This window comes from Aplidium turbinatum, chromosome 2 (genome assembly GCF_918807975.1).
Source record: "Aplidium turbinatum chromosome 2, kaAplTurb1.1, whole genome shotgun sequence".
NCBI classification, from domain to species: domain Eukaryota; kingdom Metazoa; phylum Chordata; class Ascidiacea; order Aplousobranchia; family Polyclinidae; genus Aplidium; species Aplidium turbinatum.
Window position 1 is genome coordinate 55,765,502 of NC_137473.1, and position 144,179 is coordinate 55,909,680.

Genomic DNA, 144,179 nt, shown 5'->3' on the forward strand with positions numbered 1-144,179 from the left:
GTTGCTGCCAATCTTTGAGATAATATCTTCTTGGTGATCGAAGAATGGCAAAGAATTGTTGGAAAGATGATGTAGGCCAACCGGTATCTCTGGAGCAACGCGAAGAAGGGAAACAAGAAGCATCACTTTCTTTTTATTTACTTAATGATATTATTGTTGTTTTCAATAAAATCGATATGATGGAATTAAATTAACTTAGAAATAAATAAAAGAAATGCGTAGGCTACGTGCGGAGCGTGACATTCTAACATAGAAATAACATTTGCGATATGCAGCGGTATGCGTGATAGCGTATGTTTTGTAACGGTACGGTTCATCATTGCAAACGCATATTGCAATGCTTTCCTATCACGACGTGAGGTATACAGGGGTACCATATAGCCTATCACTTGAAAAGAGTGGAAGTGGACTGACTTCAGCCTACCCTAGCATAGGCTACATAGCGATTAAGCCCATGAACGATGACAGGTAGAGCACAGCACCGCAGAGGGAGAGCTCCTCTTAGCCTATTCGGACCTCGTTACCTTAATTGAATGAGTTCAATAACTGAAGAAAGCAGCCTTTTTAATGTATTTTTAATGCTTTTGTTTTAACAAAAGCATTTTATCAATCAACAAAAGCATTCAACAAAATCAACAAAAGCATTAAAAAAAACATTTTAATGAAATGCAATCAATAAAAATTAAGTAGTCTACAAAACACAACATATTAAGATCAACAGTTGATCATCAAGTCCACAGAAAACTGGTTCATATAATGTCCCTCTAACATTTTTCACATTGGAACTCCGTTCCTTCAATATCATACGAATAGTAATCTTGAGTTTCATAATCGATACCAGAACACTGAAGATGGTACTGTTTGTGACAAACATCACAAACGATCCAACGGTCGTCTCCATCTTCTTCCCATGCTTTATTGCAGCTGTTGCACACCCATTCTTCCTCATGTGTATCAGTAGATACTTCATGGTTGAGTGAAGTAGGAGTATCACGGGTTGGCAACGATACAATCCTTCTTCCAGGCACAATCTTTTTTCCTCGTTTGCGAGTTTTTTCAGTCGGTTGTTGGTTCAAGCCACAGTGAGTCTGCAGTAGACTAAGTACAGACTCATTCAAAGCAGATGAAGTACCTTCACCACCAGGATCTCTGGTTGCTGAGGTTGAAGGTAACCTTTTCAGCACCTGGTTACGATCCAGTGGACATATTCCACATGCACGAAATCCAGCAACAAGATTTGATGATGAAATAGTTTGATACAGACGTTTGAGCAATCCTGGAAACTGTGCTTTCGGAATGGTTCCCTTGGAACGTGTTTCGCTTCTCCATTGGTCGAGAATTCGACGCCAAGATCTTTTAATTGGAGCAAATGCCGCCACGTCCAATGGTTGGCATAAATGTGTCGAATTTGCTGGCATGGTCACAAAGATGATATTATTTTTTAGAGATTCATTTATCACCAGCGTAGAGAAATGCGACGGCAAGTTGTCCCCTATCAATAGTATCGGACTTGATGCACGATCTCCATTGCAAACGTTTGGAACAAACACTTTCATAAACCATTCCTCGAAAGTTCGAGAATCGAACCAACCACTTTTTGTTGCTTCATATACTGTTCCAGAAGGGCCGCCCACGGTCCAGTTTGTATACAGGTTTAGAGCTTTATATACGACCATGGGCGGCAGGTAAGAACCTTTGCCATTGCCACAAAACATCACGCTGATGCATTGCTTGGAATGCTCCACCTTTCTTTCCACTCTTCTCAACCCTCTACGTACAATCACTTTTTTTGAACCTGGATTGTCGCTTATGTTTGTTTCGTCGTAATTATAGCAATTTTCCGGTGGAATTCCTTCTATAGTGTTCTCCAGGCTATCGAAATAGTTGTTGATGGTGTCCGTTGAGATTTCTGCTCTGTTACTTTTCACATTATCGGCAATGCGTTTGGTTAAACCATGTGTTTTTATGAAGTTGTTCAGCCAATCACTTCCTGGCAGATTATCTTTGAAGACTTTATCTGTAACACCACGACGATCTAAATACCCTTTAATAAGCAAGGGAATATCGGACCCGGTCAGTGGAACTTTCCATATTGTTAGACAATTTATAGACTCCAAAATCTGCGCTGTACATTCGGGAGAGAGTCTAAGTGGGCGTCCAATCTTTCCCGAATGAAGTCCTTTTACTTTGTGGCGCAAAGTTCCAAATGGTATCTTATACTGTTTTGCTGCTTTTCGAATCGACATCTTGTTAGTTTTGACGTCATTCAGAGCAGCTTGCAATGCGTCTTCTGTATATCCGGTGCAGTAGTTCCTGCTACCGGCTTTCCTCTTGTAGCATCGAACCATTTTCAAAGCAAAAGTACCGTAATCGATTATAGTCTATATACACTCCTGAAAATAAAAATAAACTTAAAAATGAAGCTTATACCTGAGCGTTACACAGATTTATCTCACTAAATTTTGATTCTCTTTAGTATGAAAACTGAAAAGTTTGAATGCTCATCAGGACAATTATCGTTTCTAGCACTAGTTGCATCCTTCATCTGATGAAAGTGAAACGCACCATGGCAGAAAGTTGCTTCATCAACATTGCAATGTACTCAACCGGAACAATGGAAATCTATTACCAAAAGCTTATAAATCGTTATTATCTTGACAGGCAGGCTGCATGCCTATTTGAACACAGTTGGAAACGTTATTGTAATTTAATTTTCGTCTCGAATTTATATTTATTGGAAGTTTTTACGTAATTTAACGTCGAAAATAACCGCTCACACATCTTGGCCAATCTTTAAAATAATGTGTGTTTCATTTTTTCTTGCGTTTCACCGCACTGCGGTATATAACTTTGTAAATTTTATTTTGTGTGTTAATCGCTGAGGATGCGCATTGTCAAGGTGGACGAAACGTCAGTAAAGCAATAAATCAACCTGCTTATTGTCTCTTTAGTATACCATTATGTTTTAGTCTCTGTTTTTGATGTCTATTTAATTTTCCATTATGTTGTCATATATGAACAAACTTACCCCAATAGAACAAAGTTACCCCGCAGAACAAAGTTGCCCCGGTATCGGCCACAGTATCGGCCAAATTTTGCCGATACCGATGTCGATACCGATACTCAAAAAATGGCCGATATCACCGATACCGATGCCGATACCGATATATCGGTACATCTCTACTTTTGTAATAAGGAAATTTGGATTGTTGTTTTCAATTGTGTTTATTACGTCATTATACGACTGTCATTAACGCACCGATTTATTTACAAGCAATCTGCTCCAGTATACTTCAGGGTCGGTTAATTAAGCCATCAACCATTGCAGAGTTATTCTGTTGTAGAAAATCGTCTTCTACAAACACGACTACACAATACTGTTAGTGTGATTTTGTGCAAAATCTACATGTAAAAAATATGTCCTGTTGAGATATTAAATGTCCGCTGAAAGGGCTAGTCTGGTAGGACATGCTTGACCGCCGGAAAAAAATACAAATTTCGAGGCCTGTAACGGTATGTGAATTCGAAAAAGGGCCCTCTAGTTCAGTGGTTCTCAACCGGGGGTCCGCGGACCCCTAGGGGTCCGTGAATCGATTTCAGGGGGTCCGTGAAAGTTTCCGAGTTTTCAGCATGATTGATAAATTACAAAATTAAAAAAAAATTTGTGCTTCGTTTATGTATTAGCCTATGGTGATTCTCAAACTGTAAGTCGCAACGCATTGGTGCGTCGTTTGAAATTCCAAAGGACATTGCACAAAGGTTTGGTTTCTTAACAAAAAATATCATATAAATCACTTAAACGTTTTAATAAGGCTATGTTGGCTTTGTTCAACTTAATTCTTTTGTAGCGGCAGATTGTTGTTCAATGATCAACTTGGAAATGCAAACTTCAGTCAGTCTGTCAATCACCACACAGTTTTGCAATGACTGTTATTAAAACGAATTAATGTTAATTAGAAATGAAACAAGGGAAAAATTCTTTTTAATGGTCGCAAGTATTCTATTAACTTTTGATAAAATTTATAGAAAAACGTCAAATGAGCATATAATTATACATAGGTTACCGATGTTGATCCTGTGTGCCAACATATAGCTCATAACATAATTTCGTCAATCTCATCAATCGTCAAGTGCGTTGCAAATTCAGAAAATTTTTCTAAGTGTGTTACTTCGAAACTTATGTAACATAATGGTTCTATGAGGAGACGCGATATACCAAAAACTTTTAGGGGTCCGCGACCGCTTCGAAGGTACCAAAAGGGGTCCGCCAAGACAAAAAGGTTGAGAACCACTGCTCTAGTTTGTTTTTTTTTCATTTCACTATTTGTGCTTTTCGATTTCTTTCAATGTCTTTTAAATTATACAAAAAAAACAGCCAAATTTTTCAAACATATCAGTAAACATATAAAAAATACACTATCCATATTTCCATTGATTTATTTGAAATGGGCCCAACCAGGGCTGCGATTTTTTCTTTCTTGTCGAACGACCAAAAATTCTGCGTTTGTTTGTCGAATAGTAATATGACGTCACAAGAGTCAGATTATAAGCGTTTGGCCGCGAGTTACCGCACAAGTTGTGTGGTATCAGAGTCACTTAAGTTTTTAATCGCACGCTGGTTGAGTGATTGCAAAGGAGTATCAAACGCCAAGTTGTGTACCTACCGGACATGTATACAGTAAGGCGATGTGAAAATCAAAAAATTTTAAAAAATCAAAAATCGAATTATTACACAGGGTGACTATTGCTATGTAGAGTATTTCTGTAAAATTTCACGCAAAAATATTCAGTAACCTTAAACATGTAGTCGATTTTGTCTTTGACATTTGTTGCCAGCACAGAGTTGCCAGGTACAAATTTTTTGAAGAAAAAACTTTGTTTATCTTTTTTAAATTGTAAAAATTTCCAACTTTAACAGCCACAACAACAACTACATATGATGCGACTGCTAGTTGCCCTTTTAGGTAAAGTCTGGCGGTGTACGGTAAGATATTAAACAATTACCTGGCAACCCTATTTTTGCTTGGTCAGCAAAAACTGATGATATTAAAGCCTTTTTCACTTCTATGGCAAGAGTAGGAATGCACTGTGCGTAAGATGACACTTTGGTTTTGTTGTATTAATATGTATTACATAATCACACAACGCACTGCATTAATATTCGGTTGTTTTCGCCGATTTACATTTGTTTTTTGACAGATATAGTAACTGCAACTCTCCAATGGTAGTCTGCGAATGGGTGGTGGAAACTGCAATGCAGTCTCCAATGGTAGCTTACACATCAACCAACCAACTTTATATGTGCTTGTAAAACGTGCACAAACGAATGAAGAATAAAGACAATGAACAAGAAACAGTGGTGAATATCAAAACATTATACTGCAGCCAATGAAAGAAAGTCATGTTTCGCGTCTGCTTTCGGCAAGACCCTACGCGAAGCAATTCTCGCCCGAATGAAACCATCCCGTCGTTGAAGGCCAGCAATACTTCCACAGTCGTTAGTGACTTCCCAAATGAGACGCTGCACAGCCTGAGTATGGGCAGGAAAATGAGGGTATTCAAACTTTGTGTTTATCAAACCCTTTAGTTCATCCATGGTCAAGTGTGAAGTAAGGATAGACTCAGTAAGCGTGGCATGGTCCCAATCAAAGAGAACAGTGAGTTGGCATCCAAATTTAATTTTGGTTGGGTAAAAGTGCGGACAGAAACAACACAAGAGTTACTGCGGTCCCACGAATTACCCATAAGTACCCATAAGCACCATAAGTACCCATAAGCCCCATAAGTCGCGTCGAATTACCCATAAGTACCCATAAGTCGCGTCGAATTACCCATAAGCCCCATAAGTCGCGTCGAATTACCCATAAGCCCTATAAGTCGCGTCGAATTACCCATACGCCCCATAAGTCGCGTCGAATTACCCATAAGCCCCATAAGTCGCGTCGAATTACCCATAAGCCCCATAAGTCGCGTCGAATTACCCATAAGCCCCATAAGTCGCGTCGAATTACCCATAGGCACCATAGGTAGTATTGAATTACATAGAAGTAACGTCGAATTACCCATAAGCCTGTATAGTGTAGAGTGTAGTCTATAGCCGTCTAGAAGCCTAGTAGTCGGCTGCATAGCCGAGTGGTGAGGAGCACGGGCTGGGCGTTCCAAAATATAGTTCGACACCGCTCAAGAGCAGGACACTTGAAGGCATGCCTAAAGGTGGACACGAAGATTGGCTTCGTTGCCTTCCCGTCCGCTTATGTGTAATCTGCAGTTTGCTGCAGCAGATGGAGTGTTTTGTCCGATAAAACACCTTAACATTGGACAATTTTCCCTATGAACCAGGTGACTGCAGCATAGCAATCGTTCTCGCACTCAGCCAGAGACTTAATTCTTGCTTTAAACTTGATAATTAAAGAAAAAAAAGGAATAATGGCAAGGGTGGGAATCAAACCCGTGTCATCAGATTCAATAGCCCTTCGGCTATACCACTCCGCCACGGAAGCACTCGTGAAATCTTTGCTTAATTTGGTTTATATCGGTAATGTTTCGAGAACGCTCACAATATTATCAATTTAGTTTGTTTTTATTTCTGACCATCACAACGAAAAAACAATATACGACAAACTTAGCACAGATCTATAAAAGGTAGAAACGACAAAACGCGGACGTTATAACGTGCATGATACCAAAGCAGGACAATCAGTTTAACATGACACGGTCGCAAGTCGCAACAGCAACCTGCAGATTACATATACGCTGACATGAGGCGTAAGTAATTCCACATTGCTTATGGATAATTCGACGCGACTTATGGGGCATTTGGGTAATTCGACGCGACTTAGGGGGCTTATGGGTAATTCGACTCGCGTCGAATTACCCATAAGCAACGTGGAATTACTTACGCCTTCATGTCAACGTATATGTAATCTGCAAGTCGCTGTTGCGATCGTGTCACTTAAACTGATTGTCCTGCTTTGGTATCATGCACGTTATAACGTCCGCGTTTTGTCGCTTCTACCTTTTATAGACCTCTGCCAAGTTTGTCGTATATTGTTTTTTCGTTGTGATGGTCAGAAATAAAAACAAACTAAACTGATAATATTGTGAGCGTTCTCGAAACATTACATATATAAACAAATTAAGCGAAGATTTCACGAGCGATTGCGTGGCGGAATGGTATAGCCAAAGGGCAATTGAATTTGGTGACACGGGTTTGATTCCCACCCTTGTCATTATTCTTTTTTTTCTTTAATTATCAAGTTTAAAGCAAGAATTAAGTCTCTGGCTGAGTGCGAGAACGATTGCTATGCTGCAGTCACCTGGTTCATAGGGAAAATTGTCCAATGTTAAGGTGTTTTATCGGACAAAACACTCCATCTGCTGCAGCAAACTGCAGATTACACATCAGCGGACGGGAAGGCAACGAAGCCAATCTTCGTGTCCACCTTTAGGCATGCCTTCAAGTGTCCTGCTCTTGAACGGTGTCGAACTATATTTTGGAACGCCCAGCCCGTGCTCCTCACCACTCGGCTATGCAGCCGACTACTAGGCTTCTAGACGGCTATAGACTACACTCTACACTATACAGGCTTATGGGTAATTCGACGTTACTTCTATGTAATTCAATGCTACTTATGGTGCCTATGGGTAATTCGACGCGACTTATGGGGCTTATGGGTAATTCGACGCGCCGTGCTCCTCACCACTCGGCTATGCAGCCGACTACTAGGCTTCTAGACGGCTATAGACTACACTCTACACTATACAGGCTTATGGGTAATTCGACGTTACTTCTATGTAATTCAATGCTACTTATGGTGCCTATGGGTAATTCGACGCGACTTATGGGGCTTATGGGTAATTCGACGCGACTTACGGGGCTTATGGGTAATTCGACGCGACTTATGGGGCTTATGGGTAATTCGACGCGACTTATGGGGCTTATGGGTAATTCGACGCGACTTATGGGGCTTATGGGTAATTCGACGCGACTTATGGGGCTTATGGGTAATTCGACGCGACTTATGGGTAATTCGACGCGACTTATGGTGCTTATGGGTACTTATGGGGCTTATGGGTAATTCGTGGGACCCGAGTTACTGCCTTTGCGAATTTTTCTAACATGTTCACAGAAAAAGATCGCAGAGCAGGATCATCACTGAATACTGGGGCATTGTCACATTCAGATGTACCAAGTGCAGCTGGTTCGAAAGGAGAGTCAATTTCTTCATCAATTGCTGCAGAAAACTGCTGTTTTTTCCAGTTCTTTTCCTCTATCACTTGTGACTTCTTTTGCTGCAGCGAAATCATCTCCTCGCTGTTGTTTGAGGCTCTTGAAAAACAAGTTTTTTGTGTGATTGATAAATGTAAAGAACACAAAATAATCCATGTAAATCAGTTCAGTTTGTTTTTATTTCTGACTGTCACAACGAAAAACAATATATGCCAAACATAACAATTAATACTCTTTCGGACAAATGGCAGTAAAAATCAGTGATAGTCAAGAAAAATCTTCTAGCCATAGCACGACTAGCTTTAGTGAAAGCACAAGCCTGCCTTTACAGACATAGAAATCAGAACATCTGAATCACTTTCCCACGAGGAAATGCTTTAGGAAATCGAAAAATCCTTAAACCACCTACTATCTAGAGTTGGTTGAACTACATCTGCAATGGTGAAGTGGGGTTGTAGAATTGGCAGTAACCCATTCTCCTTCTCATATGGCTCCATTCAACAAATATAACAACAGACCAACCCCAGTACACAACATGGGACATGTCTATGCATGACCCTGTTATCAAAGAATATACTTATAAAAGCCTTACATTTCATAGAAAATTACTAGACAAAAAAGTTTGAAAAGATACCGTATGTGAGAACTTACCTTTTTGTTAACTCTCTTTTGAAGCGTTTTCGTTGTCCTTTTGTCAAGAGGCCCAATTTGGTATAACGGTGCTTCTACTTCCTACGATAACGTTGGGAGAGGAAAAACCTCAGTTGTTTTAGGAATGCAATCTTCATTTGAAAAGAGAATAGTTAGCTTTTTTTCAGCTTCCTGAAAAATTAATTCCTTATGAGTGCTCTGTCTCTGTAAACGTGCAATTAATTATTTCAACACATTAAGGTTTTGAAAAGTGTCTTCTAGTTGGTTATTGTAGCCTACGTGTACTGTTCATTCATGCAAGCTATATGTTAGTATTTTTAACAACTACCCTTCATCCATACGAAGATATACGAGTTGGTCTATGTTTTATGTCACTACCAAGCTAAATTAAAACCAGTCAGAGAAAAACTTGCAATAATAAAGTACTTGAGTAATGAGTATCACCTTTAACAAAGTACAGAATGCAAGAACATATCGTAGTGTTGTAAATCAGCAGTGGGAAGCTCCTTGGAGGGTCCAATGACAGAAGAGCTTTCCATGCTTCTTACTCTCTTTTTAGAACTTTTAGGCATGATTTAACAGTTAACAATGCTACCCACAACAAGGTCAGCTTTATGAACTAAAGATAATATGTGAAGAGATTAATGTATTTTTTGAAGAAAAAAAACATAGACAGAACTAAGAATTTAAGTGCTGAAAACTTAGTTGTCTGAGCCTTCCGTAATACTATGAACTTTATTAGTGTCATTCTCAAAGCTACATATAAGAAATACAGAACCACAAACAGCAACTTCACCTGAATAAGCAGTTCTTATTCCAGAAGACCTGATAATTACAGACACTGCCTCTTAGGCCTACTTTACACAATTTGGAAAACCTAGCCTAAACTAACTTTGAACCGAAGCCTGAATGATTATTTAACAACCAAGCATAAAATCATAGCAAACATTTCGGCTGAACACAACTTCTTACCTGAATTTTGCAGCCTTATCTTCAATAATAATCAGCAATTCAGCATCTCAAGGTATAAATCTTTCAGCAGCAGACAGCAATCGCTCGCGCGCGCGTGTGTGCGGCACACAACGCGTTTTCTCTAACTAGCCATTCAGAGCGCGCTATCTGGATCACGTGGATTGATGCGTTGTGATAGTATTTTTTGTGGAATCACCTTGCAAGAATTAGAAAATACTAACCTTAAAACGCTTACATGTTTACGGATACTGGATTTTATTGCATAAAACTTCATAAAAATACTCTACACAACAGTAGTCACCCTGTGTGATAATTCGATTTTGTCCATTCAAATTTCACATCGCCTTAGTATACAGCCCTCGAAATTAGCTTGTATGCAAAATCATTGCCGTCGCCAAATCAACAAACCTTGGATTACGTCGGCAATTGCCGTATGCTTTAATGTTTAATCAAACGAAATTTTATGCGTTTCTTCATCGCGTGTCACACGACGGTAGCCCAGAGCATCACGCAAGCTATTTTATGCGCTGACAATGCTCTTGTGAACTGTAAAAAGTTTGCAACCTTATAAATACTGGCTTATTGTTACGCAAAAGTTATTTTTTTCATCGAATGCTTATTGTTTACCGGTGTCGTTGCGAATATAAATCATGGTGAAAGAAGATATATATATACAGTTAAAAAGTAGAATTTACCTGCTATAGATTATCAAACAGAAGGAAAAGTTAGTGTGGTATTTTGCAAAATTTGTAAAGAATTTTATGACGGAAACAAATTGGAATTAGTAAAGCTACGGGGTCAAGTTAAAAAAGTAGTACGAAATTCGATAAATGGTTCTTTGGCACTAAAATAATGCTTCCGATCATATGGCATCCCGCGTTCATGAACGGGCAGTTTTGCGTCTTCAAGTATTCTAGTGACGACGCGACAACCTCATCCTGCGATACAGCATCTGATGATTTCAATTCTGACAGCTAGTTCTTTATCAAACAGACTCGTGTTTGCTCGCAGTATCCTAATTGTGCCGAAATTATGCTAGTGTAAACGTAAATCGAGGCAATCATCTCGCAGTGAGCTATTAATTTGTTACCGGTACCTGGTTGAACAATTAACGGTATTTTATGATAATTTAACGTCGCTAGATATCGAATTAATGTAAAACAAACGTAAATTTCTTCTTGGGCATTGATACGCAGGCATCAAAATTCGTTGTTTTTGCATTGACTTCATGTCTGTAGACGTTGAATCAATGTAAAATGATGATTTTTGCTGTCTGGGCTAGCCTACGCAATATAACCCTCCAGGAAATTTAAATCGATTTGTGCTGTTAACTTACTTTAAAGTTAACCTAAAATTAACTTACTTTTCCCCCCTGAGTTATTTAAGGTGAATTAACGTGACAGCGTGCGTATCGCTACTTTTGGTATTATTACATCACAACAAATCAAACAGTGCGGTCGGGATAGACTACTCTAGTATATATATTTTTCGCTTCTCGTTTTTTCGATTCAACGTCTGCAGACGTTGAATCAATGTAAAAACGACGGGTTTTGCTAGCTAGGTTGTGTGCTTTTGTAAATGCAATTGCAAAATCGCCCATTACGTAACCACAGAAACCCTTTTAGTGGAAGGAAGTCGAGTTGCAACCGTGTTGATCTGTCTACTATTCTTTATTCACATTGCAAAAAAATTCTCCATTCTTGGAACAACAAGTGCACTGCATAAGTCAGACATAAATACAAACTTGCATAGACGTTGACAATTAAAGTAGCCTGCTTCGAAGAAAGTTAGAAACCCGTATCGAATAGCACGAAACGTGTGTGGCGAAATATTTGATGCCAGGTGTTAGAACTGCGATCAAAGCATTTTCCCGCAGTGTTCAAAATGTTCCTTTCCATAAAAATAGCGGCTTTTTTCATCTGTATTTCTGAACGTCTGGTCGGAAACTAGGCTGTTTTTTACATGTGAAAAACTTTCATAGCAAGTATCCAACAGTCATTTTACCAGAGCAATATTGTTAATTAGCTCAAACGGCGAAATACAAACTGGCATAGACGTTGACAACTCAACGTAGCCTAGGTTATTTCATCTATAAAAGAAACCCGTTGTGTCGAATAGCACGAAACGTGTGTTGCGAAATGTTTGATGCCAGGCGTTGAAACTTCGATCAAAGCATTCTCCTGCAGTGTTCAAAATGGCGGCGCTGACGCCTTGGAAGTTTCTCGTGTGAAGCGTCGCTTTTAGACCTTGCTTTGAAGTACCTGGCGAAGGAAAGTTTACGTAAGTCAGCACTCTTATGATTGCACCACGTGATGCCCCCCCCCCGATTGTTCCTCGACCTGACGATGTTTAGTCCTCTCTCCGTTTTTTTTTTCATTTTCTTTTCGTTTTTTTTTTTCTGTAAGGCACAGCGTTTGTCGAATAGTGATGGCGCGTGTCGAGTGACCTCGTCACCGAAAAAGGCAAAAATCGCAGCCCTGGGCCCAACTACATCAAATTATACTTCAACTTCTCCATATTTAGATATGATGCTTCTTACTTCAGTGTCTTTAAGCATATAATTATTATCAAAGTTTCTTCGTGTGAAATAAATCAATCGCACATGGATAATTTTTAATGCAATCAATTTGGAAGAAACTGTGTCCAATTTGGTAAAATTTTAGATACTTTTTGTGACAAGAAAGAGAGAGAGGTGGTTTTTTATCTGTCTTTTTAAGACAAGAAAAATTGAGTATTTACACAATAGAGCCATGAGTAGAGAACATAATCATAAATTATGGGGAAATGACGGTTGCCAGATGTTTCGTGCCTGAGTTCTTTCGTCCCGGCGTTTCGTCGCTGCAATACATCGGCTACTATTGTGGAAAGCGCGAAATTAAGAGTGGCAAAACACCGTGACCAAGGATGCCAGCGCTAGGTTTTTCCACCTAGATCTGTTTTTTTTTACCACATCTCAGTCAGTCAGTCGGTTCATTTATTTGTCACAAACACAAACATGAAAAGAATACAAAGTATACAATAATCGGTTGTGTGTCATATGACGAGGAGACTGCGAAAAGACCAAACGGTCATCTAGTCAGCAGCCACCTCAAGCTAGGTGATGTAGGCCTAAATAACATATACGTATACAGTAAATACACAAACACACATACAAAAAATCAAGCATTTGGTGATACAGATACACATGTTTTCATTATGCAAAAAAGGAGAAAAAAAAAAGCAAACAAACTAAGCAGGTTTACCGTGCTACTGAATGAATTAATTGTGAGTGGAGTTTAAGAGATATCAATCGACAATTTTTATCAGTAAAAAAGATAAAAAGCAACATATATATATATACCAAAGAGATGAGCAAATAGAATAGAATAATGTAATTATATAGACAAAGCAGTTATTATTCAACAGTGTCGTTTAAATCAAGAAGGTAGTGTTTAAAGTTTCTTTTGAAAGAAGTTGGAGAAAGACCTTTGAGATCACCTGGGACCTCATGCCACACTTTAGGACCCCTTATTAACATCTGCCTTTTACCTAATTCAGTATGCACCCTTGAAACAAAATAGTTACTGCTGGATGATTGGCGCGTATTGTGTGAGTGGCATTCAGATAGTCTGTGGAAGATATTACATTTCGTTTCTGGTAATAGATTTAAATGGACTCTGTGCATGTATTTTGCTATCTCCAGTTTATAAATTTCTTGTATATTTAACAGCTGTAGTTTTTGGAAGAGTTGCAATGTGTGAGCTGTATAGTTGCTGAATGTCATGGTTTTAACAACTCTTTTATGCAGCTTAAATAAATGATCTAGCACATTGTCACAAGCGCCACCACATCTGGGTTTTAAGTTGTTTTTTTTCAAGTTTGGGTAAATCTAGGTTTTTCGGTTTGTAACTTTTCTTTGATTCAAAAAGTTGCTGATACAGCTCAACATAAAATTCCAAACCTAGCACAAACATGATGGCTTTCTTGAGAACAAGTCATCAGCAGCATATTAGAGCAGTGGGCAACTGGTTTTGTATTTTCAGTCTCAATGTAAGACTGACAAGGTTGATGGTGCATGCAAAACAGATTTATGATGCACTTGTTAATGGTGGAACAAAGCATATATATGCTCATTTTTTTGCAATATGTTCAAAGGTAGCCTAAACAGTGTCAACCTGGAATTCCATTATGAGCATTTTCGTCTGCACAAGTTGTATTTTATGGTTTCTACAGAATATAGAAATATTTTGAGTCTCTTCATCAGAGAAGATTTCATCATGCACAAAAAATTAGGAAAAGTAGATCCAAGCAAGGCTGAAAATCATAGGAACATGTCAGCTGTGCACCTTGGTGGACGAACAATGTCCCTGTTGGATCAGGAACCCCATTTGTTTTTGTATATAGTTATATGCCATAATAACTACCAACATAAGCCTATATTTGTATAGCCTAATTAGTAATTATATACAGGCCTACGACTACGTGTTACTATTTGCAGCTTTCTGAGGCTTCTGTGTAATGATATAAAGTGGTGTTAAAAGCACATGCAGGTACTTTTAACCGCTTTATTACATCTTTTTGGGACCTGGGTTTTCTTTGCCTCATCTGGGTTTTTTTAACACACTATCTACTAAGTTTATGGGAAATTTGTCGCTGGCATCCCTAACCGTGACTGAAACAAAGTTTTATTTGTATTCGGCAAGGACCGAAATATCTTGGGCAATAACTCGCAATGGTTTTGCTTCTGCTTTCTGTTAAAGCTGTTGCGGGAGCAATTTCAAATGTAATCCACCACAGAAGAAAACAATTTAGGGTAATGTGAAGAGCTTTCATTCAATGGAGGACATTTTTGGGCATGAATTAGACTAATTCTGGACCGGACCAAATTGGCCTTTATTCAACAGTATAAGGTGATTGCAGCACTTGGAGGTGAATCCGGCCACCCTCAGTAACTTGGACATCACCGGATTAAAACTGGACTACTAACTACAGTATAAAAGAGAGGTTTCTTGCATTAGGATGAGCTGCTATGTTGGTCAGGTTTTTAATTCAGAAAGTATATATATATAGGATAGAATAACAATCTTAGTTGGTGATCTTTGTAATAAGAAATGCAGTGCAAAAGATGGCTGGAACCTGGAAGCAGCGCACTGCATAAGCTACTTTAAATTTGTAATAAGTTTTCCAAAAAGGTGCTTAAGTAGTATTGAACAAGGTCTTGTAGATCTTCACACACAGATCTGATAAAGAAATGTGAATAGTAAGCTCATCAAACCAGCTTTTTTCACTGTTAAAGAGCTAACAAAAAAAGTGAGTTTATGCTTCAGTGATGAAAGAACCACAGCCTCAGACATAGGCGCGGGTTTTGAAAATTGCCGGGGGGGCAAACTTTCTAGCCGACCGATTGTTTACATTCAAAAAGCTGATGTTTGTTTGTCAGCATTGATGTTTGTTTGCGTCTATCTACCATTGTATATCGCTAAGCTTTATAATGTACAGTAGGCTCAGGCTTCGAAATTCACGGCGGACATCGCCGTCACAGCATGTGATGTCCGCGGGAAGTACCATCTAGATCGGTCATATTTGTCCGCCGAGAAATAACCCAGGTACTAGCGATACAAATCGTCATTGCATAGCACGAACAATAATTGTTGCGATGATATATTTTCCAGCGCATTCTAGCACGCATCTAGAAAATGTGAATACTGTATCCCTTAGCTTCCATTCAAGGAGAAAACTTTCGATTTTTACGTTGCTTCAGCGATTGATGACATTGAATCAGCGTAACAAAGGTGAATTCTTCGCTAAGAATCGATAGGAGTACACAGGTACTTCTACACTAATCACGCGCAATTTAGTTCAAGTTTTACTTCACAATGTCTGGCTTTGATCTCCGAGTAATATTGATACGGCAAGGTTGGTTACTGAATTAAATTATACGAGTACGCTATTACAGCAAGATGCAACAAAATTTGTTAAGTTTTGGTATTACAGTAAAAAAGAAAAGGTCCAGGAAAATTCACTTTCGCTCACATGACACGCAAAAATAAACTTAAAGAAAAAGGCCTGTAAAACTTTGCACCGCAGAAAATAGTAGCGTTGGTGTAGAAATTTTCCGACTCGTGCCCAGAGCATTGTGACGCAATAAGCCACACGACCTCGTTCGGCGGAAGTTGATAAGTTATGTGACGTATTGACCAGCTACGCGGCGCTTTGAGTCTTCGAGCGCAAGTCGTTGGTCTGATAAAAGCCTTTCAAAGTGACTTTACTGATTTTTTAAAAAGCCTGTCTAAAACCGTAATTAAACTAATTATAGTTCTGAAATGGCGACAAATTATTATCAAGATTAACTGATTAAGCATGACGATCGACGGCTAAAACTGGTGTGTCCGCCGTGAGACTTGATTTATCCGTCGAGATGGCTGCTCAGACTGGACACGTTTATCCGCCGTCAACAAAAACGAATTTCGAGGCCTATAGGCTACTTCGAATTATATGCTGGTCACTTTGAACTTTAGCTCTTAATACGCGTAGCCGTAGATACTAAACTGAGCAAACCGCACCTCGTTATTGACACTCCCAAAAAAAAAACAAAGAAGAAATCTAGAAAAACGTTTTTCAATCATTGTTATTATGCTTCAACAGCACAATGCAGGCGTTTATCAGCTACCGTACTTTTGTTTCTTTTGTTATCTTAGGAGCAGCGCTCTTGTTGCAACAAGTAGATCTTTTAATTGAGATCGATCCGCAATGAAGGTCAAACTAACGCAAATCTAAACTATGAACATTTGATTTAGGATTTTTTTTAAATAATTTGCGGGGGGCAGCCACCCCGAGCTAAATTCACGGGGGGGCGCCGCCCCCCCGGAGTCGGCGCCTATGGCCTCAGAGGCTATGGATGATGATGCCATATATATATGGATTATAAAGTTTCTATATCCACATAACACTAACCTGTATTCCTACTGTTACAGGTCAAATCAGTGATAAAGGTACCGCACAGTGCTGACAGCCAGCAAGAAAGTTTTTCCACCTACTGCTTGGATAAAATTAATTGATTGTCACCAAGCAAGAATCAACTGATATAAGGAGTTGGCCACAATTCCATGGTTAGGTCCTTGTGATACTAGTCATCGTTGTTGTTTAAACCGCTGGGGCCAAGGGTTTATCTTTTTACCACCCCAGATTCACAATGTTTCCGGACCACTGGAAGGCTACTAGAGGGCAGCCAGTCTTTGGTTTCATCATCCATGAAGTGCAGACCTTCTACTCCATTAAGTGGCTTGAAGATGGTGCAGTCATTGATGTTGTGGTCTGTTCCTTGGCACCACATTTACAGGAGGAGAAAGAGGCCATTGCCCATTGGTGCATGGTTGAGCGGAAAATCCCAACGCCCGTACGGAGACGGTTGAAGTGCACTCATGCCTGTCTTTGTAGTGTCGGGGCGTATGTCGGCATCGAAGATGAACGAATGGAGTCTGGTGGTACTTGACTTCCATTCAGAATTCCATTTATGGTCCGTCCAAGCAGCCGCAGAGATGTCTTGTTCATCAGCTTCGTTGATCAGAAGTTAAGCAGCTGGCACGAATGGGTGTCTTGATTTCAGTCGATGGGGATGCTCGTTTGGGAGAGTAGAGGTCTTGTGGTGAAGAGGATAATTAGGCTCCAGTTTTCGTCGACCGAGATAAAGAGTGGCTTTGCGCGACAAAGCTCAGCTGGTTTGATGCCAACGAGAATGGGGAGATTGTCCAATGGTTTAAGACGCAAGCATCTGGTCAGGGTGCTGTTTAGTGTTTATGGCAGAGAGCACCAAACAGGTGCACAGTACTCTGCTGAAGTGTAGACAAGGGCTAAGGCTGCTATACACAAAGTACCCCCCAGCTGGACCCTGCCAGGCGCTTGAGTAGCGCAGTGCGGAATGTCAGTTTCTTGCGCAGTGACATCAAATGGTGGCGGTACGTGAGCGATCTGTTTAGTGTCACCCCAAGATATTTTGGTTCAGAGCAGAATGACAGAGGTTTTCCATTCTGAACATGTAGCTCACGACCAGCTTCTCGATTGTTGCTACTGGCAAGGCCCGACTATTAACAGCTAGGGTGGCAGTTGACATAAATGACCTTACAGGTCTTTCGTTGCCATCCTGTTGTGCTGATAGACACTCAATTTGTATGTACTTTTCGTTTGTTTATCGCCAGCAAAGCAATAAACTGAACTGAACTAACAACTACAATTCAAACTCCAAATGTAGATTCAAACTAGGGAATAATTCAAACGACCTGTTTTCCCTAATGTTGCAGGTAAGCTTGATGCTGACGCTAAAAAGTCGTTTGAATCTACATTTGTGGAGTAAACAACAATCATCAACAAATGGAATAAACAACAAATCATGCTGCTAAAAGCGAAACAATTCCTATGTTTTGAATATACAATATTTAGGTCTTTAGGTGTTACATAACAGTAACATTGTCTTTGTCCAGCATCTTGTTTTGTGTGAACACTTTATCTTTTTATGCATGTGGCACCATTCAAGAGTTTGTTGTTTTTTTAGTGCTAATTTCTTCAGCTAATTGTGGCTTATGTGAATATATAATGTTAACACTGACACGTCTTTTTTCAATTTTGTTGTCTGGGTTTGTTCAAAATATGTGTTTTACATGAAAACAACAGTTTTCATGATTACCAATAGGGGTTAATGAGATAAAGTCTTAGCGAAAACGTGTCAACGAAAAAAAGACAGTTGCCAAATAGCGTTTGCCATAAAAGATGAAGTTAAAACCTAAGTGGCAGTTTAGAATAAACCTGGGTTTCGGCGTAGCATGTCTTAGTTGTCATTGAAGTTGACCATTTAAATGCTTGCATATGTTCGCAGGTCGTCCGTCGAAAAAGACTGTTGCCGAATAGGGAACTAGCCGAATAGTAGCAGACCCCACCATTCAAGAGTTTGTTGTTTTTTTAGTGCTAATTTTTTCAGCTAATTGTGGCTTATATGAATATAAAATGTTAACACTGACACGGCTCAACACCGAAGAGCGGCACATGACTATGGATGAATTCTTGCATGAAATTCAAACACAGGTATCGCGCACAATCGCACATGCCATCAAGTGTTAATTGTAGTTTATTGCATAAATTGTCAAAGGATAATTTATTGATATGTTATAGAATAGTTGTAAAGTTATTTCAAATTTCTGTTAGTCACAGTGACCTGTAGTGTATATATATAGCTGGCAAGCTTAAGCTGCCAAAAAGGTTCTCAATTGGAAGATAAATACACAAAATCAAACACCAACATGGTAGATATCATCTTGCAAACGAAAACCAAACATTTTTGGCAAGCCATGTTTGGATATTTGAAATTAAGAGATTGAGTGTTTTGATTGCAAATTTGAAAGATTTTTGTTTATGATTCAAGAAAGTAATATCTTTATCGAATGTGTTAGATTACCTTTCCAACAGTCAATAATATTCAATAGCAAAGTTTTTTATAACTTAATGTGATCATTAGTATCAAACCAGAAAAGAGTAACATGATTTCATTGTGCATGCAAGCAACTGCACTCTACAGCAGTTCTACAGCAAGAGCATTGTAGAAAAGTGGTATTCTAAGCAAAAAACCTAAAGTATATACTTATGTTATGGTGCTGTCTTCACTAAAGTAATTGTGTTGTTGCAACAGACGTTAAACAAGCACCGCTCTTATTTGGGGAAGTACCTGCAACCTGAAAAGTTGTTCCCATGGTTACAATCAAAAAACATTTTGTCTGTGGATGATTGTGAATATATTCGAAGCAAGGAAACCACCACTATGAAAGTCAGTGCACTCATTGACATTCTGATAAGTAAGTGTTCCATCGCTCGTTTCTATCCTTTCTTCAGGATGTGTTGTATTTGCCATTGTTCACGGCATAATAATTCGATAGTTTTGCTTTGATGTCACACGCCAGACATTTAAAATTTTCATTCAAACCGATGTTTAAATGAGAGTCTTTTGTGTCTTTTGAGAGAAAGAAGCTTTTAATCCACCTCACCATTTGATATGGTATTTTCAAATCGATATTGCTCCTGCCAGTTGCATGACATGGTGGTGAAGGCGTCTGACCCATTGAGAACACATGACTGTGTTACTGGCATGTCAAATAGGTATACACTTGAGTGGAAGCCTGCATGTTTTGGTTGCTCTCTGTTGTATTCTTGTTACCTACCAAGTGCAGGCAATTGAGGATGTACAGTATGTTGCTGAAAGTGGATGTATATATAAATAAAATACCATATTATATATATATATAGAAATTGTATAATAGAAATTATATATAGATCAGAACTGACGATGCACTGAATAAGTGCGAAATATATTTTCTGTAACATCTACTGACAACTGATCCCTGTTACCTTAGCAATTGAGGTTTTAGCTTTCTAGATATGGAACAGGGATCGTTTCAGAATAAGACTAGGTCAGAAAGCGAGGCAGACTCCGACGCAGCTCAGCATCAGCCAAGAGCAGTTAGCTATATAGAAATTGCAAAGAATCACAATTGTGCGTCAGTCCATGCTTTATGATATATAACATGTGATTTTTTTGCTAACCTTTTCTGTATGACCACTTAATGGCAGAGACAGAGATTTCAATAGATAGAGCTCATTAAACGGTGACAATTGAACATGTATATAAAATAGCTCCATCAATTTAATGGTGGAAGCTTCCAAACGGAGCCCCACACCACCATAGAGATACAAGCTACGTCACCGTTAATTGCATTTTAAATTAATTTAATTCTCACACAAGCAACCAAAACATAATACCATCAGCCTACATAATTGATGGTTGGCAAGTTGGCAACATACTCCAGGCATTATGTATGCTGGCCACGTAATCTTCACCACCTGTGGTCCTGTGTAGTAGCTACTAAGAACACATCCTCGAAGCAACCGCCAAAACCACCTGGGAAGGAGTAAAATAATCTTACACATGATCGGATGGACCACCTACCTAAATATAATATTGATCGCATCAGCAACCAACGTCAAAATAGTTCACGTAAATTCGAAAAAAAAAACGCTGCATTGCACGAAACTATATGATCATCAAAGGATAGCTATGACTACACTGCGAAACCACGGCTGACATTAAAGCGGCTTTTATTAAAACACCTTGTCTGTGATACAGGGTTGGATTGTTCTGTGTTCGTCGTCGTCGTCTGAGCTTCTGGGGCCGAGGGTCTATCCTTTTACCACCCCAGATTCACGATGTTCCCGGACTACACTGGAAGGCTGCTAGAGAGCAGCCAGTCTTTAGTTTCATCATCCATGACGCGCAGACCTTCCACTCCGTTAGGTGGCTTGAAGATGGTACAGTCATTGATGATGTGGTCTGCGGTCTGTTCCTCGGCACCACATTCACAGGAGGAGGACGAAGCCATTCCCCATTGGTGCATGGTTGAGCGGAAAAGCCCGACGCCCGTACGGAGACGGTTGAGGCGCACCCATGCCTGTCTCTGTAGTGTCAGGCCGATGGGGCGTGTGTCGGCGTCGGGGATGAATGAATGGAGTCTGGTGGTGCTTGACCTCCATTCAGAATTCCATTTATGGTCCGCCCAAGTAGCCGCAGAGATGTCTTGTTCAATGTTCATCAGCTTCGTTGATCAGAAGCCGAGCGGCTGGCACGAATGGGTGTCTTGATTTCAGTCGGCGGGGGTGCCCGTTTGGGAAGGCAGAGATCTTGTGGTGGAGAAGATGATTAGGCTCCAGTCAGATTAGGCTCCATTCTGTGTTGAGGTCAAACAACGCCAACTTTTTCCCAGACAGCAAACCAAACGTTTTTTTACATTGATTCAACGTCTGCAAACGTTGAGTCAATGTAAAAATGATTGATTTGCACTCTGGGTCACTCCCGCAAACGGCGTTTTCTCCAACTTAGCATTGCAATGGGGTTTGGTGCTGTCCCTTATACGAAGTGGCTATAAAGTACCGTATTTGAACAACCCTTAATGGTGATTGGTGACCGTCTGTCATAAGAACGTACCACACTAAATTGATAAGTTTAGATTTGTTATAAAGCTTTCACCGCACATGTTGGCTTCAGTGCATTCTATTCCTTGAATGTTGTTCGCTAGATGCAACAACAGAATGTTTTCACGTGCACTTTGAGTTGTCACAAACTGTCTTTAAGTTTCATCGGGGATGTTGGGTTATGGAAATCAAATAAGGACTTGAAAAAGCCTAATAGTATTATAAAAGGAAAAAGAATGTATTTATCAGCATTTTTTAAGTCAGCAGGTGTTATGCATCAAAACGGCTCAAAAGAATGCTTCGCAGTGATCATTATGAATTCTTGTTTACAGAGACGGGCCCGGATGGCCTGGATCACCTCATCAAAGCGATCAAGAAAGAAAGCAAGCCTCAGAAATTTATCGCCGTGAAACTGGAGCGCCAATACAACCGGCTAAAGAATGAGGCAGAAAATCAACGTAAGTTGAGTGTAAACCGACGTAGATATACGACGTAGATAATGGTTAAACTTTTCTGCAAAAACTGAGTGGTATCTATGATGACCCATTGTTTTTGCTATCGTTGTTTTTGTAAATTCTGCCATGCCGGTTGCGTTTGTATCTTATCACATGACAGTGGCAAAGCCTTGTCATACCCTGACGTGGCCTCTGCTGCCCCTGAGCGGGATTTTCCGTTTCCTACTTGGTTCGAATATCTGGCAAATGTTTGTTCAAAGCATGACAAGCATCAGTCGCTGGCTTTAGAAATTTCCATAGAATCATATCCTGTAAAGTTTGATTATATCGCCACATCAAGGGACGAAAAAGCGACAACATGGACAATTCAATTCGTTCAAGACAAAAGGCCTGATAATGAGTTCAATGAGCATTTTGATAAACACAGTCGATCAACATGGAGCGTTTGCCTGCTAGTATGGGAACAACGTAAACAACAAGTTCCCGAATCTGACTGCTTTTGCTTAATTTAAATAACGTCATGTTGAGTGTTAGAAGTTGTGTTTGCATGTAGTAGTAGTAGTACGGCAGCTAATGGCACTGGTTCCACAATTATTGCTGCCTTGGAGAAAGTGGGAAGTCTTTTCCAAAATAAAAATGAAGAAACAACTTCTAACGCTTCAATACAGGCCTGTACACGAAAGCGTGAATAAAATTACGCCCAGAAATGAAAAAAAAATCGCAATTATCACAAGCAACAAGCGTAATGCTCTAGGCTAGGAGATGAAAAATGTTGGTAGAGACAAACTGCAATGTACTACTAAGATAGAATTTTCGTGTGGGGGGTCAACGAAAAATTGCTGCTGTCATAGGTGAGTTCTAGAAAGTAGAAACTGTATCTTTTTAAGAAACTTATGTTAGAAATTTTGTGTATTGTTAACCGTGGACCGGTTTTAACCGAATGCGCGCTATCTGTCTGTCCAGGGAAGCTCCAGCTGATCCAGAAACAAAACGAACGCACCCGTACACCTCCCCCTCCTTATCCCGGGTGAGTACTGAGAGAACTTGTCATCTGCGTATGAAGCTTTTGGGTCGACGGTTTATTCTGATACCACCCCATCTGTGGTAAGGAATGGGCCACATGTGTCGAACTCCCGGCCCGCGAGGCAATATTTCTTGACCACAGGATGGTGTTAAATTTCTTTTAAACCTCCTCCGATGATGCACCATAAACAACTTTGGGGTGTGATCTATAATAAACTAAGTTAAACTTTAATCATGTTCCTGCACGGCATATATGGGTTGAAAATCGCTGGCTGAACTACCTATTATCCAGATTGAATATGTATAGGCTACATCATTGTCTGTGTAATGTGTATTAGGTATGCTTCCATTTTGAAAACTTCAGTCGTCGTGTTGTTGCAGTGTGTAAATAAGGTATAATAGTTTCTGATTTAATATAGGAAAGTTTTTTAAATATTGTACCAGTCTTGTCCGCGACTGGTCCCGATTTTTAAATTTTGGTCCGACCCGGACAGCAAAGCCCGTCATTTTTACATTAATTCAACGTCTGCAGACGTTGAATTAATGTAAAATTGACAGATTTTGCTGCCTGGGGAGCTACACTTGAGTTTGATGCCCGTGATGAACCAACATTTGAACTGATCACTTCAACATAGGATGCGTGGTTTGTTTTATCAGGCAAGTGTGTGACAGCAGTGAACATCCACATTGACTTGCTTCATGTTCAACATTTAATTTCAGAAATGAACTTCCTCATTCCAGTCGTTCGGTGAGTTTGTTTGCTTGTGGAGTCATTAATTTTTTTTTAATTCTGCCACAGGCAACCCATGGGGCAACCCTGTTGTGCCTTTTCTGTCTGTGGGAAAAAAGCGAACTCTCTCCCGAAACTATATTTTTTTAAATTTGGTCTCTGTCGCTTTCAATCTCACATGGTTTTCAGTGAACTAATTATGATAATTTCGCTCTGCAACTCTTACAACCACTCGGAAATTGATTGCACAATGACATTGAAACTAATTTCCATGTTAGGTCCAAAAAATTTTGCAAATAAATTTTCAGAGTTGCCAGGCTCAACCAAAATATTCACCCATTGAACCGTCGGGAAAACAATTCGATATTCATCCGCCACCAAGAGAGCCTGTTGTCAGCGAGTGGCCGCCGCACACCTGTTTGGATCACTCCGAGGTAATCAACGCTTTTGCTGACGTCAAAGTAGTCATAGCAACTGCGATATGACGTCTGGCGTTGGATGATCAAAGGACGCCTGATGAAAGTTTCACGATGTTGTGAAATCGTTTGATTCTGCATCGAATTAAGCGATCGGCAGTGTTGGATTCTCGGTGTGCCCACTTGAATAGTTCACTTCCGGGTTAACATTTCATTCAACGACACCTAGTTAATTAGATATGCCACGACAAATTGACATTGCAAACAGTTTCCAGTCCTTCGTTGAGGTCCACGGCTTCTACAAGTAGTTGAAACTGCCCAAATTGAATTCCAAATCTGTTCTTTGACCAAAGAGAAATATTCCACAATGGATGGCTTCTGCAACTTTGGTGAAACGGTCGCTGATGCCAACCCAACTATTTAACATATTATGCAAAGCAGAAGTTCTGTTGAACAGTTTCGCTCTTCGTCACTGCCAATAAATGCCTTGTTTTCAATTTCGGTCTGTCTCTCACATCCTTGTTGTGTCTAGGACTCTGATTTATCTTTGGCGACGCAAGTATTTGAACACGACAACTTTCACTCTGAGGATATGCGATCATCGAGTGGTGAGTTGGTTGGCATAACAACGTCTCTTCATCTTCGATTTATCATTAAGTCTGTTTTACTTTCAAGCCATGTGTAGTTGTCAGCAATACTCTGCGTTACGGTGTGTTGTTGCAGAGTGTGCCATTGCTGTGCCTTGCTCGAAGACACCGGCGTAGTCGGACGGTGGCACACCATACGGCGTAGTGACGTGCAATAAGCTAATAAAAATGTTTATTCATTATCTGAATGGAGCAACAGCAAGATTTGATTTTCACCACTTCTATTTCAGGACCAAGCGTCATTGCACCACAAAGCTTCCCTGGATACATATCGGACCAGGTCAGTACCTTTTGTACTGTAGGTGCCCAGGCTTGTTGTTTGTGTGTGATGACGTGGAGTGTGTCCTCCTAATCTTCGTTAGTCTTGGATTTCTTTCATTCGACACGAATTGTACAACATGCTGAGTGACATTGTTGAGCTTGCTAGTACTTTACCTGGTTTGAGTCTTATTGGCTTGGCAGCAATGAAGCAACTGAATATTTGAGATTAACAACTATTTTAAGTCATAAAAGAGAGGTTTTTAAAAAGAAGGTTACTGGCTTGCAAAGCACAACAAACCACATGTCAGACAATCTTGTAAGGATTGGTATGATAACTCCATATGCCTTTGCATGAGATGCTTTGATTATTCAATGATACCATTTCAACTCAGGTCTTTAATTTGCTGTTTGCAGACCGCCTGCTATATAGTCCGATGTGTTTTTTCCATATATCGTTGAGGTAAAACCAAACTGGGTTATGTCCACTTTTAGTTTTATTGCAGTGTCTCGGTTTTTGAGCATAGTTCTTTCCAGCACTCCAGGTTTGCAAAACAAGGTTGTAAGTATTGGGGCACTTACATGGTTGTGAGTATTGTGGCACTGGTAGGTTTGATCCATTTAAGATATCAAAAACATTCAAACAATTTTTTTGCGGTTATCTCAGTTTGATGATTTTGGACATAACTCCATTTGGTTTTACCCCAACGATATATGTGTTCATAGTAAACAAGACAAAAAAAGTAATGCTTTAAAAAATCAATAAGTTATTCATTAATAATTTTGTATGCGGCATTACAAACAAATTATAAAATGATGCGCTGGTTCACTTTTGCTTTCAATCGTTTGCAATACTAGAACCGCCATCTGTCTCTAAACGGAAGCCAAAAATATCACTCTTGTGTGTTTGTGACGTCATAGTATTTTTGAGCCAGCTTCCTTGCGTAAATACAACCGTGGAAACCATCTCGCTGTGACCCCGTGTGGCTGGCAACAGCATGTGATGCTTTCCTGTACTCGTGGCATGCTTCAAAAATAACCACTTGCTCATTGAGCTGTAAATATGCTGAAAGCAACGAATTTTATACCAGCCGGGAAACCGCTATCACTTTGAATTTGTTCTCATTCGATGTCCTGCGAACAGGGTTCTAAGAAATTGCAGATTATTTGAAACATCGCGAAGTGAATCAGTTGTCAATAATAATGAAGATGATCGTTGTGTGGCGATGACGTCATGGCATGACGTTACACAATTTATCTCAATACCAAAACGTATGACATATCCAACGATTCAAATTCTGGGAAAAATTCCAAAATGCGAGTTTCTGGGGTCTGAACAAAATCCCATTTTTCTTGTATTGAAAAGTTGCAACTTTCATAAATATTCCACTGTAGATACTTAACTCCAGGCTTCGAAATTCATGGCGGACATGTCCGCCGTCACAGCATGTGATGTCCGCGGGAAGTACCATCTAGAATTCTAGATCGGTCATAATTTGTCCGCCGAGAAATAACATAGGAACTAGCGATACAAATCGCCATTGCATAGTACGCACAATTGTTGCTAGAATATAATTTCCCGCGCATCTAGAAAATGTGAATACTAATGAATAATGAATAGTGAATAATAATTTCGATTTTTACGTTGCTTCAACGATTGATGGCATTGAATCAGCATAACAAAGGCGAATTCTTCGCTAAGAATGGATGGGAGAACTGGTACTTCTACACTAATCACACGCAACTTAGTTCAAGTTTTACGTCACAATGTGTGGCTTTGATCTCCGAGTAATAATGATACGGCAAGGTTGGTTACAAAGTTAGATTATACGAGTCGGCTATTACAGCAAGATGCAGCAAAATTTGTTAAGTTTTGGTATTACAGTAAGAAAGAAAAGGCCCAGGGAAAATTCACTTTCGCTCACATGGCACGCAAAAATAAACCTAAAGAAACAAAAAACCTAGTGAAACTTAGCACATCAGAAAATAGTGGCGTTAGTGCAGACGTTTTCCGACTCGTGCCCAGAGCATTGTGACGCAAGAAGCTACACGATCTCATTCGGCGGAAGTTAATCAGTTATGCGGCGTATTAAGCAGCTACACAGTACACAGCTGACTCTTCACGTGCACGTCGTTGGTCTGATGAAAGCCTTTCAGAGTGACTTCGCTGAAAATTTAAAAAGCCTTCTAAACCGTAGCTATAGTTCTCAAATGGCGAAGAATCATCAAGATGAAGTAATTAAACATGACAATCGACGCTAAAACTGGTGTGTCCGCCGTGAGACTTCATTTGTTCGCCGAGATAGCTGCTCAGACCGGACACGTTTGTCCGCTGTCAACAAAAACGAATTTCGAGGCCTGAACTCATATTCAGTAAACAAACGTTCAAAAACTGTATGGTCTTCATCTTCAGTGCTATAACTGTGATTTTATAATGAGCATTTATAGAACTGAAGATGAAGACAGTATAGTTTTCGACACGTTTGTTTGCTCATTTTGGGATCTATATTTTTTGATTAGAGCAACCAGGAGTTCCAACCATTTTATTCCACTTTGTTCCTTGAAAGTTGTTGCTCAATGCAACTTTATTGAAGAATTATTAGTTTGACACAACTCAGACGACAGCGGCACAAGTCAACCCGCATCATTCGTGCAGCGGACTGGCGCAACACTGACGTAGCCCGCTACAGAAGTCAAAGCGATGAGATTTATCAAAAGCAATAGCTCTTTAACTGAGTTACGATGAGGAATTTAAAGGACATAAAAATACTCATCTGCTGTACTGTATTCTATTAGGAGGAGAAGTTGTCAATGTACGTGAACACGAGCAGCCACACGTCGGAGAATCACCTGTCCATAGATGTGAGTATCAGTTATTGTGATTCATAATTGCGATCGGCGAGTACGAAGTTTTTCTAATCAACCAGCGAAAGACGTTTGTTTAATGTCCCGTGATGATTAAAATACACAAGCAGCAGGAGAAAAGGTGTGAGTGTCCTCTGGTCGGCAACCTGTTTTTGCGATCCGGTCCAAGTTTGCAATTTTCCTAAACTACGCAGCAAAGTGTGAAAGATGAATAAAGCAAAAATGAATGGTGGACGTTTTTTGCGCCATATCTCAATGCAACTATGCCCGGCATGTTTATGGAAAGATGATTTATTTTTTTCTGTACTGTTCTGTAAGTAATGATTCATAAGTCATCGGTTGCAGGCACTTGGTTTAACTGATCACAATCATCGTTATCAGGTTCGCAAAGTTCGCGCTTTTTCTGATCCTGTGTCGTCCCGTGGATATACGTCATCAAACGACACGTGCTTCAAAGATAACTTGATGACGTCAGTGGTCTACGATCAAGATGTTGAATTTTCCAAGTGCCAGGCTCACTTGCAGCAGCTGGCTGAGAGGCGACGTCGACCTCCCATGGCCAGATCTCGCTCCCCCGACGAGCACGACGCGTCTACATCATTGCAATCGCTGACCACCGAGGTCAAGGGCCTTTATCTGCCCCCGGATGCACACTCGGTGTCGCCATTTTCAAGCGACGCCGCCCCTGCTCGCCTCAATCTTCCAGGTCACTCTTCGGCCCCTTCGTTCACCCCCATTTCACCCACCAGTGACGACAGCAGCATAGCCATCTATCGCCCCCCAAACAATGAGAGCTTTGAGATATCGGGAGGTTCGTTGTATTTTCCCCCTACATCTTATTAGTTGCTCGGCGCCACGTTGGAGCTCCCCCTTCGACATCAAGTCAACGAAAATAGACGCGGCGTCGGAAATAGTTGTTGCTCTGATAACCAGGCACCCGCTGTCCAGTCAAACCTATAAGAGGAATAGAAAGAAATCACTAAAAAGTTTATTCTTCCCCGAGCCCGTGAAAGGAAAGCTGTATGACATTTTTGTTTCTCTGATAGGGTAAATTTTTACTCCTTGTATGTTTACTACTGCACTTGGCAATGGCGGCGTGTTGCTTGTTTATAAACTTGGCTCAAAATTACATAAAGCTGGCAACGATTGTCACAAAGTAAAGCTGCACCTTTTAAACAATCATATGTCGTGATATCTCATTAAGAGCCCACTCTGTGTCGTTGTGGTTTGTGCAGAATTTTGTATTTTTTTAATTATAAAAACGCATTAACATTTTTTATTACTTTTTTTTATCCTTTCAAACTTGACGTTTGTAAATATCGTTATTTTTAATGCGTGAAGATCCTAAAGCCCCATCCCTTGCTCAAATGAAAAGCCCCATCCCCTGCTCAAACGAATGGCCTCTATTACGCAGATGTTTTTCTTGTACTGTACTTTCATCTGGCCCTACCACCAGGCGGCGATACCTAAGCAATGTTGAAGGTTACAAACTTAAATTCTTGTCGTTTGTACTCGGTTGGGCGATGGCTTGTAAATTGTTACTTTGTGCCCCCTGACTCGTGGTCCCCCGCCTCAGATACGCCGATCGTGCGTTGTGCTGCTAATTAAGTGTTTTTCTTCGGTAAAGTTCATGTCCGTTATAAAGTGTTTAATTTCCTAATCGCACTGGTCAGGGCCAATTTGAACTTTTGTTGCTCATTCCTCCCTTGCCGGGCACCACCGGGTCAATCGGTTTATGTGCATTATCATGAAGTGACTAGTTCTGATTGAAAATGTTTCATTTTAGACAATCATTTTATTTTCTTGTTTTGTGAAGCTACTGTGGCCGTTGAAGTGCAATCAATTGTATTAATTTTTATTCCTTTGTTGTATTCTTCACCGCTTTGTGCACTTTGAAATGTAATAATTCTTCACTGCGCGTAATTCATGACGCAACAATCAATACTCCGAGTAACCATTGTTCATGGTGTGTTGTGGCTGGTCCTCCTGCAATCATCCCACCGCGCTCAATATCCTGTTATTGTGACGTCACAATCCAGGATGTGCGTCGCTCGGATGCGCGGACGCCTCTTTGGAATCAAATTTAGCCACAACAAACAACCCAACACTAACATTAAGTCAACGCTGTTTGACGTAAAGCTGCGAAACGATCACCGAAACCTTCCGTCTGGAAATTTCATTTGCTTTCTGTTGACCAGTTTTATTGTTAATGAGATATCAGAAGTTGTGTATTCCCGAATCGATTTTATGCAAATCAGGTAAACACTCACCCGATCGACGTTCACTGAAGCGCCAGCCGTATGTTTGTGACGTATGTTCAATGTTCATTGTTCATGTTAACTCAGGTCAGGAGTGGCCACTGGCCAGGGCTTCAGATTGAGGGCGATTATGACTTGGGAGTTTCTCGAAGACTCCTCACCAGGACCGGGGCTCTTCAAACTAGGTATCTTGATGCAAATAGAGGGGGTTGTATTTTTCTGTGGGGGGGAGGGGCGAAACAAGTTTAAAGTTGGGTTTCAAGGTTGCATAACTTTTTTTTCTCTGAAATGGTCGCACACAATAAAAAAAATAGTTTGAAAAGCCCTGGTCTTACGTACGTCACAAAAATCGATATGCATGAGACAATCACATTTTAGATGTATCTGTAAATATTTTCAAAACTGTGTCCAGTGTCTGTGGTGAAAGCATCCTTGTAAATATTGAACTATCCTGACTTGTGCTATAAATAAGCTCTGGCCCACTTTTTATCAATACACCCTAACGTCTCTTGTGAGGATTGGACGCCAACGAAAGTCTACTTCGTCTGATGGCATTTCTCGATGCCAGTCCGTGCCATCTTCTGAACAATTCAAAGCCTCTTCAAAAGTCTTCATTGCTTCCCGAATGTATATTTTAGAATTGTGTAACTCTTGTGACGTAATAAACTTTTTTCGTACAACATAAAAATTGGTGAGGAACTCTTTCAACTGGACCTGTAGAAACACGCGGCGGAAGTTGTGAGTCATTGGAGCCACCCCATGCGTTCCACAGCTACATCACCACACCGGCGATAATGAGGTACCTGGTCATTTGGTCGACAGAACGATTCATTCTAAGGTTAGGGTTAGTTAACTAACCCTAACCTAACTCTAACCCTAAGTTAGGGTTAGTTAACTAATCCTAACCCAAATGTCCTGTCGGTCAAATGTCTTGACGACCAAACGACCGGCTACGGATAATGAAACGCCTCAAATCAAGCCCTTTTGTTGCGCAAGCCCAAGCTTACTGGAACATAACACCAGTGCTTCATCTTGGATCACTAACACCTGGAAAGAAGAGTGGACATACAACACCTTTAGACTCTACTCCTTTGTCCCATGAAAATTAAGAAAGGAACTCGGCTTACAGCAGCCTACAACAAACGCCTCCGTACAGGCGTTGGGCGCTTCGGATCCTCAATGCACAGGTGGGCCTATCCGCATGCTACTGTGGTGAAGAACAAACCGTAGACCACTGCCTACCTTTTATAGCCTACTCCACCAAGGGAAGTTCGTCTGTCCACGCTGGATGACTCTATCATCAATTGGCTGCTTGAGCAATGCTCGGACATTTGACCCCGACGACATGTAAACTAAAACAACTTTTCATACGAAAGAAGAAGTGAATGTAAGTCTGACTCTGACACGTCAGTTTATTGTTGATGCAGGCGAATTGGAGATATAGCCTATACACGAACTTGAACTTCGCCTACGTAAAAGATAGGTATTTTGCAGCGAGAAAGGACTAAAAATGTCTCTTTGAAAGCTCAATCCTGACAGTTTCGTATAGCTTACTGTGGTAGAGCTACAACATTGCTATAATAAAAAGCTAATAGAAAGCTGCCGCAACTTTTCAACACGACCTAAACACTGCCAGTTTTCACACAAGCTCCAATGTTCAAATTAGTTGGTTCAAATTTATATATAAATCATTCTATTTGAATAAGCATCCACCGAGAAAACCAGACGTGCACACTGAAAGAATTAATTCAAATATTCGGCTGCTAGTTGTCTTTGTTGCAACAGTTCGCATTGTTACAAGCTGCACATCCGGTCAAGTATTATTAAGTAGGTTAATCAGTAAAAACGTTTAGCCTGGCAATCTACTTTCAACTGACTAATAGAGACAGGTAGGTAGGTTGGCTATTTGTCACAAATGTTTCAAATGCATGATAAACTGTATTAATAAATACCTGGCACAAATCTTCTCGAAATTTCGACAATACAGCATTAGTAATTGAATCTTTGAAAGCCAACAATAACGTTTATTGAACATGCGCCTTGGATATGGAAGGAAAGCATAGAAAAAAATTGATTCGAGAAATGTGTCTCATTTTATCCAAGAGACAAATTTCCTTACTGACAATTCCATTCGCAAAACATCACGTGATGAAAATTTTACATTTTGTAGCTTGGGTTGGTTGAGAAATAAGTCAAAAGAAGTAATTTTATGATAACGACAAACTCGAGTTTTGTGAGAAATAAACCAATTTTATTCTCTGCTCAAATCGGCTTCATCCTGGTTGAGATCTGGTTCCACAAACTCAAATGAAGGGAATTCCATTGGATTACCAACGTCATAAAGTTTTGCTATTCTGGAAACCGCTTCATCTTTTGCTTGGTTGTATTCTGGACCAGCGTCAACAGTACCACCACCTTGCTTTTTGCTCAGTTGTTGATATTTGTGAATCTGTAAGTTAAATAATTGATTCATCTTTAAAATATACTTGCAACTAGAAAACAATCCATCCCAGACATGTTTGTTTTTTCTAGGTATCGTATCTATAGATTACAAGCAGCCACATGTGGCTCCCAATCATCTGCAACTTTCAGTTTTATTTCCTACCATCAAGGGACAAATACCAGTAATACTTGCATTACAGGGGTCTAGAAAAGGTTTATGTTGAAACAAACAACGTAAAAAAATTCTAAGATGATTGAACTACCACAAATAGCATCAAGTAAGCTTATTTGCACGCCACCTGTAAAGGCTTCCTTTTGGCTAGTCTTATCACTCCTTATCATCTACCATAGTCTTATCATCTATCACAACACTCCGACAAAAAATGGTTGATTTTGTTTGGTGTACAAAATACACCAGTGCACATAATAGCAAATAATTGTGTAAATACATGTGGAACAATTCGATAACAAATGAATACACACATAATACCTCTACTTCACAAAGTGCAAGTCATGGTAACAATAGTTATTGTAGAGGGTACCAGATGGATTACTACGTTGTTGGATGGTTTTTGAATCTTTACCCTCGGACTGACAAAGCCTTCTTAGTTTATTCCTGATAGATACTTGTAGAAGGTCTTGACGCAGGGTCAGTTACCGAAATTGACAGTGTGAAGTTTCCGATTGTTGAAGTGTTGTTGCCGGGGAATTATTACATCCATTAGGTGTCGCTGAATGGAAAACAGTCCTTAGAATGCGTTGCTCAAGCGCACACCCCGAGAATTGAACCAGCACTGTGTCACAATCAAGGTGCAATGCCTCGCGATGGTTTGCTTTGTATCTTCAACGAGCGTGTTGTTTTGGTTGTAGAATTCTGGTGCGGTGTGTTATTATCGGTTATGACCTGAAGTAACCTCTGATTACGAAATCTGTATTATGTAAAACGTGTTTTCTGGAATCATTTTCCCTACGTGACTTTCTAGAGACTTCTGTTGTTTACATTTAAATGCTGCTTGATAGAACAATGGTTCTTTATGATGTAACCTTACGTAACCTTCTCGAAGTTACTGGACTGAACAACCAACTATAAATAGTGGTGTAGTTTGTGTGATGTTGATTATGATATTATCATTATGATTATTATTGTGTTGGTTATGAGAGTTGTGCTATGAGTTGTGGATTGGTAGTTGATGCAGAAATTAGAGTTATTTGAGAAGCCGTTCGTTAAAGTTCTTCAAGAAGTCAGATTATCATTTCGCTAGTAGAATTATTCGACATTTAATTGACTGCTTTTCGGTTATAACCCATTAAAGTACGTCATTGAATCTTTCCAAGTCTTTTTCCTGGTAAGAGATAGAAAGAAATCGTGACACACTGCTTGGCCTTGAAGCTTCTTCTTCGTTCACAAAGTGACGAGCTAACCAACTGAGCTACCAGGGCAGACATTAACATGAGTTGTGAAATTAGCATGAATAAACTAGCTGCCTGGGTGGGCTGGGTTTATTATAGAAAACCTGGGTTTTGTTTAAAAGGACATGGCTAGATCTACAAAACTAGTGTTGCCAGATGAAGAATTCTGCTTCATTTTGGAAAAACTTTAAAGCTGTTTAAAAAGAAAACTTATTATATAGCAACATCTGTGATCCAATAAAGCTTTTTTTCAAAACTGTTATTTTCAACAACTACATAATCAAATAAATATTGCAAAGTTTGGGTGTTCAAGTTCACCCAGATTGTTATCTTTTCCAGCATTAATTTTGTTGCAACTATTGCTAGAATAGAACAATAAACTAATCAAATGTTTGTTACAGCAACTTACTGCCTAGGAGCATGTAAATAATAGTCAACTTATTCTTAAATCAATAAGCAAATTTTGCAAAACAAAAATTTTGGCTATTTTTACACAATAAACTCATTTTTGCCCATAAAACCCAGTCTTTTTGTACCAAAAAGCTCGCTTTTGCTTATAAAAACATGGGAGTGCTGGGTTTTGTTAAAAAAAACAGATTTTTTACAACCCTGATTTTAACTAATTCAAAGTTTTCGATTCTAACATGAATAATACATACATAAATCTTTTGATATTATTAATACTAAGCCAAAATTGCAAGAAACATAAAAGAGCAAATCGGTTACTTGATCTATGAAAACTTGCTGAACAGGATCAAGTTTCATTACAACTGAAGTCAATCCAAGATTTCGTCGACAGACTTGATTAACTGCTGTCGTTTGCAAAAGTTTTAAAGCAACACGAGACAACATTCTGTCTATTGATCTAAAGTATCTGCATAAAATATTGAAATGAGTGCATTGACAAGAGACACAATTGTAAAATTTAAAATAAAATTTGTGTCAGAGTAGACTGATATATTGGCAAAGGTGGGCAGTAGCACGCTACTTTTATGGTAGCAGCACTACATTTTTATTAGAGTAGCGGCTGCAGTGGCGACGCTACTGCAGTCGTACTTTTGCTACTTTCCAATTTAAAGTAAAAAGTAATGAATTGTTTTTAGAGACTTTTGATGGAAATGCTGCAGCATAAGAATAAAATTTCATGGAAACTGGTTTTCCATAACAACATTGAACGTATCTTTCTATTTAGCAAAAGTGGTTCATTAACCTTTTTCTCATGGTCTATAAATTTACTAATGCTATGGAATTGTAACAGGTAATATTTTTATACAGTTTTTACATCATTTATTTACAGACGTCGGTGACAGTTGTACACTGATATTAGATTTATTTTTTCCTTTCTGTATTAGGTTGGAGGTGTGGTGAATTATAAAAGGTGTACATGGAATTCCTTTCGAGCAAAAATGGCCCAATCAGACAGCAAAAATGAGGGAACATACAACAGAAATTGACCGATTCTGATTTTAAAATTTGGGCCTGGATTAGTTAGCAAGTCAATAACATGTCTGAAACAAAATAGAATATACCAGCTACAATAAGTAATATACCAGGAATATAAAATAGAAAAAAATGACAAAACCTTAAAATGGGCAACACTAAAAGGCGGAATGCGGAAATAAGCCAGGCATGAAATGGCGTATTGTTCGCAGAAGTAGCGATTTAATGCCGATGTAGAAAACGCGGAAGTACGATCTTGGTGTCCATATTGTTTAACATAGCGATAACTTCATCATGAAAGAATGAAATGTTGCAACATGGAAAAAGGCGGAAATGCGATTTTTAACAACAACTCATCACCGAACCTACTTTTATGTTGAAATATCATTGAAAGATATTGTTTAGAAGCAATTGTGAGGTCATTAAATACTTTGACTGTTTTAATTTCACAGTTATTGGAGTAAATTTCGAAATTTAATGGAATTTATTGAAATAGGAAAAAGGCGGAAATGCGATTTTTAGCCACAACTCAATACCGAACATTTTCTAATGTTGAAATATCATTGAAAGATATTATTTAGAAGCAATTGTGAGATCATTAAATACTATGACTGTTTTAATTCTAAAGTTATTTCGGCTTATTCCGCGTTTCCGCCTTTTAGTGTTACCCCCTTAAAATGGTTTAAAGCGTGCCTCAAATGTTGTTTATGTTGTATATGTCTGGAGCTAGCATGGTCACAAAATCAAAAAAGCACAAAACATCTTGCTGTGTGATTGAGCCTGTGGATTCCTTTAAACTTAAACTGGCTTCATATGTAGCAGCTATTCACTCTGAACTGTCCTGCTCATCACAGATAATATTGTGTAGGAATTGGAACTAAATTCTGAATGAAGTGAGATACACCACTGAAAAAAACGAACTACTAACCACCGCAAAAAATTGAACATTGTTTATAAAAATTGCAATAATTTTGCAGCAATGAGTTGACCAAACACACAAATTATGTCTAGGAAAGGTTGTTTCAGAGTAGACTATTTGATATACCATATTATCATACCGATTCTTTACTAGATGATGCATAATGCTGTTGGGGTTGGCCTAATGTTGTACTTTGAATCACTTACAATTTGTAACAACTGAAAAAATACACACTGAAAACATGGCAGTTACAAGCAAAACTTTAAAACTTATACGGTACTGTTTGTAAAGTTAAAGTCGCAGTCGACCTTGCCAAAGAGGGCCTCGGCTTGATAACCTTGCTTTTTTTCGAGGACTCCTAGTGCACTGTGTGGTTTGAGTGTATGTTTTGCTCGTCTGTTGTTTTGTCTGTATTGCTGTTTTTGGGCAACAAAAATAAATAGACTTTCTTTCTGACCTTCAAACCATCTTACTGTACTTTACTAACCTGAGAAACAAAATGCTTCAGGCAGTGTTTCCATTACAATAAAAAATAGTTGAATTCTTTTGTGTATTCAATATGACGCATTCTTCATTTTATTTTTGACTTATTCTAATTGACAAATACAGTAGCCTGCTTCTTACTTGCGAGCTCATTTGGAATGTTCGAGCTATTTTCAATATAAAATAATGCTCGTACGTCATGAGTAAACGTATGAAAATTATCGCTAAAAGGTAACTCATGCTGATAAAATCGGTTTCGTGAAATTCAATATGGTTGGATTTATCGAATTGCCAAAACAAAATAATGTTTCTCAGACAGCAGAACAATCCAATCTCATAATTTATCAAAAATCGATTTCGCTGTAAGTGTAATGACAGCTTTAGCTTGTAACCTACAGGTAAAAACGAAAAAAATGTTTTCAGAATCCTAAAGAAAAAGTAAATAAAAACGTAAAACGAACAAACAAAGCAAATTCTGATGTGTGAAATTGTCGTGCACGCATAACATTCAGATGATAAAAATTGAAGATCTCCTAACAATAAAAATCGACGAGGCACTGAAACTATTTTGCGAGCCACATTTCATTTGAAATAGCCTAGGCCTACTGTCCAATTTGTGGGCCACATTTAGCTAAGAAATTACGGCTTGAATAATTATAGACCTAGGACCGTCAAAACTTTGAAACCTTATCCCTTGTAGAGTTTTTAAATCATTATCTCAGACCCGATCACCAAGATTGGGAGTGTAAAGTTTTCAGCTTGTTGTTGAAATGTTGTGTCTAGTGAAATGCCGTATTATTTCATCCAATTGCTGAGTGCCGTTAAGTTGCGAGCTGCGGTTGGCGCACACCCCGAGTGTTAAACCAGCGTTAATTGAATTTTCCATTTTTCCTTCAGAAAATCGGATAGCCTACTTATCCAACTAAGCTATCCGTGTGTGCACAAATATCTCTGTGCTGCTGCCAATGCCAGCAAGTCCACATGTTATCCACGGGCAACAATAAAAAAATTCACTGTTTATACAGCGAAAAATTTACAAAAATTTAAACTAAACGGCCATTTTATTGAAAATTTGGGCGCATAGCTAACGCCGTTTAGCTCAGTTGTTATAAGCACCGGACTTTGCAGTCAACACGAAGAAACCTTAAGATCAATCGGCGCTGGTTCGGCTCTCGGCGGAGGCTGTGTGCATTCGGTTCTAGGTGACCGAGGCTGCGTCAGGGGTGTTCAAAGCCTCTACAACAGTGGTTTTCAACCTTTTTGGTGGAACGGAACCCAATGAAGCATTCCAAAAGCTCGAGGAACCCCTGTTCAATAATTTAATTGCCTTATGCAAAAACATCGTTTGATTAATAACATTAAATTAAAATACTCATGTTCAGATTTATTTATTTACAATAAACATACAAACTGTAAAAAATTATATTTATTTTCTCATAAAAACTTCAATGAGAAACTTGAGCCTGCTGGTGTTTCTTGCACAAGTGTTTAATATATGATTGGGCCGTGTGTTTGACAGACACACACTAAGTTCATCTTCCACAGACAGCAATTATTGTGCTCGCCTCTTGTGCTTGATGATTATATTTAAACAATATGCATATAATAATAAAATAGACTCTCGGACTTAAATGTAAACTTGCGGAACTCCTAAACTTACTGGCGGAACCTTTGGGTTCCGCGGAACCCTGGTTGAAAACCACTGCTTTACAAGTATGCCAAGAATATTATCAAATGCTTGTCAGTCAGAAGATCGTCCTCGTCGTCGATCTCATAGACTACGTCGTCGTCTCATACGACGACGAGTCAGAAGATAGAGATTTAAACTAACCAAATCTCGGCTTAAAAGACCAAGGAACCAAGGCTGGGGCATCAAAAAGACTACATGCTATTCTGGAGTCTCAAGCAGCTTTACCATTGGCCCACAAACAGTGAAGTCATCAATCCAATTAAGAATTGTCCGCCCCGTTAGCTCAGTGTTTACGCGCCCGGCTCAAGATCACGCGGCGCAAGTTCGACTCTCCGGGTGTACGCTTGAGCAACGCATTTCAGGACTGCTATCCATTCAGCGACACGTAATGAATAGAATAATTCCCCGCCAACAACACTTCAATAATCGGAAAAACTTCACTCTGCCAATGTCGGTAACCGGCCCTGTGTCAAGAGTCTCTACAAGTATGCGAAACTACCAGGAATAACCAATCAAGGCTTTGTCAGTCCGAGGATAAAGATTTAATACCAACCAACCAATTATGTAGGCTAAGTTACAAAAAATGCTGTGAGTTGTAGGCTATCCTTATATCGCTCCGATGGCTAGTAACGAAAAATTGTTACTTGAAAAGGGCTAACATGTGTATGGCCAAAATCGTTCGTAGTTTATAGTTTATGTTCACTTTTAATGTATTACCTATGTTAAATGCCGTGTGGTTGCTTGGTTTTATCTGTCTATGTTCATGATTTAGTCCAGAATTGGGCAAATGGATGAGTGAAACTTTTTAATTTTACGCTTTTTATCTTGTGTGTCAATGGAGCTCAAATCTTCTTCAAGAACTTCTAAAAGCCATACAAAATCGATGGATTGCTTTTGAAACATGTCCCAGTAGTTCTTGCTGGTTCAACTGGTAACTAATCCACCACAAGATGACAGCAAGGAGAAGATCCATTGAAGCAACATTGAGGTGGTATTCACCACCTGCACTTTGAAAATTATCTTTCATAGAAAGATATGTTTCTGAATCTGCGTGGCTTCGAGGTTGTTTGTTTCATGACTTTCAATGAATTGTAAACTATTTTAAAATAAGTAGTTTCCATTATAGCAACTTAGTTTTGTTTTGATTTAAGCAACTGGGTTGTAAAAGAAAGAATTTTAAAAACTAATCTTTCTTTCATCAAAATGGAACATAATAAATTATACCTAACTTTTATTGAAATAGCCTACTGTTGTGCGTGTTAGCCCAGCCAAATGTTTTGAAGGTTTAGAGACTGTGTAGAGAAAAAAAACTATCAATTTGTTTTGTATCTTTCATTGAATATGAAATAACCTACCAGCTCAAAAGAACAGAACTCATGTGATACACAATTTTTGCGGTGACACGACGTTGAGTTATATCCATCAACGGTAAAATGAAATAAAAAAGAGTAAAGACAGCTAACACTTTCACGCGATAAATAATTCAGAAGTTCGAATTGATGAGCAAATAATTGGTCGCTGTCGTTGACAATCACTTTAGTTTGTCTAAACATATATTTTTATATGATCGCTGACAAAATTATTTACCTTAGCCTTAGATCGATTTTATTGCGTTAGGAATTAATCTTGCAATGTTTTTGCGACATGTGCTGACAAAATTGTTTAAAGAAAGTGGTTATGAAGAAACAAAAAGTTGCTTGAGAACAATTTGCTTATGGTATTAATTCCATGATCTTGGTTTATCAAAGGATATTAAAGCGCTACATCTGGTCAACCTTTTTATACAATTCTGAAACTTGGACAGTGTCACAAACAATGGAGAAACAGATCGATTCCTTCGAGCTCAGGACACACAGGCGAATGTTATAAATTTCATGGAAACAGATAGAGTAGCCTATTATCCAAATTCCATTCAAGCAAAATTCTCTTACAAATAGCCAAAAGAAGAAAATTTTATATTTTGGACACACAATAAGGCAAAACTCGTTACAAAGATCATTAATAGAAGAGAAGATCAACGGTAAAAGAAATAAAGGCAGACCAAGAATGATTTGTAGCCTACATCACACATCACTAAAGTCTAAATGAACAAAATTAAGTTATGAAAGTGCAGTACGAACAGCTCATGGTCGACAATGGCGCATTGTATCCAACCCTCAACACGCGGAAAGGAACATTATAATGATGAGGGTTTGGATCAAAACTTTCCAAAAAGTAATTTGTTAAATGAAGATTAGTTCTACTCCTCTTGGAAGAATCTCTTACGTTGTAGATAAACATTCCGGTATTTCATTTAACAACTTGCAATAACAGTATCTGGGAGTTGCTTTGTGGAACGTGATCAGTTGGAACGCAACGAACAACATGGCAAGTCATGCCATGGAAAGCTCCGCGTTGCATCACACCAAAACGTGCCGCACATACACAACAAACGTGTCGCACACACACCAAAAAACAAATAGACCACAAGGTTCATGCGCACTGGGGGGGGGGGGGGGGGAAAGGCGAGCCCAACCAGACAGACGTCTGCAGACGTTGAATCAATGTAAAAATGACGGATTTCGCTGTCTGGGCAAAGATTGGCTGTTTACCAGTGGCATCTCGGTATAGTGCGGTAACCTGCCAACATGGGGCGATAAAATGATATCTCTTTGCAGTAAAACCCGATGATATTAACATGCACTTTCGAAATCTCTTATTTATTTAATTTGCATCAGAAAAATAACTGAGATGTAAGCAACACAGCCAATGCTTTTAAATTTCTGCTGAGGTATTGCGACCGTGTTTTAAACTGATTGTCTTGCTTTGGTATCATGCAAGTTTCAACGTCCGCGTTTTGTTGCTTCTACCTTTTTCTAGACCTCTGCTATGTTTGGCATATATTGTTTTTCGCTGTGATGGTCAGAAATAAAAGCAAACCGAACTGAATGTTAGGTTACGATGACCGCCAAGAAAAGAAGTAAGGTAGAAATTCTATTCATTTGTACAGTATATTGACGGACAATGTCAGCTTAGTTGCTGTGATTTAGATAGGTATAATCAGGGTTGGAAGTCGTTAGTCAAAAAGCAATGACTATTTCGCTATTCGATAGTGCCCAAAAAAGCAATGACTTTCCGCTATCGATACTTAAAAAAAGCACTGAATAGCAACTATTAAAAATTGACTGGCCAAAAAACAAGCCCAAAAACAAGCAATCTGCAAACTAAAAAAAATACGAAAACTCGAAAAAACAGAACTGTGTTGCCGCAAAATTTTCCTTAATCCTTTAAAGTTCGAAAACCGGAAGGGGACTAGGTCGAATAGTTATCCAAAAACTAAATCTCGTAAATTCGTTTGGACGACGAAGCAAGTGAACAACAAAAAATGATTCAGCAGTTCTCCTAAATATCGATTAGTGAAAAACGAATAATGATTTCGTTGCTTGCATAAAAAAGCAGTGAATAACGCGCATTCGATATTTATTTTTAAAAGGAATGGGTATAAGCATTCGATATTCAGAAAGCAACGAATAACGCTATCGAATAGTGACAACTAGTCGTTACTTCCAACCCTGGTTATAATATAAACATTTTACAATGTTGAAAGATCATTGTCCAACATTTCCATTCAAGCCAACCGCTAATGAGCCAAATATTACAAACGGAAATGAAATAATTTTAAGGGTAAGCAACTCTGCTGATGAATCTTGATTTGGACAAAAGTTTAATTAATCTAATTTCTTCTCGACAAGTTTTAACTACCGCATTGCGGCATAATCTTTATCTGAAACGACACGAACATTTCACGACATGGAATGCTGCTTATTGAAAACTCCATTAAACTGAATTAGCGGTTTGCAGAAATGAAGTGGTTTGGATTTCAAAGAAAGAAATCAAAGATGGTTTGAGTGGACTCTGTGCAGCTGATAAAATGAATATTGAAACCAAATGTTTCAAAACAACGTGAAACATTCCTCAACGGAATTGTTTGTTTGTCACAACAATGGACAAAATCGCGAGTGAATTGTTTAATTGATTTCTGATAGCTTTGTTGGTCGTGCATCGGTGATTGATGAGTTGAAGATGACGTCATAACAGCTACTCGGTGGTTGGTGGGAAACTTACTGAACATTAAAATCAGAAGTTTTCGAAAAAGTGAACCCCCAGCAGCAACTCAAATCACAAACCTTGCCTAAGACAAGCACCAACACCCTACGCTTTATAAAACACCAGAGTATCAGCCGTTCTACCACCTATGTATAAATAAATATGATGGTAACTTCAATATAACACAGAGGAAGCCCACAAGTGCAACAAATATCTGCCAAGTTGCCGGTGGCCATTCTGGTTCCAATGTCTATGCAGAAAACTTCAAATGTCCTTTCAAAGTGGAAATAAAAAAGTTATGATTAATTAACGTAGTCAATATTTTTGAAAACCCAACCAGTCTTTTTACATTGATTCAACATCTGTAGACGTTAAATCAATGTGAACTAGGACTGAATTATCGGGTTTCAGCTTCGAAGTGAGAAAGCTTCCTTAGAGGATTTATGTCAGCAATTCTTCAAGTTATGACAAGTAAAATACTTTACTGTTACTGGAATAAACACTTCACTGTTTATTAAAAACATTAATGAAAACTTAGCAACCCCAGACCAGACCTCCAGAGGCAGCGCGGGAAGGTTGCAGCAGCGATATTCTTACGCACATGCAACGTCACAATCTGCCTCAACATTTTATAGATTCGAATGAGCTAAAAGCAGCGTTGCTACGTCACAAAGATGACACTAACCACGCCTCGCGCTCAATATGACCGTGTGACGTCACAAGCGCTATACAATATTAATTCTTATCTATTGTTTCAATAAACGGAAACGTAGTTAAAGGAACTATTTGAAAAGGGGAAGTTTATTTCAAGGGAAGTGATTTAAAATATCTTGGAAAACAAAGGTTTGAAAGCGCGGACGAAAGCTTTTCGATTTTCTTATCTCCGAGAAAATTTATTGAAACAAAACTGGGTTTCATTTCATATTAAAAACGTTTTTTAACAAAATTTTTCTTTGTTACAGATGACCACATTATTTCTGCAAAGCTTCCCATTAGCCAACGTGTAGTAAGCGAAATTAAGCGTCATTCCCAGTAGCGACAAGCAACGCATGTTGGCAAAAACACGATTGACCATAGCTAGCTCATCCATCGCGGCGACTGAAGCGATTATGCCATCTGCCGAGTACCAAGCGAAACATTTTCAATAAGATTTCCATTTATTGAGTGCTTGCTCAAGTGGAACCAACAAATCGAGTCCACCACACAGTGTGACGTCATACTAGGTTATGTAGTGAAAATACACAATGTTTCACCACAAAAACAATGAACAGAATAAGACTCGTGTCTTTAAAGTTAATTGTTTTTGTATTGAAATCACGTTACCAATCCTGTGCAGTCAATACAATGCTATACGAACATAAACATGGCTCATCTTGTCCAATCAAACGACAACAACTTTCTTCTGAAACAACGTTGCGCAACGTTGGATTTGCACAAATTATTCACTTTGTCATCTTGGGTACCAACGCAGCAAAACTCTTTCGTCCCCAAGGCGTTCATAAGAAGTGACGTGATCAATGCGTCATGAGACAGTGGCGCGTCGTTCGTGCACTGTAGACTGTAGAGTGACGTCTGGGCGGTAACCTTGGGCACTTCTCCCTAAATCCACCCCTGGTGATGGCCGCTTTTGTGCGGGTGGAGTTTGGGAGTACAAGATGGAAAAGATGGGTCAATTATAAAAAAGTTGGATTTTGCATGATGTCTGGTTGTGAGCCCGTACCAGATACAAACATGTAACCAACCTTCACCTTTCAGGCAAGCTTTGGACCATTCATAGTTTAGCCACACTCCTGTTTGTTGGCGTGCTGGTTCCAGTTTACAAAATTGGTCACATTTACATTGGTTCAACATCTGAAGATTTTGTTAAAAATAAAATGTTGTAACTTCAAAACGAAGCAATTCTGCCAGCTTTGTATGTTGCAGCTGGCACTGCCCTTTTATTCCCAGGCACGTTAATCATGAAACAATGATGTAAATTTGAATTGAATGAGTTTATCAGTGGCACGCGGAAAGTTCGGAAACCAGAAACATGATTAAAGATGAATTTGAAAAGTTGAAATCAATCCACAGAGAGTGCGCCATGGTCGCTGCTTTCTCGCCATCAGAGATGACAAAGCTTGTAGGTTTAAATAACGTTTCTGAACATTTAGTCAACGTAAAAAAGCTTTGCTGCTTGATGAGTTGCTTAGTCACAACTCACCAGCACAAGTCAAATATCAACAACAAATATTTACGCAGGAGAATAAAATATATGAAATCGAAGTCACTTTCCATCTTCATCATTCGAAGGATTTTGAACGCAAATAAACATAAGTCAAAATATATGAAACGTCACATTATGCAGCGATTCCACAAACAGTTTTTCAAGGATTGTCATTCATATTTTGTCGCCATAACGCTGGGGCTACTTTACCAGAGTAGTTGCAAGGGAAAGAGCTAAAGCACTTACACATAATAATAATAATCATGTTTTTATTTTGTGACCATCACGATAACAAACATTATCACTGTGAATCTGTGATCACTGTATCGATACAACAGAAAGCAGCGAAGTGGCATTATATAGTCTTCGAGTCAGCTGCTCCCACAATAATGACCCACGACTCTTTCGCAATACGCTCACAGGTGGGGTCATGGCATGATACGGTAATAATTAATTAATAATAATAATCATTATTTAATACTGTGCCAAGATTAGGGTGGGATAACATGGCAATGGTAAGCGGAAAATTGAATGAGTCTGTTCACAATACTGAAATAATAATCAACCTTCAACATCAAAGTGAGTAAACATATGGCAAATAACCGATGATCCATTCTATTGAGTCAAGTTGTTACAAAACAGAGGGGGGCAATTTAGGTGACGCTGACTGGGAAGTGTCTACACAAGGGACAGCGGTTGCTGTGATGTCATACAGAGTTGCGCCGACACTCAGGTGGACAGAGTCTCCATGTGTGACGTCAGCACCGTTCGAGATCTTCGGTTTGACGCTCAAGTAGCAATTGAGACTCAAGAGCTGCCAAGCCATCCGAAAGTGGGGGATCAACGTAAAAAGAACGTTGCAAGACGCTAAGGACAAGAATATAGTAACCACAGCCATGTTAAGTGCATCTGCTGAGTACGCTAAGCTTATTTGCCAAACCGAACAGTCACTTGTTATATGAAACACAACGTTAATATGACGACAATTGTAGGCAAGTAAACGTTGAAGAAAAAAATCTTCCACAAACCACGTGACAGTAAAATCCTTCAGCAATGGGATTAATATCTTTCACTGCAAGCCGCAAACCACATTTGCGTTGATACGAGGTTAACATACGTTTGATCAATGTCATACCAGAAAACAAAAAGGACTTAATCAACTCAGCTTTAAATGTGAAGCACCAAGAGTTGATTGAAATGTCGTAGCCAGGCATGCTACAACTGTCAAGCACCTAACACAACCTTGCCAAGCAGTTGGCTGAGAAAATAGTTTACATAAAGAAACATTATCAAATGATAAATTAACATTGTAATATGATGTAACGTGATAAAAACATTTTAGTAAAAACCACACAAAATTGCATGAAACGGCTTAAAATATATAAAGTTATGAAAGTACTTGATGAGCAAGCTGATAAAATGAATCCATTTTGAACAAATTGGATGCAACAAAACCAAGCTGGCCATGCATTTGTGCAAGCTCAGTCGCAGGGACTTCCACAAAGAGTGACAACACAACTGGAAAGATTCACGATTGTGAACCCAGACAGCAAAATCCGTCATTTTTACATCACACTAGTGCAGTTCATCACACATCTGCAGACGTTGAATCAATGGGAAAATAGCGGATTTAGCGGTCTGGGACTGTGTTGCTACCAGCTCTGTACCGATTCGTGTGTGAAAGATTGTCAACAAAAACAAGTTATCTTTCATGGAAACGTGAAGAGCCAGCAACTTGACTTGTGTGCAGGAAAGTACGTGCCAGTTATCACGTGGTTTCTGCTACAACTCTCTCCCATCTCTTTTTGATCACGTGACAATGGGTGCCGAACCTGTGCCCCAGAGGCGCATACGACGACGTGCCGAACCTGTGCCATCATGTCATGGAATGCGTCAGTGCAATGCAAGCTATTCCCAGTGGGGTTTACAGTCCAAATGTTAGGAACTGGATGTTCCAAAGCGAGGAAAGTGCAGAGAAAATCACAGGTTCAGTTCAAACAAAAATCAGTAAAAGAAAATTACAAAAATATAGATATGTCGAACCTAGAACATAGGAAATCATTCTTGGCTAACAAATTACTGCTAAATTCGCCCCTTAATGAGTTCGAAGGGGGGTGAGTCGGGTGGGTCATTTGATTTCGAGTATTGACGGGTCCCGTTCTAAAATATTTAAAGTTATTCTGTCTAAGTAATCCCGCAATTGGTCGTTTATGGCTTCCTGGTTCTTCAAGGCGTCCATGACTTCGTCACGTGAGGCGCAAGAAAGTTCTTGAGCTATAGACTGGTCATCGTTACACATCAGCAACCTCGCTTCTGTCAACTTTTGAGCCAGTTGATCCGTCAACTCCTCGTTGTCCTTTTTGAGTTCGTCGTTTTCCGCTTTTAGGTTATCCACGTGAGCCTTCATCCGCGCAGTCGTGGGATCGAACCGAGTGCCCATTAGATCTGTTTTAAGTTTGTTGTTTTCTTCTTCGCCTAAGTTGAGTTGAGCTCTCAGTTCGTCCATCTCCTCCCGCAGTTGAACGCACTCCCCCTCATGCTTATCTTGCTGGACCGTGAAGCGTTTGTTCAATCTGGTGACGACATCATTGATGGTAATAAGCATCATCAAATAGAAGAAACGGATTTTTCGTTTACTTTCAAACTTGGTTTAGGCGTTTTACCGCCATTTTATTGATTCAATACAAATCTAGGGCCAAGCTAGACATTGTTTACAATCTTGCTGATAAATTACAACGAAAAAGTTTCGGGGTAAAAAAGAAACAGCGTTTGATGTGCTTGGACAAGTTCACTTTTCTTGTGTGCTACAAAATCAAGCCATGAGTGACTTGCTTCAAACATGACCATACTAGTAGAGATATTACCATACCTATTCTACTAGGTGGCCATGCTTCAAATCATTTGCAAATTACAACAATGGTAACGCCAGTGGTGTCGATAGTGCAGTTAATCACTGGCTTCATGCGGGAGAACACAACTGCATCCATCTCACATGTTTGACAGAACCTCACAGGTCAGAAGCTACATCATGAAGCAAACCACAAATCAAATATATTGGTTTTACCTGGCATGCGTCATTATTCAGCTTACCGACAGTAAACTTGGCAATAAAACGCCATTGTTTAAATTATGAAGTAATAACTGAGGTGCCAGCCACCGCAGGCAAACAACAGCATCAGCAAGTGCCCGTCACTTTTGTTAAAACACAAAATAAATATTATAAAAAAAACACAAATAAAATACAGTTTCGGCCCAGGTCGATTATTTGTCCAACCAGCCAGAGTCGTGGATTAACACAAAACCATTTTGCCCTGTTATCAATAATTCTATTCACCAAAACATTAAACCTTTTTTTTATCTTCCTGACTGGAGAAAAGGGCTAATTATGATTTACAAGAAATTGAGGATCGGAGGAAAAGACGAACTAACATGAGAGAACTCACCTTCTATATTCCTCGTTTGTTTCCATAATCTGGTTTGTAAGAAGCTCAGACTGAGTTTGAAGATTCGCCAAAGCTTCTCGCGTTTCGCGGGCGTCGGTTTTCGTGTAAGAGAGTTCAGACTTAAGTTTTTCCTTGTCAGCAAGCAAGACATCTATCCGGCTCTGCAAGACCTGAGAATGCACCCAGCATTTAACTCGTAATAGTTTCTTCAGCAAAAACAAGAACGACACTAATTTGGAATAGAATACAAATAAACGCAACGCTAAAACTATGCGTGACTGCAGATTTTGAAAAGAAATCAACAAAACGACCATATACCTGGAGGCTACCAGTCGGAAATATTGGGCTAAAGCAACATTGGCGTTAGGGAATACTTCTGCCTGTGAACCATCTCTTAAGTGATGTTTTACATTATTTACATAAATCACTAACATTACGACATCACCAGCCCGTAATTTTAATTTGATTCATTGTAGAAATGTTTACCCTCCGACTGAAACCAACTCATTGAAAGCTTGGTTTCGCGCACTTGTAGAGAAGACTTTGCAGGAATGGAAACTGGTCGGTAACAACTGATAAGAAATCTTGAATACACGAACAGGTTGTTGCAACAAACACTCCTCGTCTTGAGAGCGCTTTGTACAATCCTGGCTGAAACCACCTTGCTTTGGAACTGATACAATTCAGCAACCAGTGAAGAATACTTGACAGGCAAACACCACATAGCGTTTTGACATTACAAGAAGCTCAGCATAAAAAATGTTTACTATTTATGTTGATCTTGCACTTATGATCAACATCATCAGGTTAAGTTGCGTTTTAGCTTCGCACGTCTCACAAACTTACTTGGAGCTCTAAATCATGTTCACGTTGAACATCTTGAAGTTTGTGCTGGGAAGCTCGTTTGACCTCCTCACATCGCTCAGTAACATCCTGCAACTTCTCTTCCAGTTCATGGATTTGATTCGTCAGTTGATGGTTCTCCTGCTTCACTGCATCATATTGTGTTTGTAATGTTTTCTCCTCCTCCAGCCGTGAGACATGTCCCTGGGACCATAATACAGCCGTGTTCTTAATGAAGGACAAGCTCAAGCCAAACAAGAATAAGCTCCAACTCTACAGGAAGTGAAGGCTGAGGTTATGAAGCATAAACTTCATCACATGAGATCCATTACAATGTCAATTTATTAAGAAACTGACTTTGCAAGAACAAGTGATTATGATTTATTCTCAGGAAGTGAAGGTAGATATCGCAGGGAGAGGTTTATTGTTTGTTGTGTAGCTAAAATTGTTATCTGGTTAATATTATGTTACATTTGCAGTGTAATAAGTTAACTCTGATGGTTAGGGTAGTTGCAATTTGGTGATGAAAATGTGACATTAAAAATACATTTTGCACATGGCAAGATCTAGCTGATCTGGAAAATAGTCACATCCTGAAGTAGTAGCAACATACAATTATATATCAATAAAAATGTAAACTGAAAATTGAACAGCAAGGTATCAAAGTGGTTGCTGTTGTGGAACCTTTTTGCCTCTTCTATATTCAAGCAAATGTCTTAACAAAGCACAGTTGCACGCTTTACGTAATTGAAATGCTCTAATGTGAGCAGTCATGCTAGCCTGTCATGACTATCATTTCACAAAAACTATGATCTTAATGAAAATAGAACAAAATTAGGCTGCTGGAGGTCCCTGTTTGAGTAAGATCTACAAAAACTTTATAGCTTTTAGCGCACCTGTAGCTTTTCCACTTTTTCAGATAAATCTTCATAGTCGGAAGAAACCGACAGAGTTTCTTCATAACTTTCATCACAGTGGCCTTGTTCCTCAAGAGGTGGCTTTGGAGTCCAACTTCGAGCACGCCGATGTGACCGCCGCATGCTTCCATGTCGATGAAAATAGTCAACAGACTCGAGAGTTTTTATAGGGCTTAACATATGTGGTGACTCTCCCATAGCTTCCAAGTTATCCATTTCACTTATTTCGTCATCTGGAATGTCGTACTCATTAAATGTATTGTCGGGATCAGAGCTATTGTTGTCATCAAAGCAATTGTTTTGGTATAAAGTTTGATCAATATGCGCTTTACTTTGTAGCTTTACAATTGCAGAACAAAACTGATGGAAAGAAATCTGACCTATTCGATGCGGATCCAATGCATCTTGAATACTAATTAAGGCTTGATCACTAAACTGTTCAGAAAGTTTGTTGGCTAAATTTTCTGTCACAATAAACCCATGTTTATCAGGACCACACAAATCAAATACACTTTTTAGTTCAGTTACATCAGAATCCATAACATAAAGGAAAATATCTGTAAAAGAAACAAATCAAAATTACTTGCTATGTGGTACAGTATGTGCACAGTTAAACAAAAATGGAAAAAACTTCTCTGTTAAAAATGGCTTCATCTTATCTTCTCTTTTGTTTTTGTCGTGTCCAGGCTTATGCCCAATAGTTGAAGATTTAGATGAAGTAGACTAGAAGGTGAGAAAGCCAATTTCTTGTGTCCTTCTTCAGGCATGCCTTTGAGTGTTTTGCCACAGACACAGCCATATAGTCTTGAGCGGAGGCAAATCAAGGCCCTTTTAAACATTGCACCAAGGCTCTCACCACTCAGCTATACGCACCGGACTATCTTCTCTGTATGATGATTGTTCAATAAAAATACTGATAATTTATGACTAGACTGAAATTACTCTCTCAACACAGAAACCTGCCACTTATTCTTTGAGCACAAGATGTAGCATACACTTTGTCATATATAAAAAACAGTGCAATGAAACCAATTAACAAAGTAAATTAACGTTTCAATGAAATAAAGATTTCAATTTGCACCACGGGTAGTTTCCATCATCATCCACTTTTGAAACATGTCCCTGTTTTTGCCACAAAGTATTTTGGTTCTAATTACATATGTTTGTGGATGAGACATGCTTGATTGCTTGTTTCTGTGTTTCTACTCTGGGGCTTGTAGGTTTTATGCCGCCCACGATTTTAGAGAAATACAGGAGAGGTGTTGTCGACCATTGGGTGGAAGGCTTAAACCCTACAAGTGCCCCCACTCCTAATACTATTGTTACATGGTAATAAAATTCAAATCTTTATTAAAATCTAAAATAATGGTAATAAAACTTACATAAAACTGTTCATACATCAGCCTGATAATCAAAAGAGTTGATTACCGTATTTATTATATATTGTATAATGAAGATGATCGGCTACCCCCACTAGTGGGGAACAAACCGACGATGGATTATGATGATGATGATGTATAACACTGCAGTTTTGAATGACATAAATGTCATAAACGTTTCATAGTCTCAGTCACAGCAAAAGTTTTCAATGCATGAAAGATTGCAGCAGAGCAGACTTTCCTCTCATGTGGTTGACTATTTTATTTGACTTGGCCTACTTGACAAATAGCATTACTTGCATTTGCAAGCATGACAAACTCATTAATGTCACAAAAGTTGCACATCTACCACTAAACAAACAGTATCCCCAAATGTAGTTAATGTATAATATAATTAATTCTAAGCAGCTGAAGATATCTTTCCTTATAGGCTACATAAACTAGCGTTTCTATAATATAATGATTTTACATTTCAAAAAATATGGAATTAAAGCAGGTTAAATCTAACCTGAATTTAAATAAAAGATTTAAACTTTTCCTCATCAAAGTTGCTATAATTTGACTTGCCTGCATGAACGTGTTTACAACTGAAAACAATTTTAGCTTTTGTTCAGCAGTAGCTGTGACAAGTTGTTCATTACTCTCAGAATAATCGTTAAAACGTCCCAGCCTCAGGCAGGCAGTGCCAAGCGCATATGTCTGCTGACAGAAAGTTAAAAATCTTTACTTTTGTTACAAACGCAAAAAACATTTTGTCACAAGCAGATAGAATATTACAATTTCAGAAAACAAAGTGTAGAGTACCCAAAACTTCACTCAACTTTCAGAAACAAAAGAAATGTCAAAACAACTCATTACTAAATTGGTTATTTCTTAATTGATTCTAAATCTGTCAAACTTTGCGAAAACAAAATCTTTCATTGTTGTTTTGATCACGACTTGCCGCGACTTCAACCTTTTCTACTTTGAAAAATCAACGCAATATTTAGCCAAACAATATTTTTGAGACGAACACAACTGTGCGACAAGCTAAAGCTACACCATCAAATCATATTATATTTCACTTTCACACACTATGCTTTACGAACAAAGTTACAATGACAATGGCAGCGATTTTCTCCCAATCCAAGAAACTTTGAATAGAACACGTCACTAAGGAAGGCAAGCTTTCTCATTAGCGTTTCTAGCGGGTAAGATTTACAATACAAATAATACACTTGGTGGCGCGGCTTTCTTTCATCAATGATCTCCATAAAAAAAAGACTCAGCACTAGCAGTTGTGAACTGAACTGAGCAAGCGACAACTGAGCAAGTTAAAACTGAGCTAGCAACATTTGAGCAAGTGGTTGAAGTTGTTAAATAATGAAACTGTCACTGAGCAAGCCAAAACTTGGCAAAGCACAAGTCAGCAAATTCAGTTTATCAAGCGATGACCAAGCAAGTCCAACGTGAGCAAACTGATTTGCTGACTTGGCACTGGCAGTAGGCTACTTAGCTGAAATGTGCTGAGCCTTGAATACCGAAAGTGAAAACCTTGGGTGTTCATCACATCAGGACAATTATGGTTTCTAGCACTAGTTGCAACGTTCATCTGGTGAAAGTCAAAGTAAAAACAACACTAAACAGGTTGGTTTATTGCTTCACTGATGTTTTGCGCACCATGACAATGCGCATCCTCAGAGCGAATAACATACAAAATAAAATTTACGAAGTTATGTACTGCAGTGCGGTTGAAAGCAAGAAAAAATGAAACACACAATATTTTAAAGATTGGCCAATGATGTGTGAGCGGTTACTTTCCACGTTCCACGTTAGATTACGTAAAAACTTCCAACATTAATTCGAAGCAGTGGAAGAAGCAGTGAATTTTTTCTTGTGTTCAACCGCACTTCAAAGACGCCAAAATAAGGGAAGCAGCTGACATGAAGAATATATGTCACTTCGCTTTAAAATTGAATAGAAACACTGGCTAGATGTTTACAATCTACATAAGAGGTTGTCATACAAAAAAGGTTGGGAACCACTGCTTTAGGCCGAGAATGCACAAAATCTCGAGGACTTCATGATCAAAGTGAAAAAGATGAGTCTACAGGCTGTTGAAAACACAACATCAATACGCCGAATTATAACAACTAAAAAAGCAAATAACGTAAATATCAAGAGCAACAATAAAGAAATTAAAACAGTGAAGGAATTCATATTTCTAGAATAAAAAAAAAGCTGAGACTAACAACTCACGAAAGGTAAAAGAGAATAACATCAGAATTGTGAAAATCTTTATCCTCAGACTGAGAAAACTTCATGAAGAACAGATTTTTGGCAGTTTTGCATACTTGCAGACGCTTTAAATCAAGGCGGCTTGCACGCGACCTTCAAAGACTTTTGGAAATAACTAACAATTACGGTAGGGTACCTATTTTTTTAGGCTACAGATTTAGAAAGATAAAACACACTCTAAAATTGCTCAAAAAATCTGACAATCCCCATCAAACTTTACACGTTTTTTTATAACTAGGCTACTGTCATGCCATTTAATGTATATATAACGGGTCTGCTACTATTCGGTGAGTCCGATTCGGTGAGTTCCTAACCTCTAACCCCTAACCCTAACTCTTAACCCCTAACCCTAAAACGGCAATGATAATTAGGCCACGGTACCCGATAATTAAAAAAAAAAATTGAAACAATCCCCGTTAAGGGATCGGACTCACCGAATCGGACTCACCGAAACGGGCCATTCCGATATATAACTCATATTGTTATATCACAATCACATTGCCTATTTACGTATTGTGTTGTTTTCACAATAGTAACCTTGGTATTTGCTGAAGTCAGTTCTTCAAGGGTTGAGTTTTTTCTGTGCTTTTGAAAGTTGATTGCAAGATTTTTACTCTCCAGGTCCTTAGTTTCGTTTGTGTTTTGTTCTTTTTTGACATAAAGATTGGCTCCCTTGCCTTCCCGTCCACTTAAGCTAAATCTTCAACAATATATATATATAATACCTGGCGTAAGCCTGGATAGGACAAAAAACTGCCATGTTTTTACATTTTAACTGTTCTATTTTGTTTATTGACTTATTGTGTATTGCGGCTCTGGGCTAATTTTTAAGTGTTCATTTGGCCCCGCAGAGCAATTTGAGACCCTTGTTTTAAATCATTGACTCAGACACCCAGTCCTTGAGATTGACAAGATTGAATTTTTCGCTTGTAAGAGTTGTCACCTGTGAATTATTCTATCTTGCTGGTGCCGTTGAATAGGAAGTAGTCCTTAAAAGTACATTGCTCAATTGCACACTCTAAGCTTGAACCAGACCCACCTTTTTGGTCCATTGTCCTCGTTATGATGCCACTGTTTCTGTCGGAGTAACATTTGTGACATCAAACAAATCCTTTTTATGGTTTTCATTTTAATATTTTGGTTTATTTTAGCAAGAAATAAACATTTCTGTCATAATGTCAATTAAGTTGTACTCTTATTGGAGAAGTTCATGCAGTTGGCGTGTTCGAATTTGTCTAGCTCTGAAGGGGATTGATTACGAATACATTCCAATTCACTTAGTTAAAGATGGCGGCGAGCAGAAAAAACAAGAATACACTGATGTCAATCCCATGGCCCAAGTGCCCACTCTTGTTAATGGTAATTTACTTTTAACTCAATCAATGGCTATAATGGAGTATCTGGAAGAATCTTTTCCTGGTTATTCTTTACTTCCTAAAGATACAGAAAAACGAGCAAAAGTTCGTGAGCTCTGTGAGATTATCAACTCTGGGATCCAACCTTTGCAAAACTTAAGCGTTCTTCGCAAGATTGGTGAAACAAGTCAAGAATGGGGAAGAGATGTTATTACAACCGGATTTGTCGGCTTAGAAGCACATTTGGCTAAATGTGCCGGCAAATACTGTGTAGGTGATGACATCACAATGGCAGACGCATGTCTTGTTCCTCAGGTCATGAATGCCAATCGGTTCAAAGTTGTCATGGACCAGTTTCCTTGTATTGAGCGTGTGAACAAATCTCTACTGGAACATGACGCCTTCATTGTATCAAGTCCACCTAAGCAACCAGATGCACAGTAAAGCAATGGAACTGTTTTTATGTGAATTAGAGTACTGGTACCGTAGTGTAATGAATTAAAAACACAGAGTTAAATGACAAGAATAATGATGTTTAAATATGTGATCACCACTCACCAGTGTTGTACCTGACCAAGCTATTTTACAACCATCATAATAACTAAAGTATGTATGGTATATATATTGCATTGTCTTTTAAATTCAATTATAGCACAGTTTTCTAGAAGCTGCCATTTAATTAATTAAGTATTGTATATTCTTGTCTGTGTAGGACTGTAGGCCTACCAGTGTGTCAGACAAATCGTGTCTTAATATTAGACAATTTAACATGCTTTGGTAGAGAGTTCGCTTTGTTGTACCACACACATGCAAAACAAAGTAACCTCAATGTGTTTAACATATTTATTTCACAAAGAAATAGTTAAAACAACCTCAAGTCTCAGATATTTAAGTTTATTTTAATTATATATGTTGTGTTTGTTCGTGTAATAAATATGTTAAACCTATTGTAGCTACTTGTCAATTTTCCTGCTAAATTATTTTCATGGAATCATCCTGGTTTGTTGTTGGCTTGATTGCAATAATTTGGGATCGGCTACCAAGGGCATCACAAAGTAGAATGCGTTAATATGTCAGTTCCCTTTCGTCACATTTTTGGCAGTCGGGTCAAATCATTATAATTCAACAAGGGGTGTAACCCAATGTCTCAAAAACTCATGAATTTTTGATATAAGGTGCACTTGAATGAGCTAAATCTGATAGAAGAAATTTCAGTGAAATCCATCGAGAAATGGCGGAGCTACACTGATTTGATTGTACCACTAGAGGCGCTGTGCGCGATATGGTAAAAATACAAATACTGATAAAATTCGCAGTTCTAATGCTAGGAATGTGGCGAAAACTGGTAATGTATATACAATTTTTGGGGGTGTAGAATTCAAAAATGAGGTCAAATTAAGCAAAAAAGACTTGCAAATGGGTCAAAACTGGGATTTTATTTTCAAAAGTGACCCATTTCAAGCGCGTGGCCTCCGAAAAGGGGATGATGTTTCGAAAAAATAAAAAATGACCTTCAGGAATCAAGGAATCATGTCCAATATTCAAAATAGGTGCCCCAATGAGTTGTAAAAAACTTGTAAAAACTGTATGAAAAATTGTAAAAACTTTTCATGTTTGAATTTGATCACTAAATTACGGTATTTTGTGCTATTTCAGAGTTATTTTTCATTGCAATTTTAAAATTTGTCTATAAAACGCATCAGATAGAGAATATCACATAAAAAACACCATTGACAGAAGGAAAAAGTGAAATTTTATTTGAACAAGCAAATTTGGGAGCTGGTGTCTCCGCTCTGGTCATAAATACTATGACATTCATATATGTCAAAGATTGGAAGCCAAGGCAAATAGGGTGAAGTGTATGAACAGTAAAGCAGTTTCACCCTGTAGTTTATGTCCATTCTGATGTATGACTTCATGGTATTTTTGACCAAGGTGGAGACTTGTATACCAGCTCTCAAATTTGTTATGACTGTGGTGCCCTTGAGTGCCAATGTGCCATAACCATCATATTGCATCAGTGGTTGTTGATATGACGCCCTGGGTGAGGTGGATTATCCTAATTGCTTTATTCTGTACATAACTTAATTTGGAAAACAAAATTGCGTGGTGTGGGAAAATAGTGTGATGATATTGCAGCGTTGCCTATCGAACAAATGCGAGCTTTGGCGCCTTCTATGATATTGTTGCGTATTATACTGAGAATGAAATCGTTTCGTTGCCTACTTCCTCAGTTCAACTACCTTCATGTCATGAACTTTGTTGTGAAAAATTTCTAATTGGTGTCAAAAGTTTATGAGTACACATTTGTGATTTTCTATTTCACTGTTGATTACCTGCCAGTTGGCAATTGTGATGTCATAATGACCTCAGTTCGCGCGCTCTACTGATGTGATGAGATTGTGTCTTCACCATGTGCAAAATATCTTGATCAGTACAATCCGAAGATAAATAGGACTGCTCGTGTTGTGTGCGATACATTACACATCAGGCTCAATCTGGTGCTAACCTAATAATTCTTAACGTGATGCACGAGGCCGATATCATGCTTAGGCAATACTTTCGTCCGATAGCTCGGATAAGCGTCTGACTTCGTAATCGAATAAACGGAAAGATCAAGCGACGCTGGTTGGACGCACGGGGCGTACCTTTGATCAACGCATTTAAAAGACAACACTCCATTCAGCCGCATCAAGTAGATGGAATAATTTACAGACAAAGCTTCTGCAGTCCACAAGTATGCGAGTTTGTCAGGATCAAGCTCGCGGGAGGTTTTCTCAGTAAACATTCAATTTAACTTGCAAATGAAACTTGGTTTTACTGTGACACTCGTGCAGCTCTCATCGCTAATCGGCCATTAACGAATCAGTGAAGTTTCCATGGAGGATAGCTCCAACTGTTCCCACAGAGCGTTGTTAGAACTCTGTACCCTAAACTAATTGTGTGATGCTGAGTGCTGACACACCACCAGCTTCGTTGGCGTCTGTCGTTGACAAGTCTTTGTTGCACTCGGCTACCGAGGAACAGATAGAGCAAACTGGTGGATCCTTTCAACCAGATTCTATTATGAGATCGCATAAATAAAAGTATCACACGAAAGCCACCCTGATGCCCGCCCGTCCTATTGGTATTGCTTAAATATAACGTATTAATCTAACCAGTTGGAGGGCTCCAACAGTGACTACCCACCAAACACCATTGCACATATTATACAAAAGCTGGAAGAAAGTTTTCATCCTTCTTACATAAATTTAAAGTTGCGATTACGTAAAATTGATGAGTTTTATAGCAGCAGAGCAACTTCCCGGGCAGCAAAAAATGACGGATTTGCTGTCTGGGTTTACAAAGCATGCAGTGTGACCGAGGTCCTTCACTGCGGGGGATTACTCTTCTGTATCGGTTTCAGCACACGACTTTTCATTTTACAATTCGGCGTATGGCGTCGCTGTTTCAACGCAAACAACACAATTTGGCAGATGCAACAACACAAGAATTACAATCACGGCAATCCAGAATCTTCGCAAAAGTAACGAATATTTCCATCGCTACTTCGTCGATGTTGAGAATAAATTCATCGTTGAATCGCAGATAGTCGCTTCTTAGGGAATTGATGAATCACACAAATGAGATCGAAGTCACACTTCAGCATCTAGAGACAAGTCTCAGCAGTTGACCACGTTGTCTGGAAAACGCTTTCCATGGCGAAGAAGCATTTATTTCCAACTTGATGTGTTTTGGTCCAAGCATCAGCGTGTAGGTGATTTTGAACCGTTACTTCATTTAGTGACATTAGAAAGCAAAGTCAACTTTTTAGATACAATGCCATTATGTTCGTGCCAAATAAACAAGTTGATCTCATCTAAATAATTGTCTATAAGCTTCAACACACACAGCGATAATGAACACACAACTTTACAAGATACGCGCAAATCTTTGCAATGTAAATATCCGCTATGAAATATCATTAGACGCATTCGAACAACAGCGAACTTCTATAAGCATACGCAACACGACATCGTTTACAGTTAAAATAATTCCTGCTGGCGACCAAGACACAAGGTCGCCGCAAGATCGTGGACGTCGCGTTGGAATCGGTTTGTGGAAGACTCATTGTGACGTCATATTAAGCGCGACACGTCCACGGGATTCAATCGCTGTGGAACAGTTGGGCATGGTGTGAAGGTTCCTTGATGATCGCTACAATGAATACACCCGATAACGTCAAGCATGACATCACGATGACGCAATAAACGCTTCAAATTACAAGCAAAACATGACGTAGTCACAAGATATTTACAGGAATATTGCAACAGTTTAATGACGTCTTGGCCCAAGACGAAAACAAAAGAAGAAACCTTCGCCACACGAAGCAGTAATTGGTGAAGCCGCGTTTACACCAATGCGACAAAACGTAGGTTGTTTGAGACACTGTGATTCACTCGAAGCAAGTATCAATAGGGACAATGGCCACCAGTTGAAACTATCATCTGATAACTCTACTGCCCCATTTGTTGAAGACAAGACTAGGATTTAATACGTCATGGAAATACAATCTGGTGGTGATCCCGATGAAATAAAGCCGTCGATGGATCGTTTGAAGTTGGTTGTCCGAAAGAAGGGTTGCCAAGTCGTCTGCATTATCACTGCGTTAAGGAGCTGAACATTTGTCTAAAGCTGTTATCATCGATCAAAACAAGCGAGCAGAAACGATCACAGACCCCAGTACAGGGGACAATCTAATCGTACGCTGTAAAAATAACCCAAAAATTTCGGACTTGGATCACATTGAAACACGAGAAAGGTTATGGGATAAGGAAACAATTGCGATTGGCATTTTACACGCACTTGGCATCACTAGAAGGTAATTAACAAATAACGCACGGGATTTAGGATGGATAGTGAATTACAACAAGAATTAAAACCAGCACTCCACAACAATTCCAATGAGAATGAAGTTTTGAAGCGTTTCACATCCGTACTTTCCACCGACAATAACAGAAGCAGCTTCCACTTGACGACTATGGGACGTTTCTGTTGCGTAAATGTCACAACCACCCACGGTCCCACATGCTATGACCGGGTTGTGGGATTAATGATGGTTATCGAGGTATTCGGCAACGGATAATGCCGGTTAACCGACGATGACTGTGAATGTTCACCGTTTTCAGTTTTCACACGAATGCAGTCTTTGCTGGTGATGGAGCAACGCCACCTGGCGATGAAAATTCAGCACTTTATGGGCTTCCCCTATTGCTTCAATGCGTTGGTTGGATATCTTCCGCGGCCCCGAGACCTTATAGCGCCTCCTTGTGGAACAGGGGGCTGAGAAAACAGATTTGGTCCTCCAGAAAACTGGGCGGGGTTGTAAAAGGTGGCGGGAGGGGCAGACATGGGAACGGGCTCAGCTGGGGGTGGGGCCGCCTGCAAAGTAATGGCTGTCATCATTTGGAGTTGATAAGAAATGTATGACGAATAAAATCAACAACAAACTCCAACGCGGTGAGTTGATCGTAGCAATCGATAAGAAATAAACAATAAAACAAAAATTGGGTTGCAGGAGAACTGCTCTCCATTAAACGACACCTAAGTGGATGAAATACTTCACAGTGGTTTAAAGCCTCCACAAGTCTACACTCTACAAGTATGCTTTAAAGATTGAACAACATGCCAGGAGCTCTCTGGAAGCCATGATTCCTACAATCAATTGTGTGGGACGAATGCGAGCACTCGCTGTAAATGCATTGCTACAATTGGCTGCAGAGAAACACCAGCCAAACAAGCCACGTTGGACGCCACCACAGTTAGGTCCTCACAAGGGACCAGGTTGCTGATGAAGCGGCCGTCATCACTTGAAGTGCACACGTTGCGGATCCGATGCAAACTCTGCGATGTCGCAATCAATAAAACAACATAAAAATCTGAATTAACAACGTCATCAAACAAACTACACGAGAAACCACCCAACCAGTTCCCATTAGGGACTAGGTCATTCAGCCATTGCTTCAAAATTCTGTCCCGGCAAAAGCATCAGTGGAAGGCTGAAGAGTCAAAGCGATTCACAAATTTTGAGAGAAATTCTCCCTTGGAAACCTCCACTTACCGTTGGTTGGTTGTCCTGAAGATGAGTGGACGCCGGTTGGGATTCATGAGGAGTGGACACAGGTTGAAGACCATGCTGATAAGCAGGTTGGGAACCATGAGTGGACGCAGGTTGGGATCCATGAGGAGTGGACGCAGGTTGGGGCTCATGCTGATGAGCAGGAAGGGATCCATGTTGATGAAGAGGAGGATCAGGATGAACAACTTGCTGCTGGGACAGTTGAGAGGGATGCTGGTATTGCTGAGGAGGAGCGAATTGCTGCTGCATCTGATGAAGAGACAATGTATAAGCACCTGAATAGAAACTGATTGAAACACACGCCCACGTCATAAACGACGCCGGTGGTTGCCATGTGCAACATCGGGAAGCAGCCATGACGAAGACAAGTAAACGGCAACGCAAAGAAGCACCCTCACCTGGCTGGGTTGATAGCTAGCCTGGGGGTGTGCGAAGGAGGCTGGCTGGTCCACCTGGGTCTGAGCTGGTTGACCTCCCAATCCTGACTGGGCTGGGTTGTGTTGTGTTGGCGCAGGGGGCTGCACGGTGTCCTGGCCCACGGTGGGTTCATTTCGGGGGGTGGACAGGTTTGGGTCTGAAAGAAACAAAGAAACTATCTGATGGAGACGAATGAACATTATGACGACGACAATCATCTCGGGCGGCGGGAACTGATGAAGTTCCAACATTCCAATGACGATGATTAGGATAGTAATCGCGTGTGGTCGTTTACCGGGAGGCTAAAAATACATTGTTTTTCACAAACTATATATTATAAACTATATATAACGATCGCAATGTTGCCAGCAGTTGTCGTGCGGTGTCCCAAAGTGTTCTCAGTTGGTTACTTGAATTGTTTTGATAAAAAAGTTAATCACCAAACTTAACGCTGCACATTCACAAGAGTGATTTTAAAAAATAATTCTCTCAAGGCCACCCTGAAGTTCAGGGAACAGCAGACTTGGTGATTCTTGCAGAGAGTGCATGAAAATGTACGAATCATAAAAGTAAACTTGAAAATAAATAACTGGACTTTTTGTTCCTTTGAGTTCATGATATTATGACAAAGCACAATTTTTCGCGGAGTTGGTTGAACAAATAATCTGCTGAGATGAAATTCCATCTTGAAAACTGACAGGCCTGGTTGTATAATGACGTCACTTCTAAGGAGAGTCATACGTTTGTGATCAAACAATGAACAACTTACCGAGAGTCGGGACGAACATGGCAGGGGCGGTCGACTGGGGGAGGGTGGAAATCATTGGTTGGGGGATAACGTTATTGGTCGAGGGGTTAGTAGTCGAGCTGAACGCGTTCTTGTACATGGAGCGGTTATCTGCGAACAAATGTTTACAGAACGCATAATAAAAAGATGAAATTCCCCTCCTCCCGAGATTCGAAACCGAAACTTATGGAGAGTTTCTGATGTGAAAGTTGCCTTGTGGACTGATTAGCCCATTTTCTCTGAAGATGAACTTATACATAGTGTGCAAAACGTTATAACCCGTAATTACGTGTGTGGCCCTTCCTTGTAGTCTCGCAATGTCGTATCTATGAAAATGTCGCTCCAGGAAAGGAAGTTTTGATGCAGTGTTGCCAGGTGGAAAAATAAGCTGTGGGCGTCTGGCACCGTGGAGTCACTGCAAACAACTGGTCGACCCTGATGTTTCGGAATAAAGACCAGGCTTCTTTGAAGCAAAATGGAGAGATGGCGTGTGGCAACACCGCAAAACTAAGCTGTTCAGTGTTTCCAACTGCAAAAACTTACTCAAGTTCTTCAGTGAGAATCGATTACTGGTCAGCGTTGACTGTCCGGTCGCATCTGCAACAAACATCAACAATGGTTAGATCGCGGAACGCGTCGAAAGGCGGTGCATTGGCTCACTGCAGGAGCTTGTTGCCAGGTTTAAGAAGACAATGTGTTACAATATGTGATAGACCCATACAATCAATTTTACAAAGCTTTCAGAAAAGGTCTTAGAGCCTTTTCATTAAAATAACTACAAAATCTTCAAACATAAAAATACACTTCATTCCACCCCAGTGCCTTGAACACACAGAAGCAAGGCCAGATGACACGTGATGCTATGGAATATTGGAAATAGGTTTCCACAAAGAATCGAACCTGGGTCATTCGTCTTTAGAACAGCTATTGCTCAATCACAAATATGAAATTAAACCTTTGTTCAACTTTCTAAGCAATATGATCCTATGTGGCACCTTGTCCGGGTTGAAATGGAGCGGAAACGGGGTTACTTGCAGGGGTGTCCTTGGGGGGTGGGGCCGGAGGTGCCAGCTCTTCCTCCGTGGCGTTCACATCGACCCATCTCTTGAGCTTGTCGTCCCATATGATCTGAAGACAAAGCATGGCGGTTGTGACAACATAATGCAAGGAATTGTTTCCAAGTCATAGCTTGGCAAAACAACGCGATTATATGTTACGGGAGTTCAGGAAATGCAGCAATGTAGTTCTCCATCAAGCAAATGTAGTTACTACTTTTCTAAAGAACTATGACAGTCTGTTTTACGTTTGCTGAGATCTTATTCAAGTAAAAATGGAGTAGTAACTGTACTTTGCTCTGTTTGGAATTAAACAGTGTTGGTATGGTTCTATTAAGCCTTATATTAGAGTCTTATTTCTTATATTAGGCATTTCAATTTTATATGGTTCTATTTGCAGTGTTGGTAAAACATCTGTTGTGACAAGAATACGGTGCGATACTGACGAGCCCAGCCTCATGGGCGAAACACGGTGTCTATCGCTGTCAATTCTTGCTACAATCGGCTGCCGAGAAACATCTATTGTGCAGGTCACAATAATGTGAGTTTGGGCCAATGCAGTTACGCAAGTGCCCAAATCCTTTCCCGATTGCGCGCCCAATTTATTGCAGTCAAGGTAGAAGCGGGCAGCATGACCGGTCTCATACTCACGTCCTTGTTAGAGTCGTCCGGCAAATGAACGCGATTTTGTTTCGGCTTGTCGCTTCCCTTGAACCAGTTTATTATCGACCAGCCCTGTGACGTCACAATGCAATTTTGAAAAATTCCTGGAGTCTCGATCATTCAATCTTTGCACATCATAACAGTTATACCGGTTGCCGCCTTAGTTGGGTTCTTAACTTTACAGTCGTAAGAATCGATCACAGTATGAAAAATACACTTCACAGGGTGTTAAAAAAACAGCAGTTTTGACCCCAAGAAGGAGTCGAAGCTGTAAGACAAAGAAGCATCTCTCGTGCCTGGAGCAGCGCTGGCCGAAAACGTACGTTTGTTCTGCTTTTTTTTTCTTTAAACTTTGAATACTATTATGCGATCAATTGATTTGTTGTCGATACATGGAGCAACAAATATGACTTCTCTACTTATGACACGCTTTCGTAGTCATTTATTCTCAAAGCTCCACTTTGTACATTGCTGGCAACGCATTATGCTTAACTTTCTGTTGCGGGGCTTCCCCACCTTCTTCGATGTCTTCTCCACTTTCTTTTCGCTCTCAGCGCTGGTGCTGCGCGAACGGCTCCTCTTGGAATGCTCAGATGTGGTGCGCGTGCGTCTTCCCGACGACTTCCGGGATCTGCGCGACCGCCGCGATCCATGGGAGGTTTGGGAAACAGTGCGGTCTCGGGCTCCCGGTTTCATATCGCGCGGCTGCGTGAGGAAATAAGGCGGCTGTTCATTTCAACAATGATACAAGTCAAAGCAGTTTATGAGGTCACTACTGCGTTGATGTGACGTTCGAGTGACGTAACAAACTCTCACGCATTTTCTGTAATAGTCGTGGTCGTTACACCACGTAAACAATGAGCATAGAAATTATGACGTCACAACTATGAAAAAGACGGGAGTAGCATAAGGACCTACCAAGCTGGACAGGTGGTCGTACAGGTCTGGTGGGCCGCTGTTTGGGGGATGGTGGCGGGGCGGGAGCGACGAGAAGGTTTGGGACGATGACGACAAGGTTGGAGACAAGTCGTCTTGTTGTGAGGATGGTTGCTGCTGGTTGTTTGATAGTTGCTGGTGGTGTTGCGATGGTTGCTGGTGGTGTTGCGATGGTTGATGTGGTTGCGACACGGGATTATAGAAACCAGGCATAGGAGGCATGGTCGCTTGTGACAAGTTAGTATCAACCTGTAGACACGATGACGTCATATGTATGGTGAAGTCATCAATAAAGCGCGATGGATCAACAAAACACGCATCACTGGGGGAAACGCTTCTCAAAACTCATGTCACGTCACGCTGCTGAACTGAAACGTTCTTTTGATTTTTTCTCATTAAAGTTACAAACCAACCTGCAACATGGGTACAAATGCAGGAGGAGCGGTGGAGCTGGATGGATTAGCCTCCTGCATCGCCATGGGATTGCCAGGGGGTGCATAAAGAGCTGAAAGAACAAAGAGGATGACTGAATCGCGTTGGAACACAGAAGTGTGACAATAAGATCAAGAGCTAGCTAGCTCGGACACTTTTGTGACAAGCATATTCATGCCAACACAGCGGCAAACAAACAATGGGAAACTGCTCGGTTTTTATACAAGGGAGACACCCTCCTTCATCATACGCGTCCCAGCATCCGGGCAGCGCCAACCACATCAAACATCTCGATGGGTAACTGCGCACCTTTCACGATCGAAAAGTTATGATTGCAGGATAATGATCAAGTTCTTTTTACATTGATTCAGAGTTACCAGATGTTGATTTCATGTAGAGAAGGACTGATTAGCAACCCGGATCAGTAATATCAGTCATTTACGACGTGGAATCCAAACCTAGCAAGGTTTTACCACCAGTTCATGTTGGTTGGCGCGTTATCGCATATCGTAGCTAATACCACACAACCTCCCGAGATGGGCAGTTGTGTGCGCAATCGTTAATATTGAAGGCACACCAAGAATGTGCTTGTCAACATTCCATGCAGTGGTGAAGTGACTTGTCCACTCAGTCCGTACCTTGCTGGGGTGGTGCGGCTTCATTGGGAGGGTGTTGCCCTTGCTGGTGCTGCCAGGACGATGCGTAATCTGGTTTGTCGTAGCCATCATGTTCCTCTTGGTATTCATCATCTGATTCATCCGACTGCATCAACAAGAGAGAAAGTAGAAACAAGAGTATGAACAGATTCCTATCACTGTGGTCCCCAACCACATACACTTGACAGATTCCTATCACTGTGGTCTCAAACCACCTACATTTGATTAATAGAAAGAAGACAAACAGTAAAAAAATATCAAAATAAAGCATAGTCAATCAAGCCAAGCCGGGAAGGCTATCGGGCCGCGAAAACGGGAAAAAAATCAACTACGTCATATACGTCACAATACCTCCTCGTCATCGTGTGGGTGAGGCGTGACCGCTGCCGATGACGTCAGTTCCGACGGGGACTGGGTGGTGTAGGACAAGGTCGAGGGAATGATACTACCACCCTGCGGAGATAATGAGTAGTAATTGGGAGGAATTATGTAAATGAACGTTAAACATTCAAAAAATCTACTTATCATAATATGCACAGTACAAGGCTGCACTGTAACTGTCTGTATTTTCGAATTCCGATTCAAAAGGTTAACAAATTAAAACTGCTTCAATTTGATCTATTTTCGATTCAAACTTTTCTCCGATTAAGTCTGAAGGAATATGTTTGAAAGGAATGAATAACTTTGGTTACTTCGCAATATGTTAAATCGTATAGAATGGAGTCCATCGGTGCATCTCACCAGCATCTTTCCACTTATGGCTTTTAGTGCTTGTGCCCACTGCAGATCAGAGTCGTGCAAAGTTCCGGCCTGGACCCTGGAGTCGTGATGCTTGAGGCATTCAACCATGTCCGATAGCTTGCTTACTAGCGCCACCGAGTAGGCGGTGGGAGATTGGATGATAACTTTCGCAATGTTCTCGCAGTAATGAAATGCCTGAGGAAGATAAACACAATGATGTTGAGACTTGACAGGAAGCCGCCACCTCCATAATAAACCACAACGAACACTCGGAGAGACAAGATCAGTGCTTTTTAACCATTTTCGGGTCATTACCCGAATAAGCGTCGCGATTATGACGTATTGCCCTCAATACTTTATTTCGTAAAAGAACTCAACCATCATGTTCATATCTATATTGATTTATTCGTTACTTTATAGCCAGCTTTTAGAAACAATCACGGCAAGCAAAAATATCGTTTTTCGTGCGACGGTTGCGACTGCATCTGCGAGGTGGAGAAGACATATATTTAATGTTCTACAAAACAATACTAATCGATGCACTGTTGGCTATATTGAATATTGAACAAGGAGAATGATAATAACAATCAAATCGCAACAGCATGATTGTGGTTGAAACCGCCATCTTTTGCAGTTGGAGTTAAAATTTAACCGAAAGTAAAAATAGGTATTCATTCAACCAGTGATAATAATTTATAAAACATCGATGTATAGATTTAACCCCTGACCTTGGCCACCATCCCGTAGTCGAGCAACCGGCAGGCGTACACGAACTTGTATAGTTGCAGCGATGAGAGATGGACGGGGCCGCGTGATGATTGTGGAGTGGCCGCAGCTAGGGAGATGGCGTACTCGTAAGTCTCACTGCGCTGAATCGCGTCGTTGGTGGCGAACTCTTTGAAAGGACGCCTGTGGTGGTGCGGTGGCAACAATCGGTTAATTATTAAGAATAGATGCAAGGAGAATTAGTCGCAAGGAGAATTAGTCGAATAGATGCAACGAGATAGTCTAACAATCAAAAATGGAAAGAGAACAAGCGTTAAATATGAGGAAATATATAAATGAGCATAAGAAAGTTCAACAATTGAAATTGGCAAGAAAGACCTAAATAAAGATGCATAAGTGAGGACAAGGATGCTGTAAGTTTACAAGACGAGCAAAAACTATACAATTATGGACATGAAAGATCACAGTGACGATCCGACAGAGAGTTAGCTCACAAGTAGCAACCAAGTTCAAACTTTTGGAAAGCAGCGAATAGCTTCAACTCGTTCTTACATGTGGCTGGAACCCAGCAGGACCAGCTTGGATGACTTCTTCGTGTAGTAACCAAGAGGGTTGGAAGCCATCAGGTAGCAGAAGTGAGCCGCGTTTATCAAGCCCCGAGTCATCATTGTGTCGCCCATCGTCATGACAACCCTCGTATCCAAGGAGATACTGGATGTAGAGTTGGACAGGATCATAGAGAGGTGGGGCCTCCAGTCCCCCCATCCCTCGTCTGCCACGCACTGCAAAGTTAATTTTAAGATCAACTTGAAAAACTGATAATAAAATAAACACAATAAGAAAATGAAGAACAATTATGTGACCAATGGATGACGTCGCTATTTTCCTTCAGAGGTTCCACCAACCTCACTGCCATTGTTAGAAGACAACAAATAAATGACGACACGCTACGTAATCAGCACATAATCATGTGAATGACAAAACAATGACGTCTTCATCATGTGATTAAGACGTCATCACCAGGCGACTATACTCACGGTGGCGGATGCGGGTTGTCTTCCGGACATGAGCTGGTAGAGAGTTTGCAGAGGATCGTTGATGGGTAGAGAGTTGGCGAACCTCAGCATCACAGTGGCGTGCGTCCTTGTGTCGGTCTTGCTGGCCAGCAGGAGAGCGTGGCCCCATAAGTTCGACTTCATAGCCCACTCTAACGCGTCCTGGACACACAACAGAGCGGTTAGGTTCAGCAGGCCATAGCCCTAAGGACCGTAGACATTGCTTTGGCAGTGAAATGTTTATAATCATGAGATGAATCAAGGGCGATAGTCGGAGGGGCGCCACTCCTAGTTAATTGGTGCTGAATATATCTAACTAGCAACTACAGGGTGATGTTCATAATTCACACCACCAGAAAGATAAAATCATCAACCAATCCCTGGCTCCTCGACCCACCTTTTTCCTCCCGTATAGGAGCAGCTCCCGAAACCTCACTGAAGGACACACATGAGACTCCCTGCCGTGTGCGTACTCCGATGCGTCGTGTTCGGATGTTATCCTCTCACTGTCTTCCTGTCCACCTCCAACATCTGAAGGAGGAAGATGATTTTTATATCAAGATTTCAAGACATACAAACGATCAATAGTTAAAACAATAATGGTACACTTGAATAAACACACAACTAACACGAATCCTACGCGATGTACAAGATACTCTTCCAATAAACGCTTCAACAAACGTCACAAGGAGGGTTGCCAGATTCGACGTGAAAACTATAGATCTTTATTGAGCTTTGTTTTTTGGGGATGTCTTTGAAAGCAGTATTTTCGGGCTTCAAAAAGATGTTCGGGTTTTAAGTGGGGTCTAAACTATAAGACCCACTTGCAATTTTGTGGGTCGCCGATGTGGTGGGTTCAGTCCCGGTGTCAATTCAAACACTAGAATCCTTCTCCGCATCAGAATGGGACCAATCACAATTATTTGACCCAACTCTGCTTTGCACAAAGAGCACCACGCGATTGGCACAGTCATCTTGTGCCAAGGTCCAACTGCGGCACAACTAACCTGCACGAGCAGATGCTTCTGTGTTTTCTTCACTGGGGGAGGCGAGCAGGGTGAAGTCCCCAGTGTGATCCTTCATGATTAGCTCAGCGATGTCCGTACCAAGCACCGACTGTTGATCACAATCGGATTAGTGTTGCGTCATAACATATTTTAGTTACGTTGAATCTTTTATATCACTTATGTTTTAAAATCAAATTTTATTTTCAATGCTTCAATGGAAATTAACCATTAAAAATTAGGCTCAGTAAACGATTGCCAATTAGAAATATATAAAAAAATTCACCCACAAACAGAGCTAGCAACATTTCTAGCCCACCCACCCCGTTCTGGCGGACAAGCAGCCCAAGAAAGTCCCAGACCAGAGCGGCCGACTGACGGTCGATGAGGTCAGTGTTGACGGCACAATTGCGAGATTGTGACGTAATGAAACGAACCACGTCATTCTTATGGGTTTCATCTCTGCAAATAAGAACTGAAATATTCAAGCCCAGTCCAGATACGTTCATGCGGACTACACCGCATAAATAAACAAAATTCATTAGTCATTATGACAAAACAATGATCAAAAGTAGGAAAAACTAACTGGAAAATGTGATCTGGTACTACTACTATGACACTTCCTCAAAACAGAAAGCAATCTCTAAGAAAACAAATCAATAGCCTAGCTTTTTTTCAGAAGTCTTAACCTTAAAACATTTGACCAGGCTAACACTCACAATAGTATTTCAATAAAATTTAATTTATGTCGTGGAACCGGTTTTCGTTCATTAGAACTCTTCAGCACAACTGGATCGAAAGAAAAATTAGCTTACAATATAAATAGATGTAAGCACAACTGGACCAAAAAGAACGAAAAAACGACAAAACAATGCATTTCGATAACGTGGATGTGAGCGGATGGTTCTGCAATTCCAAGATTCAACTGGCTGGCAACACTGAATCGTAGCCACAAGCAGGCGCCCGAGTGCTAATGCCAACTCACCTCGACAGCGGTCCGGGGAAGACCTTCAAGTCTTCAGCTTCTTTGGTTTTGTGGAGTAGCGTCTGCAACAGAACAACATTGCAAGGATTATGGTGTCCCGATACATTCGAAAGTACTTTACCCAGGTACAAGATGTTGAGTGCACACTGCACACCCTAGTAACAGAAGAATCCCAAGAGCTCATACTGTTGACATACTATCTCTCCACTCGCTGGTTCACCCAGATGCAAAGATATTGGTTGTAATGTGCCCACACAAACCGGAAGTACCAATACACCCCCTTTCAATCACTAACCTCTACATTGTGAATCTCCACACTGGACGACTGGGCTTCGACGGATTGCCTTGGAACCACCATAATGAGGTGACCCCCGGCTCCAAACCGGGCTACGGGGTGACAGGTGGTGAACTTGGCCGGGGTTCGACGCGCGGGAGGAACTAAACATTATGATGGAACAATCAATTGTGTAATTTTTAAAAACAACGTTGGAACGTGAAACAAGAGAACATTGTAAGATGACAATAAGTTTGATGGAAAGCACTGTTCGCAAACAATTGACTCAATGAGTCGACTGTTCACGTCACACTGATGAGGTCGGGGCTGGACTAACCTATGATCCCTCGATCGTAAACCAACACTGACACAACGCCTACCTTTGGGCAGCTCCTGCCACGTGTCGTCCTGGTATGGGTTGGGGTAGTAGGACTCGTTAAATGTCGCGTCCTTCGCGTTCTGCTGGGGCTGATGCATATCGTGGCTGACCATCAACAAAGATACAAATTTAGTAAAAGTTTGATGACTTAGTATTTCAAGATTGCAGCTTTCGCCAACGTAAAAGTACTTTTGTTCCTAGCCTGTAATACGCTACAATGCTCACAAAATATTATCACTCAATCGTGCACCATGTTGGAGATGGTTAACTTTAACCATTTAGTTTTCTGGCATTCGAATCCCAACTACGGCAATGCTGTTGTAATCTTGAAGGAATACTCGGTTGACTGTTAATGTTATGAATGTGTAGCTTGCTTGAGGCTACTATGCATATGGCATTGGTCTACTGCATTGCCTAACCGAAAACATTTGCGCGGGCAAAAAAGCGTTTCGACATCGCTCAAGAGCATGCCACTGTGTCGGGAAGGCACTGTTATTTTATCGCGCATAGTTTCACTCGTCGGTTTTTCGAAAATTTTAGATATTTTGTTGTTGCTACAGCATGAAATTGTTTAGTGATGTTTTATTGTTGCATCCTGTGTCAAACGGAAGTTACGTCACGTTTTCTTTGGCGAACAAGGGCGGTTTACCGGACAACTGAGTTACCATACCACTTGGCAACCTAGACAGTCACATAAGAAATCGCTCCTGTTTATGAACCGATTGTGAGCTGATCAGCTTCTGGTTGGCGCCTGCTGTTCTATTTTCTCTAGTTGCTCACACAGTCACACATCTCCGGCCACATCTGACATCAAATTATACCTTAAAAAAGTTATCAAAGTACAACTTATGCAGCGAAGTACTTTGCAGTGGCAACATCAACCGTGTTGTTCATTGCACGAAATCCCGAAGGCTCATTTTGTGGGTTCTGTCCTTTCCTTGATAAATCTTAGTGTCGGAAGCCATCGCTGCCACATAGACACAAAATCTTGAAACCGAAACCAACAAGTTTTTCTCTAATAAAAACGTTCGCACTGTGCCGTCTATAATAAGGCACTAGAGATTCATCCGCGCTTACACGTTTGTGAAATATGATTTCCAAACAAGATTTCTATTCAACATGTCATAGTGGTGCTATTGTACTAATCTTGTCCGTGTTAGGTTTGATTGTCAGCAAAGCGGAAATGCTTCTTTATCTCTTGATACCTGTTTCTACTCATTGCTTTGGATACAACTATTGCACCCGAATTTTGTAGAGCAATAATTTTGAGAGTGTAGCTCACCCAAAATCTTATATACCTCATCGCCTGCAACCTGAAAATTAGTTTTATTCTTATCTAGATTTCTATATAAATTAATTTTATTAACACTATGATCACTCAATTCGTTCGTAAATAAAAACTTCAAAGCTTTCAAATGACGAGTTATCATCCAAGCTGCAAACAAGACTTCTCACACTACTGGTATCCCCAAAAGTGTTTTGTAAAATCTATGAATTTTTATTATATTTTGCTCAAAAATATCTTCCATGCAGTCACCAACGCCTTTAGGATCGCTCTCCTGGCTACCAGAGCCTCCTGTCTCAATAGGGAATACAACAACATTGACTACGTTTCTCGCATTCTCAACAGTTTTATAAACTCGCCACTGTTGTGGCTCGGGTTCTTTCACCATAGAAGATACTCGCTTGCATCTGTGTTTGCTTCAACTAAAAATTTAAACTTCGCTGCTTCTGTACTTGGAAGAAATGATTCAATTAAACCTAATTCACTGCTGGATTAGAATGGAGAAAGAGCTGAGACTAAAGAGAACAATTATTGAACAATTGAAATTTTGAGAACAATTTATGTAACAATGAAGGAATCCTACAATAGACAAAATGTAAGTCGACTTCCCTGAGAGAAAAACGCAGCTGCAAAATTTTGTGTGAAAACTGCTGGACCTACTTTTCATTGTAGTCTAACAAAGGTCTTTACACTTCGCAAGCTTGCTACTGAAAATCAGCAAAATGTGTTAACTGCCATTGTTTTAAAGGGAACAACGACGTTTGAGCTACATTTTATTCACGACAGCAGGGGCCCTATATCGCAATTTTCCTACATAAAGGAGGGACTACATGTGTTTGTTGGAAACTATGATAGTTCTTGGAGCGATTTCAAAACGAGACAAATTTTTATGAATTTACAATTTTTTCCAAACCGGAAAGTGCATTTTTGAACTTGGCGTCCGTAACAATATCGTTTGTTGTTGCCTCTGTGACCGCACTGTACTGTTTGTAGTCGCGATAATAGCCGCAAGATAAAACCTGATCATAAAAAAAAAGTGCCACGTGTTCGAGTACAAATTGAATCAAATGAATAAGTGACAAAATAACATTAAGCGACTCATCGAAGCAAACGAAAGTACAAGAAAGTCAACCACCTCCTGTTGTAGTGGTCGTTGCCCGGGTATTGCTGGTAGCCGCCGTGCATCGAGTGTTCGCTGTACGTGCTGCGTCTGTCGTCATCGTCGTCATGGTAACGGTGCTGATGACCGGCGTAAGTTCGATTGTGACGTCCATAGTAGTCCCGCTGTGACCAGTCGTCGTAGTGTCCACCGCTGCAACAGACGATTGGTGACCGTCATAGACTTTCCAACAAGAAATTGAGTCCACCATCTCGTGCCATTCAATCGTGGCCGTCCTCCCGAATCTCGCTTATGACGTAGCATGTGCTGCAGGCTGGAATCGAACCAGCTCTCTTCGATTCGCAACCCGAAGCCGATTTTACATATGCCAGCACATTAGATGGCATCATTGTGTAAACGTAACTTTAAAGGGTGAACAGAAAGTCCTTGGACTTTTTTTCATTTTATGATTAACATATCGAATGCCAATTAGATCAAATATAGTTGCTGCTCTCTAATACCACTACAGCCAGTTTCACCCTAAAGGGAGGATCATTAGAAAGTCCTTATCTTTGATGTAATTACTTTTTTGCTTGGCATTGAGCACTTTTTGTAGTAATAATAGTATTTATTGTTGAATGTCACTAATAGGCCTTTTAATATGCTAAACATCTTGTTAAACCCTCTAAAATTCAGGTCTAATTGTAAGGTCTAAAATGAGTCAAAAACAAGCCATTAACCAGCTCTATCGTGTGGGGAAAACCAACTCTGAAATCATTAAGGTCCAAAAAGTTGCCAAATCCACCGTTTACCATGTTGAGAATAGATTTAAAGAACTTGGTGCATCTGAAGATCGTCCTCGGAGTGGTAGACCTCGTACTGCTCGAACAAAGAAAGTGGAAGGCTGTTCGAGAAAGGGTTAGGGGAAACCCAAACAGATCCATCCGTCAAATGGTCAAAGACATGAATGTGAGCAACACTTCAATGAAAACCATTGTGGAAAACAATCTTCAGTTGTCTCCTTACAAGATGAAAAAAACGGCAGTTCCTTACACCTCTCCAAAACCAAAAGAGACTCAGATTCTTCTCAGAGAACTGAAGGTAGGCATGGCGAGAGATCGTTTTTTCAAACAAAAAAACTCTTCACAATATTGAAGCTCAGTTCAATACTGAATTTATGCAAAGTCTTCAGCAGATATTAAAGATTCTGTGAAAACAGTTCACCACCGTCAAAAACTGTCCGCCATGGTATGGGCCGCCATCTCCAAAACTTTCATATTCAAAACTTGGAAGTCTCCTCTCATTTTCGTGGAACAAGTGGTTAAATTCAATTCAGATCGCATGGCATTGAAATATAGTTTCTATCATTTGATACTAATTGAGTGCTCGCTTACCTGTACTTCCCAGAATATCTGTCGTAGGCGTCGTACCGGGCATTCTGCTTTCCGTAGTGACCTTTCGCGTAATAGTAATCGTGAGGTCTGTAGCCTTCATACTCTGCAACCAGATGCGTCATAAACTTGTTAACAGCAATGAAAACGTTGAATATACGTAACAACAACAACAGTTGGTAGGTTCTTCAAAGTGAAATCCTTGCTTTGTTCATCTCCTTTCAGCTACGACTTGTCACTTGTAAATGAATTTCCTATTACAACATTGAAATCATCGTCATCGTACGTCACACAGGAGCTATGGCAAGAAGCTGCGACTCAATCGTACTGGGAGCTCAAATAAAGTTCAATACAATTGTTATCAACAATTAGCGCTTCCAACGCTATACCTCACCTGGTCCGTATCTGCGTTGTGAGTAGCCATAGTCGTAGTCTCTATAGTAGCCGTCGTATTGGCGCTGGTCCGGCCATCGCTGGGTGTAACGAGGGTTGTAGCGGTCGTGCTGGTAGCCTTGCCTAAGGTGGAATGCACGTTTGAAATGTGCTCGGTTAAAAGCGAAGCAGTTGGCCAAGCTTAGTTCGTTAAACAGTTTCCAGCAATCACCCAAACCAAGTCAGCTTCAACTGACCAAAAGCGACTTTTACTGGTTATAATAGAAGTTAGAAATTCAATGCTTGATGTTAGTGTCAGGTTGAGGAAAACACTGAGGCGAGTTCTGCACCAAATATGCCAAGTAAGACAGCGGTAGCTTAGTTAAAGAGCAAATGAGTTGGATGCACTACAACGAGTTTACTCACATTGCAATAGTTTAGCTTAAACAGACAAAACAAAGTAACTTCAACGGGATTAACATAATGTAATCTGCTATAGTGCATAGTGAGATTTATCTTATAATTTTCATATAATTTTCATTTTCAATGCATTATTTTAAACCCTTTGAAGTTACTCTTTGTCTGTCTATGGTTCAACAAAGCGAACTCTCTACCAAAGCTTTATCAGTTTAGCTTTAGGCTACAAAATAAAGCAATATGTTTCTCGGCAGCCGATTTGTAGCAAGAATTGACAGCGATAGACACGTGTTTCGCCCATGAGGCTGGGCTCATCAGTATCGCACCGTATTCTGCCACAAATTTATTCGACCACCGCTTTACCAGTCAGTTTAACTCTTATCTTTGTGGAAACAAAGAAAGAGCCAACAAAACCAGCAGGCGCCAGGGCAGAGGACATTGTGAAGAAAGGGGCGTTCTTCCCGGCTATCAGCACAAGGCTGAGCACTCACTAGTACAGCGAGCAGCTGCGATTCGCCAACCATAACGGTGTAGCTTCCACGCTAAGCCATTCAGACCATCCAATCAACAATATGTTTCTCGGCAGCCGATTTGTAGCAAGAATTGACAGCGATAGACACGTGTTTCGCCCATGAGGCTGGGCTCATCAGTATCGCACCGTATTCTGCCACAAATTTATTCGACCACCGCTTTACCAGTCAGTTTAACTCTTTCTTTGTTTCCACAAAGATAAGAGTTAAACTGACTGGTAAAGCGGTGGTCGAATAAATTTGTGGCAGAATACGGTGCGATACTGATGAGCCCAGCCTCATGGGCGAAACACGTGTCTATCGCTGTCAATTCTTGCTACAAATCGGCTGCCGAGAAACATATTGTTGATTGGATGGTCTGAATGGCTTAGCGTGGAAGCTACACCGTTATGGTTGGCGAATCGCAGCTGCTCGCTGTACTAGTGAGTGCTCAGCCTTGTGCTGATAGCCGGGAAGAACGCCCCTTTCTTCACAATGTCCTCTGCCCTGGCGCCTGCTGGTTTTGTTGGCTCTTTCTTTGTTTCCACAAAGATAAGAGTTAAACTGACTGGTAAAGCGGTGGTCGAATAAATTTGTGGCAGAATACGGTGCGATACTGATGAGCCCAGCCTCATGGGCGAAACACGTGTCTATCGCTGTCAATTCTTGCTACAAATCGGCTGCCGAGAAACATATTGTTGATTGGATGGTCTGAATGGCTTAGCGTGGAAGCTACACCGTTATGGTTGGCGAATCGCAGCTGCTCGCTGTACTAGTGAGTGCTCAGCCTTGTGCTGATAGCCGGGAAGAACGCCCCTTTCTTCACAAAATAAAGCAAGTTAGTACACTATAAGACTACTCCCAATGCACCAACTGGCTTTACCCTTCAAATCACATACCTCGCCATATAAAACTACCAAGGAATTACAAGGTTCATTCTTACTCGTGCAAAATACAGAAGGCAATTACAATGCAGATGAATCGCTGAGATTATGACTAACTTATAATATCCTTGTGAGTAATAGTCTCCGCGCTCGGATCGCTCTGACGCAGGATAGGAAGGTTGGTACGGATCGGCGGCAGCGGCACTCATGCGTGAATGAGGGCGGGAAGAGCTGCTATTGGATGATGATTGATGTGTTAGTGACGTAGCTACAACTACAGCGAGGGGTGGCCAGACGACGCATACAGGGCCAGGCACTATGCTTATGAAACACCGAGTTGCTCTTATAGAATGGTTAGTAAAATGATATTTACAAGTAAAAGACCAATATGTTCACTTTTTTAATGTTTTGAAAGCTTTCCTGCTCCACAAGCAGAGCGCGGGGTGTTAAACTCTGTGAAGTTGAAACAAACACGAAAACATGAGCACGGTTGTTGGCCATCCCTGTCTCTACAAATGACAACCCCTCTAAGCAAGCACTACAAAGGTACTGCAACGTCCAAGACAGTTAGCAAAATTAAAGAGTTTAATTGTTATAGTCATGCACACACACTAGCCTATAGTAAAACAGATGTACACAAATGAAGATGCATTTGAAACATATGCAAGCAAATGATCCACAATTTATTGCAATCCTAATATTAACATTTTGTTTCATTCCCAACAAACACGTCATGCACGTCCTAGCTGAAGAACGAAGCAACAATTGCAACAATGAAATCGCTCTTTCATCAATAAATATGTTGAGAGCTAAGATTGATGTGAAGATGTCGGTATTTCCAATTAGAATTCTACTTTTGAATTAAATGAGCAGCAGCGCATCATTCGGTGAGCAAGAGCTCTGTTGAATATCTTGTGCAACAAATTCTTCAGGTATGCAACTCTGTGATGAAGTTCATCTAATTTTACTACAAATTACAAAACCACTACATCGCCAAGCGTTGTAAAACCGTTTGTTGAAGATAAAAACCACATCATTTTTTTCAAAAACTTCCTTTGATAGACTTACCGGCTGTCATCGTATCTTCTGTCCCACTGGTACTGAGCTGATGGTTGCTGCTGGTAGGGGGGCTGTGTGTTGTCATGGCTACTTTGGGGGGGTGCATCTGTCAAAACAAACATGAAAATGACAACAACGCCAGCGACAATAAACACGCGTTGTGGCGACTGCGGCTATTGTTCATCTAAGTGAGCGTCGGTGCGACGTTGGCCGAATGCAACCGTTAAAGACAGTGGAATCCAATCAAAATATTCCACTCAGAAGCCAAGTTTTTTATTTGAGACTCTGGAAACGTTAAAATTCCTCTAAATCTACAAACTAGATTTGAATAACTTTGACGTCACAAATACAACATAGTCAGTTTTATCGAGTGACTTTGTGCGTCACAAAGCAGGGAGACACAAGAATAGAAAATCATCGATTGTGCTTGTGACCGAAGCAACGAGCTTCACGAGCAATATATGACATTACCTTGTGGGGCGCCCCTTTCAGCAGCATGAGGTTGATAATAACTCGATGTTTGGGGTTCGTGTGGGGGATTGTTGGGGACCTGGGGGAGAATGCTTGATCGTTAGCAATTCTTGATGTGATAGAAAGACTCCTTAGAAGTTACACCAAACATACTCTCAAATACCAAAGCGCAATCGATCCTACAAGAAAACATTAATGGACCGCTTGAAAAAATGCGCCCATTTATTTCTCGGCAGTTTTCAGAAAGGTTCTTCTAATTCAAATAAACTTTCTAAAAATGCAGGGGCTAACAAAGTAAAGCTTTGGTAGAGAGTTTGCTTTGTTTTTCTCTAACAAAGTAACTAGGCACTTGAGACCAAGAGCAATGCCAAATCAACAAACCTGTGGCGGAGGGTTGCCTCGAGGTTTTCCGTCGTTATAGGGGGGCTGGGTCTGGCGGGGGTCATAGTTGGGCTGGTTTGGACGACGGTTTTGGCTGGGGTCATATGAGTTCTGGATTTGTCGGGGATTGTGTGGGGCCTGAGCTTGACGAGGGTCGTAAGGTCCCTGGATTTTAGAAAGGTCATGGGGGGCTTGAGGTTGGAAGGGGTCGTTCAAAGCCTGCGTCGGGCGGGAATCATAAGGATCTTGAATCTGTGGTTTGTCATTTGAAGTTGCAGGTTGGAGGGAGTTATGCGAGGCCTGAGATTGTGGGTGAATTGGGGCTACATGACTGGAAGATGGGACAGGGTTATTAGTTGTTGGGTTCAAATAATTTTCTTTACTCTGCAAGACTTGGTCAGCGCAATTGCTTGATGCTGCATCCTCATTGGTTGAAACGGAGGGCGGAGCTTCGCTGCTTGGTATACGTTGACTTTGATTGGGTTGTAAGGGGGGCGTAGCTTGATTGACAGGTAAATTGGCGTGCATGGTGTTGAAGTCCTGTCGCTCCTTCCCCGTGTCTGGTTGTTGAGGGGGGGCCACTGGGTGGGGCTCAGGATTACTTGAGGCCGCAGCAAGTCGGCTAGTCTCTGGCGCCATCATCTGACTGCGCAGTGGGTGGTGGGGCAGCTGTTCTTTCTGTAGTGGAAGGGCGGCGTTGCCTGAGGGAAGCGCAGAAAGAGGGACGGAAATATTAGCAGCAGATGGGGCGGGACCCAAAGCAGAAGTGGGGTTCTGGTGGGATTGCATGCTGACATAGGACGAATGCATGGTGTGCGTGTCTGGAAAGTAAACATGGGATCACTGGATAGCAAGCGGTTTTTAAACAATAACACCAGAACAGATTCAAACTTGCAACTAAATCATTACAAACAGAAAACTGAAAAGATTCAGATTCTTTTAAATGTAGCAGACTATCAGTGACCTTATCTAAATAGTTTTACTAATTTGTTAAAGCTAAAGTTGGTTGACGGAAATAGCATGAACTTCCTTACCTAGAATAGCATTGTTGTTGGCCTCATCAGTACAAGGTGCGATGTAGGCCGACGATGGTGGGTGGACATCTGCTGAATGATGAAAGGAAACGCCCGCTGAAGACTCCGGGGGAGGCTTATCAGAATAAGGGGCGACATTGCTAGCGAGGCCAGTGGGGTCAGGCTCCTGGGCCTCGGCAGGCTCGTGCGCATGCGCAGGAGTTGGATGCTCGTCTAGAAATGCCTTAGATGTCACGTCCAACTGCGATTGCTGGTCGGGTTCCTCGGGCTGTGATGAGTTGGTTGCTGTATGGGAAGGAGAGCTGCTCGCGGGTGATTCCACCGGCAGAACGTGCAGGGCATGGGCAGCCGTGTGAGGGCACGAGAGATCATTTGTAGAGGCAATTAACAAAGATTCACTTCCAGAGTTAGCCGGTTGGTGTGGCAACGGTGGCGCTATTGAAGCTGAAAACGAAAGATCTGATTAATATCTCGGAAAACAAGCGAAGTACATCACAAAGATCAAGGAGTTTCCAACACACATTAACTGGAAGTGGTTTAATATTCGCCTGTAGCCGCCTACTGCCAACAAAGTAAGCACAGATCTGACATGACTTTTCAGAGTGCCAGCTATGTATCAAAGGATTTTGACTTTTCCTCAATGGAAATCGTGGCCCAACTACTGAATAAGCCCTTACACAAAAGGATAGTTACACACAGCCAGTTTACGACAAGGCTTCAGGTGCATGCAAATCATTATGTGCACTTTTTGTCCTATCCAGGCTTATACAGTACACGGTAGTTCAAGTTAGAATGTGAAAGCAAGAAGAGAGGTTTTGGCTCCTTCTTCAAGCGCGACTCTTGTCAAAACACACCCTGACACAGTTGCGTGCTCTGAAGCGGCATCGCTTTTCCAACGACGCTCAGGCGTTCTCACCACTCAGCTGACATAGCGATGGAACCGTGGAAGTGAAAAGAAGATTTCCTGCCGGTCATGGCCGCAAGGTTACTGAATGTGCAAATGTGGTTAAGTTCATAAATTATAACAATTTAATGAACACACTGAACTCACCACTCGGAGGGGGGTAGGTGGTTGGGGGATGGGTAGCAGGGGGATCATCACTTTGTTCCTGTGGTGGTGGATCCAATGAACAATCAACTGGGTGGATCTGAGGAAGATTGAAAAATTAATTTTCATATCACACCATCTCTTCTGCAGCAATCTGACATCAACCCACACAAGAAAATCTTCTATCGAGTCTTCTAAATTTGGTTGATACACCACAGATCAACACATTGCGACGGAGTTGTACATAGAAAGATCCTACTTGCTGGACTGGGTGGTAAACTGGAGGCACACAAGAAGATGGTCCGCTGTTTGGGGCTTAGTGCCACAGACACATGTAACTGGGCCACTGGGCCAGTGTTGTAGCCCCACTTCGAATTGTTGTTTCCATTACTTAAGCCTTGTTTATTTGTTGTTGATTAAATGACTTTTCCAAATCACTAGACCGCTTATTTATTGTTTGGATTTCTGTTCACTGTCAACATGCACGGAGTGGGAGAAGCGTGTTTTGTATTTTATAAGTGACGCTTGCGCCTTATCAACATTATCACGTGCGTTCAAGTATACAGTCACTGTGCAATGCAATATCAAAAAACGATTTCTTTACAACTTTGCGCTGAATCTTATGCTAAATTTTCGAGAGATGTTGGCAATTCAGTTCAAACGTCAGTCGGGGAGGGGGTCTGAGAAGATTGAATTCACTTTCAGAAGTTCAAGATCGGAGGACTAATAACATGTTCAACTTCTGAAAGTGAATATCAATCGGAGTTTAACCTTTTCAGTGGCCGCCTTCAACAAATCCAGAAAGCAAATCAGTCGTTTTTTTACATTGATTCAACGTCTGCAGACGTATCAAAGGAATCAATGTAAACAACCCTTCACGACCTGGGTCGATACGTTGTTGTCGAGTGAAGGCTTGCGAGCAGAAGAATCTGTCGGACAAACAAGGCCACGGAACTCCAATACTTGGTTTGACTACAGATGAGCTGCCAGAGTAAGATTGACTCGACCCCGGTGTAGCAGTCCAAGAGTTACTGCATGCCAATAGTTACAAGAGTTGCCAAATATTTCATTTAAATTTTATTTAATTTTGTTTTAAAAAATAATTAAATTTTTAACCTCTCAAAAGGTCAGACTAATAATTATAAGTATTTTGTAATGTTAACTGAAAAGCTTGCATTAGTTTGAGAGCAATGAATTCATTACACTTAGTTAAAACAATTTTCGCTTTTCTATCGATCGTGAAAACGCCTGGCACCGCTGGTAACTTTTGGACTAACAGTAACTTCCAGACTGCAACGCCGCAGAAGCAGTCCAAAAGTTACTGCTATTGTAAGTGGGTGTGCTTTTTCGAAATTCTTTTGGAAAAACTTGTAAATGGACTGAAACTTCACTTGGTCAGTAGATTAAACCCTCTGCAAGTGTGCGAAAGATGAATCCCAGGGATAAATATTCTCACCACGAAACCATAATTCTAGACTTTTAAGTTTCGTGCCACGTGTTTTGGATGGGAGTCCAACGGAAATTTATTGGAATCTCAAAGTGTTCAACACTTTCGTAAAAGCTAAAGCCTCCCCCGCGTGTGAGACTGTGATAGCCTACTCACTGAAGGTTGATGGCGTTTTGACTACCGGTTGGCCTACATGTAGCCTTAAGTTACTTTATATTTCTTCAAAACGTAAAATGAAAAACCAGACCAAAAATAGGCTAAGTGCTTCATTCACTAGAAAACTTTGGTTTTAACTTTCATGAAATAGGCCTACATAAAATATAGTCAAAGACTATGTTCGATTGTTCGTCAACTACAACTCAAGACCAGCGGCTAACAAGTCAGCCTTCAAATGCAAACTTTGCACGATATATTAAATGGGTACTAAAGGAAAAACCTGACTTGGCGATTTTCCACGTTCTTTGTGTTTTTAACTTGCTACCATAAAACGATTTTCAATAAAATTTTGCCCCATTGCGGTCTGATCAGCATTCCGCGCGTACTTTTGTCAGAGCTTTCAAAACCAGAATGGGCCTGAGCAGCGAAGCGTGCGACTGTACAGTCTACGTAATAAAAGATGAGCAATCAGCTAATCACGCAACAGTTGTTACTGCCGGCGATTTAACTGTAGGCTATGTATGTATGTACATCAAAACATCAGATTTCAACGTCAAAACATCAGACAGTTTGCTCAAAACATCAGATCTGATGTTAAGACATCAGATGTTGTAACGTGGCATTTGTTATTGCTGTCTTTTGTGACGTATTCTCGAGCTGTGTTTGCACTTTTTGGTCATTATGAAAAAAAAAGAAAATAAATGAAACATTGGACTTTGGGCCTTGCCAGCGCCATTGAAAACAAATTTTTTTGGTAAATTTTTTTGAAATGTATTCTTGAATGTTCAGTTTACGCATTTTAATGCTTAATTCCCGTTTGAAAATTTTATTTAGTGTGCCTTTAAGGCCTGTTGCTGTATAGCTTATTAAATGCCACCGATTCATGTATAGCCCGATTTAAACTTTGAAATGTTTGGAGCGATGATCAATTAAATTATTTGTTTCAACAGAGCCATATAGCCTACAATGAGTCAATAAAACACTCATAATACTACATTGTGAATCGTAGGTTGCATTATAGCACAATCAGGATGACAGCAAAAGACTATAGACTAAGTGGTCATCTAGTCCAGGATGGTCCAAACCCTGGCACACGGGCCGCATGCGGCCCGCGTAAAGCTTTTGTGCGGCCCGCGAACACTTTGTGCATGCCGGAATTATCAGTGCTAAATCCAAGGTTTAAAAATACACCTACGTTTTATAAATACATTACATTCGCCACAACCCTAAATAAGTCGCGCATAATCTGGTCAACAGGTAACTATGAGGGAACAATGTCGGTTTGTGACGACACAAACGTGCGTTGATATTTTGCTTTTGTTGCTAGCATTTTCTCCGTTATGAAGCGATTAAAAAGCGACACACGTAGACCGAGAGCCTACGACAGAAGATTTCACCCCATAAGGTACAAAAGGTTTGAGCCCTTGAAGTTACTGGGGTCAACCATGTCACTCACAAAAAGTATGGAAGATTGACCGCACCGGGTGGATCTGGACCCTAGAGCCCCCTAAAAAGCCCAAAAAGGGGGTTAATTTCACCCCATAAGGTACATGGACCAAACTTGGTGAAAACGAAGTTCTATGTCAGGACATCACAAAAATATCAAATCTAACAATATTTTCGAGTGGAAAGGTGATGTAAGACTCCCCCCAAAGTGACCCCCCAGGGGGTTAATTTCACCCCATAAGGTACATGGACCAAAGTTGGTCAAAACGAAGTCTTATGTCAGGACATCACAAAAATATCAAATCTAACAATATTTTCGGGTGGAAAGGTGATGTAAGATGCCTTCAAAGTGACTTCCCTTAATGTGACCCCCTCGGAAGGTTTATTCCACCCCATAAGGTACATGGACCAAACTTGGTCAAAATGAAGTCTTATGTCAGGACATCACAAAAATATCAAATCTAACAATATTTTCGGGTGGAAAGGTGATGTAAGATGCCTTCAAAGTGATTTCCCTTAATGTGACCCCCTCGGAAGGTTTATTCCACCCCATAAGGTACATGGACCAAACTTGGTCAAAATGAAGTCTTATGTCAGGACATCACAAAAATATCAAATCTAACAATATTTTCGGGTGGAAAGGTGGTGTAAGATGACTTCAAAGTGACTTTCCTTAATGTGACCCCCTCGGAAGGTGTATTTCACCCCATAAAGTACATGGACCAAACTTGGTCAAAACGAAGTCTTATGTCAGGACATCACAAAAATATCAAATCTAACAATATTTTCGGGTGGAAAGGTGATGTAAGATGTCATCAAAGTGACCCCCAGAGGGTTTATTTCACCATAGAGTACATGGACCAAACGTGGTCAAAACGAAGTCTTCTAGGGCACCACAAAATATCAAATCTAACAATACTCTCAGTTGGAAAGGTGATAAAAGACCTACCCAAAAGTGAATCTCCTCCTATAGTTTAATTTACTTCATCCCTTTCTCGAACCAACCTTGGTGTAACGAAAGTGCTATGCCAGGACAGTACGAATGGATTAAATTTAAAAATATTTTTATATAGGTTTTGATGAAATACATTCACAAGCTGTCCCATGATGCATGAAATGGAACTATAGCCTACTTTACAAAAAGTTTTTGTATAAATCATATTAAGTCAATCGAAAAAAGGCAACAGGACATGACAATACATGGCTTTGTAACACCAAAAACAGAAAGTACGTAAGAAGCATATAGGCTACAGTAGCCAGAAAATTGATCCAAGATCTTGATACCACCACTAAATGTGGACTTAATCGAACAACTGACTATCCAAATCAAAACGTTTCGAAATGAATCATTTGGAACGTTAATTTAGGCAGTAATGAACATTTTCCAGCTGCTACAATAAATAACCCAATAAACCCAATGTAGTAAATTTTTGTTTAATGCCATTTGCTTCATGTCTCCAATCAGTTATTGTAACTGTTCATTCATAAACAGAGATTGTTTGTGTAAATGTAAACGGTAACTCAATTGGTTAGCGCGTCACTTCTGGAACGAAGAAGCTTCAAGATCAATAGCGGCGCTGGTTCGACTCTCGGGGTGTGCGCTTGAGCAACGCACGTTAAGGGCTGCTCTCCATTCAGCGGCATCTAATGGATGGAATAATTCCCCGACAACAAGCCTTCAACAATCGGAAACTTCACTCTGTCAATCTCGGTGACCGGGCCTGCGCCAGTGATTCAAAGCCTCTACAAGTATGCGAAACTGCCAGGATTAAGCTCTGCAAGAAGCTTTCCCAGTCCGAGGATAAAGATTCAATCAATCAATCAATCACTGGTGTCGCTTTTACTTTCTTCGTCTTATTCTTCAGATTCATACAATTCTCCTGTTATATACAGAGAAATAAAGACTGTACGAAACAATTGCTATTATGCACTACAGATATGCGTAACATACAATAGTAATTTTATTATCTTTTACAGACGTCTATTTTTCTTGAATAATGCAACATTGCAACTTACTATTAACTGGAAAAAGTTCAACATTTATTTGTTATTTAGTGCACCCAGGCATTTTTCTCAAGATTGCAGAAACTATTGGTTATAGGTTCCTAAAACGAAACTTTACAGCCAGTTATTGGCTAATGTTTACAGTAAGAAAGTAAACGACTGATAGACCAGGAGAAAGTTTTATATTTATAAAGGGTAACCCAAGCGACATCCAATGCTGTTTACCTTCTTCTTGACTTTCCTGGATGAGATCAGATTCCACGCAGAGACATCTAAAGATGCTTTATACCTTTACCTTCAAACCACACCACTTTATAAGAACCTCCTTCTTCTTTCCAGCCATACTCTAGCAGCAACGTTGCTGCTTGTTCACTTCTAGTTGAAGATAACCACCATCTTGTGATGAGATGTGTGCGCCTTGTCTTCTGGAGAAGTACTCGTAAACAAAGTGGTAGAGTACTACTATCTACAGTAGCTTCTGGTATGCATGACATCCTTTCATTTTCTTTTTTGGGTTTGTAGCCGTCTAAAAACATTTGTAAACGGACTTCGTTGACATAATTAATTTTCTTGTTTTTGTACATGTTACACACAAAGTTCTCTATGGCGATGATAGTGTCTTCACTAATTTCTTTGTCGTGTCCGAGTTGGCTAAAAGCTGCCTGCGTTTCGTGGTTTCCTTGGAGTAATTTCAGCGGCCGCACTTTCCCTTTCATGCTAAATGACGAGGTGTAATCAGAATCTGTAAAGGCATGATATGCAGGTAAACACTTGCAAATCGTCACTCCAAGTGCGGTAGGCCTATGCAGCTGGTTGATGTTGATGTACCGCTGCGTGTTATTGCTTTGCAAGCCAGCTTCTATCCATATCTTTAATGAAGGATCAAAAGTTCCATAGCAACCTAAGCCAATTACAAGACAGTCAGTGTCAGACGTGCGGATAACCACATTGCTTGGGGCTGGTACATCGCAGACAGCTTGCTTTATCTCTGTATATAACAGGAGAATTGTATGAATCTGAAGAATAAGATGAAGAAAGTGAAAGCGACAGCAGTGACAATGAAGAATAAAGAAACGACCGTTTACATTTACACGAACAATCTCTGTTTATGAATGAACAGTTACGATAACTGATTGGAGACATGAAGCAAATGGCATTAAATAAAAATTTACTGCATTGGGTTTATTAGGTTATTTATTGTAGCAGCTGGAAAATGTTCATTACTGCCTAAATTAACGTTCCAAATGATTCATTTCGAAACGTTTTGATTTGGATAGTCAGTTGTTCGATTAAGTCCACATTTAGTGGTGGTATCAAGATCTTGGATCAATTTTCTGGCTACTGTAGCCTATATGCTTCTTGTGTACTTTCTGTTTTTGGTGTTACAAAGCCATGTATTGTCATGTCCTGTTGCCTTTTATCGATTGACTTAATATGATTTATACAAAAACTTTTTGTAAAGTAGGCTATAGTTCCATTTCATGCATCATGGGACAGCTTGTGAATGTATTTCATCAAAACCTATATAAAAATATTTTTAAATTTAATCCATTCGTACTGTCCTGGCATAGCACTTTCGTTACACCAAGGTTGGTTCGAGAAAGGGATGAAGTAAATTAAACTATAGGAGGAGATTCACTTTTGGGTAGGTCTTTTATCACCTTTCCAACTGAGAGTATTGTTAGATTTGATATTTTGTGGTGCCCTAGAAGACTTCGTTTTGACCACGTTTGGTCCATGTACTCTATGGTGAAATAAACCCTCTGGGGGTCACTTTGATGACATCTTACATCACCTTTCCACCCGAAAATATTGTTAGATTTGATATTTTTGTGATGTCCTGACATAAGACTTCGTTTTGACCAAGTTTGGTCCATGTACTTTATGGGGTGAAATACACCTTCCGAGGGGGTCACATTAAGGAAAGTCACTTTGAAGTCATCTTACACCACCTTTCCACCCGAAAATATTGTTAGATTTGATATTTTTGTGATGTCCTGACATAAGACTTCATTTTGACCAAGTTTGGTCCATGTACCTTATGGGGTGGAATAAACCTTCCGAGGGGGTCACATTAAGGGAAGTCACTTTGAAGGCATCTTACATCACCTTTCCACCCGAAAATATTGTTAGATTTGATATTTTTGTGATGTCCTGACATAAGACTTCGTTTTGACCAACTTTGGTCCATGTACCTTATGGGGTGAAATTAACCCCCTGGGGGGTCACTTTGGGGGGAGTCTTACATCACCTTTCCACTCGAAAATATTGTTAGATTTGATATTTTTGTGATGTCCTGACATAGAACTTCGTTTTCACCAAGTTTGGTCCATGTACCTTATGGGGTGAAATTAAACCCCTTTTTGGGCTTTTTAGGGGGCTCTAGGGTCCAGATCCACCCGGTGCGGTCAATCTTCCATACTTTTTGTGAGTGACATGGTTGACCCCAGTAATTTCAAGGGCTCAAACCTTTTGTACCTTATGGGGTGAAATCTTCTGTCGTAGGCTCCCAGACTAACGGAACAGAATGGCTGATGAAACCCTGGATGCCTGCTTACGTCTGTCGACCACTGAATTTAAACCAGAGATCGACACTATATGCAAAAGCAAAAAACAATAAGTTGTTTTGGTTTGTTAATTTGTTAACGTGTTATGTATCGTATCTTTTTTACTTGCTGAAAATCACTTTTTGAGTGGCAAGCAGAGATTAAAAAGTGAGTTAGGCGTGCAGCAAAACATTAGGTCAATCAGAACAGCAAACTCAGTCCTTTCATTGCAACTGTATTTTGTCAGCGACAAGATTTGTTAATGTTCATAGCCTGCGAACAGTAAGAATATAGCTAAAACAGATCGAAATCTATAGAAAAGAAGTTCAAAATCGCAACCTAGTTAAGTTTTTATTTAACAACGTTTCTACTTTCAGCAACGCGTTATCATTTCTCACTATGCGGCCCGTGAAGTTTTTCTCAGACCCTAATGTGGCCCTTCATGTTCGTAGTCTTGGACCACCCTGATCTAGTCAATCGCCTCCCCATGCAAATTTATTTGCCAACGCACGTAAGGCACGGACACAACTTCAAATGGAATAATACAAACAAATCAGGTTAAAATGATAGCCTACGTAAATTGTTAGGTTACAAATTCAAATTTCATTCCAAAACAGCAACAATTTCTGGTACAAAACTCATCTTATTTTGGCTTCATTCCCAATTACGTTTCTGCTGTAAATCATGCTGAAGATGCAATGGTGGATAAGTCTTCAAGTTCAACATGTTTCCAATGTTGAAATCATTTATACAAATCTGCTGCAAGCGTCAAATCTGAAAACCCTGTTTTAGTAACTTCTGGACTGGCAGTAACTTTCAGACCGCGTATACGCGGTCCAGAAGTTACGGTAACTTTCAGACCGCAGTAACTCCTGGACCGTTACACCGGCATCATGCCAAAGCTTATCGCCAAACAAACTACAAATGTATACAACGACTGATTTGCTGTCTGGGAACGTAACGGAAGGGAAACAGTTCACATCACGGAGGAACAGCGACAAGTTCAACTGGTAAGGAAATGACAATTACCTCTGTTGGGACTTCATTATCTCCCCCCTCAATGACCATGATATTCTCGTTAAAGTCATTGCAAACTTCGTCATCATCTGTTTCGTCATCCGATGACGTCACCGCGTTGTCATAGTCAGCCTCGATGTTCAAGTCTGCCATCTAGCGGGAAAAATAACAATACCGTGTGAAGACGAAACTAATCTCGATGTGACTGGAGGGCAAAGTGGCCCCAATAAAGTGAACGCACAAGAGAAAAAAAACTCCAGTTTTTGATGAAAGTTCTTCCACCTAACTGTCATATATACGGCTCGCACAAGCGTTCAATCAGTTCGCCGTTCAATGTATTTATCAACAAACATTTAATTTTAACTTACAACGTTACTTGGAGATAAGTTACTTGATTTGATCAAAAGTATGTTTCCGGCAAACAACGTCTCATCCATCTCACGAAGACAAAACGTACAAACTCACCCCATGAGCAATGATCTCATCACTTTGTAGCTCCAACTCTCCACCCTCGACTTGATCGGGGATGAAATGGGGTATGTCCCCACCTATAGTTGTAACTTGTTATGATGCATATGGCTGATTGTAACATGATAGATATGGTTTCTTGGCTATTTACAATTGAAGGGCTCAGGGGCATAACGATCAAACTCCACCATTTGGGATTTTTAGTTTTTATCATCCCCGGTTGTGTTAGCATCGAAAGTTTTATGTAGCAACCTTTTTTTGCGGCAAAACGATAAATATTTCTCAAAATAAGGCTTTAAAATACAGGGTTCAGCTAAAAAACCAGCAATCTCAAACTTTCATTTGCAGTTTACTCGAAATGTTGGTTTTGGTAGTTTGATCGTTTTGCACCTGAGCCCTTCAATTATTTGACTAGTTATTTACTATCATCACTAATTTTAATATCGCATATTATACTTTAATAAGACACGAAAACGAATGCGATTTAGCCATACAAAGTGAATGATTGTAATTATCCCAAATGATTAACGCAATGATTAATAATTAAAAAACAAAAAACGCAGCTTTTTTTTAAGCAGAAAACATTTAATTGTGACGCATCATCTGATGGCGTTTGTTGGAAGCTTTACCTGGAATTTGATTAATCTCCGGAGGATCCCGCAACAAATGAGGAGGAAGATGAACTGGAGCTGATGTTACAGCAAAACCACTCGATGGCCATGTCCCCTAAGTTTGTAATCAGTTGTTACTTAAATATGCGAATGGAATCCTGCTGTCGTTGCTGATACAATGATACAGCAAACAGAACTCTACAAATGTCCTGTCATTGCAAAACCTGGAATTTTCGGTTTAAACCTGAAAGAGTTACTTGGGCAGTTGGGCACCAGAAAAACTAAATTACTAACAAGCAACTTTTCTTGCATAGAAAGCAAACACTTCGATAAAACTATCAGAAATAAAGGTTTTGCCTTACACAAAAATATACAAACAACAAATTCCAAGAGATTGTCTGAAAAACACGAGTATAGTAGTTTAAGTTAGTCACCTGAGAGTGAAGACTGTCCTCAGCATCAGGACGTGTCTCATTTGGAAGGAAGTTGCGTTGGAATTGGCCTGGAGCAGGATGGATCGAATCAACTCTAAACTCCATGTGAGGAGACGGAGCCAGAGCTCCGGTACCTTCCACAGGAAGATTAGGAGAATCCTCTTGATAAACAGAGCTTGGAGCTGGTTGGAAAGGCATCATTGCAGATCCTCCAACATCATTGGACGGAGAAGTGTACAGTTGATCTCCATTGTTTGCAATGTTCATATAACTTCCAAAAGGTTGGTTGTTTGGATGGACTTCGTTGGTCTGAAACGAAGAACTAAAATAAATTTGTTGAAAAGGTTTGAACACCAAAACAGTGAGAATGTGAAGAGTAAACGTTATGACAAAACTTTATGAAAATGAACAATAGTTGATAATTGAATACGAAGAAGAGAGTTTGGAGTAGGAACTCTGTGATTTGGTCTCTATGGTGATGCCGCAGTTTGGATGAAAACCTTCGAAATAGGCTAGGCCTACCAGCTACCACATATAATTTTAAAAATTTACTTTCAAAACGCCATCTTGGTTGATTATCAAAAACTGGACGGTAAGGACCTTTGAAAAGAAGTTACATTGAGGAGCAAATATATAAAACGTGAACTTATTAATTCTATCATCAAAAATACCTGCAGGGTAGACCAGGGCAATATGAACCAGAAAATTTTAAAATCCCCTCTATCTCTTTTAAGTTGATGCAGGAAATTTTAAGTTACATAACATCACATGGTACCCCACACATCACCAGCACAATCGATAAACACCAGAAATTTTGTTGTTGCATTTTTTCATAAAAATATTCATCTGGGGTATTATAAACCAATATTAAATTTGTTTGATGACGGCTCGAAATTTCATTCAATGCTCATTCAACAATTGGCAAACCGTGTATAAAAACTGTTATTCTATAAATGAAAGAAAGTTTTAAACAAATAAGAATTGAATATAAATACAACTAGGCAACCCTGCTGGTTCGAGTCTCCTACAAGTCAGCAGTTGTGAACTGAGCAAGCCAAAACTTGGCATGTCGTAAGTCATCAAATTCAGCTTAGCAAGCGATGATCAAGCAAGTCCGACGTGAGCACGTCAATCTCACTTGTTGACTCAAAACTACCAAACTCATTGTTCTTGATGGATTCTTATCATTTTAATTTCAACCTAAAATGAATAAACAACATACAACACATAGACCTACAGCTTGTCTGGTATGATCCACTTGGTTTATAATGCACCGGATGGAGTTTTCTCACTGAAGGTGTTGTTAGAAAAAAATGAGTAAAAATTATCCAAAAAATCAACCTGCAGTAATATTTCATAACTGCAACGTTTCCTTCACCAAAACTCTGGACAGCTTCTCTAAGTTGTGGTAGGGCCGCTAGGCTTACCAAAAAGGAAAACTGAATTTGATTATGGGTTTAAAACTCATATTTTTCAAGTTTGTCTGAAAACAAAAAAATGCTGACACAGCATAATAGCTCAACACAAAGCGTGGTAGACAATCAATAAACATGCTTTTAAAGTTTTAGAGCCTCCTACCAGTTTCTAGAAAATTGTCTGGTTCACAATGACCTGGGGTTCATATTGCTCCGGTCTTACCTACGAAGTATAGCCTAGTGGAGAGTAGGACACATAAAAGCTACAAAAACCCAACTATATCAAGATGCCACCATCTTACATTAGCCATAGGAGCTGTAGGCTCGCTCATGATTTCGGTAGCCTGAGCAGGATCATATAACTGAGGATGACTGGAGGTTGGAGGAGTAAAGATTGGTTGAGGAGAAAAGCTACCGCTACCGACAGGAGGAATAAATGATACATGATTGGGGGGAGCGGAAACAAAAGCAGCAGAATTTGAAGCTGCATTAAGATCGAAGTGGTTAGCAGGTGGGATCTCTTCCTGGTGGGATCTGCCACAGCCTAAAGCACAAAATGAATTAGCAAATCAACGACAACCAAAACATTATAACAAACCTAAGGTAAATAGAAAAGTTAATTCAGGTGAAACAATCTCAAAAGTAACCTGGGTTGGCTAAATTGATACAATACGGGAAGGAAGTCATAAAAAATCTATGGTCATAAAACCTAAGAAAATTCAGTTTTCAAAGCACTTCAGTATTCAAAGTAAACATGAAACTAAAATAAAAACAAGGCATTTGAGCCGTGGCAACATGCGTCAGTTGACGTAAAGAATGCCAACTGTACAGCATGGCAGATTTTACAGTTTTGAACAAACTTTTACAAGCAGAGCATACTTATACAAAATACGTATAAAACACTGTATAGCATGATTATCAAAACAAGTGAGTTAAAGGACAACTGATAATATGAAATCCACATACCTGCTTCAGGGGGGTAACTTTTGAACTGGTAAGATTCCTCGTTTTGATTGGGGTGACTAGGAAATTCCCCTGAGTACATCACTACTCCACTAACAACTGGAGGGCCAGATGAGGGGTTAAGGAATTGATTAGAAGAATGAGGTCCATTTGTGTTAAATTCTGGATGACTGTCGTAACTAGTGGACAAAAATAAGTTCCATGATTTTGGTAATAAACATCAAAAGATGCCTCCAGCTCAGCAAAACACCAACAGGGTAGCTTGAATGGCATGAATTTTGGACAAAACACTTTTTGTGCAATAAATGCAAAAAATTTAGTCAACAAAAGCCTAGTACAGTAGTTCCTGCTTAGTGCTTATTAGCCCACTTCGGAACTGGGCGGTTTTGGGCTTATTAAGTAGGTGGGGTTTTTAAGCAGGGGATGATTCTCTGCCATTCCTATACATTCAGTAATTTCGTACCCAGTCTTCGAAATTAACGTCGGCAATTGCCGACGCAGATGCATGAATGGCGCATTAGTGTCGGCAATAAAAATGCCGAAGCCACACGAGCGCTTATAAGGACCACAAGATTGGTCCTTAAAAAAAAACTAATTTTCTTGGACTACACCAGTGGTTAAAGAGTAGGGGCTCAATGCTTTCCTACAATCCCTCCTCTTCCTGCCTCAACTATGCTTGCAATAGTTTCTTGTATTTTTATTTATTGCGTATGACTTGATTCAGTGAGTTGGGATAAAAGCTGAATTTTTGTACACACTTATAATTCTTAACGATTTAATAACTTAAATCCGAAATCACACATTCCTCTAGCTGCTTTACCAATACTGAAACCCACCACAAAGGCAAATGGTGTCCAGAAACAACGGCTCCAGGCACGCGGCAAAACGCGACAATCAGAGGTGAAATGTCTTGATAGTCAGGCAAGCCACGTCACGTAGACCGCAGGAACAACGCAAATTCAACGTTTACAAATTCATCACAATTATAATCAAGAGGGCAATTGACACGCCGGAACAACCAGACTAGGATGTTGATTCAATCTTACTACTGCTGGATGTTTAATTTAGGTTACTTCCTACTTCGCGGCGCTTGGACACGTGCCCAGCTGGGAGAATTGAATCTTTTATAGAAATATTACCCTATTTGCATTGATTTAACGCCAGTAGACGTCAAATTATTGTAAGCGTCTACTCCTTATTGTGCCTCGCTTTCTGTTATCTCGTCCAGCTGATACAGCATCTGATGATACCCATTCTGACCAGTTCTTTATCAAACAGACTTAGTGTTGCTCACAGTGTCCCAATTGTGCCGAAATTATGTTAGCTTATACGTAAATCGAGGCAATCTTCTCGCAAGGAGCTATTAATATGTTACCGGTACCTGGTTGAGCAATTAACGTTATTTTATGATAATTCAACGTCGCTAGATGTCGAATTAATGTAAAACAAACGTAAATTTCTTATTGGGCATTGTTGTTACGCAATATAACCCGCCTGGAAAATTAAATCGATTTGTGCTCACTTGAACATTGAATCGACCCAAAATTAACTTATTCCCCCCTCCGTGAGTTATTTAACGTGAATTACTGTAACAGAGTGCGTATCGCTCTGCTCGCTTTATTGCTACTGTTGGTATTATTACATCACAACAAATCAAACAATGCGGTCGTGATAGACTACTCTAGTATATTTTTCATTTCTCGTTTTAGATGTTTTGGTACAATCTTTTCGTAATAAACGTTCACAGCAATTGTCGAGGCAATTTCAACTTTTGCCATTTCACCTCGGCAACGCTTTTGCCGAAGTAAAAATATGATAATTTCGAAGACTGCGCACCGGACCAAATTTGACTTACAATGAGAGGTAAGTCTATTAACCATGGGCTTAAGCGAGTAATACTGTATGTAATAGATAAAACAAAATAAACTAACCTTATTTCAGAAGCATTGCACAATGTTTCCTCAGTAGACTTGTGTGGACCTGATAAAAAATATTGTCAGATTGACAAAGAAGAATAATCAGTAAGTTATTCTAAAGTACTTGGTAAATAAATTGGTAAAAAGGGATGATAGAAGCACCTTAGCAACAGTGGATGACTGGACACATGAGTACAATCCCAATGACAGTGGTGAAAGGTTGCTTTTTAGCACAACTCAATGTGATCTAGATGGTAATCAATCAATGTTGCTGTGATGACACAGAGTAATAAATATGAGATTTCCTTGACAAAACTAAACTTAAATCGAAGTATGAATGAAATTTAATATAATAAATTGTCACTATATTTATATTATACTTCATCTTTAAAACTGAAACTTACTAACATACCGTCGAAATAAGGCTCTTTATCATCAGCTGACATGGTCAATAAAATTTTGGTTTGGAACACTTTAAATCAATTTGTTCTTATCATTGCAGTGGTCATGCTTAGACTAGAAAGACAACCTGAAACCTAATCCCCATAAAGTGTTCTAGTTTAAAATACGCAACAGTAAAAATAGGTTAAGAAATCAATTCACATTAAACAGTTCAATATCACATAAAAAATTTTTTTTGAGAAATGTCAACAATATACAAGTATCACAATACACGTGGGCACTGTGTGAAACCCTGTTTTTATAAAACATGAGCTAGGTTACAAAAGAAACTGCAAATGAAGGCAGAAGTTGAACAATGGATATTCATAGCATGTAATAACAAAACACAAACCAAATGTTGATATATAAGAGATTGTTTGTGGAAGTGTATTATATTGATAGAAGGTGAAATGCCACAAACCTCATGAAACTGTTTTCTCAAAATTGACACAAATCGCTTTTATCAAAAAGCAAACAAATAGACTCTGAAGCTTAATTGTTATAACTTCAAAAGTTTTCACCATTTTATGTGACATCATCACAGATGCTCCACATTGTTTCATGTTCAATCAATTCTGACTGATCACTGCCAACAAATTGCCGCATATAACAAAGGAAGTCAATTCTATGAATGTTCTTCAATTATTCCTGTCTACAATGATTATACATTGCAGTAAACAAGAATCCTGTTGCACATTGTAACGACAATATGTATGATTGTATGTGGATCATACAAATCTAACCATGAATGATCATCTGGCCAGATGATCAAAGAATTGACAACTTTGGAGGTATCCAGGGTCTAAGAAAACTAAAATATCCTATATATTTTATAAATAGAATGTTACTCCCTGGCTCATGGAACAATAAACAAATATATACAGTTATATATTCGTAGAACTGACATAGCTTAAAAATATAGACAGTCAGACACACAAAAACAATATATAAGCTGAAAATGGCAAGTGGGCCAAATAACTGAAAGAACGGTGGGCAAGAAACCATGACTACATCATGTCAGGTGTTGCGGAAACTAAGTTTCATTATCTCAGCAACTGAACAAGCTGAGATTGCATCTGCAACAAAACAACAACAAAAACACTAATCGTCACAATAGCAGTTCAATTTTAAAACATTTGATGAATCTTAGCGATCTAAAGACAAACTTTTGTGTGTTGCAAGATTGCTAATAGAATAATACAATACTTGTGACATTGCAATCTTTCGGAAACATAATTATGTTCCTAAAAATTCATTCTTTTTCACAGAATTCATAATACCAATAAAAAAAAACATTGTACCAAATGGGGCAATGAATGCGACAAAATGAGGATAGAAATATCTTTCCTAAATTTGAAACATTACGCAAACAAATCATGAAATGTCTATAAAGGTGGCTGACTGACTAGCTATTGATGCTGTGGCTACACTTAAACACTTAGCATGGCATCAAGAATAAACAAGTTTCATGTACAGAAATTGTATAACATCAACAAGATCATCGCAACAATCGAGACGTGGTTGTAAAACAACAATAACTGAGTACAAATATGAACCTTAATCATAACATCATACTTGTAAATAACAAACACACTGCACAATCGCCTTAACCTTTGTATTTTCCACACAATGTTTTAATCTTGGGAACTGTGAAACAACTGATAAATGTGTTGTTCAAGCTTATCGAGGTCACCCTCACCTACAACTGTGGCTAATACAGTCAAATACCAGGATAAATGGAAAGAGCTGTGCATTAATGGATAAGCCTGAAACAAGCATGGTACAGGAAGAAGCTTATTTACTTTTGGTCAACCACATTTAATGAAACTGAAACACAGTTCAAAGCCACTATGGCATTGTTTAGTGATAATAGCAATCTTCAATATATACTGGTATGTACAGTACATTGGATGACTTCACAGGCTTGCCTGACCCTTGTCTAAAAGTACAGTAGCCATGAACATTATATATCAGATTCATTCGGTCTGTACAGCACATATAACATGATTAGAATGTTGGCTGATACTCTTGATAACATTGAAACAATTTACAAATAAGCCCAAAATATTTATCACAGCTTAAAACATAATATGCATCTAATTAAGCAAACATGAAAGGCATTGAGAGTTCTGAAATATAAGCGAATGTAAAGTGGCCCATACACTGTACAAAAGATAGTTGATAAAACTAAAAAAAAACTTGCATGATATTAAGTGACTGTTGTTTTTGTAATAAACTCAGAAGTCATTTCTTCTTCCACATCAGCAACTTCTTGTTCTTCATCAAGTGAAGTGCATGACATCTCAACATTAATACCAGAACATTCCTCCTTGTGAGTTGTGCTTTGTTGAGTTATTGGCACAACTGTACACTGTACATCTTGCATGATGGAGCTATCCACATTTGATCCATCAGTAATATCAGAGGAAAACGATGCATTGGACCACAAACTTGGGCTGCAAGGCTTGCAACACTGCTCTTCTTCATCGCACACAACAACTATGGCAGGACTAGCCACTGGGCAAGGCCAATTGAAAGGAGGTAAATTTTTGCATGGAAATTTACTAAGTCTGTCAACGAGATTCTTAGCTTGGACAGCTTCTTGCTGAAAATATTTAGCCATGGAGTCAAAAACATCTTCTTCTTTTTCTGGTCCATCGCCACCTTTTGTATCTTCACCATCAAGCATGGCTTTCTTGCAGGACTGGACTGAATCACTGAAAACCTGCAAACAACGCAGCTGAAACAAATTAGATAGCTTACTTGCGTTTTCACGAACAGATCTTCGCTCATTCATAAGTTCATTGTGTTCTTTATGTAAAGTCTCTAGCTTACATTGCAGTGAGCGTATACAGTCCATTTTCCGCTTGCGACACCGCTGTGCTGCTATTCTATTTTTTCCTCGTCGACGAATTTCATGCATTGCATTAATTTGTTGAACACTGAGGTTTGGATGTTTGTTTAAAAGATCTTGCAGTTCACTGCGTGGCAATTTTGTAATTTCTTCAACAGAAAGAGGAAGGACAACATCAGGATACTTTCTGCCTTTGCACATCATGCTATCAACAGATGACAATGGGCACTTGTAGCTTCGTTCTACATCATCATCAGCAGAAAGTGTTTCATCCGTGTCCGAGTTGCATGAAGATGAGAACACATATTTGTTTTTGCTTTGTGCCTCAGGACAAGATATTGGGAGTGTAGATGGGTAGGTAGAACAAGCAAACTTTTTTTTTGTTTCACTTGTTGATGATGAGGCTGTCACCATTTTCACAACAGGTACAAGGCCTTGATTGCAAGGTGGTGGTTGTGGCTGGGGTAATATCCGTGGAAGAAAACTCTGCTTATCATTTTTTTCCGTGGCACCAAAACTTTTCAACTGTTTCAAAACAGTTTGCGTTTGATTAAGATTTTCAGTGCAAACTGACGTTTTATCAACAACACATGCGGAAGAATGTGGAACAGAAGGTTGCGCTGTCGGGTTTAAACTAAGCTGGGACATCAAGGGGTAACCCCCTCCTGCAAGCAATTGTCGATCTATAGGACAAATTGTACTTGAAGACAATGATGACAGAGTTGTTTCGGTTGAGGTTTTTTCAAATGACTGGTTCTCAGGTTTGGAAGGCACAAGCTGTCTCGATATGGTGCTGTTACGACAAACGTTCTTACTCTCAAAGCATGAAGGAACTGCATATCCCCCAGTGGTATCTTGAAGCAGTTTTTGCTTCAGTAAGTTCAAACAAGAATATTCAAGATTTTTAACTTCAAGTTCACGAGCAGCACAAAGAACATGATCAATGTTATCCTTAGACACTGTCAATTTTGAAGTATAAGCGAACTCCAACAAATTTTCCATTCCGACTTTAGTAACACTGCTTAATTCCAGTACAATATTGTGACTTACATTAGCTGGATCTGTTATAATTCCATTGAAATATGAACTGCATGCGGCCAGCACTGCTTTGTGCGCCAACAATTGCACCCCTTCCACAATAACAGTAATATCACATAATAAACCAAATTGCCGCTGCTCGTTCAATGTGTTGAGCAAGTTCTGAGGATGAATAGTAGATTCATAGACATACTGTGGCTGCACATCACAGTACTTTGGTATTGAACAGGAATTTTGTTGAGAAACTGATTGTTGAACTTTTGAAGTTTCCATGTTTTTTCGATCATAAAAGCTTATTATGACGTAAGCATGCACGTTATGACAGCAAGCACAAAACAATAATCTAAAATTTTCTAATCTCCATTATTTCAAAATGTTAATGAATTACATTAAAATCTGTAACAGAAAGATGCAAGAAATAAAGATGGGGTGAAATAATAATATACATTTCTAGTTATTGGTTCAGTTTGTTAGGCTATAAAATAAGCAAAACACATTATCAGTCTTTACACAGGTATAAAAAATATTAAGTGCATGCGTATTGTGCAAAAGTCATAACTGAGCTGTGCCCAGTAGCCTATGATGCTAAGCATATACTGATAAGGGTTGGCTTGTACATCCTCACTTTTGAAATTGCTCACAAAAAAGGTAAATTTGACTTTGCACTATAACTGTATACTAATGACACTCCAGACTGAAAAGCACAAACTGAACGAGTTACACAGAAATGATTACAAGTAAATTATACGGTGGAAAACAGATCAGATGAGGTGTAAACTGGATTTGGCAAAAACCTACCAACACTGGCTTGCTTTTAAATTATAATGCTCTATGCCCTAACAAATGGAAATCTGGTTTAATTTTGTGTCTGTTGTCTCGTGCTCGTTTGGTGTGTTCTGATAATCAGTTGTTTCAGAAAGAAATCAAGAAATTGAAAAACATGTTTTATTTAAATGGACATCCTTCTCACTTTTTCAATAAAGTCTTAAACACCTTCATGGCTGATGAACCAAAAGACACGCCAGAAGAAGTAGATTTCAGTTATTTTATTAGTATAACCTTTTTATGAAAAGATTTAACAATAGGGTGGAGTGAAAAAAATTTTTTTTTTCAAATCAAAAAATCAGATTAACCAAAACTGGCGTATGGACCTAAAACCAACTTCTGAGAAGGCTTTGGGTTTGTACCACCTACACCCAGGTGGCCCATAATTTTTAAAGGTCAACCGAGGGTCAAATTTCATGAAAATCCCATAACTTGGAAACCGGTTAAGCTAGAATGTTGGTTTTTGGCTTAAAATTTCCAGAAGGTCCATGTTTATATATGCTCTAATGCAACTTTTGTCTCTATTTTAACTACATAAGCTGATAATAATAAAAAATGACGTTTTAGTTTGAAAGATATGTAACGTGAAGAATTGAAAATGCTATATTTGAACTATTTGCACCCATAGTTATGTGTTAAGGCATAATAGGTACAAACTGACTGAGTACTGCTTAAAATACTTTCTAAGTAGTTGGTACAAAGGATATGCAAGCAACAATCATGAATATGTGACAAAAAAACTCAATGACAAAAACAATGTAGCAAAGACTCCTATGCAATAATGTTACAATGTTATTTGACATTAAGTTTCAAAATTTACATCTTTGGTTTCTATGAAATTTATAAGAAACTACTTACAATCAGGGTCACATTATAAAAATTATCATGTGGTGAAAAAATATTGAACATCCTGAAAACATCAGGACTATCAAAGTCAGAAAAACTATGTTTCGACTCTGATCCATTGTAAATTTGGGCAAGGCTGACTCTGCTTTGGTAAAGACCCTTGCCAACCTTAAGCCACCACTGTTTGCAATGAGTGTTACAGAAACCATGACATCAACTCATTTATAATTACACGTATCCAATAACAATACACAGCCAGGGGGTCCAAGGGGGGGGGAGAAGTCGGGCAACTTTCCCCCCTAGGATAACATTGTAGCCTAAAGGAAAAACGAGTAGCTTTTCGTTTTTTCACGTTTGAGGGGGCCCATTTTTGCCACTAAAAATGATAGTGTACCAACTTTAAAAAAAAACAATTTTTTGAATGAAATAGGCAGTTCCAAGTATTTTTCGATCATAGTATATGTAACTTCAAATGTATCTCATCAAGAACAAATCATTCTCGTATTAAGGTAGGCGATGTTAAACAGCTTCAAGACGTAAAATTTGATGCTGTTGAGCCTACTGATTTATGCATCATCAATTTTCTATTGTTTTAACTTGAAAACTGGTGCTGCTGCGTTTGGCTAAGCGTGTAGCCTACTATTTTTGCTTGACCAACGGAACCTTGACTTAAAAAAATGCGTTAGCCAGACGTAAGTCCACCCTGTTAGCTCAGTGGTTATGCGCCCGGCTCAAGATGACGCAGCGCTGGTTTGACTCTCGTGGTCATATCATTTTTGGAGTAATTGATCTACTGTAGCTTGTGTCATTTTCAAGTGTAACCAGGCCAGATAGGAAATTCAAAATAAAGTTGCCTCAATTAAGAAGCCTACTTGAGCAGTTTCAAATCCATGCTTCTCTGCATTTGTTTTTCCTTTACAATATCATGCTAGGGGGGAAAGTTGCCCGACTTTCCCTCCTCTCGGAGCCCCTGGCTGTGTATTGCTATTGGATACGTGTAATTATAAATGAGTTGATGTCATGGTTTCTGTAACACTCATTGCAAACAGTGGTGGCTTAAGGTTGGCAAGGGTCTTTACCAAACCAGAGTCAGCCTTGCCCAAATTTACAATGGATCAGAGTCGAAACATAGTTTTTCTGACTTTGATAGTCCTAATGTTTTCAGGAGGTTTTCAATATTTTTTCACCACATGATAATTTTTATAATGTGACCCTGATTGTAAGTAGTTTCTTATAAATTTCGTAGAAACCAAAGATGTAAATTTTGAAACTTAATGTCAAATAACATTGTAACATTATTGCATAGGAGTCTTTGCTACATTATTTTTGTCATTGAGTTTTTTTTGTCACACATCCATGATTGTTGCTTGCATATCCTTTGTACTAACTACTTAGAAAGTATTTTAAGCAGTACTCAGTCAGTTTGTACCTATTATGCCTTAACACATAACTATGGGTGCAAATAGTTCAAATATAGCATTTTCAATTCTTTACGTTACATAGCTTTCAAACTAAAACGTCATTTTTTATTATTATCAGCTTATGTAGTTAAAATGCATTAGAGCATATATAAACATGGACCTTCTGGAAATTTTAAGCCAAAAACCAACATTCTAGCTTAACCGGTTTCCAAGTTATGGGATTTTCATAAAATTTGACCCTCGGATGACCTTTAAAAATTATGGGCCACCTGGGTGTAGGTGGCACAAACCCAAAAACTTCTCAGAAGTTGGTTTTAGGTCCATACGCCACTTTTGGTTAATCTGATTTTTTGATTTCATTTCGGAATAAGAGGCGTGGCCTATGATTGGTTCATGAGTTACCTGAGTAATAGAAAACAAAGAGTGGTTTTCAATGGCACACTATCTTCTAATGTTAACAACATATCTTTGGGTGTCCCACAAGGGTCTATCTTAGGCCCTCTTCTATTCCTGATTTATGTAAATGACTTTCCTAACTGCCTTCAACACGGAACTGCAATTATGTTTGCAGATGACACCACCATTATATATAAAAATAAAACCGTTTCTACGGTATATGATACGGCAAATCAAGAACTTGTATGCATAGATCAATGGCTATCAACAAATCGATTGTCTCTAAATGTCACCAAAACCAAACATATATTATTTTCAAGTCAAGGAAGCAAGACACTATCATACCACCCACCCTTGAATATTCGAAAAAGCAACATAGAACAGGTTGCCTCAATAAAGTTTCTGGGAATAATGGTAAACGAGCATTTGTCATGGAAATCTCATATGGAAATCTTGCTTCAAAAAATAAGATCAACACTCTGCGTGACAAAAAAAATTAAGCCTTTCCTAAACAAACAAGCACTTCTCTCCATTTACCATTCTCTAGTTGAGAGTCAGATATTATATTGCATCTCAACGTGGTGTCATGATAACAAAACTATATTGCAAAAGCTACAACGTACATGCAATAACTTTCTTCGTACTGTATTTGACATTGACCGCAGAGAAAGCATAAAAGGTGTAATGGAACTCAATAATTTAAAATCAATTAACCACATGAAAACTACAGAGATTGCAACTTTCATGTTTAAATATTCAAAAAAGCTGCTTCCCACAACATTCAATGATATACTTATGTGTAAACAATCAAGTAGCCTAACAACAAGAAGTAATTCTCCTTATATTCCGATATATTGCAGAATTAACACTTGCAAACAATCAATACGGTACATGGGGCCAACAGTTTGGAACAAGCTTCCCCCTACTATAAGAAATGAATGTAAAACTGTAAAAGGCTTTAAATCAAAAATAAACAAGCTAAATCTTCCTTGAAATAATCCCATCTAAGTATTACATCATGCACCAAACATACTAATATATAAATATATATATATTTTTTTTTTTTGCCCAGCAATGATAAGCCAATGTGTGTAGATTTATTAGCAAAATAGTAAGATTGTAAGTACTCCTACTGGCCTTCTGGTTCTTGTGTTTTTTTGTCCACAGAAGTTCTACAGAGTCTGCAGAAGTTTTTCCATCCTTTTTGACCAATCTCCATCTTTCGGTGAAGCGGTGGCCATGTGCTCCAACCAGTTGTTTTATTTCAATATCTTGGACTGGATCGTCATGCTATTGTCTGATTGTTTATCTATGTTTTTTAACGTAATATGCCAAATTGGATATTTTTTGTCACTTTAATATGGTTTAACGTGTAAAACATACGGTAACCCAAATTTATCATATTACTGGGACATACCACTACTACATCCCAGCTGGCGATGCCTGTCATTTTTGCATTAGTACAACGTTAGCCAACGTTGGATCGGTGTGGAAGTGGCGAGTTTAGCTGACTGGGGTCTAAAATTATCGCTTTATCAACGCAACTTTTATCAAAGCACGCTTGATATCTTTAAGACATAACTTCCCTGGGTATAATTGAATTTCCGCAAGATGATGATGTTGTTTTTTGCTAGTTTGTTTTTTGTCATTGTTTCATGTCGTCAAGTTATAGCCTATCTATTTTGTGAGTCGTGCAAGGCCTGGTGCGTTGCGCTTGAAATGGCTTTGCCCGTGGTAGGATTTCTTTGTGGGGTTTTCTTTGCCTGCCTTGCTCTTTGCTATGAGCTAAACGCATCAAGACGTGTTCCCCTTACGACCATCAGCACTCTTGATAACGCACCATGGCCGATCTTCATAGCAACTGTCCATACAAATCTTCAATATATCAGCTAAAGTTATGTAGGCTAATAAAGTTATAGCCTATAGGCTATATGTTTATTTGTTTTGTAACATTTTTTATTTTTTTAATTTTCCCTTTATATCTTAAATTTTTCTGAAGGTGTTGCGACCGTGCCAAATTTTTTTCAACTCAATAACTTACTTCGATCACAAGCACGTTTTAACGTTCGCGTTTTGTCGCTTCTACCTTTTTCTTGACCTTTGCTATGTTGATGTGTATTGTTTTGATATGATGGTCAGAAATAAAAAAACAACTGAACTGAACTGAACTGAAGCTTTGTAAAAAACCTAGCTAAACTTATAAAAAAGAAATTTTCATGTGACATTCATCCTGTATAAGTCAAGTGGGGTAATTAGCGGACATTTTGTGAAAACGTTGTAATATTTTGTACAAGGACTCAAGCTATTTATATGTAAAGTATCTTGATTGCAAGGGTTGGCCTTCATCTTTGCATTACCAATTAACCTGATTCTCTACCATGTGTATTTTAGCAGAAATCACAAGTTTTCTTTGTCCGATAATTACCCCATCAAATGAGGGAATTATTGGACAGGGTAGGGGTAATTGCTGGACACTGTCCAGTATTTACCCCTTATATAAAAAAGTACTAGGAAGTTATTATTATTTGAATTCCTTGACCTTTCTGAAGTGAAATTAGATGTGGTGTAGTTTTATGTTTTGTTTATCTATTACAATAAATGAAATTTTGTTTAAAATACAAGCATAACGTTCTATCTACTATGCATTAGGGTGCGTCGTGTGCCCCCAAAAATTCAAAAAATTATTGCAAACAAAATTATTTATTTTGTGGGTGAGGCTTGACTAAAAAAGCAAAATTACAAATTTTCAAAGAATTTGATCAAGGTTTAGGTGCTCCACATCCCAATCGCCCGTATCCCCTTGTTAGTTTGACAATAGGGTGGGAGTGAAAAAAAACTGTTTATTTACTTACTTTTTAATCAAAAAAAGGGGATCTATATCCCTGACAAATTGGCAAAATACAACAACAAAACTAGTTTCAGAGAGTTGCACCTCCTATTGGCCGTGCTACCCCCCATTTTATTTATGTTGTGGGCAGTGGCATAGCCAGGAGTTGTGAAAGGTGGGGGTTTGACGGCCGGCGGTGGAAGCCCGCCTGCGTCTTTGCCAAAAACGACATCCAGCAGCGGGGGTCTGGGGGCCTCTTCCAGAAAATTTTAAAAAATTAATTTGAATTTGGTGCATTCTGAGAGCAGTTTCAACAAAAATGTGAATATAAATATTCCTGTAAAATGGTGCTGTCCGGTGGCATAGCAAAAGGATAAGATCATGTTTTCTTGGGCATTTTTCGGTAATAAAGCTAAGTCTCTATGTTTTCTTGTTGTTAATTCCTGGCTGAGTTATTTGAATGTTTGGTTAGGGGTGTTCAATTTCAATTATTTGAATATTCGAAATTCAATTTGTTTTCGATTTCCGAATTTCGAATATCACAACTATTCACCACACTGCAAAATGTGATTTGATTGAAAGAAACGCCATGAAAATTTGCTGGAAAACACGAAAAAACACTATGAAAATTTGCGAAAAAAGCACAAAATAACGTCTACAGCTCCAGGCCCATATTGGTGTTTAAGAACACAAGCTGATTAACATTGTCACCCGTCAGTCGGGATCTCAGCTTCGTGACGGTCAGGCCAGCTTTTGAAAACGATCGCTCTGCTGGAGCCGAGGTCGCTGGGATCACAAACACCTTCTCGGCTAGCTTTTTCAGCAGCGGTAGCTCGCCTTTGTTGAGGAAAGCGGATCAGCTTGCCCAGAAGCAAGCTTCTGCTTCATAAAATAGGAAATCTCGTTTGAGATTGAGCTGATTTCATCATCATCAGTTCATCACTGTTGTTGGAGTCTTTCGTCTGGACCCTGCCCATGGAGAAGAGTTCCGTCAGAGTGGTCTGGCGTCTTTGCTCATCGCCTGATGGCTTCGCCTGTGTTGGATCAACGTCGGGGCTATCGGAATCGGAAGAACTGACACCTCTCGTTGGCTGCACGCGCGTGGAAGACAACGACGTTGCGCACGACTTTCCTCAATGCACGTGTGCAGGACTGGCCGTTGGACCTGCGAGAGCGTGTGATAATCACGTGATTGACGATGCGTATGCGTCGAAGTCTTTTTTCGCTTGCAAAATGCAACAAGACAGATTTCGTGTCATTCCCGTTACTTTTAACCACGTTCAGCCGAAAGGGCGGCTATAATTTCGAATATTTCCGATACGAAAACGAATTTCGAATATCACCTTAATCGAAAATGAACACCCCTATGTTTGGTATTGGCAAAACTCGCTCTTTAATGCAGTTTCGTTTAAAATTAGGCAAACTTTGTTTTAGAGACATAGAGACTGAAAGCATCATTCTCAATATCGTGACGTCACACGTGTGCCAAAGAGGGGGGTTGTAACCCCCAACCCCCCCCCCCTTGGCTACGCCACTGGTTCCGGGCATTGTTAAAAAGCTAGCTACTAAAAATACGCTATTCAAAATAAGTCTACAAGGGCAATATTTTGTGAGCTTTCATTAAGTGTTTCTGGTGAAATTACAACCTTCAAGTGTCCAATAATTACCTCAAAACCGAGAAATTGTTATGGGGTAAATATTGGACACATTTTGTGGAAAAGTGGATACAGCCGCGGCTCTCAGTCTGGCATTTTTGGAAGGTTCCATGCTTTTCTAGTTAGTATTGCCAGTTTGAAAATCCAAATACCTGATAATGTTGCCTATATTAAAAAATTACTTTTTTCACTTAGCTTCAAATTAATGCAAAATTTGACACCATGCATTCCAAGTCTTGCCAAAAAAATGTAAAGTCAGATAAAAGAAGAGTTGCAACTGATTCATTTAGTTCAAAGCTTTGTCTAAATAGATAACTAAATTGCAAGGTCACATTGCACACAGGAAAAAAGTAAGCAGGGTGTCCACTAATTACCCCGCCATTTTAACTGTCCAGTAATTACCCCACTTGACTATATATAAAACATTTAAAGTGCACCAATATTTAGTTGTTTGCGTGATGCGTGACACAAATCAGACATAGTTACATTGGTATGTCAACCAGACATTTGTTGACAAGGGCCGGGGAGCACTTAAACCTAAACTTAACAACCAAAAGTGCAATTAAAGAGCACATTGCTTCTTGTGAAACGTGCACTGACAATGTCTCAATCGACCAATTTAAAATCATCTCTCGAGGCAGATCTGATTTTCAGACTAAGATTATGGAAGCCGAATCAAACGTAACAATCCATCTCTCAACCGGCAGTTATTTGCCTGTGGCTCATTGTTCCTCTTGTGTGTGTTCTAATTGTTTGTCTAATGCCTGTAGTTTACACCTCATGTGATCTGCTTTCCACGGTATAATTTACTTGTAAACATTCCTGTGTCACTCGTTCAGTTTGTGCTTTTCAGTCTGGAGCGTCGTTAGTATACAGTTACAGTGCAAAGTCAAATTTACCTTAGAATTTTATTTTATGTATATTGCAGATATGCAATTCCTGACAAGCACACGTACGTGTCGAAAACGTTAGAGTTTATTTTTAATTATGTTATATTTGTGTATGTAATACATCATGTTACACCCGCTAAAGTTACTTTGTTTTATTTCTCTATATTTAATAGGCTAGTACATATAACTATTGATTTTACACTTGTTAACTATATATAAGTGATTTTCAATATTAACCAGTTTGTCAGACACTTTCAAAATGCTCTAATAGATCATAGCATAAACAAAGATATTTTAAAGCACACCTCTAAAATCTTTTACTTTTCCGACAATCAAGCTTGGCCTACCAGAGCTTCTTCCCGACGGCCAAATAATTGCGCCCAGCACCCAAAATAAAAAAATTGTTAAAAATTTGTGTTTTTAAAAATCAGTTAATTTCATCCAATTAATTATATTTAATCATCGTGTTTTTGCGTTCACTTCACTTGTGTAAGAACAATGCAAACAAGGCCCTGAAACATGTTTGAAATTGTAGCCTACTAAAATTGGAGGCCATTTAATGACTTGGCCGCTAGGATTTCAGAGGCCTGTTAAAGTAAGTTATAGTGTTACCACAGATTAAAGCTTCTTTTAGACTCCACCACATATCAAGATACAATAAATGATTGATTGAAACAATAAGTTTAGTAATAAGTAATATCAGTTTAGTAGCAAAAAAAGTATGTAAACTGTATAATAGGTACGGTACACTAAAACGCAGTAAGAATCAAACTACAATTCCATAACTACATAAAACTTCAAAGCAGCAGTTCAAGGTCTGTCAAACACGTTTTACGGCTGCAGTATCAGAGGAGAACAAAAGGTGTAGTTGGGGTACCATAGGGTTAGTTCATGAAATATTGTAAAGTTAGACTTGGGTATTTTAGTCCATATTTCTAGCCTTATACAAAGCTACGGTACCGTCAGAAATTCAGCGAATTTTGCCATTTTCAAAATATATACATATCAGTATTTAAAAAATTACAGAATCAGGTACTTATTAGACGTACTGTAAAAAAGTTACTTCTTACTCTTGACGTTGTTTGTGGTTTATTATATTATATATAATTTTAAGGAACACTTATGTTTATATGAGCATGTTTTACACTTTTGCAATATTGTTAGGGTTGGTTAAATACATGTTGGCAAGATTGTTATATTTCATTTAATAAAAATATAGTTCTGCTACAACCAATTCACTTGCAAAACACACTTCACTGAAATGGTCGGGTTCTGACACATTCTACAAACTGAAACAGAACCAAAATGGGGAGTACAAGGTGTACAAGTTTCTGGTGTACAAGTCTCTGCCATGGTCATAAATGCTACAACCTGGGTGTTTTTTTCTCTGAGACTTTTCGGTCATTTGTTCAAAATGACTTGAATAAGTTCGATCATTTATTTCGCTCATTTTTTCTTATAAAAATATTTCCTTTCATTTAGCTGAAACAACATTTTTTTTTCCGGACATTTTGATCGAATTGACTATATATTTTTTTGGACATTTTGACCAAATTAACCATATTTTTTTTCGGACAATTTGCGAAAAATTCGGTCAATGACTGATAAATGACTGAAAACCCCTCCCCCCCGGCTACGATGCAACTATATATATGTCAAAGATTGAATCCACCTAGACAATTAAGCCAATAGAGTGAAGTATATGAACAGAAAGCAAAGGTAAAGCAATTTCACTCTATATTTTTGACCAGGGCGAAATGCTGAAGACTTGTATACCAGCTCACAAAATGGTTGGATGATAAAAGTGAGTGCACCAATCTAACAAACCTCAAAATGCTATGATTCATGTTAATCTGATTGTTCATAGCACAAAGATAACTAACTGCATATCTACTGTAGGTCATTGGATCAAAAATGTTTCAGTTTTCTATTTCCTTAAAGCTTCAACTGCCATCTCAAATACTTGTTCAATGTTTTCAATATCTCTTGGAAACAAGTATTGGATCAAAACTTTGCGATCTTGACAAAACCAGTTCAATTGAAAGATATCAACAAGAAACTTTAATGCAGCTTCACTGTCATCGCCGCTGCCTTCATATTCCGGAAAATATGTAATGAGAGGAGCTATCTTAATTTTTTCTAAAAAACTATTCCGGTTGTTGAATAGCAAAAGGACAGGTGTGGCAGAATAGCGAGTAACCTTGCATATTGCTCCAAACATTTCTAAGCTCTCATGGATTTTATTCCTATGACAATCCTCATCTAGATACTGGTGATAGGAAAGTAAATCAACACAAAACAGCACCACCTTGACGTCTTCACACAACTTAAACCAATGGAGACGAACTGGCATCTTTGGCCAAGCATTATAAAAATCATATATGTTGAAACGACGACTTTTACAATCGAAGACTGTTTCCCGAATACCAAAAAATGGTTGTTCACTGCAGTGCAATATATCTTGATTGCATGGCATATACAGTGACTCGCTGACTTTATCAAACCGATGTAAAAAATACATGGATGAATGATTTTTTTCACTCTCACATAATTTATCAAAACACTTCTGTACATTTTCATCTTTCCACAATGTTTTTACGATTTGACCAAAGTGTCCATCCAAGTTAATATACTCTGATCGTGAAAATGCCTCACAAAATTCTTTTTTGTATTTTAAGTTAAGTGGATCTTTAAAAATAATTTCAAATGATTCCATAGCTTGCACCACTTCAGCAATTGTTTTGCAAATATCAGTATAAATCAATTGTTTATAATCCATCGCTTCTTTCTCTGAATAACCTCCATGGTATAAAATCTTGATTTGTTTCATGATAGTGGCTTTACCAGAATGTTCATCGCCTAAGATTACCATCTGCACTCTGCTTTTCATCAACAATGCTTCTTCTGTCAGGAACTTATCAATTTGTTTTGAAACTTTTCTTGCATGGTCATTCTTATTAGGCATACAGCAGCTCATTATATTGCGTCAAAGTACAAAAACTGTAATTAGGATAATCTGCAAACATAAAAACCACTTATGATGCTGTTTAATTTAACTTGTAATAAAGTTTGCATTTTGAATTGGTAATTAGAATAAGCAACTTTCACCTTGGTATACGGTATGATAGTTTCACACATTCAAGCATGCAGTGATGTAGGGCTTGTACGCGCATTAGGGTGTGACAGCTGCCCCGACCTTTTCAGAATTTGCCTACCTTTTTTTGGTGGTGAGGTTTCACCTGTATAAGATTCCTGTAAAGTTTCAAAAGAATTGGTCAAGGTTTAGAGGTGGCCCGTGGCCACTAAAGTTTTTGGGGGATGCGCAATGCATTTTTAGGGGTGTTTTTGCTATATATCTCAGCTCGTAGACATAATAGAAGGTCATGCTACAGCTCAATCAATGCAGAATAAGCAAGTTTATATCAGACTTGTTCAGTCTAAAATGTGTAATTTTTGAGTTATTTGAGAAAAACCCGTTTTTTGTAAAAAAATTGTGAAAAATTGTTACATAAGAATTGAATGTTTTATCATTTTCACTTTTTTTCTTTTTAGGAACATCTGGAGAAGTACAGAAGCTATATTATAACTCTTCAAAGTTTAAACCTAAGCTACTTTATGTTTTGCTTTGTTAGAAGCATATAAACTGAACACTAAGATTGCGTTTACTGTTTAAGCAATTTTTTAGGTGGTAAGTGCTAATGTATATTACATTCTATGTCAAAGTTTAAAGATCCAAGGTATTATTTGCTTGACACAATTCCTGGTGAAGAAGATAAAGCCATTACTTGTTCACAACTTCCTACTAGGGTGGATCAAAAAAATCGAATTTTTGAGTTCAGCTTAGTGCATTTGCCAAAAGATGCAGTTTGGGCTATCTTTTACATTGGTACTTGAAAAAACATTTTTTGACCCCGTTTGACCCCTATCCAAGAGCGCTCTAGTGGCCGCTGAGCCAAAATTCCTTAAATTAGCCATAATACCTAAATAGTGGGTGTAGGCTAATGATTTTGGTGTCTAACCCCACTAAATCAAGTCTTAGGAAGTCACTTCTGCAGTCTAAAATGATGCATGGGCAGCCAAAATTGCATAATGACATTTTTGCTCTAAAAAGGCATTTTATGGGAAAGAAATGGCATTTTTAGATATTTTGGGCAGTTTTATGGATGAAATACTAAAAAAAGTGTAACCTAGGTAAAACACACTAGGGTGTGACCATTTGTGTGCAAACTGGCCTCCAGTCCAATGAGGTGGTGAGGTGATATGAGGTCCAATAGACTACAGAAGCATACAATAGTGCAGCTGCATGCCGCATATATATTTATTTGATAGTGTAAACTTAACTATTGCATTTATTACAGCTTTAGATATTGTTTATTTCAATGTTTGTAAATATCTGATCACACTTAACTTAATTGAGTTTATATGATGTTTAATAGAGGCAAAACTTGCATTTGGCTTCTGAATAAGCATCCCATTGAACACATCCTGGGTAGTGTGCACACAACCACTGGCGCCGACTTACGGGGTTACGGGGTGGCCACGCCACCCCGTAACCGCTGTGGCGGGGTGGCAGCCACCCCGTTTGGGATACATTACTTATTGCAAATAAATGTAGTTTGAACGGACGTTTAAATCTTTTTTTGATCATTGGTTTTCGCTTCAAGTCAACGTAAAGCAAGAGGTGACCCAATACAGTATTGCGAAGAAAATGATTGTTTTTGTCACAAGCATGATACTCGCGTAACATCAAGCAAGCTACGTGAAGATTACGCAACACGTGGCTACGAGTTTTTTCCTTGTTGTTGTTAATATCGTTTTATTTGTTACTTGTCATAAGTCATTGTTACATTTGTTAGATTTACAATGGGATTTATTAATCAATAAAATACGATCTTTCCATTGCCTCCCCAAAAATTATTTTTGAAAATTTTTAAACTGCTTATAATATGGCTATAAATTATGACAGCTATAAAATACTTGGAAATAAAACTATCTCGATGATTGATAGCTCCATCCCCTAAATCAGGGTTGTCCAAAGCCTGGCCCGCGGGCCGCATGCGGCCCGCGACCTCCTTCAATGCGGCCCGCCGCCTCTTCTAGAAAACTTTTAAAAATTACCGTATATCCTCGCATATAAGCCGACCCTAGAAAAACAACCTTAAAATGGTAAATTTATAAAAATCCGCATACGTATAAGTTTTATGTTTAATTTGTAATGAAATGATATCTGTTATGAAAGAGTACAATGTACAACAACACTACAGCACTCTTCATGTCACTGGCTATGATAAATACACTGGTGAGGCGCGGCGAGCCCTACTCAATGATCTCAAATCAAACCTGCGTAAGCGTCAAGAAAACATGTTTCAATTAGTGAAGCCTTCGTCTTCTACAACCATTGCTTCTTATGATGTATCACTTTTGATGGCTAAATCCAAAAAACTTCAATGTATTCAATGCTCCGCTGACTATAACTATATCAGAAGCCGATGACGATTTGCAGCTTGAATTGTGTGACTTGCAAAGTGACCAGTTTTTATTAAGCAAAGCTACACTGCCAATCACTCAATTTTGGCCTCTTTTTTCTGAAGAGCATTATCCTAACTTACGCCGTTTTGGATTGCACTTGCTGTCAATGTTTGGCAGTACCTACCTTTGTGAAGCAGCATTTTCCGCAATGAAGTCGATTAAATCCAAAAAGAGGAATCTACTTAAACAAACATCTCTCGAAGCCTGCCTTCGTTTAGCCTTAACCCCAGTTGACATTGACACAAAGGAGCTGGCTTCCAAAATGCAGGCACACCCATCTCACTGAATTTTAAGTAAACTGTACCGTTTTACGTACTTCCTTAAATATTTTTTACGAATAAATTTATGGTTTATTCTTATTCATACTTGTCAGTTATTTATAAGGTTTCCTGGTCTACTGACGTTGCTTAAAATTTCCAAAACTCTCTTATTCGTAGTATTCACATCTTAGCTTCTTTAATCTATTCCCCAATATGTTTTTATGATAAATATAAAGATTCATTTACACATGTACGTGTTTTACTTTACATCTGGTACGGTGAGACAGTGTATAAGAGGAAAAATGTCAACTGCGGCCCGCGATCTAATTTCCTTGCCGAATGCGTCCCGCGTCCCATAAAGTTTGGACAACCCTGCCCTAAATGAATATCTATTTTCAAATTTCATTAAAAAAATGCAATTTTCAAAACTTTTTAAGTTTCATTTAAAAAGTGCACTTAGTAAAGTAGCAGTTTTAACGTTCTGCAAATTTACACGTTTACATGATTCTATTCGAGGAAAGCTACGCCCCCTGCCAATTCCTAATAATAAAAGCAACCTTTTTCAATTACTCAAGATTTTTTGAATTATTTTTCGATTTCAATTGGAGTGTACTGTCATCTACTTCATGCTTTAATTTCTACTTTGTTATCTACTTGTTTGTTTGTTTTATTATCTTTATCCTGCATTGCGGGAAAGCGGACTTGAACGCTATGCATCAGTGTACGCCTTCCGACGTACACCTGACCCACGCTGCAGCCGACGGCAATGTCTGTTTCCGGTTGTCTACTCTACTTATGACTTAAAATTGGTACTACTCATTACTCAAAAGCGATCATTGGGCAATTATCGTAAAGTTTCTTGCCCAGAGAAACAACAGCAAGTGCGGGTGGCTGGAGTCGAACATGCAGGCTCTCGACTGCGAGCCCAACGCGCTAAACCACTCGGCCACTGCTGCCGACTTCAATTTGAACTTCTTCTACTTCATGCAGTAATATTGCGTGTCAATGCGTGACAAACTGTGAGGCGGGAATTTATTGGTCTGACATAAGAGTTGCTTGTTACATCATAGAAAAAATTACGAAAAGTCGTCCAGTAAAAGTCTGAGGCTGGAATTTATTGGTCTGACATAGGAGTTGCTTGTTACATCATAGAAAAAATTACGAAAAGTCCAGTAAAAGTTTTCGCCGACATTCCAGTTGTATTCAGCTTAAAGATGCCACCGAAAAAGTGTTCAAAATTGCGGCCCTCCATTGAGTCATTTTTTGTTGCGTCTAGTCAGGATTTCAGCCAGCATGAAAAGTGACCAAACGCCTGAACGAAAGTGTGCCACTGCCAAAAGGCGTTAGCACAATCAAGGAGGTGGAAGAACCGTGCACGAGCAGGATAATCGCTATTGAAGGGAGAAGCTATCAAAAATCGTGGGAGCGAATTCCCTTGGCTAAAGTTTTTAGGTTGCCATATTGTGCTATCCGCCACCCCGTGCAAAAATAAAAGTCGGCGCCTATGCACACAACCCCCTTGTTTTTTACTTTTGTTTTGTACTTATTGACTTGTAGATTTGTGAAATTGTTCCACTAGCCAGTAGCCAAGAATCTTTGCTGGTCCAAAAATCAGTAGAATTGGGGCACGTTTATGTGGGCCACCATCCCATTCAAATTTTCAGGTTTGTCATTAAGTAAATATTGAATTAACGGTATTTTCACGCTTCTCAACAGAAGTTGTATGTTTCAACAAAATAATATGCATAAAACTTTTGCCTGTTCGACTATCTATCGTACAGGGAATTAAAAGAATATGCTTGTCTATACGAGTTGTCTGTGAATTCACATTTTTTACGCGTTGGAATAGCTAAAAATACAACTCCAGTGAGCGGAAGTGGTCTAAGATTCTAATTTCGCACTGGAAATAGATCAAATACACATAGAAAGTTATCAATAGGCTAGTAAGTTTGCTACATGAAAGCCTGGTATTGAATCTGTATGTATACAGTAACTGTAAACTTTTACTAACACATTTTGTCACAGAAGGCAATGTAATCGACTAGTCTAATCTGTGCAAGAGGATATTTAGTTTTTTCTCTTTCTCAAATTAGGTGCGTCTTTTCTGTTAGCTTCCACTATTTGTAAAGTATTTTGATAGTGTTCCTCGTTTCTGGCACAATGTAGGTAATCGGTGCTCAGTTTAACTCCATGTTCAGCCACATTGTACACAGCTTTCTGGTACGACTCTGATTCAGACCATTTCTATACTGATAAAGGAAGAAAATCATCATTTATCTCTAAAACAGAGAAAAAAAACCGAGAGTCCTTTGTGATAAAATCTGTCCGTTTTGATTCCAGATTGATTTCGGATGGAAAACGTGGTCCGTAGCTAGGCAGTGCCAAACCGATCTGCTGGTGTAAAAACAGGATCTGTAGGTTTTACATGTATAGGCCTAAGTTCATCAGCCATCTGATGTTTTCCTCTTCTTGAACTTCAGAGCTGAACAGTGCCAGTCCAGTGGTACCATCTCAGCAGAGAGATACCAAAATTGACGTTTGAAGCTACGTTCAGCAGCATCTAATATCAACTTATGCACTGCTCCATATCTGAGAATGTTCTTGTACATAGCCAAACAGTTCCAAGGAGCATCTACAGCAACACTACACCGAAACCAATATATACAGTAGACGAGTGAAATAAAATTCATGAGATCTTTTAATTTAGCCACTTGTGAAACTGATGTGATAGTTCCCTTAGGTAACTTAGCTATTTAATTTTCCAGTAGCACCAATTAATAGGAATGAATCAATTTGGCCATCCATCTGGCCTTGTGTGTGGCCCCAGAACGGTAGAATTTTACATTTTGTAGACCAGGACTGATATAAGCAATGCACAAGTTCATAAGTTATTTATAGTCGCCTCAAATGAAATTGTATTTGCTTTGTGCAAGTTGAACAACGTCATCTTTGAGGTTCTGAATGAGATCATGTGTTGTTACTGGAAAGCTGTTGATATCCAGTGTACTTAGCAGTTGGCCACTGTGGAATAGAATCCCAGTTCTTGCGGAGTCTCATCAAGATGCTCATTTCTGGTTATTTTGAAACCTCTAGCTCTAGCAATTTCACCGATGTGATGTAAACAAGCTGACCAGAGAAGTTCCTTATCTTAAGAGCAACAGTAGAAGCAGTTTTTGCGTTTCTTTTTTAGAGTGTTTTTGTCGTTTTTCTGCACTAAGAATCCTACTTTCTTTCTTTCTGACTCGTGCGAATAAAATAGAGTCAAATCCGTCTATTGTGGCTGTCCTGTCTGTCATCATTCCTTTTAAGAAAGATATGTCTGCAGGATTTGATATAAGCTCCTCAACAAAACACTAACATACTGATTTCGTCTGAACCCGTTGTCATGCATTTTGTCCATTACTGTAATGCTATGGATAATTGGATGCACAAATTAAAGGCAGCATTTTTGCAATTAACTTCATACGGTAATTGTTTGCTTTTATATGTTTGCTTCAGTGTATTAACAGCAGTACCTTTAGAAGCATTATGAATTTGTTTTTCTTTACCCTATTTTTAAAAAAACAATAAATTTCCAACTTTTTCAAGCATTTTTGCTGAATAAAGGCTCTGATGTCATTTTGCTAGCCCATAAATGATTTTAAACTGCAGAAATGACTTCCCAAGACTTGATTTAGTGGGGATAGACACCAAAACCACTAGCCTGCACCCACTAGAAAAAAAATTATAGTCAATTTAAGGAATTTTGCCTCGGCGGTCACTAGAGAGCTCTTGGATAGGGGTCAAACGGGGTCAAAAAATGTTTTTTCAAGTACCAATGTAAAAGATAGCCCAAACTGCATCTTTTGGCAGATGCACTAAGCTGAACCTAAAAATTCGTTTTTTTTGATCCACCCTACTTCCTACTTGTCATCAGGTCCTGCTGTGCTTTCTTGCTCATCATTCCACTACAACAAATACCTTGAGAAACGCTGCTAACGAAGCTGTAAAAGCAGTACTACCCTTTTACGAATATGCAAGAATACCTCTCTTGCAATCTCATAAGATGGCAGAGGAAGTGATTAAGCTGTTTAATGAAATGAAGGCTATCCTAAAAAGAGAAACCAAGTACAGGATGGACGATTTGCAGCAACAGAAAATTAAGGATTACAAAGAGAAACTAAACTCCACAATGAAGTCATGGCCAAGGAATGTGTTAAAGAACATGAGTAATCAAGAAGATAAAGCATTTTTCTGAGTATGATGACAGACAGGGTTGGAAGTATGGGCAGTGTTGATATGGTTCTCACTACCACAGAAAGGAAGGAATCGGAGAAAAAACGGAGAAGAAAGGAATGATTAAGACGAGAAGCAGCTGAAAAGCCATTTCATATTGTTGAGGATGATGTAGACATTGAGGATCAAGATGATTCTGAAGAGATAGCTCACTGCTCCAACAAATGTGTTTATATTTTCACAGGTTTAAGGAGAACTTTGAGTCAATTAGCCATAAATGTTGCCATGCAGACCTAGACATCCCTGCACCTATGCCAGCAAATATGAGGATCAAGAAGGAGATGATTGTGGAGATCTGCTATGAAGCCCTAGCACAGGGATTTGTGAGGGGTGATTATGAGGAGCTAGTCAAACTAGTGCTTTTGTATCTTGGTGAGGGAGCTGAGATCTTGGGAGGTTTTCTACGTCCGGGTGCTTGTCACAAAGCCAGATGGATGGCCAAGATTTTATACTGCATCAAGATCGTTCTTCTGACTAAAGTTATTACTAGAGATCTTCCGGCAGGTTTTATATTATGTTCAAAGCAACAGCTGAAGAAATACAAAATTTGTTCAGGTTGTTGTATAATCCTATGTGCCATGGTGGCTAACCGCTTCTGTGTCAACTTCTGCTCCTTGCAACGACCTAGAACTTATCAACAACCTCCTTGAGTATGAAGAAATCGAAAACAGTATGGCCAATGCAGCTCTTAAAGCTCTAAAGGGGCACATGTGGTATCTTAGTGAAGAACTTATACCCCTTACCCTTTTCGATAGCAGTGTGTCTGACGGGACAAAGCAAAAAAATTGTTCAAAAGCTGACAAGCGTCGAAGATTCTGGACATTCTTTGAAAAGAGAAGGAAGTGATTTTGGCAAACCCTCCTTTCCTTCCGTTCCTACAAAACCAACAGATGACTTGAGCTCCTTTGTTGGAGAAGATTCTTGGAGCTTCTTCAGAATCTTGAGGATTGACACGACCTTTTTAAGTGTTGGTGTTGTTGATTGGTGCCAGAATGACAGCTACTGTGAAGCAAAGAAACGGGTTTCAAATCTTTGTGTTGTTAATGATGCAGCAGAAAAGGGTGTCAAACTGTGCCAAGACTTTATTGACACTACTAAGACAGAAGTTTCATTTCAAAATATTCTTCAAGTAGTTGAAAACAGCAGAAATTCTATGCCCAATCAGCATAAACAAAATTTACATCCATCTCGGTGTTGGTTTCTTACATTGTGATTTTTATCATCGCTGTTCCTCGCCCTCAAATGTATTTTGTGATTTCGTTTATCAAGTAAACATGTGAATTCATCATTTCATTGATTTTCCATGTGTTTTAACCCAAGAAGAAAAGGTGCTAAAAACATTTTTCTCACAAAATATGCAAAAAACGGGTTTTTCTCAAATAACTCAAAAACTACACATTTTAGACTGAACATTTGTTCACAAGTCTGATATAAACTTGCTTATTCTGCATCGATTGAGCTATAGCATGACCTTCTATCATGTCTACGAGCTGAGATATAGCAAAAACACCCCTAAAAATGCATCGCGCATCCCCCAAAAACTTTAGTGGCCACGGGCCACCTCTAAACCTTGACCAATTTTTTTGAAACTTTACAGGAATCTTATACAGGTAAAACCTCACCACCAAATAAAAGGTAGGCTCTGTGAAACCAAGTTTCAAAAATCATGGGGCGGCTGTCACACCCTAACGCGCATACAAAAAATATTGACGCCGTCAGCGTAAACGTTCGAAAAACTATACGCCGTATGCGTCAACATAACTTGTAAAAAAGTTGGCGGCGTCAGCGCATACACTAGCGTAAACTTATTTTGTTTGCTAGGTGCCAAACGTTCACACGGTATAAACCACTCGAAACAAACACGTTTTATTTTGAATTTCCACGAAGAAACACAAGTATCTGAAAGTGTTCATCTGACATTTTGCTGTGTTATGGGTACAATATGCCTTTGCCCATTGAAAACATTCTTTCAACTGCAGCGCTGGAAGGTGTTGGCGTGTTGTGGCGAAAAAATACATTAAAAAGTTGGAATGGCCCGTTTCAGTGAGTCCAATTCGGTGAGTCCGATCCCTTAACGGGGGATTTTCTCAATTTTTTTTAAAATTATCGGGTACCGTAGCCTAATTATCATTGCCGTTTTAGGGTTAGGGTTAGGAACTCACCAAATCGGACTCACCGAATAGTAGCAGACCCTTAAAAAGTATGTGTTGACGCTATGCGCTAAAAAGCCGCAAAAACTTCACGGCGTAGCCTCAAGTGCAAACTATCCAAAAAAATGTGGCCATAAGCGTTAAAGGTAAAGCTGGGTCCCATACTTGATTCAAGTGTCGGGTGTGAGAAGATAGGTTCTCATTGTACTAAGCCTTTGGTACTAAGCAGAGTAGGGTGGCCAGTTCCTTTCTCTCGGCCCAGCAACTACGCCCACCCAATTTATTACACTCTGGGTAGAGGTGAGCAGTGTTTTCAACAACCAGCTGAAGCCGAGAGTCGAACCAGGTTTGCATAATTGGAAAGCCAACGCCTTATCCGTTGCGCCATCCCACCGCACATAAGCGTTAGCGTAAACAAAAAGTCTATGCCGCAGAAATGCGGCGTAGAATTTGCGGCGTATACGAACATCTCTGCAAGCATGTGGGCTTATCAACCAAAAAGACTCTTGCTGTATACATAACATAAGCCATTAGAGATGAGTGTGTTATGGCTAAAATTTGTCAAATTCATTACACTGCATGAATGTTTGACTTAAAACTGAATTACCAAAGACTAACAAACAATATTCATTTTTGATATGTACAGTACTGGACAATTTATTATGGATTTTTTTTTTAGACATTTTTACAGCAAAGCTCAATTTAATTGTTTTTCCGAGAACTGAGAGCTTGGAAATAAACGTAATGGTATCCCAAAGCAAAGAAGCTGCCATTCTACACAATCGGTATTCAACAGCGCCACATGTGACATCATAATGGACGTCTCAAAGGCTCAACTGAACTGCTGGCATTGTAGTAGAGATTTGCGTCATTATGACGTCACAATCCTGCATTATTATGTGATGTTGAATACCGATGTCGGAGAATTGCAGCTTCTTTGCTTTGAACCACCATTACTTTATTGTAATGCTCTTAGTTATCAAAACAAAAATCTGAAATTTGCTGTAAAATTGTCCAAAAAAAATAAAATCAATAATTGTCCAGTACTGTATATATAGTTATAGCAAGCTAATCCAGAAATTGATTGCAGCAGTTGCAAATAAAAGTGCTCAATGTTTAAAAGACAGAGCTAATGTAAACCATTATTTTTTCAACTACAAAAAGTTTGCGCTACCATTGGTTTCATGTACTGCAAGGTACAATCATCAGGCGCATACTTATTCAAATAGAAATTCTAATACAAAAATTGATTAATCCAGAAATTGATTGCAGCAGTTGCAAATAAAAGTGCCCAATGTTTAAAAGACAGAGCTAATGTAAACCATTATTTTTTCAACTACAAAAAGTTTGCGCTACCATTGGTTTCATGTACTGAAAGGTACAATCATCAGGCGCATACTTATTCAAATAGAAATTCTATTTGAGTAAATATTTATATTGACACCTAGGTCGCAAACCGAATTTATTAGAGCCGCTGCTTGAAACGATTCAAAGTTTTACGCATGCAGTACGCCTAGTCGTAAAAATTTTGATGTTGTTAGCTCATAATTGGAACAGTTGGAAAACAAGCCGATTCATTTCCTTGTCGTGCGAGTGAATAACAACAATCAAGACAGTGAAGTTATCGAAATAAAACGCAAAAAATCATGATTTCAAGCAGAGTGAAAACCCGCTATCGGTTTTATTTACCTCGTTTTGCTCGTTCTGCTGATTACTTACCTTCAAAGCATTAACAACGACGAACTGTTTTCTCTTCTGTTTTTTATCGTATGTCTTTATAGCCTAGTCTATTATTGAATACCGGTAGTGCAGTTCTCTCATAATTGTTGATGTATATAGTGTGAAAATAATATCTTCTCAGGAAGTACAGGTTTAGAGATTTTTTTAGCAGATTAAATTACAGTTGTAATATTTAATATCTTTTCAGAATTATCGATTCTTTACTGTTTGCATGTTTTTTCAGACCTTCTGATGATCCGTTAGGTGAGTCAATTTGTAAAGGCTTCAGATAGTAATAACTATATTTGATTTAGTGTGAAAATATATATATAGTATACATCAATACAGGCCTTAAAACTCGTATTTTTTTCCGGCAGCCATCGTGGCCTACCGAGAGCTCTTTCTCGGCGGCCAAATCTGCGTGCTTGGAGGCCAAAATACAATAACGATAGCACAAGTAAATAGCATTAAACTTGCAACAATGTTAAAATGATCACTTAGCGTTGTTGAAGTCTGGGCGACGTCCTGCAATAGAATCGTTGTACCACGCATTAAATGCTTTATCGGGATTGTAATCCGGTATTGCGGGACCATCTAACGACCCTAAATTGTTTTAACTGCTTGCAGCTCAGTAAATTGTTTCAACTGCATACCGCCTTTCATAAAACCTGACCATTTATTCGGTTATGATGTCACCATTGAGGGTGTGAAGTCACTACACGTGTTTTACCCACAGATGTCAACTAACATAGTTCTCCTTTTTAACAACGATTCAATGTCCGACAACATTGAATCGATATAAAAACGAAAATATTGCCAGCTGATGTAAATTAGCACTTCGGATTAACACTTCCTTAATATAAGCATCGGGATTGCACACAAGACTTACAGCGCTGGTGATCGCAGCTGGATATATTCAATACAACAGTAGTGACTATGATGCGCTGACTTAATTCTGCGTCACTCTTTGATACTACATATTTTCGACATTTAATCCACGATCATACTATTGGGTAAGTCTTTGTCAACTTGACCAAGCTATGTAACCCATGGTCTCAGATTTTGATGAAACTTAGACACTTTGCAGAGCAAGTCATTCTGAGAAATATGATACCAATCTCAGCAAAATCGGTTCAGCGGTTTTCGGGATATGGCCATTTGAAAATGAGGTGTTTTCGCGTTCGCTCAAGCATGAAATTAGTGAAAAGTTGGTACAACAAATTTTAAACGTAAATAAAACATACACCATTAATGTTACAAACTTCAAATTTTGTGAGAACTTAAGTTTGGTTGAAGTCAACACATTTACAAACTTTCAACAATTTTGGTCATGGTTGAATGATTTTGAAGACTAGTTAACATTGTTGTGGAATTGAAATCAATCAACCGTGACGTAACTTCCAAGCACTATACTGAAAAAGGCCCCTCGTCAATTTTTTCGAGTAATACATCATTTGAAAGGTCTTGACTTCCCCTATACAGTGAAACAAAGATATCTTTGTGTATTTGAGAAAATCTAGGTGTAGTAAGTCGAAATGTAACATATACACAAAGTGGCTAAATTGATTGTTTTTATAATTGTTCAACAGTGCTTTGCTTCCCTTTTTTCCAATTATGCACAAAATATATACATTAGTAGACATAATAGGTAAGTTGAAAGCTTTGAATATCTTGCTTAGTCAATTAACCATACTAATTACTATGACTACTGAAAATCAAAGCAAAGATTATTGAAATTCAATGTGTAAAATGTTTTACTTGAAATTGGTTTTTAATGATTGTATAGTTTAATGCCAGAAGGAAATAAAACCAAGAATACTAATAGAAAAGTGGCTCTTTTTACCTGGTCCAAAGATGCAATTTAATCAACAAAAAAGGTTATCGTGCTTTGAGAAATTTTAAGAAAAACATAACGATATATCACAAAATTTGTCAGCAAAAGCCAAAGGATAATTATATTGAACTCTCATTGCAGTTTTGAACCATGATAACTTTTGGGCTGCTTTTCAATTTATATTCCCAATTTAAATAATTGGTTAAACTGGATATTAATGTATATATAATATATTCCAAAGCATATGTGTGACAGAAATTAATTATTTATTAGCTGATCTCCAATGAGTTTGAATTTGTTGCAAACATTGCATGGAAAATTGATATTGGTCTTGAGTAGTTGCAAGGGTTGGATTGTCTACAACACACAAAACATGTTCAAAAGGAATCCAACATACGTCTTTGGTTCTTGGCCAATGAAAAGATGGAGACGGTCCATTAGGGTGCAGAAAATTTACAAAGATGTCACCATTTTCTGTGTCAACTACCAAAGTTACTCCAACATAACCACTTTCCATCATACATGGCTGCTACAAAGTTACCTTGATTGATGCTTTTGTTGCTGTACTTGGTATCAAAGTTGAAAGTGTAATTATATGTGAGTTCATTGCTTATTCTTTTGATGCCAATTTTAGACTTGTCAACTGGTTCAAAGTAATGAAATCCTCTGGTTCCTTTTATTGTACTTGCTAGCTTCCACCTTTCTTCCAGACGTTTTCTTTCATTCGTCAAATCTTCCTTGAGAAGTTTTATGAAATGTATTGAAGGCAACTTTTCAGTGCAGTGATCCATCATTTCATCTAAAGTACCAATTTGATGATGTAGAGGTCTTCGTAAACTTTCCATAGCTATGGAATGCTTTACAGTGCCTCCAGTGCCATCGCAAGATGACTTACCATGACTTGTGGCAAAGAAAGACCATGATGTTTCCAGGCCAAAATCATGTTTGTGCAGGCACAAATGAAATTTTCTTTGCCAACAAGCTAGCAAGTGCAATAAAAGGAACCAAAGGATTTCATTACTTTGAACCAGTTGACAAGTCTAAAATTGGCATCAAAAGAATAAGCAATGAACTCACATATAATTACACTTTCAACTTTGATACCAAGTACAGCAACAAAAGCATCAATCAAGGTAACTTTGTAGCAGCCATGTATGATGGAAAGTGGTTATGTTGGAGTAACTTTGGTAGTTGACACAGAAAATGGTGACATCTTTGTAAATTTTCTGCACCCTAATGGACCGTCTCCATCTTTTCATTGGCCAAGAACCAAAGACGTATGTTGGATTCCTTTTGAACATGTTTTGTGTGTTGTAGACCAGGGCTTCTCAAACTTTTCTGTTCTGCGACCCCATTTTGAAAAATATATTTCTATGCTACCCCATTATGGGGACATCCACGTTAATGACATTAAAACGGGGTTAGTTTTTTTGTCTCAATTTGTTTCGGTTCTTTTTGGCTTACTTTATAATTCTCTTTCTGAAGTAGTAAAACAATATCGAAAGGAGCATGAAAACAACAACAATGAAACATGAAAAAAGCAACGAATGAAAACAAGAAATAACAAACGAATAATCCGACCCTAATTAAGACTATAACAAAACAATACAAATGTACCCAATTCGTTACTTTTGGTCAGCAATGATAGCGTAGCATCAATTGTTACGATTGGTTATATTTTATCGTTCGACATTTCACACCGACGGTTGCGGTCAATTGACATCATGGCAAGACTACAACCTACCGGCACTAGACTAAATTAAACTATTTTATTACGACCCCAAAATTTCATTACGCGACCCCATATGGGGTCGCGACCCATAGTTTGAGAAGCCCTGTTGTAGACAATCCAACCCTTGCAACTACTCAAGACCAATATCAATTTTCCATGCAATGTTAGCAACAAATTCAAACTCATTGGAGATCAGCTAATAAATAATTAATTTCTGTCACACATGTGCTTTTGAATATATTATATATACATTAATATCCAGTTTAACCAATTATTTAAATTGGGAATATAAATTGAAAAGCAGCCCAAAAGTTATCATGGTTCAAAACTGCAATGAGAGTTCAATATAATTATCATTTGGCTTTTGCTGACAAATTTTGTGATATATCGTTATGTTTTTCTTAAAATTTCTCAAAGCACGATAACCTTTTTTGTTGATTAAATTGCATCTTTGGACCAGGTAAAAAGAGCCACTTTTCTATTAGTATTCTTGGTTTTATTTCCTTCTAGAATTAAACCATACAATCATTAAAAACCAATTTCAAGTGAAACATTTTACACATTGAATTTCAATAATCTTTGCTTTGATTTTCAGTAGTCATAGTAATTAGTATGGTTAATTGACTAAGCAAGATATTCAAAGCTTTCAACTTACCTATTATGTCTACTAATGTATATATTTTGTGCATAATTGGAAAAAAGGGAAGCAAAGCACTGTTGAACAATTATAAAAACAATCAATTTAGCCACTTTGTGTATATGTTACATTTCGACTTACTACACCTAGATTTTCTCAAATACACAAAGATATCTTTGTTTCACTGTATAGGGGAAGTTAAGACCTTTTATATGATGTATTACTCGAAAAAATTGAAGAGGAGCCTTTTTCAGTATAGTGCTTGGAAGTTACGTCACGGTTGATTGATTTCAATTCCACAACAATATTAACTTGTCTTCAAAATCATTCAACCATGACCAAAGTTGTTGAAAGTTTGTAAATGTGTTGACTTCAACCAAACTTAAGTTCTCACAAAATTTGAAGTTTGTAACATTAATGGTGTATGTTTTATTTACGTTTAAAATTTGTTGTACCAACTTTTCACTAATTTCATGCTTGAGCGAACGCAAAAACACCTCATTTTCAAATGGCCATATCCCGAAAACCGCTGAGCCGATTTTTCTGAGATTGGTATCATTTTTCTCAAAATGACTTGCTCTGCAAAGTGTCTAAGTTTCATCAAAATCTGACACCATGGGTTACATTTTTCCTTTTTTCTGGTCAAGTTGACAAAGACTTACCCTATTGCGAAATTAAATAATTGGCTAGAAGAAACCGGCGGCCAAACTTGGCCGACGGAGGAGGTAGCACCGGCGGTCATTCAAGCACTACTTAGCGGCCATGGCCGCGATGGCCGCCGGCTGCTTTAAGGCTTGTCAATACAGTGCTTATTGAAGCAAAACACGGATGACAGTTTTGAAAAATGCATTTTTTCTTTAAGCTGTATTCACGTAGCCTAATTGTTCGGTGTGTCGTAGTTTCAACTCGATAAAGTTTGCTAAAATCGATTTCATGTTTGAAGTCACAGAAAATCTCACGGACGTTTGGATAACTCGTGAAATGAGAATGAACATTCAACCTCGCATTCGCTTTTTCGCTACCACGCAGTTTGACTTTAAAGTTGCTCCTCACGGGCGGGAAGATAAGCACTGTGACTGTGAGCATGCGCAATTTGCGCATCTCAGTAGTAATTCACGTTCCAGAGAAAGCCATGCGATCAGCTGCTGTTTTGCGGGCAAGAGCAACGTAGGCTGTTTTTCGTTTGTGGCATTCTTTTGTCCGTTTAAAACAAATGATGTAAATCTACTTCGCCAAGTACTTTATCTTTGAAACACCACTTGTAATAGCCATTTTTGTTGCCCCTCAACCATAAATTTACGGGGGCGCCGCCCCCCGGAAGTCGGCGCGTATGCAGGAGACAGCTATCGTACTTCTGTATGGTAGGCTTTCTCCCATCTTCTTGCACAGTTTCTTGAAAAGATGGCTGTTCAATTGCTTTGCTTTTATAAAGTTCACAACCTTCACAGTTTTTAAATCGGGTCTCGTTACCCTCCAAAAACATGCAAATTACCCCCGGGGGTAATTTACCCCCAGGTTGGGAACCACTGCATTAAATCAACATTTCTGTGTTTGGAAAAATTTGTCAGTGACACTGTTAAATCTGCTTTTTTCATCTCAGAAATATTGGTTCCATCAGACAGTTCATAAATATTGATGCTTGTAAAACTTTAACTCATGCACTTGTAACATCCAGGCTTAATTATTCAATTTCATTGTTAAATAACATTGCGCTATTTTGCGTCTTCAAAGAGTTCAGAATACTGCTGCTCGACTAATTACTTTAACACGTAAATGTGAGCATATTACTCCTATACTAAAATTCCTGCGTTGGCTCTATTAATTTATAAAGTTTTCCATGGTTTTGCTCAGAACTATCTGGACACTTTGCTTATTCATTATCATTATAAACTTGCCAGAACTTTGCGTTCTCAACATCAAATGCTCTTTTGCAACCCTTCATGTAAGACACAATATGGAAATCGCACAAAACGTGTGTGGCGAAATGGTTGATGCCAGGCGTTGGAACTTCGATCAAAGCATTCTCCCGCAGTGTTCAAAATGGCGGCGCTGACGCCTTGGGAGTTTCTTGTGTGAAGCGTCACATTTACACCTTGCTTTGAAGTACCTGGTGCAAGAAAGTTTACGTAATTTAGCACTCTTATGATTGCATCACGTGATCACGTGAAATCACTTATAAGGGCAAAAAAACAGTATTTTGATGACCCACCTAACAGTCCTAACACTTATGCATCAAGAGATGTTGTTTGTTACTATTGAATTGTGTACTATAGTTTATGATGAACTAGCACAGCAATTTTTAGTCTTCTACCACAATTACAATAAAAGTTATGGGGCTCTGAAAATGGCTGAAATTGCTATTCGCTACTCCCCCAAGTCAAAAACGAGGGTAGCGCCCGAAATTCAAATGGCCGCCATGGGAAAACTGTTTGAGATATTGATGTAAAACTTAGGATTCTTTCGTTTGGTAGCCTAAGACAGGGCTTCTCAAACTATGGGTCGCGACCCCAAATAGGGTCGCGTAATGAAATTTTGGGGTCGTAATGAAATTCTAGTGCCGGTGGGTTGTAGTCTTGCCATGATGCCAATTGACCGCAACCGTCGGTGCGAACTGTCGAACGATAAAATATAATCAATCGCAACAATTGATGCATTGTTACGCTATCATTGCTGTAACGTGCTGACCAAAAGTAACCTTACCGCTCGCATTATGACTTCAGAGTAGCTTATCAACTAGTTTCTGAAGGAACTTAGACTAAAGTTTAAAGCAGTTACAAGATTAATTGACTATGGATCAGTGGTTAGGTTCCGTAGATTCATGCGGTAACAATTGCAAGCACAAAGAAAACAATTGATAAGTCAGAAAGAAAAAGAAAATATAATGATCAAAATGATCCGTTTTAATGTCATTAACGTGGATGTCCCCATAATGCAACAAAACTTTAATTGCAACAAAACTGTTGGTGTCTTATTTAAATCCAAGATGATGAAACTTGACTTTAATCCGATCATATATTTAAATAAAAAACGTATCTGCTTTGAGACCTAGTGAAATATTTAGGAGTAATAATTAACGACTTGCTATCCGATGATGAAGACATGAAACGACAATTACGGTCGTTGTATTGTGCTGGAAACATGTTAAAAGCAAGGTTTTCCAAATGTTCGATTGCTGTTAAAAATGTGTTGTTTCGTTCCTATTGTATTCCTTTTTATGCCTGTCAACTATGGTGCAACTATCTTTCATCCAATAGTAGCCTAATCGCTTACGTGTTGGATACAATAATTGTTGCAGAATGTTGTTTAATCTGCGGAGACGACGCAGCATCACCTCTGCATTCGTTGATAACAATACCACAACTTTTCAAGCTCTCATTCGTAAAAATTATACCAGTTTGTAACACGATGTAACTTGTTTTCCAATCAATGAATTAATGAAATAATGCCAACAGACTGTTACTATCAATCTTTGTATGTGGTACAATGCAACTCAGCTCTCCACAACTTTTCAAGCTCTCATTCGTAAAAATTATACCAGTTTGTAACACGATGTAACTTGTTTTCCAATCAATGAATCTATGAAATAATGCCAACAGACTGTTACTATCAATCTTTGTATGTGGTACAATGCAACTCAGCTCTTCGGAGTTGAGTATCTGCTTTGTTTCTACATTTCATGTTTGATTGTAAAATGGACCATGTTGAGTCTGATGTAAATAAATAAATAAATGGGGTCGCATAGAAATATATTTTTCAAAATGGGGTCGCAGAGCAAAAAAGTTTGAGAAGCCCTGGCCCAAGGCATAGTATGACAACTTTTCAGCAAAATCTGAGAGGTGCCATATACAAGATTTCTTCATATTGGCTGCTTTGATATGGAATGACTCAGTACTTTTATTCTAAACAGTATATATAAGGCCATTATTTTCCTGTCTCAACATCAAATTAAGATTGTTTTGAAAGTTTCCGAAAATTCCCAAATATTCTCCAAAACTCCCGTTAATTCCCAATATTTCCATGGAAAGTTTCGGCTCTGAAAATTCCCGGGAATTTTGCAACCCTATATAGAGTGAAACGGATGCAACCTAGTTCGTACCCTCAGTTCGTACCTTGAAAAGATCGAGAGAAAAAATGCAGTTTCCGCAAACATTTTTCCACAGCTTCCGCTTACCCTAACCATTGAGTAATTTATGCTCTAACCCTAACCCTCGTTGATCGCAGTTTCCGCAAATATTTTTCCGCAGTATCCGCTAACACTAACCCTCGAGTTGTTTGCAGAAACTCCGATCAGCGACTTCGGCTTTGTGCTATTAAACTGCGATCAGCAACTTCGGCTTTTTTAATTTTTTCTCTTGATCTTTTCAGGGTACGAACTGTTCAGGGTACGAACTAGGTTGCATCCGGGTGAAACTACTTGACCTTTGCTTTACTGTTCACACACTTCAATCCACATGTTTCAATGGTCAATTCCTCTTTGTCATGAGTTGCCAAAGGGGGTGGGGGGACTTGTATACCAGCTCCCTATTTTTTTCTTTTGATCTTTTCAATTTGTTTGTTTGCGGAAACTCCGATCACCGACTTCGGCTTTTTTAATTTTTTTTCTCTCGATCGTTTCCTAACCCTAACACCTTTTAAAATGTTTGCGGAAACTGCAATCACCAGACTTCGGCAAACTCTTAGGATCATTACCAGAAATTTTAAAATGTTTGCGAAAAAACGGAAACTGCGATCAGCGACTTTGGCTTTGTTCTATTTTTTTTCTCTCAATCTTTTCAGTTTGTTTGTTTGCGGAAACTCCGATCAGCGACTTCGGCTATTTTTAATTTTTTCTTTTTGATCTTTTCCTAACCCTAACCCTTTTAAAATGTTTGCTGAAACTGCAATCAGCAACTTCGGCAAACTCTTAGGATCATTACCGGAAATTTTAAAATGTTTGCGGAAAAACGGAAACTCCGGTCAGCGACTTCGGTTTTGTTCTTTTTTTTCTCTCGATCTTTTCAGGGTAATCTCGATTATTTTGATTGCAATTTTTGCTGGAAATACGCTTAGAACGCACCAAATTTCATGTATATAATTTGTTAAAATTTTCTGGGGGAGGCCCCTCAGACCCAGTCTTCGAAATTAGCCTCGGCAATCGGCAATTGCCGAGGCAGATGCATGAATGGCACATTAGCCTCGGCAATAAAAATGCCGAGGCCACACGAGCGCTTGTAAGGACCACAAGATTACAAAAATAACCCTAATTTTCTTAGACCACACCAGACTAGGATGTTGATTCAATCTTACTTTTGCTTGATGTTTTTATTTGGGTTACTTTCTACTTCGCCGGCGCTTAGACACGTGCCCAGCTGGGAGAATTGAATCTTTTATAGAAATATCACCCTATTTGCATTGATTCAACGCCAGTCGACGTCAAATTATTCATCATAATCCATCATCGGTTTGTTCCCCACTAGTGGGGGTGGCCGATTGTTTCCGCGCAGCAATTGTTTTAATCCCTTTTCTCCATTTCACCCTGTCCCTTGCATCTTCCTCCTTCAGTCCGACTTTTTTAAATTCATCCTTCACTTGTTGTTTCCACGTTCTTCTTGGACGACCGCGTTTCCTCTTCCCATCCACCTTTAGATCTAGTGCCTTTCTAAGAAAACTTCCTTCCTCCCTCCTTATCACATGTCCACCATCTTACTCCATTTGCCCTTGCCAGTTGGTCTATGGTCTCTCTCATCTCTAGCATATCCAACAATTCTTCAGTCCTTTTTTCCCTTCTCGCCCTCACCCCACACACCGCTCCCACCACCGACCCCTCCGCCCTCCCCAGGACTGCCAGTCCACCCTCTCTCAATATCCATGCCCCGCCACCACATAGCACCGCAGGCCGCACACAGCTCCGACACACCTTCCCCCTCATCCTCAGCGAGAATTTTCTGCCATACAACATTTCCCCACATTCCCTGAACCCCGCCCAGCCCAATCTCGCCCCCGTTGTCACCGCTGCCCCACATCCACCACCTCCATCCATCCGATCACCCAGACAACAGAAGTCTGTCACTGCTTCGATGCCATGGCAGAACTCACCATCATCCACTGTACCCCCTCCTGGCACAAATCCAAACTGCATATCATTCAATCCCACCAATGTTCTCAACCTCTTCTCTGGCATTCGCTCCACAATTTTCCCCATACTCTTACACCCCTTTTCATTCTCCTCTGACCCATTTTTGCGCCACTGCCCGCACGCATCTCCCCTCTGTGAAATCGCATGCCTCACCTCTTCATCCCACCACCACGTGTCTCCACGATCCCTCTCCACCTCTCTGCTCTCTCTCTGCTCCTGCCCAACCACAACAAAATCAACTTCCGACTCATGTCCCCCTGAGCTGCAAGTCACCCTCCCCCTCTCCCTCTTTTTAAACCATGTGTTGGCAATACAAAGTTTCCTTTCATCACAAAATTCAAGTAGCATTCTTCCTTCCATGTTTCTCTCCCCAAAACCATACCCTCCATGAATGCCCTCGAACCCATTTGTTTGTTTTCCAACATGTCCATTAAAATCTCCTAATCCAAACACCAACTCTTTTGAACTCCGTAAATCCCATTCCTCTGCCAAAACATCATAAAAACTTTCCTTTTCTAAGTAATCCCTACCACTTTGAGGTGCATAATGCAGTTATGCACAGATTAGCCTCACTACCTCCTCTTCAAAAGCAAGTACCATTGTCATCACTCTGTCACTCCTTCTTCTAACTTCTATTACTTTCTCACACAATTCCTCTTTTACCAAGAAACCAACACCACCGATTCCTGTGTTATTTCCTGACCACCATAACTTATATCTCCTCCCATTGACACCTAAAAACCGCGCTGACTGTCCCCTCCATCTTACTTCCTCTAGGCAACATATATCCACCCTTCTTTTTCTTAGTTCTTCACATATTTCAGTTCCTTTACCACACAAACTTCCCACATTCCAGCATCCGATTCTAACACCATAATCTTTTTTCAATGTTTTTTTGTTTTCTCGGAACCCAGAGATTCTTCGCACCCCTTGCCCATTTAAGGGCTGCTGGGGACTAGGAGCCATTTTTAGCTTTTGCTGCATTTAAATAATATTTTGGAGCAAAGATTTTCCAGCCGGATGCCCTTCCTGACGCTAACCACAGTTATTGGCGGTGGGCCTAGCCTTTACTTAAAAAAGTATTTCCTGCAAGGCAGCAGGATTTCTAACAAGTTTTAGCCAACCAGTCGAGGTTGTTGCCCATGAGGTGGGACGTGGACCCACTTGTTAGTTTGGTGTGTGATCAAGACCAGTGTTCCCCGAGACCCATGGTGTAACAATCCATGGCGACTGCCCAGGGTTCAAAGGTGCTACTTGTACCACACACCTACCTATTGTAAGCGTTTACTCCGTATCGCGCTTCGCCTTCCGTTATCTCGTCCAGCTATATCAGAAACGATCGCGCCGCTTTCACAACGAACCACACAACATCAACAGACGTCGAATACATGTAAGTAATAGGTTAACGCGTTAACATTTAGAGTGAGCTTTGTTAATTGCGGTTTGTGATAGAAGTCTGGTTGCGTAACAACAGGTGCACTTTTATGCGTTGACAATGCTCATGTGAACTATAAAAAAAAGTTTGCAACCTTATAAATACTGGCTTAATTGTTACGCAAGAGTTATTCTTTCATCGAATTCTTGTTCTTTACCAGTGTCATTGCCAAGATAAATCATGGTAAAGGAAGATACAGTTAAAAAGTGGAATTTACCTGCTATAAGTTATGAAACAGAGGAGACAGAAGGAAAAGTTAGTGTAGTATTTTGCAAAATTTGTAAAGAATTTTATGACGGAAACAAATCGGATTTAGAAAAGCTACGGGGCCCAGTTAAAAAAGTAGTACAAAATTGGATAAATAGTACTTCGGCAGTAAAGAAAAGTAATGCTTCCAATCATATGACATCGCGCGTTCATGAACGGGCAGTTTTACGTCTTCAAGCTTAAGCTTCAAGCGTCTTAAGAAATGCAGTCGTCGTCGTCATTTCTTATTGGGCATTGTTGTTACGCAATACAACCGGTCGGAAAAATTAAATCGATTTGTGCTGACTCGAACGTTGAATCAACCCAGAATTAACATACTCCCCCCCCATGAGTTATTTAACATGAATTATCGTAACAGCGTGCGTATCGCGTTGCTCGCTTTATCGCTACTTTTGGTATTATTACATCACAACAAATTAAACAATGCGGTCTTGTTAGACTACCCTATTATATTTTTCGCTTCTCGTTTTACATGTTGTGGTAGCCTACAATTTTTTCGTAATAAACGTTCACAGCAATTGCCGAGGCAATTTCAACTTTTCCCGTTTGGCCTCGGCAACGTTTTTGCCAAAGTAAAAATATGCTAATTTCGAAGACCGCAGACCCCCCGCCGAATGTGTCACTTGCAGCACCCTCAATTCTAGAGGCCACGAGCCCACCACTGCTTGTATGTATACAGGGCTGTGATTTTTTCTTTCTTGTCAAACGACCAAAAATTCTGCGTTTGTTTGTCGAATAGTGGTATGACGTCACAAGAGTCAGATTATAAGCGTTTGGTCGCGAATTCAAAATTGAGAATGCTTTGTGACGTTAGGCTACTAAACACTATTAGCCGGAAGTTTACCTGAATGATAAGTTCCAAAGTGACGTGGCAATGCTTCTCTCGATAGCTCCTTTGAACAGATCCCATACTTCACTCGCTGTTTGCTGAACCTTAACCGCTTCTCGGTAAGATCGACCGAAGCTTTTGCCATCCGTGTTGTCGAAGGATTCTTTCGTTTTTAGGATACTGACTAACTGAAGGCTATCCTATCTGTAGTTGGGCAAAGCTATGCTGTTCTTACAACTTGCCTATTACCTTGCCTTGTTCACTCCCAGTGACTACCTACTATTCTTCTAGAAGCGAACTCTTATATATAGCGACCTTTCTTATCTGTGTTTCTGATTCTGAACATCTGGTCGGAAACTAGGCTATTTTCTGGATGTAAAAAACTTGCGTAATAAGTATACTTTATTGTGTTCTTTTATTGTGTGCTTCTGCGATTATTTTCTCCTGTATAAATCACCTGCTATAAGTTATATAACGGAAAGGAAATCTTAAATTTGTTTTCGTCATCATGCACTGGCTACATAAATCGATCATTTTTAAACCTGTCAAAGGATGGCATATCGCCTGGTGCCAGACAAATTTCCTGCAGATGTCCAGACTTCCCAGCCAGCAAACTTGTTTATACATGTCATGCATTGTGATTCAACGTCTGCAGACGTTGAATCAATGTAAAAACGATGGGTTTTGCTAGCTGGGTTGTGTGCTTTTGTGAATGTGCAAAATCGCCCATCACGTAATCACAGAAACTCTTTTAGTGGATGGAAGTCGAGTTGCAACCGTGTTTATCTGTCTACTATTCTTTATTCACATTGCAAAACATTTCTGCAATCTTGGAACAACAAGTGCATAAGTCAGACATAAATACAAACTTGCAAACACGTTGACAACTAAAAGTAGCCTACTTCGGTTATTTTATCTATAAAAGAAACCCGTTGTGTCGAATAGCACGAAACGTGTGTGTCGAAATGTTTGATGGCAGGCGTTAGAACTTCGATCAAAGCATTTTCCCGCAGTGTTCAAAATGTTCTGGAAGAGATCTCCTTTCCATAAAAATAGCGGCTTTTTTCATCTGTATTTCTGAACATCTGGTCGGAAACTAGGCTGTTTTCTACATGTGAAAAACTTTCATAGCAAGTACTCCAACAGTCATTTTGCCAGAGCAATATTGTTAAATGGCTCAAACGGCGAAATACAAACTGGCATAGACGTTGACAACTCAATGTAGCCTAGGTTATTCCATCTATAAAAGAAACCCGTTGTGTCGAATAGCACGAAACGTGTATTGCGAAATGTTTGATACCAGGCGTTGGAACTTCGATCAAAGCATTCTCCCGCAGTGTTCAAAATAGCGGCGCTGACGCCTTGAGAGTTTCTCGTGTGAAGCGTCGCTTTTAGACCTTGCTTTGAAGTACCCGGCGCAAGAGAGTTTATGTAAGTCAGCAGTTTTATGATTGCATCACGTGATGCCCCCCCCCCCCCCGATTGTTCCTCGACCTGACGACGTTTAGTCCTCTCTCAGTTTTTTTTATTTTTATTTTCCTTTTTTCGTTTTTTTTTTTCCCATAAGGAACGGCGTTTGTCGAATAGTGATGGCGCGTGTCGAGTGACCTCGTCACCGAAAAAGGCAAAAATCGCAGCCCTGTATGTATATTTTAAGCAGCCCAGACACCCGTGGTTGGCTACGTTTCTCCTGTATACATTTCTTTCTCAAAAAGTAGCAGGCTGTCTAAAACCTACACCAAACAATAATGGTTATAAACGTTTTAAGTTCACGTTTGAGTGACTGAATAACCTACAAACTGCACAAATCTGGTAAATTTTTATTTACCAAGATATAATAGTCTCAAATCTGACATTCTGACCTGGTTGAATTGGACCAAGATCTTTTCGCTTTTCAGTCATCACAATCACATATGATATTCGTGTTGCCAACTTGAGAAATTTCATTCACTTTTAGTTGTATTTTTAGTACTACGTATGTTTAAGTAATCGGTTGTAATCACATCATACATTAAAACCGCTCCTAATATATTTCAACTTTTATTAGTTTTTTAATTAATCAAAATTTAGTTTTCAAAATTCATAAAATAAACAGACAAATTTTCAAATGAAATATCGTTTATGCTTTAATGTTTAAAAAAACTTGGATAAGGTAAAAAGAGAGGAAGAAATAAAATGTGAAAAAATTAAGAGCATATAAAAACAAAAACAGCATATCAAAATATAATTCATCAACTAAATGTCAAACCCAAAATATCTTCTTCAAAATCCAAATAAAGCAGCTCATCTATTTTACCAACAACTGAATTTTTTATTTATTTTAATCTATGATGTACAAAACTAGCCAATGCAAAGGTCACATAAATACAAAAATTTCAATGCTTGTGAATGCAAGCAAACTAATTTTGTGACAAAATTAAAGTGCGGTGAACTGCTGTTTATAAGGTTGTTTTTTGATTTTAGAGAAAAAAATATAAAGCTGGCAGCTCTTAACTTAAGCTACGTGTTGAAGGACGCCACATAGCGACATATCAGTAATTAATTATATATTTCAGAGGGTGTTTGGTTGGTTGATTAGTTTTGCATCGATAAACAACATATCGTGCGCATAAAAGTAAACAATTCAACAAATTAGAATTCACAGTTCCGAACAGAATCAACTGGTCATTAGCTATAACAGGGTATCTCAGTTTTGCTGATATCCAAGAAAAAACATCTTTCCAATAATTCTTTACAACATGACATTCACACAACAAATGAAAGGTATTCTCCGTAGCAATTTTGCAAAATGTACAGAGGTTGCTCTCCTTCAGACCAAACGCAAACAACGCGTCACTTTATTTGGAATGCTCGTAGTTTGCTCTCTAGCGTGCTGTAGTGTACAGATTTGTAAATGTTTTCCCACCGCGTCAGGTTCCAATTCATTCCAGCAATGTGCTGCCATCTGTTTTGTTGCTTTGTAGGAATTAATTTGACTTTGTCAAGGTAAAAGTGATATGCAGTTTTTGTTGATTCTTCGGACTGACAAAGCTTTGATAGATTATTTAGCGGCACCTAGTGGATGGAATAATTTCCCGGCAACATGCAACACTTCAACAATCAGAAAACTTCGCTCTGCCAATGTCGGTAACCGGCCCTGCGTCAAGAGCCTCTACAAGTATGCAAAACTACCAGGAATAACCAATCAAGGTTTTGTCAGTCCGAGGATAAAAATTCAAAACCAACCAGGGTCAATTGGAAAGGTTACGGCCTCTAAAATTATTCCGTGACCGAGTCAAAAATTACTACGAACCCCCAGTCAACAGCGCCGGATTAACTACAGTAGCAGATGTAGCAGCTGCTATGGGCCTCGCCCTTCACAAAGCCCCGCGCTTGGCGAGCAAAACATTTTATTTTTTTTTGGCAAAAAAATGTCGAACATAGTTGGCAAGTAATTTTTGGCTTTAAAACTGGAATGGCATAGGAGAACCTTATAATTGTAGGATTAAATTACTAGTCCCAACGTCTTGTCCCTTCCTACTTATTCTAAACTTAAAAAAACGGTAATTTCCGCTGAAGGCAACTGCCTGTTCGAATGCCACTAGCCCAGGATGCTAATCTTAGTTGTTTGAGGGAATATTCGAGAGAATGGCAACTTCGCGTATTGTGTTGTCACAGGGAAGAATTTAATCGTTTCTTGTGTGCGATTGCACTTGAGAAACTTGCGCTGGATGAATTTGCACCAGATGTGCGATTTTCTTGTGTGCGAGGCACTGGAGAAACTGGCGAAAGACCAAGAGCAAAAGGCAGAATGTCGACAGCAAGCAAATGGACTCCTCGAGAAAATGGAGTTGCTCGAAACTGGAATCTTAGTGTGTTTTTTTGAATAGCTTATTCGATTGCTTCCAGGCAACTCAAGCCTCTCTTCAAGCAAAGCAGCAAAATCTCAACATTGCTTCAGCGTTGTGTGCCTCTTTGACAGGATCTCTATAGACTTTCAGAGAACAATTCGCTAAGTTTGAGTCAGAGGCGCAGAAGCTGACTTAAGTGCCGGACTACCAACCATGCGACCAACAAGCACAAGAAGAATTGTCCGAAATCGAAGGCGCGATGAGGATGTAGGCAGCGGCCGTTCAGTTCCAGATGCAATGGATAATAATCAATCACCTAAAGACAGATTTCGGGTGGAAGTTTTCCTTGCAGTATTGGACAGCCTACAATCTGCGCTGGAGCAACGTCACAAGGCATAGGCATAGGCTATACACACAATTGAACACAGGGTTTAGTTTTTGCGAAATCTGCATGACCTAACCCCTGCGCAGTCCAAAAAAGTGCTCAGACTTTTAGCAGCACATCCTCAGGATTTAGAAGACGGATTGAAAGATGAATTACCTCAGTTTTCAGAATTCTTAAAGCACATTGCTATCGATTGCTCCTCTCCAGAACTCAACTATTTCACTTTGATTAAAGAAAGCAATATTGACGCGACGTTTCCTAACATTGACAAGTTGTTGCGCCTTTATCTATGTGTGATGGTAACTAATTGTACTTGAGAGAAATCATTTTCAAAATTGAATTTGATTAAAAACTATCTGCGAAACATGATGGGGCAACAGCGGCTACACTTATATGTAACTCTTTTGAATATTGAAAATTACATTCTTAAGTCACTGAACTCATCTGAAATAATTGCCAAATTTGAAGAGATCAAAATGCGTCGAAAAGACCTTTGAATGATATTGTTGAAGTTTTATATTTCTCTTTGCAAATAAAACATTACATTAGACTTTTGTTATTTTTGTTGTTGTAGAATGTAGATCAAATCTATAAAATATTCAATTACTTCCCAGGTATTATCTGTACATCTAATCAATCTGTTACAGGCCTCGCACTTGATTAATCTGGCACTGCCTGTCAACGCTACTGCTCATGGGCTGTATCCAAGGAGGGGTGAGAGGGGTGATCACCCCTCCACTTATTGGAGTGGTTTGGAATGACTAAGATGATTTTAGCCCACTGTCTAAAAATCACCCCCCCGAATTCTAAAAGTGGATAGAGTCCCTGCTACTGCTGCTACTTGTTGTCGGGCATTAGGCCTATATTGTGTGGGCAAAGTTCAGGAAATGTGGAGAAATGTTATAGAGAAATGTCCGCCCAGTTAGCTCAGTGGCTACGCGTCCGGCTCAAGATCACGCTGCGCAAGTTCGACTCTCGGGGTTTGCGCTTGAGCAACGCACGTTAAAGGGCGGGGAAACCCAAATTAAATTTTGCGAGTTTTTTGTTTAAGCGGGATGTCATTGTGTACAACTGCAATGATAACTGCAAACAATCAGATACTGCAATGTCAGGGTTTTCTACCGAAAAAAAACAGTTGATTTTTTTTACACTACTGTTCTGTGTTGCAGGTTTTGACCTATTTGACAAATAAAAGCATGATTATTGTAACACCTAAAAATAGTTCCAAACCGTGTTCGTGAAATATTGAAAGAAGGTGGAGGCCACATTAGGTATTAAACTATACACATCTGTTAAATTATCACAATAAACCAAATAAATACAAATTCAGCCTGTTTTTCTTGACAGTTTCAATTAATTTGAACAATACTGTATGTACCTTGTGATACCTGTACTTATGGTACCTTGTACCTTATGTACCTCTTCCTAAGTCCAACCGTTCTCCTCAACGTGGTGTAGAGGTGGCAACAACAACAACGTATGCTATATACGTTGGCTAAACGGCTCTGGCCTGAGGAAAGACATGCCAACCTACCCCAGAACATTTGCCAAAATAATATATCATGACGAAACGAAATACAACCATATCCACTTAAAATCCATTTTCAAACTTTCACAGGCATTTTGCTCTTTCGTACAGTGCACGAATATTTCTGTAGGTTTGTGTTTGGACGGAAATTTTAAATAAAAATTTCAGAGGTCTTGGAATGTCCTGTTGTAGCCTATTCTAAAACCATGGCTAAAGTTGGATTTGAAAAAAAGCCGGGATTGTGTGCCGCGTTAACTATTGTGCGGTAGCAAGAAATGAATAATTAATCAGAGAGTACGCTAATGAGCCTACTTTCTTTTTTTGTTACCAAAAAACGATTTTCTTTGCTCGGCAACTTAAAATTCAAGGTTTTGTGTCAAACGTGACGTTGTATGTGACGAGGTATCCTCTGTCCCAGGCGGAAAGTAGCTTCAGCTTGTGATTGTAGGAAAGCATCGTGTTCCATTCGTACAAATTCTTGAAAGAAATCTACACATAAAAATAAACATATCTAATTAAGCACAACTAAGGCGTCATTTTTACCACAACTGTATTCTTATCAGGGTGGTTAAGACAAGAGAGCTCTAGTTTTTGGGCATCCTTTAAAAAGATTTTTTCTTTTGGGCGAGCAGGCATTGTTCTGTATTGGTTGGTTAGAATCTTTATCCTCGGACTGGCAAAGCCTCTGATCTGGCAGGTTAGCAGAGCCTACTTGTAAAGCCTTTAACCCACTGAAGCAGGACGTGAACCATGATTGACAGAGTGAAGTTTTTCGATTGTTAAAGTATAATTGTTGCCGGGGAATGACTCCATCCACTAGGTGCCGCTGAATGGAGAGTAGTTCTGAAATGCGTTATACATGCGCAGTTGCGCACACATCCCGAGACGCGAACCAGTGCCGCTTGATCTTGAGTAGGGCGCGTAACAGCTGAGCCAAGAGGGCGGACTTACATCAATATGCTTGTATGTCTTTGTGTTGGTGTCGTACATGAAACTTATGGAGGAGTCAGGTTCGTCATACTTCTTCAACACGTAGAGAACCCCACACGCCATAAAAGCGTTTCCACTCCACTGCTTGCGCCAATTCGTTCGCCACGTTTGGAAAACCTTAAGAAAAACAAACGAAGATGCATGACGATTATAGACCGTTAAAAAGACAAAGACTTCTGTTTATTAAATGTTTTCGTTTTCGTCAGAAACATTGCTTACGAAGTATTTAAAGTGAAACCACAAGAGTTTATGTCATGCTTGTTGACATTTTTACCTTTGGACTGGAAAAGCCTCTGACCTGACTTTGTTTTGCGTATTTGCAGCGGTTTTACTATTGATTCAAAGACCAAAGCTCACGTCATCGAAATTAGTAAGTTAAAGTTTTCCCTTGTTATTGAAATGCAGTTCCTTTGTGAATAATTATCAGCAAATTAAATTCCGCTGATAGAAGAGTTGCTCAATCGCACGCGACAAGAATTGTATGATGATTGTTCGATCTTGCATTTTTCCAGAATCCGGTTGGATATCTACTGAGGTGTCAGAGCGATCCTTTTTATCCACATAGGCTACTTACTTACCTCCAAAGTGACCAGGTCCAGACTACTAACTACAATGTCTAAAGCGTTGTCCGGGGTTGCGTAGATTGCCCACAGTCCCAGCTCATCCATAGCAAGGTCAATGTCTGTCGCCCCAGACCACTAGATGCAAAACAAAACTACATTTCAAGCTTGTGGCATATCTGGAAAAAGCGATAATATGAGTTTAATTAAACCTCTCTGAAGATGACATGTTGAAGACGACAGTGTAATGTTATTACTTTTGACACCTTCTCTCCTTTATCCAGCGCTATTATCTCCGGCAACAGTCTGATAATGTCTTTGATGAATTATATGATTATTTTTACAGATCGGACTATTTCAAACATTCAGCAGGCTCTTTATCTCGATCATTAATTGATCTTATCTGCCTGGTTTGATTGTTTTTGTGTGATAACAATAGACAAAGTTTTGTCTGCAATAAATTTGCAGTAATAGTAGGCTAATATGTCTATGACCCAAAATCAAGTGTTTTTTTCTAGGGTTAGAAATTTCATCAGAAGTCTGTCTAATATTTGAAGTGAAATAAAAAGCTTAGTGGGGACTTTACGTACGCAGGCTAACGTTAAAATCTTTATAAAACTTATCAGAATTTTTTTTATGGATTTGTCTGTTTTCTTGTTGCATGCCAACTACGATCTAGTCTAGAGATAACCAAGATATAACATCATATAGCATCATTTTCTGCCTACACGCCCAAACTGGAGTTATGTGACCTGGTAAGGGGCTGTGTTAGCATACGCTGCATCTGGGAGGGTTTTCTTAACTTCAACTGTCTTTTCCTTGAAACTATACTTCACCAGCAGAGAGGAGTTGTACTTGTTGTAATAGAGGTATCCATCGTTGACAACATGCCCGGTACCTGAGGATAACAATAACTTATTATGACTCTTCACT

The 144,179-nt window shown here is 39.3% G+C and overlaps 8 protein-coding genes across 8 annotated transcripts in view; 3 read left to right on the forward strand and 5 right to left on the reverse strand.

The window, feature by feature from the left end:
- The first annotated feature begins 18,732 nt into the window (after positions 1-18,732).
- On the forward strand, positions 18,733-24,531 carry LOC145764455 (uncharacterized). The gene is made up of 6 exons (XM_082576068.1): positions 18,733-18,907; positions 19,509-19,671; positions 22,171-22,296; positions 23,257-23,320; positions 24,037-24,064; positions 24,355-24,531. The coding sequence occupies exons 1-6, from the start codon at positions 18,830-18,832 to the stop codon at positions 24,529-24,531; spliced, it is 636 nt and encodes a 211-aa protein (XP_082432194.1). The 5' UTR covers positions 18,733-18,829.
- A 58-nt stretch (positions 24,532-24,589) lies between these two features.
- LOC145765464 (uncharacterized) lies at positions 24,590-30,192 on the forward strand. The gene is made up of 4 exons (XM_082577290.1): positions 24,590-25,070; positions 25,340-25,389; positions 28,164-28,229; positions 28,614-30,192. Exons 1-4 carry the CDS (start codon positions 25,055-25,057, stop codon positions 29,073-29,075), a joined length of 594 nt encoding a protein of 197 aa, XP_082433416.1. The 5' UTR covers positions 24,590-25,054; the 3' UTR covers positions 29,076-30,192.
- A 1,690-nt stretch (positions 30,193-31,882) lies between these two features.
- Positions 31,883-35,212, reverse strand: LOC145765466 (ATP synthase peripheral stalk subunit F6, mitochondrial-like). The gene is made up of 2 exons (XM_082577291.1): positions 35,069-35,212; positions 31,883-32,939 (listed from the first exon to the last, which is right to left on the reverse strand). The coding sequence occupies exons 1-2, from the start codon at positions 35,192-35,194 to the stop codon at positions 32,742-32,744; spliced, it is 324 nt and encodes a 107-aa protein (XP_082433417.1). The 5' UTR covers positions 35,195-35,212; the 3' UTR covers positions 31,883-32,741.
- An 8,896-nt stretch (positions 35,213-44,108) lies between these two features.
- Positions 44,109-50,910, reverse strand: LOC145765461 (rab11 family-interacting protein 4A-like). Its single transcript, XM_082577287.1, has 4 exons — positions 50,346-50,910; positions 49,453-49,653; positions 48,607-48,776; positions 44,109-47,736 (listed from the first exon to the last, which is right to left on the reverse strand). The coding sequence occupies exons 1-4, from the start codon at positions 50,904-50,906 to the stop codon at positions 47,292-47,294; spliced, it is 1,377 nt and encodes a 458-aa protein (XP_082433413.1). The 5' UTR covers positions 50,907-50,910; the 3' UTR covers positions 44,109-47,291.
- Positions 50,911-55,179: 4,269 nt separating this feature from the next.
- Positions 55,180-57,898, forward strand: LOC145765463 (maleylacetoacetate isomerase-like). Its single transcript, XM_082577289.1, has one exon. It carries the CDS (start codon positions 55,198-55,200, stop codon positions 55,819-55,821), a length of 624 nt encoding a protein of 207 aa, XP_082433415.1. The 5' UTR covers positions 55,180-55,197; the 3' UTR covers positions 55,822-57,898.
- A 538-nt stretch (positions 57,899-58,436) lies between these two features.
- Positions 58,437-96,524, reverse strand: LOC145764456 (uncharacterized). The gene is made up of 39 exons (XM_082576069.1): positions 96,391-96,524; positions 95,994-96,042; positions 94,066-94,241; positions 93,402-93,643; positions 91,685-91,993; positions 91,269-91,365; positions 90,637-90,719; positions 90,184-90,324; positions 81,559-81,655; positions 80,508-80,951; positions 79,474-80,294; positions 79,093-79,171; positions 78,631-78,727; positions 77,680-77,796; positions 75,775-75,896; positions 75,384-75,486; positions 74,026-74,202; positions 71,607-71,710; positions 71,248-71,390; positions 70,953-71,014; positions 70,291-70,429; positions 69,971-70,079; positions 69,361-69,494; positions 68,946-69,125; positions 68,461-68,690; positions 67,911-68,091; positions 67,183-67,377; positions 66,793-66,894; positions 66,424-66,547; positions 65,767-65,858; positions 65,336-65,602; positions 64,934-65,122; positions 64,406-64,489; positions 63,695-63,827; positions 63,243-63,296; positions 62,682-62,810; positions 61,894-62,069; positions 61,478-61,744; positions 58,437-60,798 (listed from the first exon to the last, which is right to left on the reverse strand). The coding sequence occupies exons 1-39, from the start codon at positions 96,422-96,424 to the stop codon at positions 60,625-60,627; spliced, it is 6,456 nt and encodes a 2,151-aa protein (XP_082432195.1). The 5' UTR covers positions 96,425-96,524; the 3' UTR covers positions 58,437-60,624.
- LOC145765460 (transcription regulator protein BACH1-like) lies at positions 96,521-100,584 on the reverse strand. Its single transcript, XM_082577286.1, has one exon. It carries the CDS (start codon positions 100,582-100,584, stop codon positions 98,629-98,631), a length of 1,956 nt encoding a protein of 651 aa, XP_082433412.1. The 3' UTR covers positions 96,521-98,628.
- A 40,704-nt stretch (positions 100,585-141,288) lies between these two features.
- LOC145765072 (noelin-3-like) overlaps positions 141,289-144,179 on the reverse strand; it is a 5,959-nt gene continuing 3,068 nt past the window's right edge. Inside the window, exons 5-8 of the mRNA XM_082576810.1 lie at positions 143,999-144,144; positions 143,265-143,384; positions 142,648-142,803; positions 141,289-142,185 (exon numbers count right to left, since the gene is read on the reverse strand). Coding sequence (XP_082432936.1) covers positions 142,060-142,185; positions 142,648-142,803; positions 143,265-143,384; positions 143,999-144,144 — 548 coding nt within the window. The 3' untranslated portion in view covers positions 141,289-142,059. The remainder of the gene's footprint in view (positions 142,186-142,647; positions 142,804-143,264; positions 143,385-143,998; positions 144,145-144,179) is intronic.

Coding starts and splice junctions, on each gene's coding strand:
- LOC145764455 (XM_082576068.1), top strand. CDS start 18,830: ATGTTAACACTGACACGGCTCAACACCGAAGAGCGGCACATGACTATG. Junction 18,908..19,508: donor TGCATGAAATTCAAACACAG/GTATCGCGCACA, acceptor TTGTTGCAACAG/ACGTTAAACAAGCACCGCTC. Junction 24,065..24,354: donor TTCCTCATTCCAGTCGTTCG/GTGAGTTTGTTT, acceptor ATAAATTTTCAG/AGTTGCCAGGCTCAACCAAA.
- LOC145765464 (XM_082577290.1), top strand. Junction 25,390..28,163: donor CTGGATACATATCGGACCAG/GTCAGTACCTTT, acceptor GTATTCTATTAG/GAGGAGAAGTTGTCAATGTA. Junction 28,230..28,613: donor AGAATCACCTGTCCATAGAT/GTGAGTATCAGT, acceptor CATCGTTATCAG/GTTCGCAAAGTTCGCGCTTT.
- LOC145765466 (XM_082577291.1), bottom strand. CDS start 35,194: ATGTTGTCTCGTGTTGCTTTAAAACTTTTGCAAACGACAGCAGTTAAT. Junction 32,940..35,068: donor AGCAAGTTTTCATAGATCAA/GTAACCGATTTG, acceptor TTTAACTTACAG/ATTCACAAATATCAACAACT.
- LOC145765461 (XM_082577287.1), bottom strand. CDS start 50,906: ATGGATTCTGATGTAACTGAACTAAAAAGTGTATTTGATTTGTGTGGT. Junction 49,654..50,345: donor AAAAAGTGGAAAAGCTACAG/GTGCGCTAAAAG, acceptor TTATGGTCCCAG/GGACATGTCTCACGGCTGGA. Junction 47,737..48,606: donor ACAAACGAGGAATATAGAAG/GTGAGTTCTCTC, acceptor TGTCGTCACCAG/ATTGAACAAACGCTTCACGG.
- LOC145765463 (XM_082577289.1), top strand. CDS start 55,198: ATGTCAATTAAGTTGTACTCTTATTGGAGAAGTTCATGCAGTTGGCGT.
- LOC145764456 (XM_082576069.1), bottom strand. CDS start 96,424: ATGTCAGCTGATGATAAAGAGCCTTATTTCGACG. Junction 71,391..71,606: donor GTGGCAGGAGCTGCCCAAAG/GTAGGCGTTGTG, acceptor CATAATGTTTAG/TTCCTCCCGCGCGTCGAACC. Junction 71,015..71,247: donor TGGAGATTCACAATGTAGAG/GTTAGTGATTGA, acceptor GTTCTGTTGCAG/ACGCTACTCCACAAAACCAA.
- LOC145765460 (XM_082577286.1), bottom strand. CDS start 100,584: ATGGAAACTTCAAAAGTTCAACAATCAGTTTCTCAACAAAATTCCTGT.